Source organism: Pipra filicauda, unplaced genomic scaffold (genome assembly GCF_003945595.2).
Source record: "Pipra filicauda isolate LSUMZ 115617 unplaced genomic scaffold, ASM394559v2 scaffold256_size1097316_pilon, whole genome shotgun sequence".
NCBI lineage: Eukaryota > Metazoa > Chordata > Aves > Passeriformes > Pipridae > Pipra > Pipra filicauda.
This window is the reverse complement of record NW_024104372.1, coordinates 1-108,458: the sequence shown is the minus strand read 5'-3', so window position 1 is coordinate 108,458 and position 108,458 is coordinate 1. Positions and strand designations below refer to the sequence as shown.

Sequence of the window (108,458 nt, the reverse complement as noted above, 5' to 3'; positions counted from 1 at the left end):
GTGACAACATGGTGTTTTACTCACCAAATTTCAAAACACCAACATTTAAAATAAACGGTGAAGAATGAGACCAGTAATTAATTCTGGTGATTAAAAAATAGCTACAGCATCACACCCTGTAGTTATAATGGCATCACTCAATCTAGGCAGCTGCTTTTAAAGATGATATATGCAGTCAAAATACTAACTATGGGGGCACATCATGCCATTAATAATTCTCCAGAATAACTTCACGAAGCAAAACTCAGTTTATTTATACCTTATGTTAAAAACTGCAAACTTAGATAGAACATTTAATTGATCTGGAGTAGTGAAAATCATCTTTAAATATGAATTAAGGTACATATTTGAAAGACTTGGATGCTAACAGGAATTTTAAGAAGAAAGAGAAATGGTATATTTCAGGAATATTCCAGAAAAAAACCTACCAAAACTTGGTCCCTCATGAGCTCTCCACACTCAGTAAATCACAAGGAAATTAGGAAAGGCACAGTTGGAGAATGTCACATCACAACCCACCACTTGCATATGGAGGCTCTCCCTGAGCAGTGTGGTCTCCACACTGATGGGGTAGCTCCGGTATACTGTTAACAGTCATGTTAACAGTCATGCCATTTAAAATGGCAGTTTAGAGCTAAATAGGTCAAACAAACACTTTACATCTATCCCAACATAGTGCACCCTGCACCCGCTGCAGTTTGGAAAGCTTAGTCGTACCAGACAAGACTTTACCAGTGAAAAATGTATTGTTTAATAGACTCATAAATTTAAAAATAATTCTCCCAGCATTTGTGTAGCAAACCAACTTTGGCACACCTACCAAACTCTCAGATCTACAGACAGTTACAGAGACAATGATCTGGGTAGTGGGGGGAATAAAATACTATTGGGCATCTTCTGGAAACAGCTGAGAAAGGAGCATGAGACGACACAATGCTCAGGTGACCGCATGGCCATTTTAACTTCCCACTTCCCCCTCCTCAAAAAGTAATAGTAATATATTTATCCTATGGGGAGAGGAAGGTAACTAAGCCTGTGAAAGTGATCAATGTTTAGATGAACAATGGCATTGCTGAGCTCCTGGAAGAACAGCCTGGGCTGAGCTGAGCTGGGCTCACATTTTTGGGGGGCTGGAGGAGGCTGACAGCAGAGCTGGGCGACAGGGAGGGCTTTTCCAGGGGCTGTCTGGGAACCTGCCCCTCGCAGTGCCTCACACTGGGAACAACTGGGCTGGGGCAGGCAGGACCCTCACCCTGCTTATGACCTTCATCCCCCTCAGCTCCTGACACCCCCTCATCTCTGCATTCCCCCTCATCCCTTCAGTCTCCTTATCCCTTGTAGCTCCCTCATTCCCACAGACCTCTCATAATCCCTCATATCCAGCTTATCCCCCTCATCCCCGCTGCCTTCTTGTACCTCCCCAGCCCCTGACCCCCCTCATCCTCTGCAGCCCCTCAAAGTCCCTGAGATGCTCATCCCCTTGATTCCCCACATCCCCCTCAGGTCCTTCATCCCCCTCATTCCTACATCCCCTTCGGTCCCCTCATTCCCCTCGTGATCTTCACACCCTGCCACCCCTCCTCATGCCTCTCAGCCTCACAACCCCCTCATCCCTTTAGTCTCCTAATCCCTCGTAGCTCCCTCAGTCCCACAGCCCCCTCATCCCCCGCCACCCTCTCAGGTTTCTCATCCCCCTCAACCCCAGATCCCCCTCATTCCCACATCCCACTTATACCCTTCAGTCCCCTCATCCCCCGCCGCCCCCTCAGGTCCTGCAGCCCCTCATCCCCCCCGCCCCTTCATCCTCCTCATCCCCCTCTACCCCTCTTTCCCCCTTATCCCAGTCAAACCCACCAGCCCCTCCATCGCCCGGAGCCCCCCATCGCTCCCGCTCCCTCGTTCCCCCCACACCCCCCCGTTCCCGATTTCCCGTCCCCCACATCCCTGCTCTGCGCACGCGCGGCCTCCTCCCTCCCCCTTCCCCCTGCCCGCGGGGACGCGCATGCGCGCGGGACGGAACGGGGCCAGCGGGAGGAGGAGGAGGAAAAGAGAAGGAAAAGGGGAAAGAGGAGGAGGAGCGCACGGTATGCGGGGGCGGTGAAGCGCGGGTCGTCCCTCCCGCTCCAGCCACCTCCCTCTGCCTCTCCCGCTCTGCCCCACCCCGTCCGCGGGGCCGCGAGGGTCGTCCCGGGAGCGGGAAGGCCGAGGAGAAGGAGGAAGAGCCTGTCCGGTGCTGGCCTGGCCTCCAGCGGCTGGCGAGGCCCGTGTCCGAGTGGGACGGACGCACTCGGGTCTACCCGTGGCTCTTTCACAGAATCCCAGGATTTTTGATGTTAGAAGGAACCTCTGGAGATCATCCAGTCCAACCCCAGCCCAGGCAGGGTCATCTGGAGCAGATGACACAGGGACGTGTCCAGGTGGGTCTGAGATGTCTTCAGACAAGGGAGACTCCACACCCACCCTGGGCAGCTGTTCCAGGTGCTGCCACCTCCATGGAAAGAAGTTCTGCCTCATGCTAAGGGGGAACTTGTGTTTGAGTTTATGGCCTTTGCTGCTGTCCCTGGGCATCACTGAACAGAGTCTGGGATCATCTTGAGACATCCCTTGGGGATATTGGTGTGGTTTGATGGGATCCCCTCTAAGTCTTCTCCTCTCCAGACTAACCAGGCCCAGCTCCTGCAATCTGTGTTCATCAGGGTTCATCAGGTTCCAGACCCCTCATCATCTCTGTGGCCTCTGCTGGACCCTCTCCAGTATCTCCTGGTCTTTCCTGAACTGTTCTTTTGAGATGGTCTGAGAAAGGGTGGTGTGCTGTGCTGTACAAGTCTGTTACACAGGTATGCTGGTGTATAGGAGGGAGAGTGGGATCCTGGGGTGCATCAGGAGGAGTGTGGCCAGCAAATCAGAGAGGGGATCCTACCCTAGTGGGGCCACATCTGGAACAATGTGTCTAGTTCCTCAGGACAAGAAAGACCAGGAGCTGCTGGAGAGGGTCCAGCAGAGGCCACAGAGATGATGAGAGGTCTGAAGCATCTGTGGATGCTCTGTTCCTGGAAGTATCCAAGGCCAGGTTGGACAGGGCTTGGAGCAGTCTGGGATAGTGGAAGGTGTCCCTGCCCATGGCAGTGGGTGGGAGTGGATGAGCTTTAAAATCCCTCGCAATCCAAACCATTCTGTCATTCCATGATTTGTATGTGATGACACATCCTTATTGAAATGGGGAAGGAGGAAAGTAAAAATGACCACGTTTTCTGAGAAAGTGTTTATCTTTAAGATGTTGTGAGGGATCCATTTGAAGGGTAGGGAAGGGTTTGAAGCCACGCTTTTGGACTGGTGGGAGCTATACTGTTGGTATGACCTGGAACGGCTTCAGCTGGACTCTGATGGCCATCATATACTAGAGTTGTTAAATTGTTGTTTCTCCAAGGAGAAGGTGTTAGGCCTATGGAAGTAGCCCAGAGGTAGATTCAGGTTCCTGGTTGCCTCCTGAACTGCACTGCTAAGGAAATACATGTTAAAACTGCAGCTCTAGGCTCCCCGGTAGAGGAAAGACACCACCATACTGGACCCTGAAGCTGATTAAGAGTGTGTGACATACAAGGCAAGGTTGGGAGAGGTGAGACTCTTCAGCTGGGAGGAGAGAATGATCAGCGAGATCTTATAAATGTCTGTGAATACATGGTGGGAGGGAAGAAAGATGATGGAGCCAGACTTTTTTTCAGTACCACGGAGCAGCAGCACAAGATGCAATGAGCACAAACTGATAAATGTTTTTGGTCAAACAGAAGAAAAAATATTTACTGCTATGATAATGGAGCACTGGAACAGGTTTCCTAGAGAGGCTGTGACATCTCTATCCTTGGAGATAATCAAAAGCCAAACAGAAATGATCCTGAGGAAACTGCTGTAGTTGACACTGCTGTAAGGAGGGGAAATGGACTAGGCAACCTTCAAAGGTCTCTTCCCCCCTCAGCTGTTCTGCATAGCCATGATTCCTTAATGTGCTTGAAGAAATGTGTCTTTGTTTTACTTAAAGCAATACATTTTCTTTGCCCGTGCCTTGTTGTTTTATTGTTCAGTTGCAATAAATTGAAATTTTTTAGGGTTTTTTTGTCTGCCGGTGCTAACATTCAGTTTGCTCTGCAGATACCCTCTAGCATGGCAGGTGAAGAAGATTTCTTTTTGGAAGAAAAAAGATTCAAGCAGCACTGTGAAGAATTTGTTAAGCATTCACAGCAGATAGGAGATGGCTGGGAGTGGAGAACTAACAAGGTAAAACAATCATGGTGTTAACTTTTAGGTACCCTTGATGGCCTTTTTGAGCTGTTGACAACCACCACAAGCTGGAGCATCCTTTAGTAACATGTGAAATAACTGTCATTTTTTTGCACAGCAGGTCCAAGACTAAAATAGTGCATGGATGGTTGACATGAGGGTTTAGGCTAGTGCATGTATTGAATAGGGTTGTAGGTCTCTGAGTCCTGTCCAGGATATAAAAGTCCATTTTCAACTTTGGACAGAACTAGACAATGAATGTGGTATCACTGTGAAATTCAAACCTTCCTACTCTGGGCAACTGCCCGTGGTTTTATATCCAAGGTTCACTTCAGTCCTTTAAGCTGAATTAGCACATAGTCTTTGTTCTAGATCTGTGGCTTAGTATTTTTGTAAAAATACCTGTCAGTTGCATACAGCAACCAGAAGAATCTGTCAGTGTCAATGTTCAATTCTCATTATTTGCTGCTTCCCCATAATTTTCAAACCTCTCCAATAATAATTACATATTGTTTCTAGGTCATTAATCAAAATTTTAAATAGCAGAGGGCTAATAGTAGTCCCACAGGATCCCATTAGAATCACTTCTTTTATGATGATTTCCCCATTTTTAAAGTTACATTTGAGGTCTTTGAATTAATAATTTTTTTATCCTTTAGTATGTCTCAGATCAGTGTGGGATTATTTTATTTTTTTTAATTTCCACTCATAGAATCAACAGATATCTTTGGGAATTCTGAGCATGTAGTTTTCCAACTTCTATGTTTATGAATCAAACATGTATTTTTAAATTACCCTGACAAAATCTGTTTTCTTTAAAAAATTACATTTACTGTATGTATCTCTTTATTTACTGAATTCCGTATGACTTCTGTTATTTTTGCTTGGGATGAGGTCAAACTAATGTGAATAGTTACAGAAATAGGTGAATAATTACATGAATTAGCCACTATATAATATGTATTATAGTGTATAAAGGTGTACTGATAGAGTATATAAGGATGTATTGATACATGCTGGGTTTCTCCAGCATCTAGGTTTGTCTGTGTATTCTGTTGCAGAAAAATTACTGCTCTGCCTTGTTTAATTTATTTTGAAGTTTAATGGCTTTAGTGGTTTCCCATGCTTTCATGAATTTTGGGGAGAAAAATCATGCTTTTTCCAATGTGTGCCATCATTTCTACGTAAGTAACTGTACATTAACAGTTGTAACCCTTGCATCACAGATGATCACAGTTTCAGTAGGAAGCAAGATTTTGGACTTAGGATTGTTCTGTTTTGGAGTTTTTAAAAAAGTGCAAATATTAACCAAGTGTTACAATGCACCTTTTCTTACAGAAAACCATTTGAAACTTTAGATTTTAGTCCAGGGCTATATTTGTGAGGATTTATTCAACAAAGAAAGATGCTCTGAGACTCTTGGGAGTTTAGTACATGGGTCAGAGTCTGAACTTTCTGTGAAATAAGAAGCTTTGCTGGAAGTAGCAGAATGAGATAGATTTTTGTTCTCATATAAAAAAATACTAAGAGGATTTGTTTTTTTGTTGGTTTTTTTTTAATGGGCCAGGTTGATGACTCTGTGATTTCAGTGTGTGATAAAAACCTGGCTGTGGAGACCATCCATCTACAGTATGTAGCCTGGGAAGAAAGCTTTTCCTGAACAAGATGTCTCATTGTCTTTTTGCCCCCCTCCCTTTTTTTTTTTACTGATGTATGTATTGTGGGTAGTTTGGGACACTCTTAATTTTGCTGATGTAATGCACTTGGATTCCATTCCTCATTCCATGCTCCATGAATAGACCCATTGATAGCAGTAAGACCACACAAGTAAACTAGGCTCATAGAACTGTGTTCCTGTGTTCCCGTGTTTTATGTGGAGATTAAATTTAGGTGATGAAATACTCATTGTTTGTGTGGAGCTGGCTCTTGTGGCATAAGCTCACATGGCCGAAGCAGAACCCTGTATTTATAGCTGTAAGTGAAATGTTCTAAATGATGTTATTTTTATAATCTGGAGTGTTTTGGTTTGGTTTGGTTTGTTTTTTTTCCACACGAAGAAAACTGTAAAAAAGCCAAGAGCACCTCTACTGCAGGAGCTGATGGAGTTAAAATTGGGTGCTGTTGTTAGGCGTGGATGGTTAAATCTTGGCTGTGAAGGCTGAGATTTAACTAAAGCAAACAAGGCCCTATTTGCTTTCTGTTTTGTGTTTGTTTCGTATTTAGCCACGTTAATCTAGGTAATCATACCAAAAGCTGTATTAATTCCCTTCTGCCTGTGGTACTCACAGATGGAGTAGAAATGGACTCTCTTTCCACGTTAGTGGGATCAAGGTCCTTCCTAAAGCATTGATTTATTTATGGGGGCAGAAATGTATAAAGTACAGGAGGGATGCTTCTCTCCTGCCTCCTCCTCTTTGTTCTGTGACATACAGCTATAAGACACAGAGACTGCCAGCTCCATGTCTCCAGCTATCCATACAGTTTTTTTCATGGATGTGGAGTTTGACTCCATTCTGTTGATGGGAAGAACTGGTTTAGGGAGGTGAAGACTCCATCCAACCTTTCTCTGGCAAAGCTCATTGTGCCTTGGGGCATTTCACCTCTGTGGGAGGCTGAAGCACTTTTTTCTGCTCTTGGTGGGATAAATACCTGTGCAGGTATCTTTACTCATAGGGAGCTCCACAAGCAGACACTTGAGAGGGTGTTGAGAGTGAGAGAAGGGGATTTTGTGTTACCAAGGTAGTTTTTCTATCACTGCTCTCTGTGTACTGGATTCATCATTGCACAGGCTGCAGTTGGCTCTGCAGCCAGAACATCCAGAAAGTTTAGTGTATTCATGTTCTTGATGAGATTTATTGAGAAAATAAGGCATGCAGTAGGAGAAGTTGTGAGAAATGTAATATGTCTGTATATGTATATATAAATATATATATATATATATATAAACTGCCTATAATGTTATTCATGCTTAAAAATTTATGGAAAAATACATGTAGAGAGCATTATCTTTTTTAATGTGTGAAACTTGATCAAAGCAAAGTGAACAAGTAGCCCACAGCAGTTTTTGGAGGTACATAAAGCGTCCTTGAAAAGAGAGAACCAGTGTGTCAGTATAAAACCTATGTTGGTTTAAAGGTCAGAATACATGGAATAAACTGTGTCAGCAGCAACAGATTGACCGAAGAGTTAAATTATATTTAATTTGCAGTCTTGTCTAGTAATGTAGTGCTACATTAATGAATTTTGTAGTGAGACTGTTTGGAATAGAATCCTTTTTCATCAGATATTGTGCATATGCTGTCTGTGTTTGTCTAAAATAAAATGTAATGAAACAGCTAATAAACCCCCAATTTATTTGTTTCCTTTGAGAAGTAAGTTCTTAATGTGCAACTACTGTTCTTTGTGTTCTGTATATGCTTTTTGAAGGGCTCTGTTACTAAACATTTTCTCTCCTTTTGCTTCTAATTAACAAAAATAATGTGCTTATATTTGTGTGTGGGTAGTCAGACCAACAAGTGCGGGAAAAACTCCCAAACCCTTCTCCTACCACTCTGCTGTTGCACAAGGGCCCCTTAGAACTCTAGACCATGGTGCCTGGGAAGCAGAATGATAAAAAGGGAACTAGGAGAAGGCAAAGCTCGGTCTGCTTTTTCTTACATTTGACCTTCAGAGGTGTTCAAGAGAAAGGAACAAATTGTGACTCTGCACACATAAGTTCTGAGGTGGTTTTGTTTTGATTTGTATTTTCAGGACTCTGTAAAGTTAGAGGATGAAACAGAACAAACCCAAACCAATCTAGCAAGAGTTGGGCAGTTAATACTGGCATGAATGCATTGGTTGAAATAGGTCAAAATGATTAATAGCTGCTCATCTCTTAATGACCCCAGTGCATCATCTTCCAGTTCTTTGGCACTCATCCTGATCCCCAGGGAACAGTTGTCTTTTTCCATTAATAGCTATATTAAACTTTATTTTTGCTGTCCAGGTCTTTGACTTCCTCTAACACCAAGGACTGGTATAAACTACCTGTCCTAGTTAGAACAGCTGGGACCAGCTCATCACTGTGTGGGTGTAACCCAAAACTGTATATTCTATACCCTGCCATGCCATTTCCCAGAAACTGTTAACAATAAACCATTTACAGCAGCTGCCCAGAGCACGCCTGACCCCTCAGGCTATAAGCTGGGTGTTAGAGGCCTGTGAGATAGGAGGATGCTCCTGTCCTCACACCCATTGTGGAACTCCTCGACCTGAGGGAGGTACTGAGCATTCCTGCCTGAACCTGAGGATACGTAATCTTGGAGTCTGGGACTTCTGTACCGCTTGTGGGATCCAGGGAAGGACTGGAACTTGGACTAGACTGTGACCACCTCTCTCAACCAGACTGAGACCACTACTCTTGACCAGACTGCGACCACCTCTCTAAACCAGACTGCAGTCACCACTCTCGACCAGACTGCAACAGCACTCCCAACCGGACTGCGATCACCAGCCTCGACTGGACTGCAACCAGCACTCTCACCAACAGGTTTTCCCTCTCCTTTTACTTTTTGGACTCAGGGGGACCACGTGGGGCTCAGCACGGGGAGGGGAGGCCCAACGAACACCACTCTGTTCATGCCCCAGGGTGGGGTGCTGGGTTATACATCTGGGTTTTGTGGGTTAAAACCAATTGTTTGTCTGTGTAATTGTATTTATTGTATTATTTTTATTAAATTGTTATTCTGACTTATAATCTCTTTTGAGTTAGGTTCATTTCCCCTGCTGGTTTACCTTTAAACCAGCACATTTTTGGTGCCCAACGTGGGGCAGAGAGAGAAGTCAGAATCACAATTTCATTTTAAGCATTTGTCTATTTGGATACAGAAACTCCCTGATCATGATGTTGTTTGATGTATTCACGTGGATGTTGTATCTGAGCCTGTTCATATTCCCACATAAGGAACTATTTGCCTATTCTGATGCTCTCTGTAAGACCAGGGAGAGCGATCAAAATTGCTTTATTGATATACTGTGTTTATGTTGTCATAACATCAGAAGCAATGAGTTTAATTGTAAATGTGTATTCAGTCTTGTTTGCCTGTCCTGGTTTGGGTTGCTACTTCTGGGACCTCATTAAAAATCGCACCTAGCTTTTTAGGGGAACAGGAGGGAATGGTTGTTTCCAGCCTCTCACCTCCTTCTTCCCCTTCAGATCTGCTACAACAGTCTTTGAAATATTGAGTTTCCTTTTGATGTTAAAGATAGCGTAACGTTGTTGTTAGTGTTGCTTTGTCTGCTCTGTACTGTGTACACCATGTTTAGGGTCAGAACAGGGCCTTCTAGGGAGATTGTTTGGACACCTGCCCTGGGAATGGATAATGTTGAGTGGCACAGGAAGTTGGAGGACATCAGCCAGTATTTGGAGAAGTTTTCTCCTCCAATGATCTGGAAATTCACCCCTGAACAACTGCAGGATCCCATTAGCATGATAAGACTGGTGAAGAAAAAATGCTCTGGCAGCTCCAGAGATGGCCAGCTCACAGCAACCTGCTGGGCCCTGGCCAGTGCCTACTGGACACTACTTGACATGGTACAGCACTGTCAGGGGGAGGAGAGAAGGAGCAAATCCACAGGCACAACGTCCACCCAAACCACAGCTGAGTCAGAGGGAAAAAGAAATAAATCAACCAGCACTGTGTCAACACAAACTGTCGAGGCGCCAGAAGGACAACCGAAACCAGTAGCAGTCACCCCTGTCCAGAAAAGGAAATCAAAGACTAAATCAGTCCGTATAGCAAATGATGACGAAGAAGCAGGACCTTCACATCCACCGGAGGAGACAGCGCCAGAAATAATCACTCGGTCCCTATCCCTGGGTGAGCTACGTGAGCTCCGGAGAAAGTTCATGCAACAGGCAAATGAGTCCATTTTGACCTGGCTGCTCCGAATCTGGGATGCCGCAGCTAACGATACAATCCTAGATGGGAGTGAAGCCAGACAGCTGGGGTCCCTGTCTCGAGATGTAGTCATTGATCAGGGGATTGGAAGAAGGCAGGAAACTCTCAGCCTCTGGCAGCGACTGTTGTCCAGTATGAGAGGGATACCTTTGTAAGGAGGACCTCCATGTACAGCAAGGACAATGGAACATGATGGAACAAGGTATCCGGTGCTTAAGGGAATTAGCTGTACGGGAGATAATATTTTCAGAGGACGAAAGATTCCCTAAAAGTCCAGATGGTGTACAGTGCACCTCTCAGATGTGGTTAAAGTTTGCACGACTCGGGCCAGAAATGTATTCCTGCTACTTAGCAACATTACAATGGAGAGAGGGGGAGGACAAGGTGGGTGCGCTGGTTAGTAAACTCAGGATTGTAATGGTTTGGGAGCCCTAAAATCCAATTCTTGAGTCCAAGTCCCCCTCCCTCATCTCAACCCAGTATGAGATGGGTTTTCCAGACACCACACGAGACTCAAAATGGGGGGAAAAGGATTATATTATAATGACTGTACAACAGATAAATATTACAATACATCATATACAATCATATTTATCTTTTCTACGATAAAGCAATATTTACAATGGATCAAATCTCTTCTCCCACCAAATAAAAGTCCAGGAGGGAAGAAGGAGCACTCTCAGAGCAGCAGTGTCTCTAGGGCAGCAGTCTCTCTCCGATGCAGCAGCTGTGGCTGGATTTTTTATCATTACACAGGAGGGAGGCCTCCAAGCCCCTCTCAGCCCTTCGACTCCAGGTGAGGGTCTTTCTCTTCCATGGGCTGCATTCACCAGGACAAAGGTCGCTTCACCATGTCATATCAACGAAGTGCAGAAGCCTTTGTGACGGTCCTTATCCTCAGGGGATTCAAACTCCCTTGCAGAGCTCCCGTGCTCTGATCTCAGGCTGCTAGCTTAGCAGCAACAGGGGGGGCAAAGCCCTCCTCTACATTCCGTTCTGGCCATTCCGGTCCAGCTCCAGGATGGAGCTTCTCAGCTCCTCTCTCTGCAGTGCATGCTGCATTTTAGGACTTCCATCCAGTAGGAGTCCACCCCCTCCTCTTTAGGAGGGATCTCAAAAAGAGTTTGGGGGTTTTGGTTTTCAGTTCTTACCCCAACTCTCTCTGTAGAGTTTAGTTCTCTCTCTGCTGCTGGCTCTCTCTCTCTCTCTCCTTGAAGAAGTTTTCTCTGCGTTGCTGCATGCTGGTTCCTTATCTCTTGGCTTTCTGCCACAGTCTCTCCGGTCAGTGCTGTTTCTGCCGCTGCTCTGTCTGCCCACTCACAGTGGAGAAAACTCCTTCAGCTTTGTAGCTACAGATACTTAGCCTAGTCTAACACTGTTCCAAGTCCCTGTAGCCCCCCAGCCAGGGGCTGGGAGGGCCCAACCCTCAGTGGGGCTCCGTCCCATTACGAGCCCATGTCTCATCTGTGGAAACCAAACTGGCTGAACATATCCGAAGCCTGGAAGAGAAGATTGAAGAGGGACACCAGAAGCTAAGAGAAGAAATTAAGGAAGGGATCTTCCATATCTCACCAGGACAAACAAGAGTCTCTGCTATTAGGAGCCAGCATCCCCCAGCTAAGGCGAGAGGGTACACTCCACGTGGCGATCTATGGTTTTACCTCCATGAGCACGGAGAAGATATGAGGAAGTGGAATGGGAAACCCACCCCTTCCTTAGCAGCCCGGGTACGTGAACTAAAAAGAGGAACAAGTACCACAAGGAACTCTTCAAGGGTAAACGCTGCTCCAGTCTCTCGTGGGCAAGACTCCAGATGGTACAGGAATGATTATACATCTGATTATCTTGAAGGGACCTCCAGGTCGTACTCACAAGAAGAGCACAATGAGTACCATGACCAGGAGTAGGGGTGCCCTGCCTCTAGCCAGGTAGAGGAGAGGGACAATCGAGTCTATTGGACAGTGTGGATTCGGTGGCCTGGCACATCAGAGCCACAAAGGTATAAGACCTTAGTGGACACCGGCGCACAATGTACTTTAATGCCATCAAGATACGTAGGGGCAGAATCCATCTTCACTTCTGGGGTGACAGGGGGATCCCAACAGCTGACTGTACTGGAAGCTGAAGTGAGCCTGACTGGGAAGGAATGGCAGAGACACCCCATCGTGACTGGCCCAGAGGCCCCGTGCATCCTTGGCATAGATTACCTGAGGAGTGGGTATTTCAGAGACCCAGAAGGACTTTGTTGGGCTTTTGGCATAGCTACTGTGGAGACGGAGGAAATTAGACAGTTGAACACCTTGCCTGGTCTCTCAGAGGACCCCTCTGCTGTGGGACTGCTGAAGGTTGAAGAACAATTGGTACCGATAGCCACAGCAACAGTGCACCGTCGGCAATACCGCACCGACCGAGACTCTGTGACCCCTATACATAAGATGATCCGTGAACTGGAGACCCAGGGGGTGGTCAGCAAGACTCGCTCACCCTTTAATAGCCCTATATGGCCAGTGCGTAAGTCCAGCGGAGAGTGGAGGCTGACGGTGGATTACCGTGGACTCAATGAAGTCACACCACCCCTGAGTGCTGCTGTGCCGGACATGCTGGAGCTCCAGTATGAGCTGGAGTCCAAGGAAGCCAAGTGGTATGCCACCACTGACATTGCCAATGCCTTTTTCTCCATTCCTTTGGCAGCAGAGTGCAGGCCACAATTTGCTTTCACTTGGAGAGCTGTGCAGTACACCTGGAATCGACTGCCTCAGGGGTGGAAACACAGTCCCAGCATTTGCCATGGACTGATCCAGACTGCACTGGAAAAGGGCAAGGCTCCAGAGCACCTACAGTACATCAATGACATCACTGTATGGGGGAACACAGCGGGGGAAGTCTTCGAGAAAGGAGAGAAGATAATCCAGATTCTCCTAAGAGCCGGTTTTGCCATTAAACGAAGTAAGGTCAAGGGATCTGCTCAGGAAATTCAGTTCCTAGGACTGAAGTGGCAAGATGGACGCCACCAGATTCCAATGGAGGTGATCAACAAAATAGCAGCCATGTCCCCACCAACCAGTAAGAAAGAAACACAGGCTTTCCTAGGCACTGTGGGCTTTTGGAGGATGCATATCCCCGAGTATAGTCAGATTGTAAGCCCTCTCTAACTTGTGGCACAGAAGAAAAATGATTTCCAGTGGGGCCCTGAACAACAACAAGCCTTTGAACAAATTAAACAGGAAATTGCCCATGTGGTAGCCCTTGGGCCAGTAAGGACAGGACAGGATGTGAAGAATGTGCTCTACACTGCAGCCAGGAAGAATGGCCCTTCCTGGAGCCTCTGGCAGAAAGTGCCTGGGGAGACCAGAGGACAACCGCTGGGATTCTGGAGTCGGGGATACAAAGGATCTGAAGCCAGCTATACAGCAACTGAGAAAGAGATCCTGGCTGCCTATGAAGGAGTTCAAGCTGCCTCAGAAGTGATCGGCACCGAAGTGCAGCTCCTCCTGGCACCCTGACTACCAGTGCTGGGCTGGATGTTCAAGGGAAGAGCTCCTTCTTCACATCATGCCACCGATGCCACATGGAGTAAGTGTATCACTCTGGTCACACAGTGAACCCGGATAGGGAATCCTAATCACCCTGGGATTCTGGAAATTATCACCAATTGGCCTGAAGGTGAGAGTTTCGGACTATCCTCTGAAGAAGAAGAGGAGCAGGTGACACGGGCTGAGGAGGCCCCACCATATAACCAGCTACCAGAAGATGAAAAGTGGTATGCTCTCTTCACAGATGGCTCCTGTCGCATTGTAGGACGAACCGAAAATGGAAGGCAGCCGTGTGGAGTTCCACACGGCGAGTTGCAGGAGCAACCGAAGGACAAGGTGGGTCAAGTCAGTTTGCAGAGCTTAAAGCTGTTCACCTGGCTTTGGATATCACTGAACGAGAGAAGTGGCCAAGCCTCTGTCTTTACACTGACTCATGGATGGTGGCCAATGCTCTGTGGGGATGGCTGGAGCGATGGAGAAAGGCCAACTGGCAGCGCCAAGGGAAACCCATCTGGGCGGCAGAGATGTGGCGGGACATCGCTGGCCGGGTAGAGAAGCTGAGTGTGAAGGTCCATCACGTAGATGCTCATGTAGGCAAGAAATGGGCTAATGAGGAGCATCGTAACAGTGATCAGGCGGACTGAGCTGCCAGGATTAGTCTCTCAGGTAGATCTGGATTGGCAGCCCAAAGGAGAATTATTTCTGGCTCGATGGGCCCATGATGCCTCCGGTCACCAGGGAAGAGATGCAACATACAGATGGGCTCGTGACCGAGGGGCGGATCTAACCGTGGACAGTGTCTCACTGGTCTGTGAGACATGACTGTGAGACATGCGCTGCCATCAAGCAGGCCAAGCGGGTGAAGCCTCTATGGTATGGTGGATGGTGGTTGAAATACAGGTATGAGGAATCCTGTACGTCACGCTCCCCCAAACCCGCCAAGGCAAGCATTACATACTGACCATGGTAGAAGGAAGTACTGGATGGCTGGAGACATACCCTGTGCCTCATGCCGCTGCCCGGAATACCATCCTGGGCCTTGAAAAACAAATTCTGTGGCGACACGGCACCCCGGGGAGAATTGAGTCTGATAATGGGACCCATTTCAAGAATGACCTTGTAGACACCTGGGCCAGAGAGCACGGCATTGAGTGGGTGTATCATATCCCCTACCACGCACCAGCTGCTGGAAAAGTTGAGCAGTGCAGTGGACTACTGAAAACCACCTTGAAGGCACTGGGTGGGGGGACTTTCAAACACTGGGAGCTGCATTTAGCGAAGGCCACCTGGTTGGTCAACACCCGAGGCTCCATCAATCGAGCTGGCCCTGCCCAATCAGAACCCTTGCATACTGTAGATGGAGATAAAGTCCCTGTGGTGCATATGAGAGGTATGTTAGGAAAGACTGTTTGGATTAGTCCCACCTCAAGCAAAGGCAAACCCATCCGAGGGATTGTTTTTGCTCGAGAGTCTGGTTTCACCTGGTGGGTAATGCAAAAAGATGGGAAGACACGTTATGTACCACAAGGGGACCTAATTTTGAATGAGAATGGTCTGTAATGTTTCATTGTATATATATGTATGTAGTTTTTAAAGGGGGTTAATTTGGGCATGACATGGATGGCATAGAATAAGGGATGGATAATGTCCTAGCTAGAACAGCTGGGACCAGCTCATCACTGTGTGGGTGTAACCCAAAACTGTATATTCTATACCCTGCCATGCCATTTCCCAGAAACTGTTAACAATAAACCATTTACAGCAGCTGCCCAGAGCACGCCTGACCCCTCAGGCTATAAGCTGGGTGTTAGAGGCCTGTGAGATAGGAGGATGCTCCTGTCCTCACACCCATTGTGGAACTCCTCGACCTGAGGGAGGTACTGAGCATTCCTGCCTGAACCTGAGGGTATATAATCTTGGGGTCTTGGGACTTCTGGTACCTCTCGTGGGATCCAGAGAAGGACCAGAACTTGGACTGGACTGTGACCACCTCTCTCAACCAGACTGCAGTCACCACTCTCGACCAGACTGCAACAGCACTCCCAACCGGACTGCGATCACCAGCCTCGACTGGACTGCAACCAGCACTCTCACCAACAGGTTTTCCCTCTCCTTTTACTTTTTGGACTCAGGGGGACCACGTGGGGCTCAGCACGGGGAGGGGAGGCCCAACGAACACCACTCTGTTCATGCCCCAGGGTGGGGTGCTGGGTTATACATCTGGGTTTTGTGGGTTAAAACCAATTGTTTGTCTGTGTAATTGTATTTATTGTATTATTTTTATTAAATTGTTATTCTGACTTATAATCTCTTTTGAGTTAGGTTCATTTCCCCTGCTGGTTTACCTTTAAACCAGCACACTACCTGTTAGAAGATGCTGAGGAGCAGTGCATTGATGGCATTTAGCATTTTGATTACAGAATTTTTTTTTTCTTTTTTTTTTCTGAACACAGGACCTTGGTGATGGTTATCTTAGTAAAACACATTTCCAGGTAAGAAATAGACACATCGCACAAGATCTCAGGGAGAAAACCAGTGATAACATTGAAGAAACGTTACTTGCACATGTTGAAGTAAGTACAGATTTTAGACTTCTATGTTTATAAAATAAATAATGAAATTTAAAAAGTACTATGCTAGTAAGTCCTTCCAAAAAGACTTCAAATCTCAAGTTACAGTGTTTTTTAATTAGTTTTCTTACAGTTGTAGGATACTAATTAATATAACTTATTCAGATGTTTTTGTGTGTGTAGAAAAAGCTTAAGCATCAAGATTTAGTTATCTTAGAAGTAAAAATTAAAAGGATAATGAAAATAAAATTCATTTGAAGTGCTATTTACCGCATATATATGTTGTGTATAAAACTTTTATATTCAGTGTATAGTTGTCTACTGTGGAACTAACTTAAAATATTGAGCAATTGTTTGAAACTGGTGGCAGGAAATAAAACAGATTTGGTGTTCTTGAAGGAGAATAAACTTCTTTCTTCCAGAAAATTAAAACTGTTCATTAAACTCTAGTTGGACTGATCTGAATAATTATTTGCTTGTTTGATTCTGCATTAAACCTCCAGGTTATTGACTAATCAGGATATATATATGATAGAAACTCCCTCCCTTGTTATGGTTTGTTACCATTAATATGAAAATAAATCTTGGATTATAATTGACTGAAAACAATGTATTCTATATATTATAAACTGTTGAATAGATGGATGTGGTGTACTTTCCAGTTACCTTTTTCTGCAGTTCCTTTTCTCTTTTCATCAGCACTCTGATTTCTTTTTTTTTTTTCCCTACAGAGACTGGTACATTTCAGGCATTTCTGGTCTGAAATGAGTATTCTTTTGGCCTGGTTTCTGAAGGAAACGGCACTTAAAACAATCATGTTGTCTGTTAGTCTTGATGTAGTTGTTTCTGCTGATTTTTGAGCTCAGTCACAGGTTTCAGTTTGTACTGTAAAGAGGGGTACATGTGTAAGTCATCTAACGGACAGCTGAAGCATTTTTAAGTTTTCCTTTAATTTAAATTCTAGTATTTCTTAAAAAGAAGGCTGATGTCAATGCTTCAGGGGTTGTTACTTAATTGTCACTAACAACAGTGTTTGTATACTTCAGTCCTGACTTGTAAGAACAGATTACTCTTTGTATTCAAAATTGCTTTTGATGATTGTGACTTTTTTTTTTTTTTAATAATGAATCAGGTCTTCATTACAGAGTGCATTTTAAAAGAACATGCTGTAAAAAGCTGTTGAGTCCTTCTTCTGGAAAAGAAGGTGTCAGCTATAGAAAATGTCATAACACAAAAAAGACTTCAGAGCCTGTTAAATACTGAAATGGAGTCTTAAATATACTGAAATATAATACTAAATGATACACTGAAATAAGATTCCAGACCCAACTCTGTGATTTGTCAAGGTCTTGATATTAATAATTACCTCTTGAAATATTTTGAAAGATTTCTTTGTTTTGAACCATGGTAATCAGTGGGGTGGAAGGGCCCTCTTTGAGAACGAGCCTTTGTACTTGTCATGTAGCAGCTCTAAAGATGAAGAGTGAAGCAGGAGAAAGGTCTTAGAAAATTGTGAAGGTTGTAAGACCATAAGAAAAAAAAAATTAGTTTCTTCTCCAAAACATTCACTGCCCTATATAGATGATGTAATTTGCATATTCTTCACTGAGCTGAGGGGTAAGTGGACTGTTAAAGTTATTTAATCTATCAAATGGGAAAATCACACCAGTAAGTTGGAAAATGAAATTTGCTATGTATACATAAAGTAAAACTGTGTGTTTAAGAAGAAAGATGGAAATGGTGACTGTAGGGGGGATAAATAATTTTCTCAAGCACAGGACTTCCTATGTAAGATGCGTGTTCTTTTTCACAGCTCTTGAATGCTTGAGTCCTGTTCCACTATAACATTCTGTTATTTAAATAGGCTTTTTTTCTTTTTAATGCACGTTGCATCCATAAATAACATGGTATTATGGAATTACTGCAATTTATTTGATTGAGTTATTGAAATGATGTTCTGATGACTAGCCAAAGTTGTGGTCATGATAGAAATTGGAAAAGTTTCCTCTGGTTATGTGCATTCAATATTTAGCTTTTTCTTTTTTTCCTCAGAAGATTCATACATCTTATTGTTACATATTTGAAGCTTAAAGAGGATCTAGATAAGAATTTTAATTTATTTTGGAAAAAACATGGCCATTTTCTGATGTTTGCGTGTTTCACAATTTTCAGTTCTAGAATTACTGTTATGATCTTGATTTTTCTACATTGTAGCTCTGTTGTTTGTGTCTTACTGGAATACTTCCATCTGTCTAATCTGATCTCCTCCAAGGTGTGGTGGCGGATATGATGCATAGTTTTAGGTAACATAATTAGCTAGAAACAGTAAGAAAGGAAAAACAAGGAAATGAAGATCTGAGTAATCAATATCCATTGTTAGAAACAACCAGTGTTGACAAAAATCCAAGGAAAAAAAATGTACTGTGGTATATGACATAGAGACCACAAGACTTTCCTCTCCTGATCCTGGGAATCCAGTTCAGAGGTTACCAATAGAATGTTAGTTTTGGCAGATAAGGGGAAAATCAGAGGACAGATTTTTGAAGTTGGGTGGAATTTTGGGAAAGTTATCCACAGTGAGGATTTAACTACTGTGTAAATAATTGAATCCAAGACACCTCAGGGGGGAGGTGGTGTAGAATAAATCATCGAGTGTATCCTGTCATAGTAAGGAGTACAGTTAAGATGTTGAAACTGCAGAGAGGCAAAATTATTATTGTTCTGTTCATTTTTCATCTGTGAAGAGATACTGAAACCTAATGATACAATACATAAAATACACAGAACAGCTGAAGTAGCTTTATTCGAATAGAAATCCCATTATAAGTTATCACAGGATCAAAAATGTGCTAATCTTTTGGGATCTACAGGAACCCTGATCAAATTATTTGAAAAGTTTATTTCAACTCATTGATCAGTGTGGACAGTTAGCATTTCCCAGTTTCCTGTCATTCTCTGGTATCTAAAGGTCTGGAGACTTCCTGGTGAAGGAGTGATGAATAAATGTGTTTTCCACAGAGCAGTCTGTATTGTGTGCTTGGTTCCATTGACACAAGTTATGTTTTCATTTGAAAACCAAGAATAAAATTCTATGTGGGTTCCTTTCTGCTTATTTTAGATATCTGCGATATAGAGCTTGTCACTTAAAACTTTGTTTCAGCCTGTGGAGATAAAAAAGCATTTTTGGATATAAATCAGTCGACCTATTTTGGGTGTCTTCTCTTGGAGAAGATGAGTGTCTGTTTTCCTTTGGGGATGATCAAGGGGAGCTGGGTGGTTAACCACAGTGTAAATGCCTGCATTTTGTCATGTGAGCCTCATACAACAAAATGTGGATCTCAGCTGAGTAAAAGCAGTGGTAATTTTTGCTGGTGATTTCACGGAGGCTGAGATTTCGCTTTGATGGTGAAGGTTATACTTAGTTGAGGATTGTATTTTGTAAAGTAGCAGCTCAAAAACAGTTTAAGGAAGTTTGTCTTTTTATACTTGGCAGTCACTGAGCTGTCAAGCTGGTTATCTAACCAGGTGCCTGGGGATCCCGTTTTAGGCAGACCCTTCCTTTCCATTTCCTTTTCATCTTCCTAGAAAAGAACAGAGACTGTTCCTCTGGAACACCATTCTCTGCTTTTTTGTGGGTTTAGTTAAATCAATATATTTATTTTAACGTCCTGATCTGTAAACAGAAACTACTAATGATATGTGACTGATGATAAACGAACTTTAGACCAAGTTGGTGGATGTTCTTCTGACCACTAAGATCAGTCCCGTGAATACGAGCTGAAGAGTCATAAACCTTTTAGAGTCTCTTCCAATAGAATAAAAATAGCCTGAGATGCAAAGCGAGGGACAGACACAAAGACACAGTGCCATTTGAAGATTTTTAAGTTGCCATTTTGTCCTGGTTAAATTTTTATTGAATCAGTTGTTGTCTTTCTGAGCTGTCCTGACTTTGTGCCAGAGGAGTGTCATCTGTACTTTTCCACAGGCAGCATAAATTTGGTGTAACCACCATACACAACCATCTTCAGTATGTATTCTTGTCTTGATCCAAATCAAATCTGTCCTTCCAGGGGATCTGTCAGGGTCTGTATCAGTGAACAGGGGATTGTGTCATCTTCTATAGCAAGGACAGAGCAGTTACATATACTATTGTGTGAGTTGCTGATAAGGTGACAAATAATGTGCAGAATTCAAAATGAGAATAGTCCTCCTGCCTCAGAGAGCTTAAAGAGTAAATTGGGAAAGTCTGGATTCACTTTGTGCATTCTTTTTGTTTGTTGTTCAAATAGCCCAAGGGAAGCAATAACTTGGAGTAATAATTCTCAGTGTGTGGTTTGTCTTAGCTCTTCTGGGTATTGCAGAAGAAGTGAGTCAGCATGGAACCATTCCTGGAGCTGGAGCCATTGCCACTTTATGAAGGAGTGGGCAGGCTGGGAATGTTGAAGGTCTGTTGATACCTCGTGTTGCCTTTGGAACATGAGCACTGAACCCCAACGAACACGTTGGTGAAGATCTGCTCTATGGGGAATGTGGGAACAAGTCTGACATCTTCCTTAAGCTTCATAGTACCGTGGTTTGCTGTTCAGCTGTGCTTTTCAGTTTGTAACAACTAGAAAATTAAAATTCTTAGCAATTATTAATAATTTTTTTCTCTAAACAAGTTCAGTATTTTTAGAATTAAGAACTACTCCCTTTTTTTTTTTGTGCAAAAGTAAATAAGATGAACTCAGTGTAAACATTTGCAAAACCACGGTATTTATTGGATGGTTAAAACATGTAAAGTGAAGACCCAGCAAACAGTGCTTAAGGAGAAAAATGTTTAATAGAATCCAGCACTCGCTGCAGGAAATAATGAAAGGACCTTAGTAAAGAGGGGGAAAATCAAGTATTACATACTTACCTAAAACATCAGTTTGTAGTGAATGACCCACACTTAAGAGCAGTGGAGTTGCTCGTGTACCAGAAACCTTTTCAAATGCCACGTCAGACAGTAAACCCATATTTTTGATGTAAAAGATAAACAAACCACTTATTCTAAGGAGATCTAATTTGTGTTGCAAAATGCAGCGAAGGTCCTTGTGATTTTGCTTGAAAATGTATTAATCTTAAAATGGAATTAGGCTAATTCCATTTTCAGATTAATACATTTAAACCACAAGAAAATATTCTGTTGTGGGCTTTATTAACTGTTTTCTACATGAAAAGGCTTGGCCAAATAGTGGCATTGTTTGGAAAATCAAAGCTGGAGGAAACTTTGGCATAGACATTACACCCCTTCCTGAAGCTGGAGAAACCTAGGAAAGAAAGAGTGCTGTGGTGACAGAAAATGTGTGAATCTCAGACCTGTCCTGCTTTTGGGCTCCTGTGTGATGGGATGCCTCAGTCTTCATGGAAAAGGCCAAGTATTTCTCTCCCATAAAGTTCGGAGACATGGGGAGTTTTTGTCTCCCATACACAGATCTTTGTGGATCATTTTCTGCATTTCACTCTGGAATCCTGGCAAACCTTGTTAGCAGTAGTTACATTTAGTTTCCAACAGCTTTGATGACGTACTATTGGCTTGGCTGTCATTGTGGGTGGTGGGACCCTAATCGGAATTCTCTATCTTGCACATTCTTTGATTGCTGTTCTGTTTTACCCCCTAATAAGTTTTTGCAAACCTTAGGAATGATATCAAAGCAAGTATATAAATTAATTATGAAGCTTTTGGGAGAGCTGAAGGAGCACATTGTAGGGCCTCCAAAAGTGATTTCTTTTTCATTTAGATGTTAGTGATTTCAACTGTTTATCTACTATCTTGGTATTCAGAGCTGTCGCTTGATATTAGCAAAAAAATGCTACATCAGACACAGGAAAAGATGCTCGAATTCAGGTTTGGTAACTGAACGTGACAGTTTAGTTGGAGTTGCAGTGGTTGAAGGCATGACGTAATCCCAGCAGAATGTCTTTCTTCTGCAGTAAATAAACCTTTATTTCCTGTGGAGCACACACTGAGGCTGTGGGAAGACGGTTTTCCCAGAATCTGAACTTTGGGATGCCGGTAATACCAGTGACAAAATTATTTATAAGCTCATCCATTTGACTTGGTGATTCTGTGTTTTAGATAATAAAAAGAAGTATTGTTGGTGTTTTTTTCCGTTTAGTGCATTTTTTTCAGTTGTTTTGGGAAATCTGTGTGGGTAGGTTTAGTGCATCTAAAATGAGATGCACTAAATGAGACCAAAATCAGACTGAAGTATTTAAACTTCTCTAATTCTTCAAGTTAAAATTTAATTAAATAATTCAAGTGTGATTTAATTTCATAAATGTACATTCTTTCTTTTTTGTATGTGTGCCTTTTTAATACATTGTCATTATTATGAGATTGTAAAAAATAACTTTAAAAAATTGTGCCAGAGTAGACTTCAACAGCAGCTGTCTTTACCCAGTAAATTATGTTGATTTACCTCAAAACTGTGTGTGATAGCATGTAAAGCAGCAGTATCAGAGATATATAGGCCACACAATCACCTGCCCAGGCTGTGTGCTTCCCTTCTCAATTTTCTGAGGTAATGTGCTTTTTTACAGGTCTTGTTACTCTTTTATCAAATGTTTTGATGCTTGGCATGCCTTAATACCTGGGCAAAACATCCAGAGATCCCAGCTTCCACAGTTTTATCAGTGGAAGGGCTTGCAAGAAATTAAATCTGCTTTTCTGTTTTCAATTTAAAAATATTACTGCTGTGGTCCTAATAAGAAAGACAGTTGTAAAAAAAAGACATTTTTTTGTTTGTTGTATTTTTCACTCCCTCTTTCCCCCTTTTTTTTTTCTCCTCCAAAAAATGTTCAAATGAGCTGCCATGAGTAGAAGAGATACTGAAGTGATGGCCAAACCAACAGGGCTTATGTTGGCATGTGTGCCCACACCATATAATAAATATTGTATTATTTATATCTTGAAACTAATGGGTGTTGTAACAGTACCAGTGTGGCATTTCCTAAGTGGTGCTGTGTGCCTGAGGATAATGGGAATGAAGGGTCTGGGAGGATCTAAATTCCCTAAATTGCATGCATTTTAATATTTAAATGAACACTTCAGAATTGAGTAGAACATGATACCTGTTGGTGGTAGTTGTTCAGAGCTGTTTAATCACTGAGGTATATAAAATGCAGTTTCCTTTGTGTTAAAGAATTATTGACAAACACTACAGTGTCATGTTTCTTGTTTGTGAGCTAGTGTCAGAAGCATTTGAAAAATACAGTTTTGGCAAAAAAAATCACAATCTAATCAATTATTATATTTTTAATATACTTTTAATATACTTTTAATGATGAACTTCAAAATACTTCACGTTTCCAGTCTTGCGCACATACCTACCTTTGCGTCTTTTAATTTAAATTGTACTGGATCAGTATGATGCTTTAATTTTCTGGAGACAATGCCCATCTGTATTGGAGCAATACTTTTATTTTGGCCAAATGCCTGTGTTTGTAGCAGTGTCATATGGTTATCTCCTAGTATGTTTGAATTGTTCTCCTGCAGCACACAGGTCATGTTGACTTGGGGTAGATACTGCAGATTTAGGGCCTCCAAGTGGCTTTCTGAGAAACAGGCAAAATGTCCAGACTTCCATATGTTGCTGCTTTGTGGAAAACTCATGATTATTGTACTTTTAGCTGTGAGGTCTGTGAATTTTGTTTCCTTCCCAAGACCATCATTGTCTCTGACCTCTCAAGATACACAAAAAAAGCCTTTTCTCCCCTTTGTCACAAACAATGGTTATGATTTTCTGCTGTGGAAAAAGATGCAGTTTCATACTTTCCTCCCCTTCCTCCCTGCATGCTAAGGTTTTCTATACCACAAAACTTATGTGTTAGACTTATTAATAAAAAGCAGCCACTGATGGATTTTTCATTACTATGATTTATTTATAAAATAGAATAAAATGATATTAATATTTTTATTAATATTGTAAATACAGTGATTTAGCTTCTTCTTGAGGTCAGAATGGGGCATTCCTCAAGAACAGTGTAATCAGTGTATGATTTTGAGGTCAAGTCCTTTCTAGATATAACTAAGTAACATTGAAGTTCATTGAGATTTAGGAACTTGTGGTGCAGGAAAATACTTGTAGAGTTACAAAATATTTTGTTGTGAAAATAACTTGCCTTTCCCCACATAGACCAATGCACAATGAGGAGACACTGCTTTCTTCCCTTGTAGGAGTCAAGACTTTACTAAAACTACTTTAAAAATGTAGCTGTATATAAAATATGTATATAAAATAAGTCTTTTTCATCAGCACCATGTTGCTGATGCAGAGTGTTAAAATTTGGTACTAATGTGATTATGAACACTCCAATTTCAAAATTATCAGTTTACAGCAGAAATGAATTTGGTTCTTTGAATTTATATGAAATACAGATGTTTTCCTGAATGAGCAACACCATAGATCTTTAATAAGTGGCAGGGTTTTTTCACTTTTAATTCAGCTTGTTAATGTTGTGCAATCTCTTTGCCCTGGTTTGCCAGGGTCTAGTTCAGACAGCACTTAGACATGCTCACTGACATTTTAAATGAGACATACACCTGTGCTATGTACAAGATACTGGAAGCACATCCTAAGCAAAGGGGACAGTTGTTTAAATGTTTGAGAATGGGAAACACACACCTCTTGGCATAAATGGCTATCTATGACTGGGAGTATTTCGCTTATTGGGTGGCTTTCTCATGATGGTCTGCGGTGGTAGCAATGAAAATGAGTAGTTTGAATTGACTCAAGCATCTTTTCCCACTGCTTTGCTCTGAACTGTGGAGGATGACGTAAAGTCATAGATGAAATAAGATTTAAGTTTGCTTTCTGAAGAGGAAAACAATAAAGTGTAAGAACTCCTTGGGACCATGAAGCAGACGTTTTTCTGGGATAAGTGATCAGCTAAGATATGCAGAAAGGCAGACCTGTCTAGTAGGGAAGAGAGAAAGGCTTGTAAGAGACAAAAGACTTGAGCTGTAGGTCATAATTTATAACGTAAGCTTTGTGTCCATCTAGTGATTTTTGTAATACAATCATTAGTGTTCCATCTGTATTTTGTGTTTTTCCCTGTTTGGTAGCTTGCCAGTGAAATTTCTTTCCCAGACAGCTGAACCTAGCTTGCAGACTGACAGGGCACAAGAAAAACACCTTCAAAGGAAAGCACATTATAAAGCTTTCAGAAATCACCAGAAAGCGTTAACGGCTCTGTTGGCTGTTACACAATGGGATGCAGGAATTGCAATAATGTTCTTCTTCCATCTGGTGCCTGCAAACTTGCTGTTTTCGGAGTCATTCATTGCTGTGGCAAACTGTTCACTTATTCATTCTTGTGTAGTTGCCCATTATTCTTTGGAAAAGACTTGGGTTGAAAACAGCTCTGTTCTTTGTTACAGAAGTGCTCAGTGTCAAACATATTACAAGAAGATGTCAGTCCAAATGCAAATATCATCAAATTTCAAAACCTCTCTGCATGTTGTGTATATTTGGAATGTACTGTGAAGGTGTAGTCCCAGGAGCGAGGATCTTGACTGACAATAGTTAAAGGAAAATCGTGCGACATCTGTGCCAAAATGTCTATCTTAGGCTGAAGTTTCAATTTCCGTTTTAAATTCCCTGGCTTGTGTTAGCTAACATCTCAGCTTTAGTTTTCCTACTTTTCTTAGAATCTCTGTAGTTATTTTCTTTGTTGCATCTGGACTGGTTAATTTTCAGGACTGTGAGAAAGCCACTGACTTGAAGGTGTCACTCTGAGAAGGAGGAATGGTTTAATGAACTAAAGCAAGTGAAGACACAGGCAGGACACTTATTTCTTATTGACAGAACATGAGATAAAGGAGTTGATATATAACTTCTGGGTGCAAACCAATTAAAAATGTCCAACTCTTGGTCCTCCTTGAACATCTGAAATAATATTGTTCATGCAGCAAGAGTCTTTGGTGATGTGTTTGTAGCAAGACAAGTTAGCCAAGTTAGCCATCACGTAAGATATATTCTGTTGTCCCAGAATTTATATTAATCTTTTCAGTCCAGCAGTAGTGAGCAGGAAAATTAACTTAGTAATAGTTTTCCTGAAAGTATTACAGGAATTCCCAGCATTCTGCCCATTTCAGTTGAATGTCATATAACCGTATGAATTTATGTAAATCTTGTGTTGCTTTCAGAAAGTGTGAGGAACAGGGAGGTGAGTTGAGATGGCCTTGGAAATGTTAATTTTGGCGATATGGAAACTTTAGGTTCTATAGTATGTGACTTTGTCTTTTCCATTTTTTTTCCTGAAGGATTTGGTGCTCCCTGTAGCGATGTGGCTGTGGTAGTTGTTCGTGGGATCTGTCACTGTGTGTTCTATGCCTGTGTGCTGCAGGTGCAGTGACTGAAATACCAACCACCAGGTCTCCTATTAAGAGGTTTCAGTATCAAGGGCTTTTAGCATGAAAGCTTAGCTCACATAGGCAGATATATGGGAAAGCCAGTGCTTGTGTCTGTTTTTTGCCTCATTTCCTTTAGAAATGCTCTAGAGATCACTTAAGAGACTGTCTGTCACCACAGTTTGCTCTTGAAGTTGTTTGCCATATTTTTTGTGCTTTTGAGTAAATAAAGATCTTAGTCTGTTTGAGTGTAGGCAGCAGTTATGGTCCAGATATGTTCTGGATAGATGGTCATGAAGAACTGCAAAACCAGTTATTTCTTCACCAGACAAGCTAAAACTTCAGCCCTGAATCTGAACTAATGAATCTGAATTAAGTGTGTGGCTTAAGCAAACCAAGTGCTGTCTTCCAGCTTCATTAGTGCTTCAGCTTGTGAAATCTTTGCTTTCCCTCCTATATGCTCAGCCAAATCCACACTTTTGGGATGTTGGCATGTTATACTGATCATTTTAGAAGTGAGGCGTGTCAGAAGAATTAAACATTGGTATGTGGGCCATACAATTTTTAGTATTTCCTGGAGTTGTGACAGGGTCTAAACTCACCTGATACTTGGCAGTGGTGGATCTTTGGGCTCTTTAGCAGAAGCTTCTGAGTACAAGATGCTTTGGAAAATCAGGCCACATGGGCACTGAAATAGGAAGATGCTAATGTGAATGAGAGTCTCTGATTTTGAAGGTTTTGTCCAAGATTTAGAAGCTCAGGAAAAGTTAATTGTCTTGAGAAGTTACATGGGTTTGCAAGAACGAAGACAAGAACAGAAAAAAGCTTCCCATGTGTAATCCTTAACCTCAGATAGGATGCATGGAATATATTTAAATATCTCCTTTTGTGTTTCAGCTGTGTCACAGCATGTGCTCTAATGTGTGCTTAATGTATGTTTAAGTAGTCCAGTGATTAAGATATAGAAATGCAGATAACGAAAAATTGAAGAGATCATTGAATCAAAATTTTGATGCCATGGTCTGGTGTTAACTGGAAATATTTAGCTTAAAAAAATAATTACAATTACATCCAATTAAATACAATCCAGTTAAATGGCAGACACTCTCATGAGTTTCTAACTTTTTAAATATTTCTGCTTGCTGTCTGTTAATGTTAGATCTTATTTTCCTGTTCCTCATTTTTTCCCCCCACATTTTAGAAGGATAGAAACTCATTTGCCATTTAACATCAAAGACGTAGGTTTTGTGTAAACCATAACTGCACAAATTTGAATTCTAAGAAAAATGTTAAACATGGGAAAGATGAGTCTGGAAAAGGTCTGCTATACCAGGAGTTAGCAAGGTATAATACTCTCCTTTAGGTTGTGTTAGAAAACCTGTTTTGATCTGTTTTCCTGTGATGTGTGTTTGTCTCTGCCCTTGCCCCTGCTCAGAAATTCTTCCGTCAGTGCAGTGATCATAATCACATTGGAGCAAGGCAGAGGTTTTTAGAAATAATTAAGCTCCTAAGTGGAATTAAATGGCTGAGTGGAGGAGAGGCCATGAAAGTTCTCTGCCTGAGGTAACTTTGTGTATGCCAGAGAATGCACATGAGAAAGGTGTCTCAGCTGAACGAAAAGCCCTTCCTTGGACCTCACACTCAGTTGGCTACAAGATACAAATCTGAAGGTAAGAAAAATCATCCAGACAAAACATTTCAAAGTAATTCCAGGTAATTCTGGGTGTACAATATTTAACAAGCAACTTGATGAGCAATCTCAAAATGTTTTGTCATGTGAATTGGATGCAATACGAAAAAATAAATATGAATTGATTAAAGAACTATGCCTGCATAAATAAAAATTTTTTGCTATTGGTGGTTTTTTCCTCTCTGTCCTCAAGTACCTGTGCTTTAGGAAGACAGAGAGTGCATTTGATTAAATGTGAGTAAAGGCACTCTTGTATTCCTGGCAGAATATACAAAGTATATGGATATTAAGATTTTGCATTCTTTGGTGAAGCCCATTATACCTTTAGCTTATACAGAATCTGTCCCTGTGAGTAGCAGATTTGAATGTCTGTGAACAGTAAGAATACCTAGTCAAGGTGTTTTTTCACCACTGTTAACCACATCTGTGGTATTATGCTTTATTTACTGCTCCAGGTTTTTCACCTGTTCTGCCAACATTACTGATTTTCTTTGTCTCTGCATGAAAAGACCATTCTGCTGCCACAGGGGAGTTTCATTATAGAATTGTTTTTCAAACTCATCTCTAGAAATACCTCCAAGAATAACTAGGCTTTAATGTCCTTTTTTTTTTATGTCTTCTTTCTGAAAACTGCTGAGATAATACTATGACAGAAATATTGGAAAAACAGAATAATAACATGCAAGGGGTGATTACTGATGTCTTTCAGTTAATGTACTTCATTATCTTCAAATGAAATCTCTGTTGTAATCTAGTATGCCTGATTATCTGGAAGGTGTCCTCAAACTATTTTATTTACCTGGTATTATCAAATTTTGTACATTGATATTTTAAGCTATTTCTGAGAATTCACTTTTACCTGCTGTTTTTCAAAGGCAGGCCTTGATCACAGATCTCCTCACTGTGTGTAAACACCTGTTGTAGGTGTTCCAGCGCCTCTTTTTTCAGTCAGATCTGGGAATCTTGCTGTGATGAGTTGTTCCCTTGTATGTGTGAAGTCCTTCATAAAGGACAGCACACTTCAAAGATGTAAATAATATGTAATTAAAAAGCATAATCAGTTTTCTTTAGTGATTGAAGAACATTTAATAGCTGTGCATGAGTAATACAACAAAGTGCTTAAGCAAATCAAATCAAAATCAAGTGCCTCGAAATTTTTTAAATAGTAATTATTAAAAACTGAACACTTGACACTTGGAGCTGAACTTATTAATAATATGTCGTCATACATAGATAAATAGAAAGAAGTGTGAAGAGTAGGAGGGAAGTGACTGATGCAACACTTTTGCAAGGAAAAGGATGAACCCATTCTAGTAATTTAGAGCCTTTTTTTAGCGTAGTTTCAGAATGACAGCAGTGAGATGACAAATAGTTTCATTTTCAGCATCAAAACCCCATAAATGGTGGGTTTTCCTTTCCTTTTTTTTTCCCCTGTCCAATTTTTTCTCTCAAATCTTCCCCTACCAATATTGAAGAACAGGTATTAAAAAATTTCTTATCTCTGACTGTAGAGTAGGTACAATTATATTCAGCTGGTGCTGGAATAAAATATTTATTCTTAAATAATAAGAATACAGAAAACCTCTTCAACACATCTCTCAAAAAATAGGTTAGGAAAAATATTTGTAGTGGAACTAGAAATCAGTTCTGGAGGATTCATGACTTTCTAGGTTAAAAGAACAGTTGAAACAAGAAGTTTTGAGTGTGTCACTAATAGGATTTGAAGCAGACCTGTAGAATTATTTTCCCCCACTACTCTGTTGCAAGTGGCTTGTTGATAACTATGGCATTACTAAATTTAATTACTATTCTGGTATTATTTCTAAAATGGTAAGAGTCTTTTGTATGTAACAGTTGATGGCTTTGTCTCAGCAATCCTGTTTCTTAATGAGCGAAACCTGAAACTCCTTCAAATTTGGTTTTAGCACGTAGTAAGAATTACAGAACAGTTGGTCTTAGAAAAGAGGCTTGAGTGGATGAATCATTAATTGATTCTATGTAAAACAAATAGATGAACAACTTAAGTGTTTATTTTTCTTGATTTCCAAAGGACAAATATTACTTTCTGAAAGATATTTAATAGTTTTGACTGAAGCATACCTTGACTTCTTTCAATAGAATGTGCTGGATAGTCTGAAAAGCAGCCATTGTAGCAAATCATTAGGAAAATAAAGTAACACCTAGGAATGGGGGAAAAGTATAGCTTAGGCTTTTCAAATACAAAGATTTCCAAAAAGACAACCTGCTTTATATCTTGAAAATAGGTCTGAAAAGATACTGAGACAAATGTCAAAAGGTTCTTTAACCCTGCATATAAAAATATTAAAGGAAGAGAAGCAAGCCCAGGGAAAAGATTGCAGACAAAACTGTATTTTATTCTCTTTATAAGGTAAATGGAAATTATTTATTTATTTATTTATTTAATTAATTAATTTAATTAATTAAATTCTTATTTTCAATAAGGGTGATTTCAGAGAAGGAGGATGGCTAATGAGAATGGGGGTGTAGGCAGTAATTCTCTATTGAGAATTACGTAGGCAGTAATTGCTTTGATCAAGGGGGAAACAAAATTTGAGAGGAGATCATGGAATAGAAAGTAGGAGAGAACTTCTACCCTAGAATTTATGTCAGGTATCAGAAAAATGTTGGTTTTTTTCTTTTTTTCTTTTTTATTTCAAAAGGCAAAAAGCTATAGGTTTTTTAGCCTGGCATTAGTGTTATTCAAGCTTTTGAAGAAATTCTTAAAGAATAGATAAGTAAAAGGTTGAAAATGGAAATAGGATGGAATGTGAGATGATGTTACAGGAGGTAGGGGAAGTATTGAACCATTACCTATCATTTGGCAAAATAACTGATTTACTGGAGGAAGAAAATTCAGTGCTTCTGGTCCATATAGAATTTAATAAAACTTATTTAACAATAGCACACAGGAAAACAAAGCTATGTGATAATACCACAAAAATTCAGCCTCAGACAAATCTTACGTATTTTAAGTAATAGTTGTAGTACAGGGAGTAGGAGAAGGTTAATTAAATTTGCTGATGGCAAAATATCTGGAGGCATTGTCAATACAGCAGAAGGCAAGAAATTCCTGTGGAGAGAACCAGAGGACCTTGAGGATTGGCATAACAGAAACAGGATGAAATCTAGTGGTGCAAAGTATAACATCATGTACTTGGAGAGTAAGGCTAAGGTAATTCTGTTTCTGAAGCTCATGGCTCATGAGTTGGAAGTGACTGAGGAGGAGAAATAAATGGATGTTTTAGTTAATGGTAGCATTACTGTGAAGGTTTAGGTTCTATCTGGGTGTTGCTCTCAGCTGAAATTGATATTATATAATAAGGATGTTGAGGACTCACCTGTTGTGTTGCATGTTTAATTTCAATTACTCCCACTCAAAAAAAAAGAATTAAAAAAAAAATAGTAGATTTTTTATGGTGATTGGGAAAAGCCTGTCTTAGGGGAGAGGACCATAAGAATTCATCTTGTTTAGCCTAGGACAAAAAAGAAATCCTGAAAGGAAATATGATTTATCTCTGTTAATACATTTTGGGGGAAGAAGGTTTGAAATGCCAGGGAATGGAAAAGAAAGCTACTTAAACTGAAGTAAAATGTTGGCACTAGAATTTACAGTTATAAACTGACATTGGATAAACCTACACTAGAAGCACTAGAAGTGAGATACTGAAATAGCTTTCCAAAAGGAGTAACAGTATCCTGAAGTCAGTGAATTTGCAAATAAAACCATATAAATTTATTAAAAGGCATCATATGATGTTTGATACCTGTGGTAATGAGATACTGCACTTAGTAACCCAGAAGGTCCCTTTGCTTCCTATTTCGTAGGTCACTGTTCATTTTGTGTTATCCATGACTCTAGTGAAAGAAGTGTGTTTAGGGTTAATGCCTTTGTTTATAAGTAAAATAATATTTTGCAAGCTGCTTGGAGGGCAAGGAAATTGGAGTGGAGTTTGCTCAAGAATGAATATTTTCCTTTGTGAAACAGGATGCTCATCTTTATCTGTCTCTGTGAGAGGGATTTTCATTTCTGGTCCAGATAAGGGGTCCTGAAAGTCTGGGATCTGATTTTGAGAATGTGTGATCCCCAAAATATCTCAGGTTTTATTCTTTTAAAACCTGTCTCCCAGGTTCTGTTTTCATTTGAATTTTGCTGGAATTTTTTCCTTCATGTCCTGATGGCTTAAAGGGAGGATGCTACGAGGTTAGTTACTTATTTCACCTTTGTAGCCAAGGGTTACTTGAAGCAGAGAAACACTCTGGTGGTTAAAAATGCCATTTTTAATGACACACAATTCTAGATTATTCATAGCTTTAGATTTTTACCTTTTTCCTGGTAATCTTATTTCCAACTTTGTTACCAAGAGCACAATATTTTCCTTTCCTGGGCAGTGTGTTTTCATTTGTAAGTCAGTCTGGTGTTACAAATGAGCAGAACTGACAGACAGACTTCTCCAAGGAAGATATGTTTTAGGGAAGCAGCAGGGACATAGAACCTGAGAGAAGGGTGGGATTTCTTGGAGCTCTGCAGGAGTCCTGCCTACTGGAGGGGTCCCTGTGCACCTGGTGTCAGCTGCTGACTGATAGGAAAACACTCTTGCAGCATTTCTACAGTCACTGCCTTAGTTCAAGTTTATACTGGGGGGAAAAGAAAAGCTAATCCTAATGATAGAATTATAGTTTTATATGAGAAAATCTAATATTAAAGTGCTCTTTTTTAGGTTAATTTTATCTGAGTAACTCAGTTCCCAATTGTGATTGGCCATCAGTAGCAATAATAGGAACACTGTCATGTTTCTTCATGGAAGTGACAAGGCTCAGAGCAGACAGTATAATTGTTTGCTTTTGTGCACAGGTAAATAAGTGATTGCACTGGTTTTTTTCTAAAGAACAAGTTCATGGGCGCTGAAGAAATTACTGTGTGAAGCATCAGAGACAAGGATCTGTATAAGAGTAGGGAAGTGTGAATATAAAACAGAATGGGCATTGAAAAAGTCACACTAAAGATTTACAACTCAGCAGAGTCAAACTTTCTGCCTTAAAACCGAAATAAAATCTCCAGTGACTTTTTTTACCTTCCCAAATGCCTTTTCATGTTTTCATGAAGCTTATCTCCACAACAAGGAATTAAATATCACTATTTTCTTTCTATTTTTGGTTAGCAAAGTTACATATTTCTTTCTAACATCTGATTTTTTTCTTTGCACATTCCAAATTTAGCCTAGTTCTATGTATGCTACTCAATCTCTGCAATATCAACGATTCCTTCAATGCCTGTGTGATTAAGAGATAAACCAGGAAAAGTTAGTTATTTTCAGAGCACCTGATGTCAAAGTGATGAAAGCCACAGAAATTCTATAGAATCAGGGTAGAATCTAACAAAGCAAGTACACTGTAGCTGGTCAGTCTGGTTTGGAAAGCTGATTCCAGCCCCATTTTACACACACATACATAATTTTAAGGAAATATATGTATTTTTAGTTTTTCTAACTACAAAATTCACTTTTCTTTTTTCTTTCCCATGTTCATCTTTCCTCCAAAGACTATATAAAGGATTGGTATTTTGTACTGCAGAGGAACATGTGGGAAAAGAATATGTTCAGATATGTTTTAAGTATGCTTTCAGCACCTACTTCTGTGATTAATGCTTATTTGAATAGAAGACAAATTTGTGCAAGTGTTAACCCTACCAGATAAATTTTATTTTATTTATTTATTTTATTTATTATTTAAATTTTATTTTCAAGTTAAAGATATAAACAAATCTTGCATCTGCTGTTGCTTCTCTGGCATCAAGTTCTGTTATCTAGATTTATGCTGGAAGTTACTTAGTGGCATGATAAGATTACTTTTACAGACGGAGTCTTATTGTTTTCTGTGGTTATATCCAATAAAATTCTTGCACCATCTGAAGAAATTCCCAGATTTTGACGTAGCCAGTTTCAAGTATTATTGCATTTTGTTCCTCAAGGTTGCTGAAAATGAAATTTAATTCTTGCTGACGTAGAGGCATCCAGCTTTTGAAAGAATATTGTCTAATAGCTCACAGAACTATTTGGCAGTGATTTTGTTTTTAAACGTAGGTATTTAGAACAGAGAGTTATTATTCTTTGAAAAGTTATTTGTTAGATTGTTTCAAAGCGTAGTTTTTGCTGTTGATAAAGCTATGGAGATCCCAGGGTGTATTATAAGGTTTTCTGAAACGTGGTTATGTTAATGTTGTCCTGTGATTAAAGATTTTCCTGACCTGTGATGAGCATCTGAGCATGGTTTTTACCGTTTTCAATTTTAAAAATAAACATTTACTGAAAGGACTTACCTTGGTATTTTACCGTGGAACAGTTGCAGCCTGATAATATTTGATCTTCATTTTGGAATGTTTGAGTTTGAAAACAAAGATATCTAAAATATAAGTTGTGTACTTTACTACCACCCCTTGTTTTGAACAGAACTGGTTTTGAAGTTATGTGGCTGAAAGAGTGTGCTGTAAGGCTGCTAATTGTTGTTTTGAATGCTTGGAAATACTCAGCATTTTGGCAGTAGGAATCAGAATAACTAAATTTTACTCTGTTGTGAATTGTCTTTGTAAGTTCGATCACGGCTCTTCACTTTTCTGTCTCAGTTTTCACAGAGTAGCTCATGTTTGTAGGGGGTAGGAGTAAACAAAACAAAATGTAAAAGTAATGTTGATGCAGAATATGCAGCTAACTCTGTAATGTCACTTTGTATTGCAAAACCTTGTGAAAATACTCAATAAAACCACTAAGGCAAGAACTTTACATTGAATTAATTACATTTACATTGCATTGTCATGTTTACTTTCCTTTCAATTAGTCCCATGTTGAAGTAGAAAAACAAATAGATCTATTTAGGATCTTGCCTTTCCCTGTTGTATCTTGGTCATCTTGGGCTTGTTGCTGAAAATTTTGCCTAATTCTTTTTAAGGGTGGAACTGTAGAATAAGCAAACATGGTGGAGCTTAAAAAAAAATTGTAAAAGCAAAGACTGTTTGTGAGGGTTAAAAACCTCAGGACAGAGCTGTTCGATATTTATGTTACAAATGATCAACCTGTACTTGAAAATTAGAACAGGCTTTATTTCACAACAGAACAGTATATAAGCATTAGTCCAGTGGTCTACATTCCTTTTCCATCTTAAAATTGGGCAACAATAAACCAAGAAAAATGGGTAACTTAATTTTACATGTTTTATTCTATCAATATGAAATTGATTTTCTTTGACTATTAACTGGCTTAATTTTTTTTTTTCAGAGTTATAATTGCAGTCATTTTAAAAACTTTTATTTTGCTTAATGCTGTATGGATATTGTGGTAGCAGTGAAGGTGTTAAGAAAATTTCTTCTGCAAACTCAGATTTTCTTCAGGAATTTAGTTTTCTGATTAGACAAATTAAGTAGTTAATCTAGGATCAGTTTAATCCTACCGAAAATGTGGCAACATCTAAAACTTTTCTGGATTTTTTTTATTTTTTTTTTTTTAGTGACAGGTCAACAATGGGCTGCATTGCCCAGCAGAGCTGTGTTTTTTAGATCTTTGTCCACTACTGCCCTGTGCCCTAATGCTCACTGCCAGGATTATCTGAATGTCCTGCTGATTCTGAGTGAATCTACATGGCACAGTTTAATTTGGAAATTCTGACATTTTCTGTTTTCATATTTACCATCTCAAACCAGAGGGTTTCTGTTGTGTGAAAAGTGCTCATATTGAACTTCTGTGTTGATGACAGAAAAAGGGCAAATGTTAAAATACTGGATTTTCGCGTGGAATGGAAATGGCAGTATTTGGTCAAATCTCAGCATTTCAAGCTCTCTTTCCTGTGTGTAAATTGTGGCTGAGGCAATGAGGTCTGTGAAGTGTGGGGGGATCCCTGATGGCAGCAGGGGAATGAGGGGCATTTATCTTGTGTTTTGCTGGGACTGTTGATACCTGTGTGACAGGCAGGGAGAGCAGAGCTGAGATCAGCTGTGGGCAATCCTGGTGTGTTATAAACCCCATTTTCTGTCACGGTTTCCATCTCCCGCTCTATTGACTGTGCTTCCCAGCTTTGTGCCATCAGCAGAATTGGTCAACAATCACTTGCTTTTGTGTTGAGGTTGTTAAGGAATATTGTAACTAAGATTACTGTACAGTCCAGTTTTGGAGGCCCTTCACCAGTCGACTGTCTCCTGGTCAATTATTCTCCTTTCAGCACATCCCATTATTCTCTCCCCTTTACCACTTCCTTACGCATTACATTTTGAACACAACCCCCCTCTTCTCCAGTTTAAAGAACCACTTCCCATTTGGCCCACTATCAAACATTTTGCTGCATTCAGCCAGACTGAATCTCCTGCATTTCCTTTTCCACTAATTTAATTATCTTATCAGGACAGGATATCAGATTTGTTTGTCTTTTTCATTCTTTGACAAACCAATGTTAAGTATTAATCCAGTTTCTGCATAGCTCTGTATATTTCATTATTCTTTCCTTAAAAAATGGTTCTCGTTTCTCTTGCCATTTTTAAGTGTAAATCCAGCTTGAATTCTGGCAGTTCTTACTTTCTCCTTCAAACGTAGCTTTTTTTGCTTGCCATACCTCTTTTCTATTCTCTGTAGGGTTTTTTTTGCATGCTCTTGGTATCCTTTGTGATGTGATGATTCACTCAGAACTTTAGCTTTATCCTACTTTTTTTTTTCCCAGTGGTTCAGAATGTAAATTGTAAGCAGTGTTAGTATCTCTGATTTAAATAAATTAAGGCCTTTTCCAAATTCCAGTCCTTAACCATTTCATTTTTTCTACCTTAACTCATTATCTCCCTTAATTTCTCAAATATTTTAATCTTTAAGCATATGTTTAGAAAGGCTTATCATGGACAGTTTCTCTTGACAGATACTCAGAAAAGGAGTGACCCATGAAATACTGTTCTATGATCACCTGGATGTTGCAGGACAGGACACATTTCCCTGTCCATCATACAAAGACCTGTTGTAAAATACAAAACTCCACTTCTCTAACTTGTAAAATTCCTGGCTGATCCTAGAAAGCAGAGCACACTCTGATTTTCTGTCCCAGGCATTAAAATGTCAGTGATCTCCGCCAGTCTGAGATTCTCACCTGATTTGGTGGCTTGCAGTTTGTTCTTTTTGAGAGCTCGAGCAAGACCCAGCAGTCAAATAAGCTTAATATCATGTATGCACCTATCTGTGTGTATTTGTACTTGTATGTAACTGAAATCTTTGAGTCTGATTTATTTTACACAAGCAGCTATCCTGTAATTATCTTAAAACTTCATTAATCTACATAAAAATATTTTTGTTAATTCAGAGTTTTTTTGGTAGAAGAAATAATTCAAGTGTTGCATCTAAGAAAAAATGAGTCTTGCCAATATTAGAAACATTGTTTCCTGCGGTAATTTTTTTTTTAATTTTATTTATATTATACTATTTCTTCACCTGTGCTTTTTTCTCTGTTTGGGGAACAAGCAAATCTCTCCCAACACTTTTCTCCTGATTTCTTGTTTTAAACCACTAACTGTACTAGAGATGACTGTAAACACGTAAAAAAAAGACACTATGGTGTCTTTTTGTTGAGAGAGGCCAGTTTTGTTTGAATGCCTATCAACAATGAAACATCCTGGGTAATGGCTGGGCTTGATGGTCATAAAGGTCTTTTCCAACCTAAAGGATTCTATGATTTCACAAAATCCAAAGTGGAGTCCTCTGGGAAAGAAGTCTGCTGTAAAAAAAAAAATTAGGTATGCAAATGTTTGTGGAAATATGCACATTGAAATAAAATTAAAAAAAATTTGCCTTTTTTTCTGTAAACTGGACAGAGTCCTCTAGAATTCAGCATATGAAAGACCCTGATACTTGGGAATTGCTTCCTGCAGCCATAAGTTCATGATCTGCTCATGTGTTACTTCCAGACTCGACAAAGTCACAAGCTCAGAGTTCTTCCTTTACCTGAAACACTGTGGAACAGGGAACTTAACAGTACTGTTTGAAATATCATACAGACACCAGGCCCTCACTCTGAAATTATTCCTTCAGGGATTGCAGTTGAGTTGCAGAAACCTATAAAGCAGAGTTAAGAAAAAAATCAATTAAATTGTGTCTTTGATTTTGGTTCACACTACCATTCATAGCCTCTGCCTTATGAATAAAGTTGTCGTAATAAGATGGTAAAAATATATTAATGTATTTTTAGTTGCTTTTTCTCTCCCAGTTTCCTTTGTTTTGCACGTGGCTGAAGTTCAATATTTAGGAAACGATGGTCTTGGTCGCCTCTAGATTGATTCCTTTAGATAACCAGAGACAATTTTAAGTAGTAACTGTCTTACTGTGGGACCCTGTTTGGGGTACAGGCAGCAGCACGCAGTACAATAAAAGGTTCTTTCAGCAAATGTTTAGGAAAATACTTTCCAAGAGATCTGCACATGATTAGAATTATTGAGTGCTCTGCTCTTCAGCTTCCTGTTTTGGAATTAAATGCCTTCGGGACACTTGGAATATCTGGGTTTTGAAAAGCAAGAGCAATTTAACCAATTACATACTTCACCATCTTAGCTATGATTTCAGTTAACTGTGAATGGGGACAAGGGGATGAAATAGCCGCTGAGATACCTCAGTAAAACTGAAAATTAACTCCAGTAACTGTGGAGCAGCTTTTGAGGGAAATGAGAGCAGATAAAACATCATGAGTCAGTGAATTTCTGGCTCTTCCTCTGCACATGTGTACAATTATGAGCTCTTCCCTTGCCTCTTGTTTCCCGTCCTTTGGGATGTCAAGTTTGAACATCTTTTTGGAACTATTTGCTAATTGCTTGAAGTGTTTTACAAACGTTATTTAAAAAGTTTGAAGGAAAAATTACATATGGTTGTTGAACAGTTTTATGCAGAACAGTCTCTTCAGGTCCTCCACCTTGTACTGAGCAATTCAACTGAAAGAATAATTCCCTGAGATAAGCTAAATTGATTTATTTAATTGCTCAGCCATTATGTGGATTTTGCATAGGTGTAAAATTTCTGTAGTAACTCTGTACATGAGCTTGGCCAAGTGTAGTTATATACAGTTGTACCATTTCTTGGTGTTTTTAAACCTGCCACAGTGATGTTGTCAGCTCATTGTATTTGTGTGATGGTGTTGACCATTACTCGTGTTTTTCACCACATACAACAGTGGAAATTTTGAGGTATTGCTAATTCTGTACTGGGCTTTCTAGTCAAGTAAAACAGTTTAAATGAAGATGGGGACTGTTAGAAGATTCATTCCAGACAAAAATGTGCAGATTTTGTACATGACTTTAAAGAATTGTAAAGCAAATTTCAAATGGTTAAATTTGCGTTGAGATCTATTATATACTGCATCCCTGGAAATTAACAATATCATGCAATACACTGGCAATTTTCATTTGAGATCACACTAGTAAAGGAAGTAATTCAGTACTTTCCAACCACTATGAATCTCTCCAATGTACATTCGGTCTGTTTGTGATCAGTGACATATGATAACATAATAGTTGTTAATATTTAGAATATTCTTACAGTGTTTTGTTTAAAAAATTACCTGACAGGCTTTTTGACCTGCCCTGGTGTGAGTTCAGAGCTTTGCATTTCCTTTGTAACAGTGATTAGAGAGTACAACATGAGTGCATCTGTAATGCATCATATATGAATACAATTAACAGTTTTTCAGAGTGGGCAAAAGCTGAACTTACTTGACTCGGTAGGGTCTGCCCCTGTTCCGTTTAAAGTATATATTTATTATACTTACACATTTCCAAAAAGAAATCGTTGGATCCTAATGTGCTACTGGTTTTGTTTGTGTAGATTACATTGAGGTTGGTTTTTTTTTATGATTTTAGGAGTAATTTCACAATTATTTTGAGTAAATCAGTAATTATTTTGAGTGATAGCTAAAATTTTTGAATTGAGATTATTTTTAAGTTGAAATAGATAATTATGATTTAGTGCCATCTTTCTGCTTTCTTAGTAAGGGAGTTAGCATATGTACTTTAGCCTTAACATATAGATAATATAATTGGGTCTCCCGTATCCAAATAAGCCAGTTGTAATTCAGCCACATTGTTTATGATTGTTGCTTCTTATTGTTGTGCTTATATGATGTAGTCTACGGATAAGCTTAGATTGGCATCTCAAGTAACTTTCAAGTTGTATAATTTTGACAGATATTAACTTAATTGGATGCTATTTCTTTTTTGAAGTGGGTAGCATCCAAGTATTATGTTTCCTACAGTAAGTCACTGTCCCAGTGTCACAGCTGTTCCCTTACAGTGTCCTGGGTGGGCTCTAGTGCAGCCACTTCTAATTGTAACCCTTAATTTCAAATTTCTTGTTTTTACAACGCCAGATTTTGTGACGATTTGAGCATTTCTGTCTGTAAGTTTTTCATTTGAATTACTGTTAAACGCTGTCTGTCAGTCTTGGCATCATTTTCATACGGCTTCCCACCTGAGAAATTAATGAAGATTTGAGTTCGTCTTCTAAAAAGTAAAGGTTTGTAGGCATTTGCTGTCAGTCTCCCCGTTGAATTAAGCGTGGTGAAAACTGGGTTGCTGCTGAGATTCTCAAAGAAGAAATAATAATCCTTGTTCTTCTGAAATAATAAAGCTGACCTAAAATGCAGCTGAACTGCTAGTGTTGTCTTATGGCATAGCAGGGTTTTTTTTTTGGTTTTTTTTTTTGTGTATTGTGAAGCACAGATCCCCATCCTGGAAGCACTTCAGTTCAAAAGAAAGAATAATCTTGTGGAATAGTACTTAACCTCAAGTAGTAACTTACTTCAATTTATACAAATGCAAGATAATGAAAAAATGATGCGAAAATCCTTCAAAAGGAGGCTCAGGGGGGACTTTCTTGCTCTCTGCAACTCCCTACCAGGAGGGGGAAGCTGGGGAGGGGAGTGTAGGGCTCTGCTCCCAGGGAACAAAGGGCAGGACAAGAGGAAACAGCCTCAAGCTGTGCCAGGGAAAGGTCAGGTTGGACATCAGGAGGAGTTTCTCCCTGGAAAGGGTGGCCAGGCATTGGAAGGGGCTGCCCAGGGAGGTGGTGGAGTCCCCATCTCTGGAGGTGTCCAAGAAATGACTGGGCATGGCACTCAGTGCTCTGGGCTGGGTGACAAGGTGGAGATTGGGCACAGGTTGGACTTCGTGGGCTGGGAGGGCTATTCCAGCCTCAAGTTCTGTGATTCTGACTGAAAGGCTAGTGGCAAAAAAGAGAGGGTACAGGTACCACCATCTCCCAATTGCTTCTTATCTCCCCACACTTCCATGGGAAGAAGGACCGCTATAAATTCCTAATTCCAAGGAGTAACAGTGGCAGAGAATATTGGTAGGAGGTTGTGGAAGTAATTGAATCCCTACGGGTTGCAGGTGAGGCTGCTGTGATCCTCTGCAAGATGTGTGTCCATAGCTTCAGGTGGACTTTCTTTTTGGGAATTTCAGGTGGTCCAGGTTAGTCCATCCTCCCTCAACAGCTGGGCTGTGTTCCTCTGGCTCCTTTGATTTCCTTGCCTCTCCTCCCAGCTTTGCTCTTGTTCCCACCAGAAGAGGTTTCCTAGTGTGCCTTGGTGCTTCAGCTCTGTTCAGAAGACTCTTGTATTCTCTACATTAAAAGAAGAGAAAATGTTTTTTCTGGGGGAAGGAGAAAAGCCATGAAATTCTGCATTTTATATGTGACAACCTGGGAAGAATGAAGAGTGATTTTGTAGCAATTCACTACCTTTATGTGAAGACAAAATTCACAACCGTTCTGTTTTCATGGTCCATTGCTTCTTTTCCTTGAAAAGACTTTGCTTTCAGTTGTGATAGTGGTTTTGAAGCAATCAAAAGACAAATCTAATTTCCAGCTGTTAGAAATGATTGTTAATGCATGAGGAACTACTGCAGTTTTATGTGCCATGTCTTTTTGGTGTGGAAGTCTTGGTTTTGGTATGCCTTGAATGACAAAAGATTGTGTGTGGAGAAATTTTTTTCTGAGAAATAGTCATCCTAATAATGGCTGGATGCTTTCACAGTGTCAAAGTGCTGAATTCAGTCAGAAGACTTCCCTTTGGAAAATGACATATTTCAGGGATCAATTAGCTGTTTGCCTTAACTCACCTCTGAATTTTTCCATTGGTAACATAGTGGCTTTTCAAGGTAACTGTGTCTTTCAAAAGAAGGCTCTTTTAACATGGTATTTCAGGCATCACCAAATTATTTTAGGGCCACTTTCTTTCTCTGTTATTGAGTGTTTAACCAGGTTCTTCACTTGTTTGACTGAAATGCAATAAGTCCAGGACAGTGGGGAGGATTTTGTAGCTGCACAAAGAAAATAAATCCATAAGATAACTTTGTTATGCTTCAGACCACTTCTGTTATCCTCATGTTGCCTCATCTGTCACTGATGATGGCAGCACTCGAAGTTGTTGGATTCCCTACGTATATTTCACATAAAGGAGCAATTTATCAACATGTATAAAAATGATGCAACTAGTGGTGAAGTCTTTTGTACACCAGTCATATTACACTTAAATTATTACAGGCCATGGTACACTGCACTAATTTTGATTAGAGCCTGTAAATTTGAGCATAGTGAATGGAAAAGTGGAGGGAAAGGCAGAATCAGATCTGGAGGTTTGAGGTCTGTGTGAGGGGGATGACTTGAGATTCTGCACAGGGGGGACCAAAACCTGCAGCAAAATGACCTGCAGAGACTAGACCCATGGGGGCTGCAGGCAAGAAAGTGGGGCACGGTCTGAAAGCATGTGGGGAACACCCAGGAGGAATAAAGAGTGTAGATACAATCTCACCATACAACCACACCCTCCACACTAAGCTCTGATTTAATTCTCTCTGAGCACTGTCCTACCATTCAGTTTTTGTGTTCAGATCTCCCTGTTTGCCAAGGGGGGAGTGTGGAATGGAGAGAGGACCTGCTCCCTGAAAGCTCCTGTATTTCAATGGCAGCTCTTTGTCTCTGAGGAAAGGAGCAGCCATACATTTGTTTTCAGCTTTAGAGGCTGACTTGAAATTAAGTGTAAATGCATTCCAAGCAATGGAGTCAAATTTGCTTACTAATCTGGGCTGCATCTCGTTTTTCTCCTCCTCACACCGAAACCAGCAGTACCAGTAGCTGTGCCTGCGTCACCTCTTCCCAATCCTGCAGGAGAATCTCCCTGGAGCCTGGCTTGCAGCAGGAGTAAACAGGGGTCAAGGCAGCAGGAAAGGAGATGAGGGACATGGAAATGGGATAGATGTCAACAGTGACTTGAGATCCAGGAGAAATGTGTTGTTCTTTAAAACCAATTCTCTTAGCTTTTTCCCAGAAAAGGATCTGCTTCTTCATTTCAAAGAGGATTTGGGCTGAGCAAGGAAGTCTGGCTCAGCAGGTGAGGTGGAGATAGGGAAATGTTTGGTGTTAGTAGAGAAAAATCCCCATTTTATTAGGTAATTTTGTCACTTTCCCAGTTTACCCTGCCTGCCTTGCCGTTCCTTCACGATCTCCTTAACCCACACCTTCCCGCTGCTTCTCAGCCTGCAGAGCACAGGTGCCACCAAGGAGGATCCAAACACACAACTGTCCTGCTGTCAAATTAACCTGTCACCAGGGGTTTTAAACTTGCCTTCTTCATCAAGAGCAGAAACAAAACAAAAAGAGAAATAAATTTCTTCATAGCATTTTTAATTATTGCAATTTGGTTAAAACACCTTTTTTGTTAAGGTTTGAAATTACTTTTTTTTTTAAGGCAGATACGTTTGTTTTGTCTTTACAACTTCTAAGCAAAATTATGAATTTTTTTTAAGGTGTGTGTACGTATATGAGTGTTTTGCAGCAGTTATGAAATCTTCCAAATTTAAAATTGATTTTTATATTGTCTAATGTGGTAACTAAAATAATTCAGCATTAGCTCAAAAAAAGAGTTAGGACAATAATATATAAAATGAAAGGAAACTAGAAGAATTATACAAGTAAAAAATATAATACGCTATCATGGCATGTAAAAATTAAGCTGTGTGCGTTTTGTTTTTTTTTTTAATAAGTTACACCTGTGTTTTATATTTATGGTTTTATCAGTAGTTGGTTAAATACTGAAAGCCAAATCTTTTGGGCTGATATAAAACTCTCTGGGGCTCCCTAGCTCTGTTCAGCCATGCATAGATTTTTAGATGTTCCAAAGATCACCTAAAATGACTGTACTCCTTTTATTCATCTCATCAGCAAAGTTCATCTCATCAGCCAGAGAGATACCATCTAAACTTTTAGGCTACAAATTGTACTTTCCCAGCAAAAATACTGTGTGTTTTACTTACAGAGGCTGTAAAGTACAGGATTGCACATCAGCGATGTGTCTTTTTATGTCAGAAAATGGGAAATTGCTGTTTACTGAGAGGGAAGAGGATTAGAGTAGCCCTAAGAAGGATTCAGCTGTCTGCCTTTGTATGCAGATCTAAAATAGTCACAAATTAGCCATTTTACCCGTAAAGCAATGCGTACATGCAGCTTTTTTTTTTTTTTCTAGAACAATAGTATTGAATACATGAACAGGTAGTTTTGCCATTTCCAGAAGTACCTTTAAGGGCAGGGCAAGCTGGTGACTAAGCAATAGGCAAGGCCATGATGTCTGATGAAACATTAATGCCTGAGAAGCAGCATGATGTTGATTCCAGGAGGTTGGTCTGAGTGGGTTTTGTGAATTTTAATGTAGTATCAGTCCTGGGTACAGACTCTTTCTCTTCCCCACCCCTAAACACGTGAAAGCCAATCTGTAGCTGCATTATTTTAATTTTGTTTTCTTTTTTTTCCACAGGCTGCTTTTTTTTTTTTTTTGCAGCTTTTTGGGCTGCTTTTGGGTCTTTCTTTTGCTGTTCTCACTGAAGCCCTGATCAACTTTAAAGGCAATTCAGCATACTGTAAAGAAGCAATTTATATCTTCCTCAAGATATATATTTTTTAAGGTGTATTTTGTATCTAACAGCGGGTATGATTGATGTGAGGAGGAAAAGACTTCCTTAGTCAGTTACAGATGTACATGGGAGCTGGGCATATCATACCTGACCTTACCTGGCCGGTGAAGTCAGGTACAGAAATCACCACTGTCCCTTCTGGCACGTTGTCTTCAGTATCTCTTCACATGCAGCTTTGAAAACTAGGTTAACACAGAGAGCACTTTTTTTAATGTTCCCTTTCAGTGCTTTAGATGCCTGTTCCCTGATAAGCTAAAATCAACCATTCCTGCAGCCATGTAGAATTACCCAGGAAACTTCTGTTCTGTGACCATCTGTGAGCTTCTCATTTAGTGTCCAAAAATGTACCTTCAGTTCCTTGGTCTGCAGCTTCCCAAGCTCTGGGCTTTCCATTTGTGAACTTCTATCCATTTGCCTCAGCAGCATCTGGTTGTCAAATACTCTAAAACTGTGGAAAATCACACCAGAAAAAAACCCTGAAAATATTTTGGGTGTTACAGTTTATCAGTTTTTATATTTCCTTATAGATCGATCCATCGCTGAGTTGCGTGAGGATGCGAGATAAAAATGCAAAATAGCTTTAAATTTCTTGTGTGTTAAGCCAGCATAGTGTTCAGAGGATGCTGTTTCTTGTTTTCTGTTCAATCTTTTTTTTTAATTTTGCTTGGACAGAGACCATAAGCCAATATTCAGAGTTGCTTGGCAGTAGCCAAGTTGTGAAATGCACACCCAACCTGTGGGGCATTATGGTTGCTTAGTTCATGCATGTAAATCTGGGAGTTTGAGCACCGAACAAGTCCACACCCATAGGGTCTTCTTGGAAAGTTTGTTCTAACATTTACTCTTAATGGCATTATTAATTTAATGGTTCCGTTTTCAGAGTCATTGAGTAATGACAGTTTTTAGAAAAGTCCAAACAACTTAGTGCTTAGCACTGTTTGAATATTAATTTGAAATGTTATGAAGTCTGTGCTGCAATTGGGGTATATGTCAATGCAGTTAGTTCCATCTCTTATGATTTAGTTCAAGTCTACTATAACTTTACTACTTTACACTATAAATATACATTAACAGGTAAAAAAAAATAATCTCAGTTTTAGAAGCATTATTAACAAAAACTACCCCTGGCAAAAAGCCTTTAAAGAAAGTAGATCAGAGAATTTTTGGTGGATGCATTTGATTTGTCTTTTTGGCAAACAAAATCAGATTATTTAAGGATACAGTTTTAAAATGGTCTATACTAAATGTAACAAAGAGAGATGCAGCTGTAGTAACTTTACTGTGCCAGTTACTGTGTGTCATGTGAAAAGGAGGGGGGTCTACCCCAACCCTTGGTGTGTGGGAGATTTTCTTGATCCTCAGTGCTTTATTTGTCTGTTGGAGCCCCAGGAAAGCTGAGACTCCTGTGCCCAATCAGTCTGTCAGTGTCCCGTGAGGGGACCCTTCACTGAACAGATTCACAGGGTTGGAGGGTGATTTGACTGCCCTTTTCAGGAGGGGCTCAGGCAACCGTGTGGAGACCCCTCAGTGGATCTTCCCAGCCTGTTAACCACCACTGGCAACTGCCAGCAGCTGTGAAGGACTCACTCTAACAGTTTATGGAATACCACTCTTTATTAATACAAATTGGGACAGGTTAATAAGGTTCAAAGTCATCAGTGGTAGTGTCTGACTGCAAAAATGAGTTTAAAGCGATCTAATATCCTCTAAAGCAAGCACAAGCTCTAATCCTAGAAACAGCATTCAGTGCACATAGAGCATGTTTCTTACCCAGTAGGCCCCTATAGGGGGGAAGACAACATATGCCAGCAATTTCAGTGGAATCTTCCTCAATTTTCCTCCTATCCTCAACTTACTTCTATACTATTTCTTTAGGTTAGGTGGAGCTTGAGTGATTTCAGTCATTAATACCTGAAAGGAGGTTGTAGCCAGGTGGGGGTTGGTCTCTTTTCCCAGACAACTATCAGCAAGACAAGAGGGCACGGTCTTAAGCTGTGCCAGGGGAGGTTTAGGGTAGATATTAGAAAGAATTTCTTTACAAAGAGGATGGTCAGACATTGGAATGGGCTGCCCAGGGAAGTAGTGGATTCTCCGTCCCTGGAGGTTTTTAAGACAGCACTGGATGTGGCACTTAGCCATGGTCTCGTAGTGGATCAAGGGTTGGACTTGATGATCGCAGAGGTCCCTTCCAACCCAGCTGATTCTATGATTCTATGAATACTTTATCTCTGATTGATGTAAACTCACTTCACATACTTAATGGGTGTGGTCACATCTTGGCTTCCAGGGATTCAGTATAATTGTTGGCTCAGCTGCAGAGCATCTTCATGTCTGTCTCTTGGTTGACAGGTACTATGTGGTGTTTGAACTAAAAAGTGCCCCCATGTTCCCATCCCTGCAGGGATTTTTATGGAGTGAGGCCATAAAAAATGAGGCCTCACCCTCTCTTCCATCCCCTTTAGCAGATGCTTATCATTGTATAGGGAACCTTTGTGTCTCCATCCAGGGAGATGCATCTGCATTTTACCCTATAATTCTTAGTCTCCTCTAATTTTTAACCCCAGCCATCTTCCCACACTGTGTCATAAAGATTTTCAGAGATTTCAGGTCTTCTTTTAGAAAGATCTCAGTTCTGGAAATGCTTACACGTAGTTCACAGTTTGTGGAAGTTAGTATGTAAGAAGTCTTTGAAGGTTTTGGACTTCAGTGGTTTTCTTGCTAGTGTTGAAAAATTCCTTTGGGAATTTACATGAGTACTGCTGTGAAAGGGGTGGTTGCCATTATTTCTGCTCTGTGCATTTATTGAATTTGTGATAATTTCCCTTGATGCAAATGCAAAAGTTGATGTATTGTCCTGTTCATTTTTGTTGTTTTAGGAGTCTTTGGATGATTCTCAAGTAGCTGGAGTTTGTACAACAGAAGAAGTGATTCGCTATGAGTATCATGTCTTGTACTCCAGCAGCTACCAAGTACCTGTGCTTTATTTCAGGGCATGCTTTTTAGGTAAGACCGACCAATTGTGTATTAAATATGTGGGATGCAGTAGATGTTAAAGACATGAATTCTTGTGTTAAAGTGAGGAACAGATGTGTAAAATAAGAAAGTAAGAGATGACGCTGCTCTCCAGTAAATTTTGTAACACAGAGCTTCAGGACCATGGAATAGATGATATCACCTCAGCCTGAGGGAGGCTGAACTTTGGCTCTTGGCATCTTGCCTGTGGTTGACTAAAACTGCTGGTCATTTTTCTTGTTCCTTTTCTTGAAATGACTGCAGAAACTTAATGCAGCACGTTTGAATTGGGCCACGCAGTAAGTGGGCATAATCACAGAGCTTGTGTGTTTCTTTGGAGCCTGAATTTGAGTCAAAAGGTTGGGGTCTAAATGTGTCTTTAAAATTGTATGCTGTTTTCTGTTTAAATTTGCTGCTTAAGGGAAAATAAAATAATACCGATATGGTATTGAGTTTTTGTGTTTAAACTGGCTCTGGAGGCACTAACTGATCATCTTTCCTTCCTGAAATATGCATCTTGTTACCTAAGGCTGCTGTTTGTGTCACTTATTTAATCAGCAAACAGAGTGATCACACTGTGGCATTGGCTGTGCTCTGTTCCTCACTGCCCAAAGTCTGTGTCCAGCACTGGTACAGGCTGCCCGGGGCAGTGGTGAAGTCACCAGCCCTGGAAGTGTTCAAAAAACGTGTGGATGTGGCACTTGGGGACAGGATTTAGTGCTGAACATGGCCATGCTGGGTTAAGGCTTGGACTCAATTTTAGAAGTCTTTTCAGACCTAAATGATTCAGTGATCAACATCTTTTGTGTTTTGAATAATATCTTACCTTTATCTAGATAAAGATGTCTGAATGTTGCCAGTGATATCTTTTCTTTTTTAATTAAAAAGTAGCTTAAGCTGCTTTGAATGTGTTTAGTAGATTTAATCACTCTCTGCCTTATATTGTTTAATGGTTTCTAATTTTGCAGTGTTGGCATTTTGAAAGGCACTTCACATTCAAAATTGGAGAACAAATTCTCATAGACTCCCTGGTGGAAAGATTTTAGTCTGAGGTGCAGTTTCAGGAATGGATAATTTGGGGTAAATTTTCAGACTGGGACATGGGGAATTGGGGACATTGCTCTGCCTTTACCACCAACAGAACTCATTTGCACACATCCTGCTGCAAATTTATTTCTAGTTTTATTACAGGCTTTTACAAATGTGCACTGTTTTGCCTTTAAACTTGTTGTGCAGACAGGAAGACAAAGGAAGTTTTGCTATGAGAGACAGGTTAACCTATTTGTGGTCCTGAAAAATGTAATTTTCTTCATTTTTGCTGAATTAATAGTTCACTGTCTCTACAAGAAGAGGATGGAGACACTGCAGGTAGAGGAAGTAGGACACTATCTCTACTGTACTGTACTTTCATATAATTAGTATTCACCATAAGCAGTTAATCACCAGAGAAGAGCTCACGGAGACAAAACCAGTTGTTTAGCTTGTCAGCATCAGGGAATCGGAGGTGTTGAAACATGACTCCTTATAGCTGGAAGTGGGTATTACAGGAGCCAGTGGATGATCTAATGCACAATCATGGTATTATGTGCAAACAGCTCCCCTTGCAGTACAGAATCGTAATTGTTTCTGCAAGTACAATTACCTTTTAAAACACTTCTTGGGAACCTTTCACAATGGAGAGCAAGGGCTTTTTTTGGATACTTCCTGAAGTCACCTGGGTTCTCTTTTAGCGTTTAAGTATACCTGACTCTTGAAGAGAGAAGGATACACAATGGTGGCAATAAGTGCGTTTCCTACAATGTTTTCAGCAAGTACTCTCTGATTTAATTACGGATAGCTTACCTTTGAAATTCTGTCTTCCCCGCATGTTGTTTGCCTGCTTGTGCTGTGCTGTCTGAAGGTCCCAACATGGAGTTTTTGGGACTGTGTAGGTGACAGTTGCTCACAATCTCTTGAGATACCTGAGCAGTGTATGTTTTATCTTGTCCCAAACCTGGTATGAGGAAAATTCAAGGTAATGCCCTGAGATTTTTTTCCTTTGAGGTAATAGTCTTCATGTGATAGGCTCCTCACCTTGTTTCTCAGACAACGAGCAATACTCACTGCGTTCCTCTGAAATAATCAAGGAAGAATTTTCCAGACATCTTCGTCAATTTCCCAGTCTAAATTCCTACCATTATTTGTAAATTAGGTAACAGAATCAATTCCTCACCAATGTCTTGTGAGCTGTTCATGATTTCCCTTGAATCCTGTCCGTACTGATCCTGATGTTAATTAGAGCTGTTGCAGGGGGTGGAGCTGAGCTATAATCCTTCCAGGATTTCCACAGCCCTGTCCAGTCTTGCCTTCCCCAGGAGTGGGACACTCCTGAATGCAAAACTCTGCTTCCTCCCTGGCAGTGTGTTCAATGGCCATTACACCTAGATGATAATAATAATAATAATAATAATAATAATAATAATAATTCTGTTCAACCTGATGGAGTAGTTTTGTCGTATTCACTTCCTCACTTTGTGTGTTCTAACAGCAGCTGATGCTACCTGTGCAAATCTGCCAGACTCTTGACAAACTCTTCTCAAATGATGAAATCCTACCTTTTTCCCACTGTATGTGAGTCCAGTTCCCATTGACTTGGTCTCTCACAGTCCCTCCTAGGAAAAAGGCTCCCTGTAGAGTTACTGGGGGGATTTTCCTGTCATTTTCAGCTTGGTTGGCATCTTTAGGAGCTTGTGTCAGTGAAGACATCCAGTGTTCACTCCTCTCTTCTACCAGTTATGTTCAACCGCTACAGATCACTTCTTCCTGCAGAAGGGAAAAAGTTGCATTGTGTCCTTACCCTTGCTGCTGTCTAAGTTGGATGAAATAGCTTATTTTCTGGAATTCATGTATAGACCTCTTTTTTTTTTTGAGATGAAGTTTGATACGTAAGGTGGTGTAAGGTAAGGTTTGAAATTTTAATTGCAGCAGAACTTAAACATTCTGAGACACATCTAAACTTCTTGGTAGTCTCTGGGTGTAGATTTACAGAGAAGATCTTGTTCTGTGCAAGGACAAATATTTCAGTTGAAAATAATGATTAAAGTGTGATGAGCGTGTCTGGAAAGATGCTTGGGAACATTATAGGATGCCAAGAAGATATTTTTAGGCTACGTGTATACACATAAGAAACATTTTTCACTACCTCATGATGCTTCCCCACGTGGCATATATTCCTAAATTCAGACTTCCTGAAGTCACAGTCTGTGTCAGGAGCTCAAGGCAGTGGTTCCAATACCTCAGAGGCTCCTTTCCCCAAAATCAGCCTTATGCCTGCCATACCTTCCAGAAATAGGAGCCTCTCTTCCTTTCTCTGCCTTTGGGACTATCGGGTAGGTAGTTGAAGAAATGCATGAACCCCTGCTGACATCACCCCTGCTGATATGTGATGTCAGCAATTAGCCCTCTTAGAGACAGATGGTGTAGGCAATTATCCTTCCTCTTCAATGCTGGCATCGGCCGGATGGGCTGGGCTAGGTCCAGTAAGCTTTCTTTAATCAGCAGAGTATTCACCTCTTTTCTTAGTCTTTAAGAGGCCAAGGAACTTTGGTCTTTTCCTGAACCATCCTTCATCTGAAGCCATACATTCAAAAACCTCTTGTCATAGATTAAAAAACCAGAGTGAGGTAGCAACCACACAATCACAGGTGAGCACAGGCACCATTCAGGAATTACCTTGCCTGCTAAGAAAATAATGGCTTATCTCGCACTTCTTGTTTTTCCTGAAAAGTTACAGGAATCATCATGAATGCTGTCTAAATACTGAAAAGAAAGAGCAGAACTAGTGGGAGTCAGCAAGGGCTTCAGCCTTACTCCTCTAGGAAAGAGAGAAGGAATTGGGTTTTGAAGCTGATCTGTTCAAAATCTATCTAGCTCTGTGACATATAGCTAAATCCCTGCCAACAAAAACCATGCTAATCAGTGGTTAGGGAGAGTGAGCTTCTGAAGTGGTATAACTTCCTCTAACCCTGAAGGCATGACTTTCTGTATTCATAATCATACTGGGCCTGGCTGAAGCACTTTCCAGAATGCAGATTTACTCCCTGAACTCAGAAGCGTGTAACCACCATGTCCTTTCTCAGAAATACAGCTGCTCTTAAGACCATGTCCCTTAAGAACTGGTTTTATTGTGGCTTTGGACATAAATGAGATTGAATAATTTGTATGATTTGATATTCCCTTTAGCTGTAATGGTTTTTTTCTCTTTTGGCAACAGTTTAAGATTGTTTTTTTATAAAATATGTCAGAATGATGCCTCAAAACAATTTTGTGCACCATTTCACTCAAAACTGTAAAAAATCCCTTTAATTGAGAATGTCAGAAATGATTAAAAACTTTAAATTGGGAATCTCAGAAATTGCTAAATTACTAAAAGTTTTAAAATTATTAAAATTATTAAAAACTTTAAATTGGGAATCTCAGAAATTGTTCAAAGCCCTCCGTAAACATCAAGAAAACAGAATACAGCAACTTGGGAAGCCTCAAAATTTTCTCTGAGAATATATGTGGAATTTGCCTGCCTAAAGAATTTCCAGTCTTTGCAAGAATTAAGATACCAGCTGAGAGCTGCAACTCGTCTGTGGTGACATGATTAACCCCAAGTGGGCCATCGAGAAGCTTTTCTCAGAAAAGTTTGTTGTGGTCTAAACAGTTTAATAATAAAACTATCCCAGCTAGGGTTGGGATGAGCCTTGGGACATGGAGCAAGCTGTGTCCTCGTGGGTAAGTGATGAGTAAATGTAATAATGGTGAATCGGGAGCCTCTGCCTTCCTCTCCTGCCACTTCTCTTGGCTTGGTGCTGCTGTTTCTTCCTCTTTCTGGCTGAACTTCCTGAGTTCAGCTCCATCACGGGGAAGAATGAGGCACAAAGCCAAGAGGCTGTTGGCTCAGAAGGTGCCACAGTGGCCCCCTTGTTGCCAGCAGCAACAATTACTGACTGCTCTGCCAGCCCACATGGATATTAGAAGTCTCAGTGGGTAGCAAGAATGTGCAACAGGGCTGCTAAACACGTGAGAGTGCTGGCAGCCCTGGAAAAATGGGTCTAAAAGTGCCCAGAGAATACAGGTCTGTGTTTTGGGCAAGTCTGGGAGCTTGAGAAAGAACTGGATTCGCTGCACGGTAAACACAAAACTCAGTTTTACCTATAATATGTTTAATACTTTAATAATATTTGATTACTTCTATAAATGAGATTAACAGAGTCAGAGTAATCCACCTGTACAATCTGAATTTGCTCAGGTGTTACTATAAAAGTTCACAAGAGAAGGTGTACAGAACAAAATGTGGAGTGCCAAATCAAATGTTGCATTAGGACGTGTTATTCTAGATTTTACACTTGGACTTACTCTGCAGGTTGAAAACGGAATTGCAGGTATGCATGGCATCTTCTGTTACCTACACACAGGTGATCTGAGCATAAATATATCCTTCTAAAGTTAATTACATTAGAATTTAGAAAAATTAGTATTTGCTAATACAAATTTCTTAGTATTAGCAAACCATCTCCAGTGCAGCTGTGGTATCTTCATCATAAGACAGTGGACATGATGGTCTAACAAGTCTCATGTCCATGAGGATGCCATGGAATAGCTGGTTAATATGCTGTTACCCTCTCAGATAACTTTAATTGCCACATGATTTTGCTATAAGTTCAGAACTTGGTGCTTTTTTATAAATATATATGCAGAAAATAAAAGAGAGGCAGTAGGCAGCTGGTTGGAACTTATGTCTAAACATGGCATTCAAATGTTAATTGTGTGAATAACTCCTTTTCATTTTACAGACATGCAAATGTCAGTAGAATAAAACTATTTGTCAGAGGATGATGATTTCTGACACCTGATAAATGCCAAGATGAAGCTACTTATTGAAAGTATATCAAAATACTCTGTTTGCCATAAACAAATGCTCATTAAAAATTGACATGCTTATTTTCTAAGTAGTCGACACTAATATCTTGGCATAATTCTAGTGTCACAGGTAAAAATCTGATGCAACAATACCATATAAATGGAGCTCAAGAAAAAAATTAAGGGCCTGTAGGTTACGAAAATGCAGCAAACTTTTATCTGCAGAATTTTGCTCCTCAGATTTTCCCACTCTCTCACTATTAATTGGATGTACTTATGCACTAGATAACTCTTCATGGTGTTATTTTGTGGTTTTAAATTAATCTCATCCAAACTTTTATTTTACAAAATTAGCTTTAGTTTTGCTGCTTTGCTATTGAATATTAAAGATATGCTTAAGAGCTTTGGCTGGGCGCGGTTGTTTCTCCCCATTGCAGATGGAAGACCTTTAACTCTGGAGGAAATATGGGGAAGTGTTCATGCATGTTACCAGGATCGTCTGCAGGAGGGGCCCTGGGACACCATCACACAGCAGGTGAGGATCCATTGGTCTTTTACAAAACTTGGGAATGCAGTATATGCCTGAGAATCCCCAGTGGCCTTATTCCTTCCCTGGACACAAGTAATAAATATAAATATAAAAATAAATACATAAATATATATGCATACACGCGCGCACACAGACACAAGTCTAACTCTGTGCTTAGCCAGTTACCAGCAATAGTTTCAGTTCTGGTTTTGAAAGGATATATATTTAAGGCTTAGTTTGACAGTGTCTCACATTTAGAATACTCTTCCAACACCCATCCGTAAAAATTCAGGCGATTTCTGAGTAATCGTGGATTTGGGTTAATACAAAAGTAGACTTATTTATGTAAGTAAAATATATTATTGTAACACTTCACGCGTTGTCTTGTAATGAAATTACCAAAAAATAATGTGTGTCATTTTCAGTTTTAAATAGACTTGCAATCCTCGGGACTGAATGAGAGAAAGTTGGTCTCTCATCAAACAATAAGTTATTGCAGTCTAATAGTGAAACATGGTTCAGAGCTGACTTGGTTGCTCTGATCTCTTCCCTGTTACTCCAGCTCCCCAGTGCAAGTTTGGACAAAGACTAGAGACTCTCCAGGTGTGAATTTTTTTTCCCATCAGACCAAAATACCAATGTGTCCTTTACCCCTCTCCTTTCCTTCCTTAATTTTTTGGTTTTAGCTTTTTCCAGGTCTCTTGCCACAGCAGCTGACACAACGGGGATGTGACTTCCACTGAGTTCTACAGGTGTTCCCCTAATTAAAATAATACGGTTTAATTACAGGATACCTACTTGTAGATGGTACTCAGCCATCTACAGTGGGAACATGAGCAGCATTTTTGTTTTTTGCAGCCATGGACTATTATTTGTATTATGACAAACATTGTTTTTCTGGTATTTGCTGTGCATGTCTGAATTCCAGTTGAGAGTTGGCAGATTCTTGTAATACACACTTTTACATAAAGCATTAGTTACCTGGCTTGTCTGTGAATGAAGATGAGAAAATTAGATTTTAATAAAATGATGTAATAATGTGACACTAGTGAGAAAAAGACATAAACAGTATGTTCAGAATGTGTAAAATCAGAGTGGTGGAAGCCAAAAGGAAAAACAGGTCACTCTCACAGGGGGGTTATTTTTGCCTCTTAAGGGACAGTAAAGTAAAAACTGTCCTGCGTCTAATAATTGGAGTTTTGTGTAAGAAATATACACAAAAATTTTTGCAGAAACGGGGTTTTTGGGTGGCAAAATGTGTGAAGAGATGAACCTGTCTCTGTGACACCTCTCCAGAGGCAGTTCAGCCACTGTGAATCCAGTGACAAACATGAGCTAAGAGGAAAAAAAGAACATTTTGGAGAAATTTAGCAAAGTTATAGCAGCAAAATGTGACTTTCTGTTGAAATAAGGAGATTATGGAAGATAATAAAAACACACTGTAAGCACTAGCCTGCAAGCCTCAGATCAAAGCAAGAGTTAAGTCTACAAGAAAAAGAGAACTTTCCCCTCCTCAGATGAATCAGGGCTCTGAATTGCAATACGGAGCTTTCCCTCTCTGCTTCTCTGCTGACCCATTTTGTTATGTGGGTTAGGCTTTGCCTGCAGGGACACAGATTCTACAATACAAGTCACTGGGCAGGCTCATCAAATCAGACTTGAACACTCAGTACACATGAACAGCACAGAGAAAAGGTTTAAGGTTTTAATCCAAAACAGATACAGATTTTAAATGGTATAAGCACTCCACCACTGGGAGGAAAAACGGAGCTTACCATTGCCCACACATATTACTTAGCTTTTAACTAGGGCTGATTTGTCCTTTGATTGCAGATTAGGAAAAGAAAGACTTACTGTCTGGGTTTTTTTGTCCTTCCAGATCCAGAATCTTACACTAATCATTTGGGACCTTTATTCCACTGTGTTTTATGAAATGCAGGTGCCATGCCTGTGCACATTTCTGATACAACTGTATTTTGGCTTATACTCTCTGTGGTAAAATGTATCTGAGATCAGGAGCTGAGACATTGCCTGAACCCCAAAGAATGTAGGTATTTGGCATTTACTGAATTTTAGGTAAAATTTGGACTTCTGTAGTTTTGATTATTGTAGAAAGTCATGCTCATTTTCAGAGAAAGCATCTTTGAATATTTTTACTGACTAGATTATTGGAAAAATCAGAAGTCAGTTACTTTCTCATAAATAAATTAACATGATAAGGTTGCATAGTATTTTATAATGATAATTGACAAATGGTGATGATTTAATTGCACTTCCTCTAGTAATAACCTTAAAATGCTCAAGTGAAGTTCCTGTGATTGGCTTTCTTCTGAGGTAAATCTCCCTGGTGCCTTCAGTCATCCCTTCTCTACATCCGGTGATAGCTTGCTTTAGCTGTTTTAAAAAATACAAATCAATTAGAACACACGGCTGTTTAACAAAACTTCTAAATGTTGCTACAGGTCTCTGTGGGTGTTTCCTGATGGCTTATAATGACATCAGTTTAGCACACCTGGTAAGGTCTGTGTGAGCTGGAAGTAGCTTAATTCTGCAATGACAGGAAAATTAAGGAGTATTTATGGATTAATGTTGCCTTCTAGAAATATTGCCAACTGTAGATTTTAACTTCTTTTTACAGAGATTCAGAAGTGGAATTGCAGATATTGCATGCCTTTCTCCTGAACAGCTTACTTACAACTTGATGGCTGGTTTTAGTGTTAGGTATTTATTTTACTTAGTTATATTAGTTATTTAAATATAATATAAAAATATAATATAAAATATTATATCAATCTTATTTATACTATATAAGGGTATACATATATATATTGCATATATATTACAAGTATTTACATATATGTATTACATTACATTTATACATATATATTACATATATTTGTATAAGTTATGCACAAATACATAGTGGCATTGTCTCAACAGCTCAAACATACTGTATGTGTGTAATATCCTTTTTTATGTAATATCCACATAAATATCGAGGTATAATAACCCAGTTAAAAAGGCAGCAGCCAGAAAGGACCATGAACAAATGCTAAACGATGAGGCAATTTGAAAGAAAAAAACGTCCACAAGAATAGGAAAAATGTTGAAAAACAAAGAACAGAGAATAGAGAACAGAAATGAGACAAATGGGAAAAATCTTCACAATTATAAAGGTGAAACATATTTTATCACATGTGCTTGGTGTAACAACCATGAATTTAAAAGACAAGGTTAAATAATGTTTAGATAATCTATAAAGGCTACATTTGACCTTTTTGTCATTTTGGAAATCTCTGAGGATGAGTGGTAGATGTGAAACAGCAGAAAGTGACTCTGTGGTTGTAGCTAGAGTTTCTGTCTTCAGACTGTGTGGTGTTGTTTGGGTCTTTGCTGTGGAAGTTGGAAATACATTAATTTTTCATCCTTTCTTTGCCCTGATGAATATTTATAGAAGTGCATACAAAGTAGAAGGACCTCAACAGGGGGAGGGACAACACTCAGAGAAAAATGCGTTTCTAAGACTATGATGAAGCTGAGTTTATTTATTTTATTAATTTTAATTCTTGTTACTCGTGCTAATCTGTGTCTTCATTGATTTTTTTTCTGAGTGGAAGCAAACTGGCAGGAGAATTTTAAAAGCTGATAAATGAACCTGATCGCAGTCAGTACTAAGTATCACCAACAGTTTTGTTTGTAACAGAGTGATGTTGTCATAAAGTCTGACCTTTCCCTGAGAAAACAAAGTCATAAAGACAATCGGGTGTGTGTGCTAAGGCTTAATCAATGCTTGGTGATGATGGAATGTAAAATCAAACATCCAAGGGTAGAAATCGAACTTTGTTATTACAGGAGGCTCAAAGGTTGAAAAACTAACCAATAAAACAGAACAAAAGTTTGGTGGCTTGAAGATCCTACAGAAAGAGTCTAAAAAACTGTCTAAATAGTCTAAAATCCTGTGAGTCAGGATTCCAGAGGAAATGGAAGTTCCAGAGCACATGTCCATCCATCCCTCCCCTCCTCTTTAACTAGCACTGCTCAGACATGGTTACTTCTGTTATCAACAGCCATGGGACGGAGCACTTCATGTGTCATACCTTGGCTCTGGGCTTGCCAGCAATAAACCTGCATTTTATTGGTTTAGCACAGAAAAAGTCATTCAGACCATTCTGACACTGACTGTATCTTAAGTCTCGGAATAGCAAGTGATCGGGAAGTTTGCATCTGTTTTTTTTCTCAAGCATTTATTTCTCAGTTTAATCTGAATGAGGTGTTTTTTCATCTGTCATTTGATACTTAGCAGGTAGCTGTAATGTAATCTGTTATATGTCTGCTCTGTCATATAAAAAGTCATCAACCAACCTAAACTACCCAAGTCACAGCACAGAACTGCACTATCTCTGTATTAATCCAGAGTCTGCTCTTTTTCAGTCAGGAGTTAAGAATCTGGAAGACATGTTCTTTATAGTACTTCAATAATCCTGTCCATTACATCACTTAATTTATAGCAGTGTTAACAGAAAAATCAATAAACATTATTTCTAAAATGGCAGGGATGTTAATAGTGTGATTTTAAAAAAGGAGAAAGAATCAAAACTCTGAACAGAACACACTGACATAGTGTTGTAGAGGCACATCTTGCTGGAAATGTGATAGGGAGGATTTAAATAATTTTGAAAAATGTGTGTAGGTCACTATTCTTAGACATAAAAATCTTTCTTGCCATATTGTGGGATTTTGCTAAGTGGGGAAGGCTGTATACAGTATATCTTAACAGAAGGTTGCTAAGACCGCTCTTAAATCATTTTGAGTCATATCAACAGTTGCTATGGATCCCCTGCTAATATTTTTGGAAAATTATTAGTACAACTTCCTGAGAAAAGGGAGTCTTTCAGTGCAGACTGGAAAGCTGTTTGACAGGGAGAAGACCTAGGGGTGGGAAAGCTGGGTGGATATTTAATTCCCACTAAAATTTTCTATGATATGTTGAACTTCTGAGGTTTAAACCAAACTGTAGTACTGTACAAGCTAGCAAGCAGGTTTTATTTTAAAACTAGGCATTAACTAATAATGTTTAGCTGCCCTACAGTGTAATCTTGCTTTTCCCAGTAAGACTTCATGGACATAAAACCTAGTCCAACTAACTTCAAGGCCTGGTACTATTGTTACTTGAGTTGATCGGTTTTTCTGAAATGAAGGTTCAGTAATATTTTCCACACAGGTACATAATCAATTAAATGAATGACAGTAGTAGTAGTATTGGTTCTCTTGATTATTTCCCATTCTGTAGAAAATGCCTAGCATTTACAGGTAACTTATGTAGCAGTGGTTCTGCATCCACAGATGTTTCCAAACAGAGATTTTGTGGTAAAAGTTGTAACAGCAACTTACTGTATGCCTGGTCCAGCATCTCTCCTTGTGCGCTAAGGTGGATTGCCCTTGTGTCTTCCCACTGCCATGACCTCTGATAGTTCACTGCTGGAAAATGAAGCTGGTTACTGAACATTCCCCCTTACTGAATGTTTTTGTTAAAAATTCTGAAATACACAATATAGATTGCACAACATGAAAGAAGTGGATATCATATATGGCACGTTCAGCTCCATTTGGGAGGCAACTGAAATGACCAAAAGGCAGTGCAAACTATTTTTTAATTTTATTTACAAAAACATTTTAAGTGCCACTTAAATGAATTAGGTACCTGTGCTAACAGAAAGCCATTTATATCTGAGCACCTGGGCTCTCAAGTGGTGAAGCAGATTGTATGAGCAGTTCAAAAGCAGTTAGACAAATTCATGAGACTACTTGTCCATAAATGGATGCAAAATGACCTGTCAGGAATGTCCTCCACCATTCTTGGTGCAGATATGCTGGAGCAGTATGAGGGGAGTGAAACACAGAGAGAGCCCAGACTTATGTTCTCTCAGAACAGCCTTTCCAACTGCTGCTGTTGGAGATGGGATGTGCTGCTGGAGGGACCGTTGGGATTCCTGGGATTCTAAAATGAACCCTTTCAGGGCACATTTGTCAAATGCCACTATGGATTTTTTGTTTTCCTTAAATTATCATTTTTTAATCAGGGTAGGAAATCTGTCTCCAGTGTCTTTTCCGTACTTCCACAGCTTGTTGGATCATTCCATTTTGCACCTTGGATGAATCTCATAACTTAAGAACAGATTTTAAATAGTAATTAATTAAGACTATATGCTACATAACTAAAATGGTGACAACTGAATTAATCTTATTTTGGCAAGCACGGAGGAAGAATCATCTGCTTATTTTCATAGGAAAATGGCTGAGATGCCATTTCTTGACAATGTAACTACGGACCTGCCAATTTTTAACTGTACAGTTTTCTTGAAGAATCCTAAATGCACAAGTTACGTGCTTGTGAGAAGCTTTAAAGCTTTAAAAAAGCCTGTTAAGCTTTAAAAGCATAGTTTTGCCTGAGTATCACATAGTGCTTTGATTCTTCTTGTTCTTAATGATTCAAACCTTATTATGTATGTATAAAATATATAATTATAGATCAGCTGTGTTGGCTATTCTTGATTACTGTTTTGCTTGTCCTGCATTACCTCTCCTGCCTTTCCTTTGTTAGCTATTCAATACCTTTAAAAATAATAAAGCTATAAAATGTAAAAAATGTATTACCACCTCTTCAAAACTGTAAATATTCTAGAATCAGGCAAATTTGGGGGACAAAATTTGAATTATAGAGTCACAGAATGGTTTGTGTTGGAAGGGACCTTTGTTGCAATCCATGATAGATTTGAAGAAGCAGGTACAAATTGGTAGGTGTGGTTCATCTCAAAAGAAATTCTGGCTATGTTAAGTGTCCTTACGGTTCTGTGTTGTAGGACCTGCAAAAGCACCTTTATTTTCCTCAGAAAAATGTAGCCATTTAATTGCCTTTTCAGCATGGGCTTCGTATTTGATGAAAGAAGGGTAGGATCCAGCTTAATTGACCATGTGGGGTTGGTGATAGTAAAGGTATGAATAAAAATATGTCACTAAAGTTGGTCGGTCTGTCTGTGGGAACTCATGTGGAACAGAGACATTAAATCATCAGGGCAATTGCAACTGCTTGTCTGCAAAGGGTGTAAATCAAATCACTCTGCAGCCTCTTCTGCCAAAGAGAGGTTTAGTAATGACAGCAATTTGCTTTTTTTTGATCTGGTTTGCACTTTTTTGTCTGATCAGGATCCCTTCAAGTTTAGCCTTGCTCGGAGCTGTTGCAGATTTATTTTGATTGTCTAAGAAAATACAGAACAGTGGTAGTTGCACTTTCACAGTCATTCTTCAGCAGCTGTTGCAGGCAGAAGGAGGTTGTTCCATCTTCAGCTACTGGATTTTATGGGTTCTCTGGATTTTATGGCAAAGTTAGAGAAACACTCCTCAGTAATTCCAGTAGGATGGCTTGGCTTCTGCTTGTAAATTGAAATCAAGGTGACTGTAAGTAAGTTACCTGTCCCAGATCAGAGAATCTCAGAGTGGTTTGGGTTGGAAGGGACTTCAAAGTCCATCTGGTTCTACCCCCTGGCATAGGCAGGGACACCTTCCACTATCCCCGGTTGCTCCAAGCCCCACCCAGCCTAGCCTTGGACACTTCCAGGGATGAGGCAGGCACAGCTTCTCTGGAAAATCCAGAAAAGTCCCTCTCTACCTTCCCAGGGAAGGCTTTCCCCCCAATAACCCTAAGTCAGTAGGATGGAGAAGCCCTATACAATTAGTATGCTATCAACAGCTTTATTACTATTATTTACATCTTCTAGGAGGATTATAATTACAGTTCCTTAATGTTGCATCTGCAACGTACTGATTCCATGCTAACAGTTTCCATTGAAGTAATTCTGTTATAGAGGAAAATCCCTCAAGTTCAACATATTTTAAGTTCCCAGCATGCAGTTACTCTTCTGGTTGTGGGACACAGGGTCAGTCGGAAGAGAAAAATCTTGCTACCTTATTTCTGATTGTGTAGAGTTGGATTTTATTGACAAGTAAGTTATTATTGATGTATTTAAAAATAAGGAATGAAAAAGAAGATGACAGACCGTGAATTCAAGAACATAAATTAGTTAGGGTATAATCTTGAGAGAAGAATTTTTACTCAAGACATTTACTTCAGTAAATGTGGTCAAAAATTGGGAAAAAGGGAAAAGCTTGCATCCTCTTTATTCATTACATCACTGTTTCCTTTTGCTACATGGAAGAGATTACAGGGACAGATTTTATTAATTATGCCTTCTTTTTCTGATCTGATGACTAGGACTGTGAGAACTGCTGGGAAAATATCTGACATCAACTGACACAGGCTGTGGTGTTTGCTAGTAGTATCCTGCATGAAATTTTTGACTCCCCTCCACAGATTTATTTTTGCAAAGCAGCATCATGCAAACCAGATCAGGACAGAGGCAGTTTCGGGCGCAGATCCCTTGCACTATCATCAACGGAGAGACCATAAATGTTGTGATGGATGCTTGAAGGCAGTTTAATGTAGCACTGGAGAAAATGGCACAGAAGCCATTACCTCTGGAAGAGCTGCAGTTATGACAGAGAAAATAAATGGTGCTGTTACAGGAGATGTACTGACAACAAAACTCCTGCTGGCTGGGGGAGGAGAGCAGGATACTACACACAATGACCTGTTACCTGAAGTGATGTTTATTTTTGGTTTAAATCTGATGTGGAGACTGCTTGATAAAATGATGTAATCCAGTCTGACAGAAGTTTTAGTCTTAATTAGACTTGTACTTGGGAGCTGCCCAGTCTTTGCTACTGTTGAGATTCATGTCTTGACATTTCCCTACTCACCACCTGTGCATGGAGGGTTGTACCTGCACAGCTGGGGAACAGGGAATGCTGTGCTGTCAGAGGGCAGGGTTAGATGGGATATTGGGAAGAAATTCTTCCCTAGATGGGTGGTGAGGGACCGGAATGGGTTTTCCAGAGAAGCTGTAGCTGCCCCATCCCTGGAAGCATCCAAGGCCAGGTTGGACAGGGCTTGGAGCAACCTGGAATAGTGGAAGGTGTCCCTGCCTGTGGAAGAGCATGGGACTGGATGGACTTTGAGGTCTCTTCCAAACCATTCTGCGATTCTGTAATTCATTTTCAAACTGCCCAATGAAACATTTCATGTCTCTCATCCATCTCTCTCTTGCAAGTTTTTTTTTTTTTTTTTTTATCGGAGGAGTTGAGGTAACAGCTACAGGAACTGGTACAGAATGTCTTTACACATCTAGAAGTCACCTAGTAAAGAAGTCTTTCTACAGAAAATAAATGAAACAACATTTTGGGCTTTCAAACTCAACAGAATTAGTTCCTGCCTTTAAAAATATTCATTTCCTATCAAAGCTGGGTCAGACTCAGAGGGATATGCAGATATGTGATGGACTCCAGCATGCAGTGCTGAACAAGCAGAGTTATGAATCATCCTCACAGGTAGATAGATCCAAAATCATAGACAGATCCAGGAGAATAATGCTGCTGATTTCAGATAAACTGTCTGTCAGTGTATTACTGCCCAGAAGAGTTGTGGGCAACCTGCAAATGAGTTCTTGCAGTACAGTGCAGAGAATACTTGTGGGAATGGAGTTGTAGCACCCTACACTGCTACATCACCGATTGGAAAAAGATTAATTGTAAACTAAAAATGGGAGGATTCTTTTATACTGTTTGTACTGGGGTTTTTTTTTGCATAAAGTCCCAGTAGGACTTTATAGTTTTCATGTGTCTGGCCCACAGATCAGCGTAGATGAAGGGTATTATTGCTGCCCTAGTATTTTGCCCAGGATACATTTCACTGCATGTGGAGTGTCATAGTTCCACCAGCTGACTGCAGTAGGTACTAAATATGCTCATGAAGCTGATGCAGCACAAACTTTTGTTCATTTTCACATTTTTTATGGTGTTTGGGAAGGACTTGGGGTTCATCCCTCTGCAGACACCCAACCCTCTCTCAGGGCAGTAATTAATGGCACTTTGAGTGGCAGTTGCCTGTCCAGGTGTTGTATAATAACGAGCCCTGGCTGGTCAAGCCCGGACCAAACCTGAGCAGGCTCTGCAGCCTGTTACCAATTCTGAAATCATCCAGGGCTTTGATAACTCCTGCATTTTTATTGGCACCTGCCCAGTGTTTCCTCCTCAGCGCTGCTGTGTCAGTGATTTAACCTTGAGCGTACATTAAAGCCTCGCGGGGTTGCCATTATGTACAGGATTTGGAATTCAGGATTTGACTGAATCAGAGCTGATGCTCTCAGAGTGTTTCCCTGGTGCTCAACAAGCTCTTCTTCCCTGCCTCAGCCTTTTCCCTTTTTAGAGGCTCCTCCTTAATGGGTCTTGGCTCAGTATTTCTTTTAAACTCCTGTGCTTTTGTGGTTTTCCTGTCAGTGTGTGACATTTTCCTGTCTTTGGAATAGCATAGAACTCTTGAGTTTGGGAGTTTTTTCAGTGTCACTGTTGTCAAGTTGTGAGAGGAGGAAGAACTGAAAGAAGAAAGATGTAGAATGTAAATTTAATAAGCTGTTTTGAAAAGTCAAGTCAACCTCCATGTGTCACTCACTAGTGATTTGCTGAAGCAAGAAGTGCAAGATGGAATCAAATACGAGGGGGCAGGTTGGGCTAACTTCAGGATTAATATTCAGCTTTGGGAATTATCTTTATGCCTTGTTCAGAGTGCTAAATCACTTAAAGCTCAGGTTACATTCTTTGTTCTTTTTGGGCGTGTGTGCTGCCTTTTTACACTCTTTCTTTGTGTAAGGGAATTTGCTGACATTTTTGCACAATTTTTTTTTCCCTTTGCTTAACAGTTTTGTAAATATTGTCAACTATATATATTTTTTTTATCTTTAAGAAATACCATTGGCACAATCTATATATTCTCTGGAATTATTTGGAGACCTAAGCTGGTTTGAGCTAGGAGATAATGAAAAGGATTTTTTAATTCAAACTAGCAGTTTTTCTCAATGGAAAACTGCATCAACAATTCACTTTTACCAACAGTAGATGGTAGTATTCTTGTGCAGATTATTTGTTTGAGGTGTAAAACAAAGCTTTTTGAATATTATTTTTTTGTATATCCTGAAACTTCTTGAAGTTTTTTTCTCTTAGACATAAAATGATTGATCCTCACGAGTATATTTTCAGCATAAGAACCAAATGTCCTTCATCTGTAATAGTTTAATTGTTAATAGTATCAATAGTTCAGTAGTTAATAGTATTAAAGGTGCCCTACCTGCTGAAGATGACAGGTTAGGATTTGGGTTTTGTTTCTAGGCAAGGGGTTGGAGAAGGATTCTCTCCTGTGTGGCACAAAGACTTTGCATCTTCTGTGCCAGAAATTTACTATGTGCTAAGGTAAAATGCCACCACAGAACTCAGGGAGTTTGGCTGCAGCTGGACAAGGGAAATCTGTGCCAGAGGATAAATGTAATATAGATAAAAAATTAAAAATAAAAATATATATGTAATAAAAAAATTACATATATAAAAATAAAAAATACTTCCCAGCACCAGTCTGAGAAGACACAAGGGCTCAAGGTTGTTGAAGTGCTTTTCTACTGAGAGGATTGGTTTTATGTATTACACTTGATCAGACCCTCGTTTACACAGTAGCTTTGCCTCCTTGCATTCAGGCAATGCTGCTTCAGTAACTTGAGTCACTTTTGCAAACCACTGCATGTTAACTAAAATAGTGGCACATTCTGGTTGGTGATCTTATTTCCCTTTTAAGAGTGAAGAATATATATTAATTAGTGTACAATATATATAGTATATCTTAATTTGTCATGATGATCAGTGGAAGAGCAATGTGGGTTAGATTCTGAAGTGAGAAAAGGTGCATCAGGGATTAATTGGACCCTGCTCTGTCTTTTCCAAATGCATGTGGTGTGTATTTTCTGGTTTTTTCCTTCTATAATAAAGCAGCTGATCTTCCTTCCTAGGAGCACCCCATCCTTGGGCAGCCCTTTTTTGTTCTGCACCCCTGCAGAACTAATGAATTCATCTCCACTGTGCTGACTGGCCCATGGAAACACAACAGGTGAGAAGCACAACAGGTGAGAGGCACTGCTGGGCCTTGCAAGGCTTTGTGCAGTGCAGGTAAAGTAAATCAGCTGAGGAGTGAAAACGGCCAAAACAATCTCCTTGGTCTAAAAGTTTCTGTGTTGTCACAAAAAGTTAAAATATATTTGCTATTGATAAAGTGAAGGAAGTAATCTGAAGTTATGACTGTTGAGTCTGTCTGCAATTCAGAAAAAGTTGGAATAATATATTTATGATGCTTCTTTGTGTTTTTGTTTTTTTTTTCCCTAGGCACAAAAATTACATTATTCTGTGGCTCAGTACTGTAGGCCCAGTTGTGGGTCTCAGTGTGCCTCTGAGTTATGCAAAAGTAGCACCTGAGCAGAATTCAAGCACTGATTCAGCTGAAAGGTAAGAGAAAATGAAACCACCTTTTCCTCTCCCATCCTCCTGTTAGAAAGATCTGATGGATAACTGCCAGAACCATTACCTTCTCCTTTGGAGCTCTTGGGCCAGTTCACTTCCAGGACTCACCTTCCACTATTTTGCTTACCTTCCTTATTTTGCAATGAGAATTTGTGCTGAGAGAGAAGTGCTTGGACATTGCTGACACCCTCTGTGAATGCCAGGAGGCCCCTGATGTCCTGTGGTCTTCCTCAGGTGTGTGAAAGTGCTGTTGGTGGTGTGATCTGGCATAACTGCTGCAAGGATTTCAATTTAATCTCTTTTTTTTTGTGATTGATGTTTCCTCTCCAGAGCTCTGAACTGAAGGACAGGTGATGGTGAGCTGCTGCAGGCTCCCCTCGGGGTGAAGTCAAAGGGATCCTTCCTGGCTGGTAGACAATGCCAGTGTGGAAACAATTGTTCATGGCTCTTTCTTTGGCAAGAAGTGGCCACTGATTACAGTGGAAGACTTAATTGTTGGCTGCAGTTGTGGCAACACCTCTGCAGCACCACCAAGACCTGAACTCCTTTGAGACTGCATTGGCCCTTGAAGTCATTTTTCTACCACCTCCTGTGCTTGTGGCCTTGGAGAGGCTGCACAGAGAGGCACAAGCCTGTGGTTCCTTGATACAGGGTGGAGTTGCTGGGTTTGGATCTACTAAAAACTATCTCTAGAAAACCTGTGAGGTGGCAAATGCAAAACATACACAGCAAAGTGCCTGTGGGACGTGGTGTGAGCTTGTGGCACCCAGTGCATGGGCTGAGACTGCTTCACCTGGGAACCACCTTCTGCACCACAGCCTGAGGGATGGACCCCCTCATGTCCCACACCACACAAAATCCTCATCCTGGGACTGAGAAACACTTCTCTGAGAATATTGCAGGGAACAAACAGGATCGGGATTGTAACAAACAGGGAACTTGGAGCCTCCCTGTGAGTGAGCACCTTCAGTTCTGGAGTTCAGGTGGCTGATGCAGCTGTGTGGGAACATCTGGCTCTTCCATGGCCTGCAGAGGAAGCTCTGCCATTCCCTGTGGGAGTGACTGTTCCACTCAATTAGTGTTTCTCATTGTACTCCTGGCTGTTCACAGGTTTATTCCCTACCCTGCTGTTTGGGGAGTTGCATGGTGGTGCTGTCACTGAAAACCACATTGCAAGTAACTTCCACACAACCCATCCTGGCATCTCTTCCCATCCCATTTTATTTGTAGTGTAAAACAGAGCCCTGGGATGGAACCACAGGTTTTACTTTACATGTTCAGCAATGTGTCACTTGCAGCCAGAGCCCGATGTGTGCCACATGAGGGCTGGGAACCTGGTATGCATCAGGTTCCAGATTCTAAGCTTTAAACTTACATCATGTGTCTTTATTGGACAAGAAATACAGAGTGCAGTCTGTAAAATTCCATTGGTGTGGAATTCTTTTGCCAGCCATTTGGAACTAATAATGAAAGCACATCATTTATCTTGTTCTGGATCATTACAACCTGAAAAAGCCATTTTTCCATGTGAGATTTATAAAATGCAGCCAACAGCTAAGTTGCTTTTTTAACACTTCTGATAACACATGCTTGGTAATTGCATCAGTGGCCCACTTTTAAATTTCAGCGAGACTTAGACAGGAGGAAAAACCAACAAAACCCAGATAACAGCAGTTTTAAGAGCTGTTAAATGTTCTTCCGTGCTCTGTGATCTTCATTTGTGATACCCTGGAACAGAGGAGTGGGAGCACCAGCCTTCAAAAAGTGGAATTTGTATATGGAGGGAAGTAAATATTTTTTCTTTTACATGGAAAAAGTCTCAATGACCATTCTCAATGATTCTAAACCTCTTAACAGCATAAACAACAAGGTAACAGAGCAATGTCATCAGCAGCAGCAATGCTTCTCTGAAATTTCCCTAGAAAACCAAAATTCAGCTCAGTTACAGATACACTGAGCTTAGACAGAGGAAGAAATACAGGATAACATAAATATTTGTGATTGAGAAGAGATCCTGTTTGGATGTCTCCTTTTTAATGGCTGAAGTAGGTAATTGGTAGGTAGGGACCCAATTTACCCTTTTACATTTATGCTTTGATGACTTAGGATATTTTCAACAGAATTTTTGTGTACCAAAATTCTGATTTTTTAAATTTTTTTAAATCAAGTGAATTGTGGCACTGTTTTGTGATTTTACGTAGCAAATCTGCTGAATATTCTTACATCTGAACTTGGGTTTTGTCTACATGCATTATCTGCTTATGAAGAGAAAATTTCCAGTTCCAGAGAGTTTTGTACATTTGCTCAGTTGCTCATCTTTGCTAATCTGGGAAGATACATTGAGAACCTTTGCTTCTGGGGACTTCTTTTAAGAGAACAGACTCTTGTAACCCTTGGTTACAGGAATCAGCAAGAATTATTATTTTTATGTATTCACTTAAGCCAAAAAATGTGCTTTCCTGTGTAATGCAGCTGCTCACTTACCTATATAATCCTTAATTTGTGTCAGCATGACCAGGTAAGAATTCAACCTCCTGCCAGGAGGTTTGAGGTTGGTTGGTTTTGGTTACTAACAGGAACATTCCTTTCCATGCAGTAAATGTTAAACTAGTTAGTTACAGCTAAGTACAGTGATGTAATCAATTCTTGTTGCAACTCCATGAATTTCACCAAAACTGTCTTAGTAACTTTTTTTCCTCCCTGTTTGCTGTGGTGATGGTTTCATGAGTTTGTTTGGACATCTGTGTTTATATTACACACATGTAAATTCAATTCCAGCACAAAGAAAGGATGTTTGCTCTTCCCTCTGAATGGTGAACTTAAAATTGTTTCCTCAAAAATTCTCTCTTCTAGAGAACAGTGTGTGTATGAGTATCTGTGCCTGTTTTTAGTAACATGGGCTTTAAAAGTGTTTCACTGAGTTTAGAGTATTTCTTAGCAGTAAATTCTTACCACCTAGAATTAAAAAAAAACCTACCTGAAGCTCACAGCTGCAAAACTAACCCTATATTAAGTGCTCAGGAAGGTGTCATACCTGTTATCTCTGTGTTCTGGATTATATTAAAATCTTAAAAAATCCTGAACCATGAGAAATCTTTCTCTCCACTACTTCAGAGCTTGTTGTAGGTGTCACCTACTGAAGATGAATTCAGCTTAAGGCAAGATAGGATTTTACTGCTGTGTTTGAGCAGAGGATGGATTTAGAGGACACCTTCTTTTTCTTCAAGCCCGTTGGAAAACTGCATCTTTTTCCTGCAGTAATGTTATCTTTCAGTCAGGTGTTGCTAGTGTCAAATGATTATCCAACTGCTTTATTATTAGAAAATATTAATTAGCTTTGCTGATGAAGAAGGAATGGGGACAGCGGTGTCTATTGCATGAGTTGCTTGTCTTCTCTGATCTTTATGGATGGATTCCTCTCCGTTTTAGAGGATATGGGTTATGTAACACATATTTATTAGGCCTAAAACCCCTCTAATAGTGACGTGATGATGAAGTTTTGCTCAGCTCGTTTTCCTCTGACTTCTTTCTGCGGTGTCCAGACAACACAACTTATTCCTGAGCACTGAAACAATCACAGAATCCCAGGCTAGTTTGGGTTGGAAGAGACCTTAAAACTCATCCAGTCCCACCCCCTTCCATGGGCAGGGACACCTCCCACTATCCTAGGTTTCTCCAAGCCCTGTCCAACCTGGCCTTGGACACTTCCAGGGATGGGGCAGCCACAGCTTCTCTGGGCAACCTGTGCCAGGGCCTCCCCACCCTCACAGGGAAGAATTCCTTCCAATATCCCATCTAATCCTGCCCTCTGACAGTTGGAAGCCATTCCCCTTTGTCCTGTCACTCCAGGCCCTTGTAAACAGTCTCCATGTTCCTTAGCCACTTTAGGCACTGTAAGGTCACCCCAAAGCTTCTGTTCTCCAGGCTGAACACTCCCAACTCTCCCAGCCTTTCCTCACGACAGAGCTGCTCCATCCCTCTCATCATCTTGGTGCCTCCTCTGGACTCACTCCAGCAGCTCCATGTCCTTGCTGTGCTGGGCCCCCAGGGCTGGAGGCAGCTCTGCAGGTGGGGTTTCACCTGAGGGGGCAGGGGGGCAGAATCCCTCCCTGCCCTGCTGCCCCCGCTGTGGGATCAGCCCAGGGCATGGGGGGGTTCTGTGCTGGGCTGTGTCCAGCCTTTCCCCCACCAGCACCAAGGAAACCTTCCAGCTGGAAAACTCGTCTTTGTGGCTGTGGCTCCACAGGGCATGAGAGCTGGATTTGGTTGAATTTTGTTAAAAAAAAAAAAAAAAAGACCAAAATTCAACCAAACCTGTGCTCTTCTCTTCCCTGTTCCTGCCCCAGGATTCCAGGTGAGTTCACCCCAAAACCTCTCTTTCCTCTGTGGAGCTGCAGTTTGGGTGTGCACATGGTGAATTTCCCGATTTTGAAGATTTCCTTTGTTCCAAGTCCACAACTTTTTTAGCTCAAACCTTTTTCGGTTTTGGCTTTTCCCCTCCTTGTACCAGTCGCGACATCTAGTGGCGACATGACATCATGACAGCGCCCGACTTTGGGAAGCTGCTCTAGCTCCCTTTGAATCTTCCTCTTTGGAAGAAGGGTTGACAGTGACCATCCTGTTCCCCCCGCCAAGGAATTTTACTGGCAGCCCTTTTGCTACACAAATGTCAGCAAAGACCCTGAACCTGTTCTTAGATTGTTACTCCATTTTCATGGAAGTTATTGAATTTTCATATAAATTTCTATATAAATGAACACTAATTGAAGCAATTGAACCTTTTGGTTAATACACAGATGAACTGTGATGGCAACAACGGAATTGTTCACTGACTTCAGTCACATATTTTGAGGCTTTACTGCACTGAAAAAAAACCCCAAAAATGGTTTTTATGTATTTTGTCTAAGTAAGAAGGCAGAAAGCCCAGCTCACGACACCCAACTGACTGCACAGCAGTAGCATGTTGAGAGTGCACTGAATGGGTGCCTTCAAATCGGGCAGCCTTGCCTAAAAACCCCCGTTAATTTGTGCTCAACACTGGGCGCAATTGTGTGGGCCAAGGCTGGATGTGTGATTCAATAATCCCTTCAGGACTCAAACCTAGCAAGTTCTGTCTCTGTTCACACCAGGGACCAGAACTGCTGCCACCTAGCACTCCCAGTGACCACTGTCGATGTGGGGAAGGCTCACATTTTTCACAATTATGCATTAAAATTCATGGAGTTTCTCCTCCCCATCAGCTTGCTCCAAGGGATGTTTTGATTCCTGATGAATTCAGTAGTCCCAGAGAAACATCAGGGTTTGGGGTGGGTTTTTTTGGCCAGATGTAGAAATAAATGTAAATTTGGTTTCTATGGGTAGAGTTTTATGACTGCCTCCAGCCCCCCTCAGTAAGAAGCACAGAAGTCATTCAGAACAAAGGATTTTTTATTGACCATCTTGTCAAGACATGGGTTTATGATCTTGGTCTCTCCTTCTTGCCCTTGTACAACGCCAGCAGGGACACATTGGCCACCTTGACCACCTTGAAGCGGACCCCTGGGATGTCCCCAACGGCATGGCCCTTGCGCCCGAACCCAGCCACCAGCACCTCATCGTTCTCCTGCAAAAACCAAAACCGGGGCATGGGGAGCACAAATATCAGATCCATGCACAAATCTGGGATTAACCACCCTCAATTTGGGCTATGCTCCACACTGCCCTTGCCTAACCACCCCAGATCAAACTTGCACACATGAAATGAGAATTAGCAGAGTCTTTTTATTTTCCACTGCAAAATACAACTTCTAAATTAATTACCTCAATGAAGTTCAGGCAGCCATCATTGGGGACAAAGGCTGTGATTTTTTTGCCGTTCTTAATCAGCTGGACCCTGACACATTTCCTGATGGCAGAGTTGGGCTGCTTGGCTTCTACTCCACTGCAATGGAAATAAGTCAGAAAAACCCCATGTTTGATGGACCAGAAGGTTTGTTACACACCCACAAGTTACTGTTTTCCTTTGTGTTCAGTGTAAGCTGATTCTGTAACTTCAGAAACTCTGAGCTGGTTAGAGCCACTCAATATATGAATATAGAATATTTAATGACTATATAAAAATTCCATGTATCATTATATAATGTATTATCTATAATAAATATATTTAACATATATCAATATATAGACCACCACTTCCTATGCAGAGTAAAATTTTAATCACCTACAGACTAATACTAATTCAGTAAAATCCTGAAAAAGCATAAAAGAGGGGAAAACCTCCCAAAAACTAGAAAACACTGGTCAAAAAAGAGAGCACTTGCAGCATCCCCATGAGGCTTCAAATTATTAAAGGCAAAAAAATCTCCCAAAAGTAGGTAGGATCTTTGACACAAGACATGCAGTTTTTCTTAATGTTGTGCCAAACCCCTGATTTTTCTCAATTTATGAAAAAAGGTGCTTTTTCTTTAAGCTTTGACTAAGTTACCCATTTCCCCCCACTTCTGGGAAAATTCTAATTTTTTTCTCCAATTCTTTCCAATAAAAACATATTTTCCCCTTAATTTTTGCTTAATATCCCTATTTTTTACCAATTTTTGAAAGAAATTCCCGTTTTTTCCTCTAAACTTAAAATTAAACATAAATTAATTCTGGTTTTTCCCATCTCAGGACAGGAGCTGCATCCAGGGGGTTCTAGAGCCCCATCCCAGGGGTCTCAGCGCCCAATTCCAGGATGCTGGACCCTTATCCCAGAGACTCTGTACCCCCATCCTAGGGGCTGTGGACCCCGAGCCCGTTTGTGCACCCACACTTTCTCGAGGACGATGCCCTTAGCGTGGGAGGCGCCGCCGAAGGGGTTGGCCTTCAATGCCGTGCCCAGGTGCGCCTTCTTGTACTGCTTGTCGTGCCACTTCTGGTCGCGGCGATGGCTGCGCAGCTTCCGAGCCGTGCGGAGGCCTCGGCACTTCCCTGCAGGAGGTGAGGAGAAGGGAGGATGGTGAGGAGAAGGAGGGTGAGGCGGGCCAGGCCGTGTGACGCAGTGGCGGACATGCGGCGGGTAATGGCGGCCGCGGCCCCACCGCCCTCAGCGCTGTCCGCACAGCACCCACTCGGCTGCGGGCGGGCGGGGAGCGCAGAGCCCCGCAGACCCTCCCTGGGATCCCGCAGCCCCAAACCCAGCCCCAAGCCCGCCCGCAGCCTCGGCCTCGCTCCCCGCGCTCACCCATCCTCTCTCTGCAGCTGCCGAGCGAGAAAAGAGGGAGGAGGGTCCGCGACCGCCGCCTATAGCCGCGCCCGCTAGGACCTGCCGCGGGCTGCCCGCGCCGCGCCTGACGGAAACACGCCGACCGGCACCGTGGCGGGCGGCCTGGCCGGAGGTGGAGGCCGCGGGTTCTAGACCCAATCGGGCGGACGGGCACGATTTGCCCCTCCCTCCCCGCGGCGTTCGAGTCCCGTTTTGACTTAGAACCGGGAGAGAAAATTTTGAGACCAGTCTGAGCTTAAAAAAAAAAATCATTACTTTATCCTCGGGGGCACCTCCCTGCTTGTCATCCACACCGAGATGCACTTCTGCAGCTTATGTATAATTTGTTCCATGAATATGTGTTTACAGTCTCAGGAGTTCGCGCCTGTTCCAAAAGGCCTTATCCATATGCTGATTAATTAATTGCATGGGGCTTATCGCACATGTTCGGGATGGGGTCTCTAGTGGTCGTTTGGGATGGTACCACAGCTTGTTTTGTCCTTACTTGCTCACAAGGACGAGTCGAGGTTGGGCCTGGTTTTATCTTGTTAGCTGTACCAGGGGAACCAGTGTCCGACCCACAGAGAGGGACTGCTGATAATTGATCTCTGCCTGAAAAGACCACCATGATGTGGGAGTCAGAGTCTCCTTGCAGGTAAAAAGCAACAGGACAAGGGGAAATGTCCTCAAGTTGCACCAGGGGAGGTTTAGGTGGGATATTGGGTTGTCTATCCCTAGCACAGCTGCCCAGAGCAGGGGGAGAGTCCCTATCCCTGGAGGGACTTAAAAGCCTTGTGGACGTGGCACTTGGGGACGTGGGTTAGTGGTCGCCTTGGCAGTGCTGGGGAATGGTAGGAGTCAATGGTCTGAGAGCGCTTTTCCAGCCTAAATGACTCTATGATTATGATTTCCAGCTTTTCATAGATTCCCAGAATGGTCTGGGTTGGAAGGACCTCAGACCTATCAGTCCCACCCTCTGCCATGGGCAGGGACACTTTTCACTATCCCAGGTTGCTCCAAGCCCCATCCAACCTGGCCTTGGACACTTCCAGGGATGGGGCATCCCAGCTTAAAATGCTGCATTGCCTGTGAGTCCTCCGGTGGATCTGCACCAAAGTGAAGTCCTATAACATAAACCAGCTCATATTTACTGATTTTGAAAGTTGCTGGTAGTCCATGCTGCCAAACTGCACTAATCTGAGTCCTGAACATTCCTTCCCCTTTTTGGAATTACTGTGAAGGGACAGCAATTAGACCTTAATACATCTTTATTAAGACATCCTGTGCTCACAGCTTAAATAGAAAATACATATTTTGTGTGTTCAGGTAGGACTGGTTTTACATGCAATCTGTATAGAATAACTAATTTAAAAAAATGAAAACCACCCCCCAACACACACTCCCCTCAAAGAAAAAAAGAAACCAACCAACCCCAAACAAAAACTGTAAAGCCCACCAACAATTTTAGGAGAAAACATTACTATTATAAAGAGCAGCTCTTGAAGATGCAGTTCCAATGTCGGAATGCTGTTGCTGTTTGGTGATTTTAAAAACAAGGAAGTTTATATTGTAAAAATGCTGCAGCTTTGCTTTTCAGTGTTAGGAATATTAGGAATACTTAAAAGCTGACTGGAAGGAAGGAAAATGATGTATTTTAAACTTTATGAGGACTTTGGGGCACTTTTAAGACACCTTTTCTTCATTCCACCATGTTCTGGTTTAACCCCAGATGGTAATTAAACACCACACAGCCTCTTGCTCACTGCCCTGCCCATCCTGGTGGGATGGGGAATGAATTTGGACAAAAAAGACCTGTGGGTTGAGATAAGAGCAGTTTAATAATGGAAATAAAGTTGTTGTGGTTCTTAATAACAACAACAACAACAACAGTAATAACTATTAATAATACTAACACTAATATAATAATAACAATAACAATAATAGTTAAACACAATGGCTGAGATGTGCTGGCACAGGTGGCCACAAGACATGTCCCTGGAAGGTGTCCCTGCCCATGGCAGGGGGTTGAAACGAGGTTATCTGTGGGCAGCTGTATGGAAAAGGGCTGTTTGCTCTGGAGAACACCAGCACTGCTGGATAAGCACTTCTAAAATTAAATGTTTCAGTTGGCCAAGCAGATAAATCCACCAAAAATCCCACCACTTATCTTAAAACTCTCAGTATAATCTGATCTTCCCTGTGGGATCTGATACCTGGTGTCCTGTGGTACTGCATGACGAAAGACAGCTGAGTCCTGAACAGACTGAGCTTTTAGTTTGTGGTTTTTTGTTTGTTTGTTTGTTTTTGTTTTTGTTTTTGGTTTTTTTTGTGCAGTTTTCCCCCTGTGCCTTCCTTGAAGGTGAAGTTAAGCCTGGAGTCTGTATGGAGGTTTCTCAGACTAGGATGGAATCCTTTGGGGATATTGTGAAGGGCACAGGGAATAGAAGAGAATTAGAATCTCAGAATGATTTGGGTTGGAAGGGACCTTAAAGCCATGGGCAGGGACACCTTCCATTATCACGGGTTGCTCCAAGCCCCATCCAACCTGGGCTTGGACACTTCCAGGGATGGGGCATCCCAGCTTCTCTGAGCAACCTTTGCCAGGGCCTCCCCACCCTCACAGGGAAGCAGGAAAGAATTTTAACAGGATTAATTTCTGCATCCCACCCAAGAAGAAAGCTGAAAGGCTTTTTGGCCCAATCAGTTGCCCAGAGAGAGGATTTTGTTCGAGCTGAGAAAAGCTTTATGTTTTAAGGTGAATTTTCTGACCACGGTTCTGTTGCACTGTCAATGCTCTGTGAATACGTCTGAATCAGAGGAACAACAATGACTCAGACTGAAAAGGTGAGTGATACATTCAGTGCTGACACTTGTAAGGTGTCTGATAACTCACATGTTGCTTGAGACATGTTAATATAGAAAGCTGCTCAGCTCATGGTGGCCTGACATGTGAGCTGAAAGTGACTACAAACCACTGGAAAAGAGTTTGTGTGCCCGAAGAGCCAATGCTCACAGCCTTCACCAAGCTGTGAGCCTCCATGCTGAATATAATCACTTTGAAGTGAGTATAATTATCTTTTCTGAGAGGTAGATCCCAAAAAAAGGAGCAGTGTTTAAAGTACAGTAAGATCTTTACAGTGTTTAAAGTACAGTGGCTCCTTCTTGCTGGAGGAAATGTCTGAGCTGCCTCAGTGCTAAATGAACAACAAAGAAATGATACCTTGCTGCCTAATCATCAAAGGAGGAGTTTTGCATGAGGAGTAATCAGAAGCAAAATATCCTTGCAAAGTGAGGGGGAAAAAAAGGTGACAAACAGCAGTTTAATCCTCTTATGTGGAATACTGGCCCCTTTTAGCCTGCCATAGCCTGCCATTGTAGGCTGTAAACTTAACTGTGGTGACAGGACAAGAGGAAACGGCCTCAAGCTGTGCCAAGGGAAGGTCAGGAGGAATTTTGTCCTGGAAAGATGGTCAGGCATTGGAAGGGGCTGCTCAGGGAGTTGGGGGAGTCGCCATCCCTGAAGGTGTCCAAGGATGTGGCACTCAGTGTTCTGGGCTGGGTGACAAGGTGGTGAGCATCTTTAAGAACTGTATCAAATGTTTAATATTATTGTTGCTATTATTATTATTGGCAAGTGTCAAGAGGCAAGAAAAGACTTTTCTTTCCTTCTACCATTATTTCAGAAGATTGCTGGTGAATGATTTAGTATCAGCACCCATTGTATTAATGTATTCAACCTGCATCTCAGGAAGTCTTCTCCATGTCACCATTGGCGAATCAGAGATCAAATCAGTCCAGCAGTTTAATTACCTAGGCAGCCTCATCTCCTCGGATGGTAAGATTGATGGAGAGATAGACAACAGGTTAGAAAAGGCATAGAGAGCTTTTGGAAAGTTCCGTATAAGAGTTTGGCGAAATAAACACCTGAAGAAAAGTACAAAGATCAGTGTTTACAGAGCCATAGTGCTGTCTACTCTCTTATATGGGTCTGAATCATGGGTCATCTACCACCACCACCTGCGACTCCTACAACGCTTCCATCAACGCTGTCTCCGTACAATCCTAAACATCCACTGGTCAGATTTTGTGACCAATACATCTGTTCTAGAACAAGCAGCAGTTACGAGTATTGAGGCCATGTTGCTGAGAACACAGCTGTGCTGGGCAGGGCACGTCTCCAGGATGAAGGACCACCGCCTCCCTAAGATCCTGCTTTATGGTGAACTTGTCACCGGCTGCCGCAAGAGAAGAACCCCAAAGAAAAGATACAAGGACTCCCTGAAACAACATCTCAGCCTTGGCAACATTGATCTTCATTGCTGGTCTCTTCTGGCCTCCAATCCGGAGGTCTGGAGGCACACTATCCATAATGCTGCTGATGCCTTTGAGAACGCACGCAAGATCATTCTCAAGGAGAAAAGACAACACAGAAAGAATCGTGTCTTGCCGATACCACCTAAGGAGTCTTTCTGCTGTACCTTTTGCAACCGAACTTGTCTATCTCGTATTGGCCTTTTTAGCCACCAGCGTGCTTGTAGCAAATGTGGGTAGAGTCCTTCCCAAATCTTTGTTCGCGAAGCCTAGCCATGATAATGATGATTAATGTTTACTGAGGAAATCAGTATATTTTCCACTGATTTATTCTGGTTTAACCTGTGTTAGCAGTTTGGTGTTACTTGTTTTCTTGATTGTCTGCAAATCCCTCCTTTGGTTCTGAGCAAACTGACATTATTTTTCATTTTGTTGATGGCGAGTGCCTTTTCCCCCCACTTATTTAGGAGTGGGGAGTACTGAGGCATTGAACAGGACTGTGACATCAATGACTTCACAGTTTTTAGGAGTGTGTGACACTTCTGCCTCTTGAAATTTTCCTCTGAGCCCTGTCTCCTTACTGGAGTAACTGTTCAAAGTTTAGCATCATACATTCATGGTACTTCACAGAAAATCTGGAGGTTATTTTCAGGTGGTTCTTGCTTAATCCCGCATTCCCTCATCCCATTTTTCAATCTAGGATTCTCACATAAGTATCTTTATTCCTTCTTAAATTGGATAGAAGCAGTACTGCTGAGGACAAGCTGCTGGGAGGTTTTTAAGATTAGCGGATATACCCTCTGTATCCCAGAGGGAGAAATGAATTAAGATGGCAAATCCTTCCTAATAGCTATGATGCTAAAGCCCCAATCTTTTTCTGATATCTAGAATGCAACAGACAGGAACTCCTAGTTAGCAAAGTGAGGCTTCAGTGGTGATCACATCAGCAAGTAGCAAGGAAGAAGTAGATGTCTGGGTATATAAATACCTATAGATTGGTATATGACTGTGTCCTGCCTGATATTTAAGGGTTTTGGAATGAGGTGATCTTTAAGGTTCCTCACAACCCAAACCATTTTGTGGTTCTGAGTATAAAAACAATTGAGCCAGAAAGCTAAACACACACACAAACTGAAATAGTGCTGAAGAAAAGAAAATTGCTTCCAAATGTTTGACTTCAAAGCTTGCAATATATGCCTTCACATCTGTATGGTTACTAATATAAGGTATTGTAAGTCTTGAAAATACATGTAGTTCTTCCTCTGATTATCATATAGAAGAAGTTTCAGAGCTGTTTGTAGGCAGCACCTTACCCTTTCTCTGAGGCGTGGGTTAAGTACAGATGAGGAATGCTCTGCAGTGTGATTTCAGAGCCCATCTGATTGTATTCTTTTTTTTAACAAGCAGCTCAGTCCCGGCGCACTTTCCCCGGGTTGTGTGCTCATTCATTCACAGGGCAGCTGGAACGTGCCAGGTGTTTGCCTTGGGGAGAAATCCCAGCACACGGAGGATTTCTCCGGTGGTGGATCCTCCCCCATCACGCGGCAGAGCTGGACCAAAGCCGCAGATGTGCTGCGTGTGGAGCCACTACCTCCCTTCCCAATGGAACGAAACGCTGCCCTGAGGTTCTTGCTGCTGTTCCTGTGTGTGGGATCCGGGGTGTCCGTGGAGCAAACGACTGTGACGTCAGGAAACAGGTCAGTGACTGGGTGTGTGGTGACAAACTTGAGCGAGCCCAGATTTTAAATGCTGTCATTTGTGCTCTATGGGAGTAGATTCAGTCGCAGTTTGGAGTGTCAGGACGTGGTTGTAATTTCCTTTCAGGTTTAAAGGCACCTAGGGGTAATACAGAAATTAATTATTTTGAAACACACGGTGAATTAAATATGTAACTTTAAAGCAATTTTATAAACGTGGCTTTAAAATGAGTGGTTTCTGTGCATCTGTCTTACATTTCATTACATTTTAATGACTCTCATACTGACTTTCCCTGGTCTGTGTGAAAATGAAGTTATAAATAGAATAACAGCAAGGGTGTGAAAACTAAGGTGCTAAAATATTCTAGTGGTGTAGAATGGATATTTGAAGCGTGAATTCAATATTGCAAAGGAACTTACAGAATTACTGGAGATTTGCGTTTATTGTCAATAGTGATGTTTCACTCTCTAATGAAATACAAATAATAAGCCCAAATCATAGCAGGGGAAAGAGGGGACTTCATAGAGCCAAGTATTATGAAAGTGAAAACAACCTGAGCTGTATGAGTTGAATCATGCCCGGAGTCACCAGTAACACACAGAACAAATATGCTGATGGAGGTTGCAGCTGGCAGTAAAATCTGTTCATTTAAGGCAAGAAGGACATGTGGTAATTTGCTTAAGCTTGTATTAAGAGATCTGGTAGTCAGTTACCGATAAATACTACAATATGTTTTCATCTAAATAGCTCACTTGCCGTTCTCCTCTGCCAGTTTTCAGCTCCCTCACTGTTCCTCTTAGCATAATTCTGCATTCTTTTTTTTGCAACCAGACCAGAATCTGAGAGAGAGCATTTTTTTACAATGAACTTTTTTACAATAAGTATTAGCAGAAGAAGTTGTGACCTGGATCCCAGTGAATTAAATGGGGATTTTGCCTCACTGGAGGTGGGATTGTGCATGCACAGTGTTAATTTGCTAGGTTCTATGACCTCAGAGGTTTGGGGTTTTTTGTATTAAAAAAGAAAGCTTAAGTATCTTGTTCTGATCCGGTCCTAGCTGGGCATCCATTAAACTGCAGATCAAACCCAGTAATCAGTGCATTGTAAAATAGTTATGTAAATCTGTCTCCCTGTGTCAAAACTCACATTAGAAGACTATAAGAGTTGTGTGGTTTTGTCGATATTTCTGGTTGATAGGACTTACCCAGAGGCATTTAAAACTCAGTAACATTTTTTTGCCAGGATTTTTCTTAGAGGAGACTAGCTCTTTCCCTGAACATGGTGTCCCAGGTTTACACATTTATAATGTCCATAACTTCCTTGAAATTCCCTATGGCAAGTGTCCCTTGCACAACCAGTGCATTGCCACCAGGTGCTTGTCACCTTTTGTCATGACTTTGTTTTTAGCGCATTTGAATGTTCATGTGTTATTTTCCAATTAAATGCCTCATAAATTAGCTGAAACTAGTTCAGCAGCCAGTAAGGAATTCTGCAGCTGGGCAATATTAGTATTAGAAAGATGACTCTGAAGTAATAGAAATACTGTTTCTTTAGAGGTGGAGTACATTTTCCCATCTGCTGCAGTTTATCAGAGCAGTAATATGAAGAGTAAAAGAGTGAATATGACGTGAAAACTTCCTGTGGCGTCCACACTCAACCAGTGTTGAGTGCCAGGATTACTCCTGTGGCTCATCTGAGCAGAGAAAACACTGTTTACATGGAAGTCCTCAAGAGCTGGAGTCTTTATAAACTTTTTTGGACAAACAAGCCAGACTTGGTTGTCTTATGTAGATGGATAATGTCATCTGATAAGAGGGAATTTACACTTCTTTATGCTTATAATCTTATTTAATTGGGTTTTACATAGTGATTAGTCATTCCAGTGCTTTGTATTAGGGCTAATCCAATTTCATGTGGGTTCCTAACATACTTGGTATGGTAAATTCAACATACAACCTACATGCCTAGGTGTTATCTGGGCCAGTTATTTACGAATTGCTAAGGAAAAATATTGGAATGTATACCCTGTGAGCAATTGAATTTGAAGTGTCACGGTAAGAGTGTCTGATTAAAAAAATGATAAATTTGAAAAGCTATTCTGTAATTCAGTGTGCTAAAAATGATTTGCTGTCAGTTTTGCAATGGAGAGTAAATGCTAGCTAGTTTCCTATCTCTTGTACATGTAATGAACATTTTATAATTAAAAGGGAATACGTATTTTTAAAAAATTTTTGCATTTTTTGCTTTCAATACTTCTGTTCTGTGAAACGTGCTCTAGCTGAGGATGAAAGGGCTTTGAGTGCCAGGGATCGCTTGTGAATTCCCCAGCTTGCCTTTTCCTTGGGAAAGCTGCTGATGTGACATCATGATGGACATGGGCAGCCACCCATCCCTGTCATGGATCACAAACCCATGACACCTCAGGGCTGTGGGTGTCAGAAGCAGCTGACAGATCCCATAACATCGACAGCAGCCTGGGCTTGCCCAGACACCAGGACGTGATCCTTGGCTCTGCCAGCCACAGACCGGCTGTGCCCCAGTGATGTGGAATGATGGATTTCCTTCCTCTAACAGAGCTCCATGCATTGTGCAGGAGGAAAGGACTGCAAATTAACAGAGTAATTAACAGGAGGACCAAGCCAGAGGTGCTTCCCTTGCAGCCTTATGGTGTCTGTCATGCTGTGGCACTTTGTGGTGGTTCCCGGGTCACTCTCTGTGCTGCATTTCCTCATGAAAACATGAATATTTCATCAGCTGTGCACATTCATCTGTGTCAGTATCTTTATGCTAAAAACAGAGACTTGATGTCTCTTCCTGTACTCAGCACTGGTGAGGCCACACCTCAAGTACTGTGTCCAGTTCTGGGCCCCTCATTTCAGGAAGGATATTGAGATGCTGGAGCAGGTCCAGAGGAGGGCAACTAGGCTGGTGAAGGGACTGGAGCACAAGTCCTATGAGGAGAGGCTGAGGGAGCTGGGGCTGTTCAGCCTGGAGAAGAGGAGGCTCAGGGGAGACCTCATCACTCTCTATGACTCCCTGAAAGGAGGTTGTAGCCAGGTGGGGGTTGGTCTCTTCTCCCAGGCTACTATCAGCAAGACAAGAGGGCATGGTCTCAAGTTGTGCCAGGGGAGGTTTAGGTTGGATATTAGAAAGAATTTCTTTCCAGAGAGGATGGTCAGACATTGGAATGGGCTGCCCAGGGAAGTGGTGGATTCTCCGCCCCTGGAAATTTTTAAAAAGAGACTGGATGTGGCACTTAGTGCCATGGTCTAGTAACCGCAGCGGTAGTGGATCAAGGGTTGGACTTGATGATCGCAGAGGTCCCTTCCAACCCAGCTGATTCTAAGATTCTATGATTCTATGATTCCAGAGTGGCTGTGGGATGTGGAGCAGCCAGGAGTTATTCAGATTTTTTTAATCACAACCCCCAAATTAACCCTTCCTCTTCCCAGAGCAGCATGAAAACCTTTTAAGTCCAGTTCAGGAATGAAATGAATTGCACAATTTTACACCAATCTTCTCCCACTCCAGTATTTTAGTTTGTGATTTCCAAACTGGAGGAATGAGCTATGGGAGTTCAACTATGCATATAGGGAGGAGTTAAAAGTATAACTAAGCATAACTAGATATACATAGGTACAATACAAGTAAATATAACTAAAGTTAGTATAACTAAATAATTTTCATTAGTTTCCCTTTGGCGTGCCTCGTTTTTGTAGCTCTTACCGTGCAAAAAATTCTCCCACATTTGCCTGTTCCAGCCCAAAGGCACGATCTGTCATGAAAAAAGACTAGAAAAGACAAAAAGGGATGCATCGAATTACAAAAATGTTCCTAATCATAAAACAACCCAAGAGAGAGTTTTATCTGAGCAAGAAAGCAAGGTTTGGTCCATTGTGGCCACATCTTTTGTTACCTGTGTGTCAAAATCTGGTATCTCCACCCATCTCTGAGAGCTGTTGTCATGAGCAGCTTCCAGCATCTTGAAGAACTGATTCCAGCACGAACCCTGGCACCGAAAGAGCACTGGGAGAAAGTGGGACCCACTCTGAAAGTTGAATGAATAAACCTGTAAATAAACCTGCCAGATTAATTTTAAACAGTGTCACCCACAGAGATGTTTTTTTAACATAAGATCTTTATAAGGTTCTTCCAGCTTGACAGAAAGCAGGGTGGGCTCTGTGCCATCCCATGTTGTTTGGACTCGTATTTATCTGCCATTAAGGAAGGTGTGCTGGAAATTAGGTTGGGATCACTCCTGCTAGTGGGTAACACAGATCCCCCTACCCAGAATCTGGCGGGGAGTGAATTCACCCAGCTGTCCAGAGACTCCCCAGGAATGCCAAGTCTTGACTTTGCAATTCCAATACTTTACAGTACAATTTGCTCACAAATACCGAAAACTGGTCTTATTCCTAGTCTTTTTATGCTGGTCTTGAGGTATATATTTTCAAGAATTTTGCTCCTGTGGTGGGTTGGAAAAGCAGCAGGAAACAACGCAAGGGAAGAAGATGGAAATGTATTTCCATGTTTAGTGGCTGTGGGGCAGGTCTGACCCCAGCAGCTGGAGATTTACACTAAGAAGAACATCAAATGTTGAAAATTTCATGAGCCTGGTAGTTGACATTTTAGATGTGCTTTGCCCACACCCTACCTTGCAGTTGACTCTGTGACATTTGGTATTGCTTGGAACCGTTCAGGAGCTGTCTTCAAATGGCTGTAATTCTGGGCTTGAGACATGTTAGCCCATTGCATATGATCTATCCTGAGGGAATTAAACGTGTTGCTTCTGACTCTCACTGTGGAACAAGGGTGGTGCAGGGTGCTTGTGTTCCTCTGCCTGTGGGCTGGAACTGATTCTGTCTCTAACCCGGAACTGGTGTCCCATGGAACAGGACAAGAGAAAACAGGACAAGAGAGAAGCCTTTTGTCAATGTGATAAGGGTATGGGAAAGCTTGTCAGGGCTAATCCACCCAAGGGATCTCTGAAAATTAGGCATTTTTAGCCTGGGCTCAGCAGCTTTGGATTAATTTGCCTTGTTCCTGTTATATTACCAAGCCAAGGACCTGCGTTACATTTTGAATGTTTTATGGAACATAGTAGTAATAGGTGTTGTCCCCAGTAAACTTGCTGCAGACTTTAAATCCAGATGCTGTAAAATAAGTATTTTTCTCCTCTCTTCTAGTTCACATGAATTCTCAGATCAAGATTCTCTGCAGAGAAATGGTAAGCCTTTCAGTGGGCTGAACTCCTAGATACTAGTTCTGTTAGTGTGGCTGTAAAAGATTTTTTTCCCAGATGTTGCTTCTGCTGGCCTTAGTGACTCTTCTGTCACGTGTGTTGTTAAAGCATATCCCCCGTTAAAAAAACACCCTTTAAAGGATTTGCCTGTTTTAAAATACTAATTTGCTGTCCAACTCAGATGCAGAGAGAATGGGGAAGACAGAAGCATTCACTCTTTTTAACCAAATGAAAACAGGATTAAATTTTTGAAGGATAGAGCTTTGAGAATGTTCATGAAATGACCTGTCCTTGTGAAACTTCACTCTCCTGGCAAGCAGTTGGGCCATCAGATTGTTTGTCACATCTTCCGATCTCTAGTGGTGCAGGGAAAGAACTTCCCACTCACAATTAAGACACTTTTGTTGTTCAATTCAGCACACACTCTTTGATGACAGAGTTTGCTGTATGAAGAAAACAAGCAGCTTTTGCTATGTTTGGGATGAATAAATGCAGATGTAGACTGAATCTTGTAATTTTGGGGCACTGGAGTTCCTTCCAGATGTTCAATGAAAAGAAGAGGAACCTTGTTGAATGAGTAAGGTAAACTAGAAAATACATGTAATGAAGGTAATATTTGGAACAAGTCAAGTATTTTCCAAGACAGAATCAGCTATTCTCACATACACATTTTGTGCAGGGATAATTATTGTTTGCATAAGAACGTGCAAAAATTATGCCTTTATAAATGACTGGGTGTTTATAGTATACTAATAATGCTGATAACACTCTTTCTTCTGCAGATCAACATTACGAAGGTGGCGTGAAGCCAAAATTGAATGTCAGTCAAGTGGCAATTGCGCAGGTAATGGATCTGTAGAGTCTTTTCATAGCACATTTAGATCTTTTAATTTACATTGCTGAATTTAACTCTTTTTACATTGTTTACAAGAAGCAGCCACCAAAACTGTCTAAATCATTGTGATATGGTACTGATTCACTGCCTGCTGTACAAGGTGTCCTCTGCTTTTCTGAGGAGTGAGATGAGACTTCAGATGCTGTTGCTGATGCTGACTGGTCATGGATTTGGGCACATGGTCTTTCTGAAAGAACCAAATCCTTATATCCATATCCCGTACAGTGACATTTGACTGCTGTGGCCAGTCTTGTGCTTATATCACTTGGTACTAAATGAACAGCTGTAGCAAAACTTCATATTTTTGGTGGGAGTTTTTCATGAGACCAGGCAATAGGTCTTGTCAAAAATTGACCATAAAAGGCTTCCTTACCAAAAGAAGCTCACCAAAAGTGATGCACTCTGCCGTAAGTAACATGTTGATTAAATCTCCCTCACCTGTACTTCTGAGAAGACAGCCTTATCATTTATATGAACACATAGTCACTTATCACATCTTCTGACCGTGATCTTACCTGGCTTTCAGCTTGTTGCTGTCAGTACTTACTAATTTTAATCCTAAAGCACCCTTGTGCCATGTGTAAGGTCCAATATCAAAAGGGATCTTTCAGGATCTGAGCTGAGAGACATGATTTTCTAATCTGAACAGCACCAAAAAAAAAAAAAAAACGAATCTCTCTTTAAGCCAAGACAAAGCTTTGGGGCTTAACTGTGTCTCTTCTGGAGCCTGGTAAGATGCTGTTTATGACTGGGACTCAGAAAACCTCTCTTGTTTTTGTACATGATTTGAACTTGCTAAATCATATGACATGGAAAAACCAGCCATGCAGACACTGTGTGTGTTACCTTATTCAGATAGGATGTGCATTACTGGGGCAAAGCTGGTGTCTGGAAATTTGAGTTTGAAATCTGGAAATGGCAGTTAAATTTTCAAGTTCTTTCAGAGCTCTAAGTCACTGTCTCAAATTATGTTGCCTGACAGCCAAATTGTCTTTTTGCAATGAAATTTTGGCTTAGAAGGGGTAGCATTTTTCTAGTGTTTCCAGATGACATGGAAGCTGCAGTCCCCGGGTTTTAACCCTCTAACTGATTTTGTAAAGGCAGGGATCCACACTTGAGCCATCCTGTTCTGCAGCAGGTATTTTCCTGATTTTAAAGCAATTGGGAGCCAAACTACCTGCACGCAGATGTAAACTTGGGCATTTCTTTCACCTGGACAGCTGCCTAATGTGCTTTCAGCATGGTAGGCTGTGTCCTTGGCCCAAACTGAGTCCTTTTCAGTGTGTTGAAGTACTTCTTACTGGTGTCCCAGGTAAACAACCTCATTTATTCTGGTAGGATGGAGAGCAAATCCTGAAATGCACACCTTCTGATAGCCATCTTTTGTGTGGTTCCTCAGGTTGTCAGCCACAACTTCAACAGGGAAGGGCAGTGGGAAGGAGCATTCTGGAGGCGGTTCTCCCACAGCCACCACAGCCCCCTCAATGTCACGATCAATGGCATCCCCTGCATCCTTTTCTGGGCCAAGAGGATCATGATCAGGCTTGAAAACCACACTCAGCTGGACTTGACAGAGAAGGCATTTGGTGTCCATGCCACAGTGGATGTTGGAGACTCAAACTGCAGTGAAGACAGTGCAATGTAAGGTGGAATTCTGCTACACCAGTGAAACTGGTGCCAGATTACAAGTCTAGGAAGGAAACTGAAGGAAAACTGACCTTGTAGAGCCCCGGGGCTCTTTCCTAAATGTCCTGCCATTGCAGCAGCAAGGGTTATATCCTTTAAAGCCAGCCTTTCGTGGGACACATGGGTGTACTCAGCTGTTGCAGTGGTATGGTCACTCCTTGGGGCCAGCCAGCTTTGCTCTTAGGGCCTGTGAGGCTCCAGCTGTTGATCTGCTTAGTTTCCAGCTGTTTTAGACAATTGCTTGGGAGGCTGAAGAGTGGGTTCTATGCTGAATATGGGGCCTTTGGGCTGTGCATGACTACTCACCCCTTTACAGGAGGTGTACCAACAGTACTGCACAGGATGCGGGTCTGTATTTAGTCCTATATGGCAATTCACCTGTACAGCTAAATATGTTTCCCTAGAAAGTATTAACTCTTTCTGATCACACAACTGCAAAGGATAACCCAAGGTGCACAGAAATTTTACTGAGAAATGCCTGAAAACTAAAAGTAAAATTGAAAAAGAAACAAGGACTTTTGTGTGTAGTATCATAATATTCAACGAAGGCAGTCTGAATATTATGTCATCAGCATGTGAACCAATGCAGCAGTTCCATCAACATGTGAACTATTCCATTAGTTCTCCCTACCCTCTGCCTGTCAAAACAGGCAGAGGTAGAGAATGGAATAAAGTTATTTTAGAAATAAAAAGTAATAACAAACATTCCATCCTCTCTTCTGGTCTACAATTTGGAAATAATCTTGCTCTGATTAGTAATTATTGCAATGTAATAGAATGCAAAATGAAGGGTTTCAAAACTCAAAGAATAGTTTTATAGTTTTTCTTAAGACCTGGAAAATCAGAAGGACAATGTTTTTTTGTGGTCTGCGAACTCCTTCTGGAGCTGAGATTTGGAGACTGTTAGACAAGCAGGTTACTCTGTCTCCCTGTCTGTCACGGGTACCTCTGTAGTCTTACTACTGTAGTGGCTTCATTTTGTAAATACAGATTTCTAAGAAATTAGGGCTTGCCCTGACTCTGTCTGGGAGGGAGATAATGTATGATTATGATTCTCTTGTGATTTAGGTCTGTGGTTGAAACAGTGTAGGTGACAGAGAAGAAAGGGAAAAGCTTGCTTGAATGTTGCTCTGTAATCTCAGTTTTAAGAATCAACCTAAATTAAGCCAGTTGGTGGCTCAGTCCTCACATGGTAGATTGCCCAGTTTTTCTCACATCAGAAAAAATCCCTCAGAATTCTCTCTTCTCTAGCTTTCATTGTTAAGACAACTCTCTGTATTGTCTTTCAAGCTGATTTATGCTGTGTAATCAGTGTAAAGTAGCTGGAGCCAGGAAAAAATATTAGACACCAAACACATATGTGTTTGCTATAGGAATATAATGATCCAACCTGCGTTTTTTTCTTAGTTGAATGCCATATTTGCCGGTGGCTAATCCTCAGCTATTATGATTTCCCTTTGCAATAAAGAAAGGGATAGTCTGGATTCAGTGTCCTGGCTTATTGGACCAGTGTTAGTCAAGGTGCAAGAAGTCTTGAAGTCTAGATCACCTATGAAATCATAGAGCTAGCTGTTTGTTTGGGGATTTTTTTTGTGTGTTTGTTTGGGGTTTTTATTTAGTTTTATTTTGTGTGAAGTTTTTTGTTTTGTTTGGTTTGGTTTTTTTAAAATATATTCTTCAGCTTTAATTTTGGAAGTCTTTCAGATGCTGCATGTTTCTGCTGTGTTTTGTTTTTGTCTTATGTGAACAATGAGAATCTCTGTACAGGTTTTAAGAGGCAAAATATTAGTGTTGAGTGATGAAACAATATATTCCACTTAGTTATGTATTGCTACAGTGCATTAATTAAGCTGATAGATTAATTTAGTAAATTTCAGGTGCCCATGCTCACTGCAGGTCACCTTTATAGAGCTACCTCACAGTCAGGGTATTTATGGGGCTCTAATGATGTGCATATGTGGACTTTGGACTCCAGTGACATCTGTGTTTTTTATGCTCTGGTATTTAAAAAGATGAGAATAATGTGTGTGTTTACACTTTCTGATGACATACAGAGGTGATAGCTGACTGAGACGACATGGCTTGAGAAGGAGAACAGAGATCGACTGAACTAATTACCAACTGATGTGGAAAGCAGTGGGATTTAATTGTGCTGGAAGTTAAACACGCATTTATACTCTTTCTGGACAGTTTGGACCTCGTTCCAAACTGCAGGTGAACTAGTAGATTTCAATGGAGGAAAATTTAATCCTTCCAGGTTTTTTTCCCCGCTGACTTTAAGGATATACTGAGCAAAAGGCTCCAGGTATAATTGAGTTTAATCTTTTGTGCTGCTTTTCTCTCTGAAGACTTCTGAATTTTTTTCCTAGCCTGATGTAACTTGCTTTTTGACCTAGGCTTTCTCTGAAGTTTGGGGACATTGGCAATCTAAAGGGACTAGTTATCAGGTAAGTTTATATGGCAAAAACCCCAACCAGATAATAAAAAGCAGGCTAATATACATTGTTATGCAGTTGCTTGTGGAATTAAAGTTAATTTGTTTAAGCAAAAATAATGCGATAGAAATTGTTGATTGTATAATTGTCACACCTGCACTCAGTGTGTCTGTCATTTGCCTGCCTTGTTCTAAGTCATTTTTTCTCCTTTGTTGGCTTTTCTATTAATGAGAAAAGTTTGCGTCATCTCTTTTGTATAGAATCTTCCTGTGTCTGAGATTTTAGCTAAACTTTGGTGATTTACTACATTTTTCTTGGGAATTTTATGTCAAGAACTGATAGTGTGGGCTGTTCAGACATCAGATTGTGACCTGGTTTATGTTTACTTCTTGGTGACAGAAAAAACAGCATTTCTTGTTAATTAACTTCCCATATCTTGGATGGAAGTACAATACCAGTGTGGTAGTTTATTTTGGCTGAATGCCAGATGTCCACCGAGGCTGCGCAGGTCTCCCTCCATCCAGAGGGAAAAGGGGAGATGAAAAAAACCGTAAAAACCCGGGATTTACCAAGAAAGGTAGTTTTATATTTACACAGAAAAAAGGAAAAAAACCCTAATAACACTACAAAAACATAGACAAAGGAAATTAACAGTAAAATTCTACTTCCTGCCATAAGCAAAGTGCTCTTTCTCTCTCCTCCAAGGAGCAGCCATCCTGCCGGATAGCTATCACGGAAGAGAGTGAGCTACTTCCTTCCTCCCCTTTTTATATCTGAGCTGATGTAACATGGTATGGAATATCTTCCAAGTCAATATGAATCAGGTGACTTATCCTATGTTTCCTCCCAGAAAAAGGAAACAAACCTACTACAACCAGTGTTGGATATATTTTGCTCAGCCATTTATTAAAAATCCCTCAAAATCCTCTTACTGTGTGGGAGAACAAGTAACAAGGAGCAAACTCCTTCAGTTGCAATAATGAACAACCTCAAACCACAGAATTTTTAGCATTGGAAGGGACCTCTGGAGATGACCCGGTCCAACTCCCTGCCCTGGCAGGGTCACCTGGAGCAGGTGACACGGTAACATGGCCAGGTGGGTCTGGGATGTCTCCAGAGAGAGAGACTCCACACCCTCCCTGGGCAGCTGTTACAGGGCTCTGCCACCTCCATGGAAAGCTCTTCCTCGCTTTCCAGACTCAGTGGAGGGATCCAGAGCTCACACAGATATAAACTGGTGATGCCAGTTGAGTCTCCTAAGGTTGTTCAGTGTGCAAATTCAACAGGTGGAACCCTTTGACTTGTTTTCCTATTCACCTCTCTTCCCACACAATGTTTCCAGGTTCTTGCTGACCACCAGCTACTACCAGCTATCTGTTCAGAACTGGTTCAGCCTGCACAGGCTGCAGCTGCTCTACAACCACTCGGTGCAGGCGACGTTCAATGCGACCCGAATCCATGCGCCGGCGACTTACTCCTACCACTGCGACCATGTGAGCAGCCTGCAGAGATACGATGCTCTCCTCATTCCCAGCTCTGCAAATGACCTCTCACAGCTCTGGGAAGTCACTTTTATTGATTTCCAGGTAACGTCATGGAATTAGGCCCAAGGGATCCTGTAGGTAGATTGATGGGGAAGTTTTGGCCATTTGCTGACACGGAAATATAATGACCTTCTATGTACAGTCTATGGGATTTCCATGGAACACAAAATTGAAATGAGGACTTAAATTATTCTCTTTATCTCCCTAGCAAAGGAAATTAAGGGCTGTATAGATTTTCTGTAGTCTTCTGCTTGTGTTCCCTTTAGTGTGGGGGGTGAATTTAACTTCCAGTGTTCCATCTTTCGGAGCAGAGCTGTTAAACGTGGCATCAGTAACAGCATCAGACACCAGGTACAGAATTCATCTCACTTAACTTTTGATGCCTACGAATTTTAACCCTGTGGCCTGATTATAGTCACCCCAGCCTGCCTCTAAAGCTAGTGGATAATTCCTCTGACTCGTCTTAAGTCCTTATTTTAGGATGAGATTAATAATCTTCTAAAAGTGCCGAGTTTTCTGTGTTTGGCAATGAGGGAGCCTCAGATGGCTGGACTAGAACATCTTGCTTTTACATACCTAAGTCATAGGGCATGAAGAGCTGAAAAAGGGAATTGAGGAGGAAAGCTGGTCCCCTTTTCTCACCATGTGATAAATGCCCATGGGCTGATTTAGTGGACCAGGCACAATTCCCTGAATGCCAGTGTCGTAAACTTCATATTAGAGCTGAAGCCACAAGTAAAAATTGTTGGTGTTTTCCATAGTTGGATGCAGCTTCCTGTAGTGTAGTTGGTTTGCTACCAAATACCGCACACATGGATCTGGTGAGGAAAACCTAATTCTAGGGTAGGCATTTCAAAATATTTCCTGGTTTGTTGCATTGAAGTTTATGCCGTTTGAAACAGAGACTCTGAGGACCCTCAACAAGTGATGCTGGAGGTGCACCATTAAGGTGAAAGGCATCAATTAAATATTGTGGGCCATCAAGAGAAGATTTTGTTTCAAACACAACTACAGATCCTTTGGGCAGCAGAGCAGAGGGGATTAGAATAGCTAGTGGTTTCTAGAAGACTGACCTGGAAAAACTCTGAGCATTAACTCCAGCCAGCACGGGGAGGTACAAATTTGCAATGTGCAGGTATTAAATTAGAAATTCTTACTGCCATCAGGAACACAAGCACCTCATTTAACACGAGCTCTCTTGTTCTCCTCATAGATCCAAGGTTTTAACATCCAGGAAGGACATTTTGCCTATGCAAAGGACTGTGCATCCTTCTTCTCTCCAGCAATACTGATGGGACTGGTGATGTCCCTGATCCTGCTGCTGGTCCTTGCCTATGCCCTTCACATGCTGATCCACCTCAAATCCCTTGACAGGCATCATGAGTGCAAAGCTTCTCCTGCCTATTTTGCACAGATGAAAGACAACGACATGGGAGATGAGAAGGAGCCACTGAGAAACAGTGGGAATGAGTCCTATGAACTTAGAAACAAGCAGTTTGGTAAAATCTATATTTAGCAATGTGCATCTAAGTGAAACAAGAGGTATTTTCTTCTGCTGGCACTGTTGTGTGTAGTTGGCGCAGGTCTTTCACCAGCTGATGAAAGGAAAAGTAGGTAACAGACTGTTTAACTGGTTATTTATTGATCATCATCTTAAAGACGCCTTGGGAAACAAGCTGAGATAAAAAAAATTCCATTGTGAATAAGAGATTCATGTTATGGGACTTTATTCCTGTAGCAAAAAGCCAAAATGCATAGCTTTTCATCCTGCTTACAAGGTCTCGAAGAGAGAATCAGTAATGAAGACTGAAATCAAATAAAGATACTAAATATATATGTATCTATATATAGATAGATAGATATAGATGTAAATCTCTTAGCTTGTTCTTTCAGAAGGCGAGATATTTCCTTATTTTGTATTTCCTCTGTGTCTTGACAAAATATCATAAATTTCTTTCTCAGGATGTGCTTTCCTTTTATTTTCCAAATGACATCCCTTCCTCTTAGTCGTCATAAACTCCTTTTCCTTCAGAGCCACTTAAGCTGTGTTTTTATCCGCAGTGATGGCTCCAGAACAGCAGCATCCTGATACTTCCCTGTGTCTGAGCTGGAGGCTTACTCTGAGGATCCAGTGGGAGAGCACCAGACATCTGGTCAAAGGCTTACCCTTAACTTCCTGGCTCAACTGCACGCCAGAAGAGGGATTATGAGCATTATACCCTGTAATTCAAGGTTAATTTCTTTCCTATGAAATCCCATCAGTCTCCCTTGTGAATTTTACCTGAATGGGGGTAACCAGTGCTATAATTCAAAATCTATATAAGCAAAGCGGAGGAAGCTCCTTAGCAGTGAAAAGGTACTGTGATATGATTTTCAGTGCTCTGTCTGAGCATTTAGGACACGGTGGTCCTCAAACTTGTCCTTTCTTCCATTAGAGGCAAAGTTTGGGAACTCCAAATTAGCCATGATTTGGCCCTGATTTCTAGTAAGGAAGAGCACAGTAACATACCAACTATAGTGCTTTTAAGTTATAAGTAATACTATGTAATAGTAAGTAATAATATGTTAGAAAATCTTCTACAAATGCAGATTTAGCAGGCATGTTTTATGCCTGTTTAATTTTAGATAATAGAACTAATTAGTTGTTTGTAGTCTTTGTAAACTATACTGCAGTGGTTTTTAAACACCTTGAGAGGTGTCCAAAGATCTCCTAATTATTAGGTAGGCATTCCTGAATATTTCCTGGTTTGTTGAAGTTTATGCAGTTTGAAATAGAGATTCTGGAGATTCTCAATAAGTGATGCTGGAGATGCATCATTAAGGTGAAAGGTACCAATTAAATATTGCTGAGCCATCAGCAGTGACACACAGGTGGAACCCAAATCAGTTGGTTGATTTAGAGAAGTACTTCAGAGGGAAAACACATAACCAGAAGTAAGGACTTACCACAGCTGCCTGTGGGCAGCTGCTGCCAAACTGTCATTTGTTTCATAAAGGAAACAAGCGAAACAATGAATGCCTGGGAACCTGAGTGAGGTTAACAAGAGAAGGTGCAAATCAAAACCAGGGTATTCCCTGCTGCGTGGCAAAACACTCTCCAGCTTGGTGCCCTCTGCTTGCACCCAGTGGGGACAGATGTTGGCAGTTGTTAGAGAGAGTTCAGGATGCCAGTGCTAAATAGGTGATGCTCCCTGTGGTCTGGAGAGCAGTGCTGTCATGCCCTGGGGGTTGGGAAATTAAAACCTGACACCAGTCAGTGGCAGCCTGTCAAAATGACTGTCAGTCACTGGTGTGAAACGCTCACCCTGCTGAGCCAAGCACGGCAGCGCTTCCTGAACCTTGTGTTCTCTAGGACACAAAGGCACTTCTTCCTCCCACAAAGGTCATTTATCCTTCTAGTTACTGTCTGATGGTGCTGTCAGGGTAATTCTTACCTGTCATTTTCTTGCATGTTTTAAATGGGCAAAATTAGCCCTGTTGCTGTGAGAGATTCTTACAACTCTGAGACTGGGAATAAGAGAGATACCCTCCAGTCATATCCCTCAATCATCATGTCCTTTTCCAACCCAACTGTGTTCTCTGGACTTTGAGGGTGAATATCTGCTGGCTTTGTGCTTGAGAGACTCATCACTGCAAACCTGCAGTGTGTAACAGTTCAGGTTTTTTTGGCGCAGACTTTAATGATGTGTGTGGCCCTTTTAGCAGGAAGACACTTGACCAAAAGATAGGAATTTGTACCTGCTGATTTACAAGGCAAACTTTAGAATAAAACAGAGTGAAAAAAATGAAAAGGAGAGGTAAAAGTAAAAAAAATTGCCAAGAAAAATAAAATTTGTTTCCTTTTATCAGCTCCTCCTAAACTATGACACAACTGGTATTATCCCCAGGATCCACTGGGACAAGGTGCATAGGTAGTAGTTATCTCTGCTGTGACTTTTAGTGTTGCAGTCTTTCATGGTAGTGGAAGGTGACTCTACTCCTCCATGTATCCCCTGTATCATCACAAATCTACTCAAGTGCCAGCAAGAGTCAGAAAGGATAAACACACTAATTGAATTAGACAGGAAATACAGTGCTCATCATAGGACTGGAATGATGAACCTTATGTTTGTAAAGAGTTAATGGTGCATTAGTGGAAAGAGCACCAGAAGAAAAAAATTGATCATAATTGCAGTTTCTGTCTCCTTGTGCCATGTATAAAGGCAAGCACCCATGGTTGAAAAAGATGAAAATGTGTGGCTTTGCATTCCCACTAAGCTGTATTTTCTGTGAACCAAGCAATCCTTATCAAATGCACATTTTGGAGCAACAGGGACAGTCCATTGCCCTGAAAGAAGGAGTCCTGAAAGAAGAAAATTCAAGTTAAAATTATTTGTGTGCTACAGAAATAAGCTACATTGGTACTAACAGACTCATTAATAAAAGATAAGCTTTTTTTACATGGTCCACATGCTGCATTATTTCATTTTTGCATGACACCAAGCAACCTTTTCAACATATATGTGTTCATTCAAACAAAATCCTTATATCATCTCTTCAAAACTGATTCAGCGTTTCAAATTCAGGGCCCCATCCACTCCCACTTAAACTCAAAGGGAAGAGTCTCAGTTTAAATGAAACAGGAAAAATTTTGCAGACTATTATGTAGCTCTCGCTGTGATAACAAAGAATTGAACAAATGAATACATTTATTTCTCATACATTTCAGCTGATGTTAAAATTTTATATAATTGCCCTTCACACCAATATTAGGCAACTTTACATTGGCAGCAAATTGGATTTTCAGGCAATACATTAAAGACTGCTGTTTGAACTGAAATGGTGGACTTTTGGCATAGTATTGATTAAAACTGCACAAGGAATGATCAGAGCCAAGGCCACTGTGGATACAGGGACAAAAACCATGAGTCCACTTGCTGGTAAGTAACACTGAATTCCAGGTAGCCAGAAGAAATAGGTTTATTTCTTTCCTTCAAGTTTATAAATGGTGGTGTTTCCCTGCCCTTCTTGAAATACTGATTCTTGCTGTAGCAAGTGTTAGTTCTGTCATTGATTTTTTTTTTAATTGCTGATTTCCAAAAGGCTGGATGCAACACTGCATTTCAGAAACTGTCCCCAGGAGCTCAGAAAGCATTTACCAGGGTGGGTCTGTTCTTCACCATTATTGAATATCCCTTGAATTGTTCTCCACTTCTTGTAACCCTTGTGACATTGCATTTAACTGGTGTATGGTAGATCTTAAATCTGATTTATTGGTTCCTAGATCACCCCTTAGTTTGTTTGATGTAAAAATACAGGCTTTATTTGATGTTACAGGACACAGTCTGAAAGAAATCAGAAGAAACTGCTAAACCTTGTATCTACATTTTTGCACTTTTATTTCTTCAAGCTGACATCATATGTCAGAAAATGTAATTTGTTTTTTCTGAGTCAGTGGTGTGTAAATTTACTCATGACTCACACTGTGTTTGAAGCCTGACAAAGAGTTTCAGTCCCTGCAAATTTTGGAACAGCCCTTCTGAACATTTTGCATCTGCCTAGTTCTGAGTGCTTTTTCTGGGTCAGTTTTATGATTTTGGTACATCAGCCTGCCCTGTGCTGGCTGCCTAAAGATTTTAATTGGTTATTGGAAGTAATCACTTTGCCTGTTTGCAGATAAGTGCTGCTGCTTGGGAATGTAAAGGAATATCGATTTTTGGAAACTCAAAAAGGAAGTTTTGCAAATAAATGATGGGTTTTTTTCTTCAACGCATCCTACTGAGCTTTTGCATATTAACACAAGCTACTTGTTCATTGCAGACCTTTACTTTCCTCTCTCCTGGCTTTGGCTTGAAGCTGAAGTGGATGGACCAGGGCTACAGAAAGAGCAGCAACACTTTTTATTTGGCCTCATGATGCCTCTTAGGCTATTGAGTTGCCTCTCAGGTGTCCAGGAGCCAGTCTACAGCTTTTCTGCCATTTCTATGTGTCTGCAATGGAAGGAATTTATTATCAGGCTTCCCTCACCAAAAAAACCCCCAAAAATAATACCCCCACCCCAAAAATGCACACCTCCCCAAACAAAAACAAACAAACAAACAAAAAAATTATTTTCAGCCCTGGACATGATTTGTTATTGTTTTCTTCCAGCTAAAGCTGGTCTTTGCAGTGAAAAGGGCACAGAACTTGAATTTTCAGTGTTTTATCAACAAAGAGCAGGTTTTTCACTCCCAGCTGTAGTTTTCTGTCACAAAATATTAATCAAGGCTCTTCAGGAGACTGAAAAGCTCTGTCCCAATTACACCCCTGACTTCAGAAATGTGAAGCCAAAAGGAAAGGGACAGTTTTGTCTTTACTCCTTGAAAAATCCCACATTCAACCAGTCTGAAATCATGGGCTGTGAAATGGAGTGTGGAGTCATGACAAGTCCTGCCCCTCATCAGTGAAAAGAATTTGGTTTGAAGCTGGCTCCCTGCCAAGTCTCCAAACCCTACCACAAGAAGTGTGTGTGTGTCCCCCCCCCCAAACCTCAAGGAGAAGAGGGAAAAAAACCCCAAGAGAACCAAAATGAGAGAGAGACAGCTAAAGCAATATATATAAATATATTTATATTTATATTACAGTTATATACAATTGAAATATATATACAATTTCACAAGGAAAAGGGAAAGGGAAGGGGGAAGGGAAAAAAAGGAACAAAACCAGAATAAAATATATATATCCTGATCAATAGCCCAAGATCTAGCAACTAAAAGAATTAGCAAAGAATATCTTACTACTCTCCTTGGGACAATGGAGAGTCACACTGGAGCAACTGCCGGCAACCTCCGGCTCCCAAGGTCGGCAAGGCCTTACCAGGCCTCACTCCCCAACCTGACAGACTCAACAGCAGGGAAACCCGCACCTCCAAAGCCACCGGAAGGAAAAAGAGAGGGCGAAGGCCTCTCCTCCTTTCTTCTTATACCCTGGCTTACGTAAAAATCGTAGGGAATACTGGGTAAATCCGGGCACTTCCTTGGTTACAAACTGGTCACCAAGGAAGGCCTAGACCAAACTACCACCGGTGGAAATCCTTAAACCTATTCCTAAATAAGCACACCCTCAGGATTGTTGTTCTTCCATTTCCAATCTGTTTGAAATGGAAGAGTCTTAACACAAGGAAGGGTCTTAAATCCTGCAGTTCATCTTCTGGATCCCTTTGGTATTGGGGCTGGTGCCTGCAGTGCCAGCTGGGAATTTTTAAGGATTTGAAATGGTTTATATACACACTCTCACAGAAAAACTGATGCTCTGCCAAAGTCCCTTGAGACTGTAGTCCCCAGGATGTACCATGAAGGCTCCTAAATTCTGCAAAACTCTACAGTGAAAATTAAGAAGATGCAGAATTACACATTTTATATTATTGGAAAGATTAATGGGTCACCACTGAGTGGAAATTCTTCATGTAGGCAGATTCTTCATGTAATTGAAGTGATCAGGAAATCTTCAGTTCTCCTGAAAATCTGCTTAGTGAGTTACATAAATCCCTGGTAGGAACTGGTGTGGAAGTAGCTGTGGCATTGTACTCCAGTAGTGCCTGAATGCATATTTGAGTTTGTTTCTTTGGCTAACAGCTAAGAAGATATTTCAATGGGAACTCTCATTTTGCGTGCAAGATGTGCAGGGTCTAGTCTTGAATCTGGGATCTCATTAATTTTTCTTTTATCCTTTCACACACAGAAGTGAGTAAATGTTTGTAATTTTGTGGTTGTTTTGTGTTTTTTCTTTTTTGTTTTGTTTTGTCTTGTTTTGTTGTTTTTTTTGGGTTTTGTGTGTGTGTGTGTGTGTGTGGTCCATTAGGAGGCCTAATGTCTGAATTGTTCTGAATTAATAAATTTTAATTTCTGTGGGAGGCGTGTCTAAAGGCACAAAGGATGTGCCCAGGTACAGAGCCAAGAGAGCATGCCCCAGAGTTAGTAAACTGGTTGGTTAAGAAAGTCACATGATATGTAAGGATAAAAGGGAGCGCAAGTTTGAAATAAAGCGTCTTTGATTACACCACCACGAGGAGCAGATCATTCCTTGTTACACAGGGGCCCTGCCGTTACAAATTTCTTCTAGAACACACTGGGAATTTCAAAGGAAATGCAGGTAGTAACTCTAAGAAGAGTTATGGAGAACAAAAACCTCATGTGCTGCTGCTGGCTCTTAGTTCCAACCTAATACTGCCAGTTTCATGGTAGAATTTCTGGTAGAAATTAAAGTTATCATTATTTTAAGCTTACAGAGAGTAATCAATCTAATAGAGACACTAACAATGTGCAAACCCACGACATTTTAACATATCTTGTGAAAACCTACTCAGCTGTTCTTTCACCCCAGGACAACAGGGCTGGTCAATTCTGAGAGTGTGAAGTCTTGATCATAAATAAGCAGTAGGCTTTTTAGTATGAGCTGCTCTTCAGAGGATCTTAGAACCAAATAAGCTGTTAATAATTTCTTTAAAACTACTTGCTGATATACAGAATAGATTTTCCATGGTGTTCTTCAAGGTTTCCAGAAAATATTCATTCCTTGAGTGGAGGGTGCATCTGGTAAAATATCATATTCTCTGATCACAATTGTGTTCTCACTGTAACACTGCTCTAAAGTTTACTTACAAGCTAATGAAATTGCTGCTGAAATTAGCATTGGAAATTCAGTCACACCACCACTTTCTCATTTATAAATAAATGATTTATTTATAATTTTTATTCATAAGAAATTTATTTTATTTAAAATTTTCAGGACATTTTCATGTTACTTTTTTTCCTTAACTCTGAACATAAACACTTTCAAAGAGACAAACAGGGGCTCTTTGCCACAGAAGCAAAACATTTTCTCTCTTCTGATGGTTCAAATGAGAGACAGAGAAGGAACTGACAAAACAAAATGCTTGAAAACATCCTCTGTCAGCCTCTCCCGATTGTCTGAAGCAACACCTCTGGAAAAAAATAGGCAGCTTTCAAGTATTTCATTGGGAGATGAACTTATTACTAGTCTTATCTTTTCAGTCCAACACACTGGAACAGAAATCCATGAAGGAATCTGAGCAGTTAGGTGTTTTCAGCCTATCTTGTAGGCGCAGTGTTCATGCATATTCACAGTGGCTTCTTGTGGTTAACAGGATTTTATTTTAAAATGTTTGTTTTCACATATCAGCCTTGTCTCTTGGTGAGGCTAAAGACCCCTTCATTCCCTGCCCAGGCAAAACCTGCTGCCAACCCATTGCTGCCTTTTTCCATCAATCCCAGACTTTTCCTCTGTCACAGCAACTGTGTGACTGCCTTTGTTGCATCTGTTTTTAGGAAAAAACCAAAACAACAAAATATATACTGCCTTATAAAGAGACTTTGCTTGGCTGTGCTTAACACTCTGGTCTGTTGAGACAGACTCTCAGTTGGCATGTAAATAATTTTAACTGCTGCATGTGCTGCTTTGCCTTATTAATTCTTACCAATTCTGGCCAGGTACTCATTTAAAATAGAGGAATCTGACTGAAACACTGGAAAAGCCAGTGGGGATCTCTCCAGAGGGCTTTGGAGTTGGCATGGGTGGTCAGAGAAGTGGTCTGTGTCCCAGTGGTGGATAAAGGGGGTCTGGGATTAGGTAACACCTGTGGTACCTCTGAGGGGTCCTGTGCTCTCTGCCAGGGAGAGGAGACTCTCCTTGTTTGCTGGGAAGCTGCATTTTTTTCTCTCTGCCCATCTCACTCCATCTCTTCCCTTGTTCAGCTTGGTTTCTTGCCATATGTTCTTCGCCTTCTGGCTGTCACTCAGGAAGATTGGCATCTGCCTTGTGCAGAGAGCTCCCTTAATTAGCTCCAGGAGCATCTTGCTCCTGTTTCTCTCCTGCCACACAGGCAGCTGGTGAGACCCTTCCTTCTGTTGATTTGTACTTGTGCCCTTGTCATACAATTCCTGCCTGACCCTTTTCATGGCTGCTCACCAGTGACAATTGAGTACCCCAAAGCCCACTCTTTGATGAACCACCTCACAGGACAGCGTGGAATTCTTCCCCTTCTGTCCCCCCCCCCATCTTCTCCTCCCCCTCCTTCTTCTCCTCCCAACCTTTTCTGAACTCTGAGAGGTTTTATACTTGACAAGCCTGAGCACTGCTACTGCCTACCCTCCCATAGATTTATTCCTTGGGGGTCTGCCCTTCCCCTCTTGGTTCCTTGCGGCTGTCAGATGTGATTTCCCATGGTCCTGCACAGAGATAATGTGAATCACAAGCCTCAGGCAGTTCTTCCTCTTCCAGGAGAGGGGCAGGGCAGGGCTGGCTGTGATGAGCATTGCCAGCCTGGTGAAGGCAATCTATTTAGCAAGTGGATGCAGATGCTTGGAGGGAAGGCAGCTCCTCTGCAATCCTGACTTGATCCCAATTAAAGATGTGGGAAATCTTTTTCCTCCTCATATTCTGAAAGCCTTGTGACAGATGACTGTGTCTCACTGGAAGAGAGATTAAAGGAGGCTGTTGTTTGGCAGAAGGGGTCAGGAGTATGGCAATGGAAACTATCCAGTGCTTGGGGAAGAGGAAACACATGAGGAGAACTTTAAAAAAACCAAAACTATTTAGCATGGAAATCCAAACAGGAGGAGGAAATATGATGGCACGACAAATTTTATTCAGAGATGAAGACACCAAACAAATAATGTTTTCTCAAATAAACCCCTTGATCTATGGACATGCAGTCCCTTGGCAGAGTATCAGGACAACATCTCTCAAGGCAAGTCAGCTGAATTTATTTGTGTAATAAATTCATATGTGTGGTTCACAAAGGCACAAGGTAATGCAGGGGTGTAAAAGGATGTGACTGCAGAAAGTGAGATTCACGTTCCTGGCTCTAGTGTTGCATCACAAAATTCACCTACAGTAAGTTAAGGAGAAAGGAGTTTCTGCTTGTGAGTTTTTGTTCTACACCTGCAAAAATCTGAATTGGGTCCTCTGTCAGATCCCAAGAGGCTTTCCAGTGCCTGGAAAACAAGGATTTCTGTGGTGAAAGCTTTCTTTGGCAGGTGGCAGCTACCCAAATCACAGAATCACATGATCATTGAGGTTGGAAAAAGACCTTTGGGATCCTTGAGTCCAACCTGTGCCCGATCCCAAACTTGTCACCCAGCCCAGAGCACTGAGTGCCACAACCAGTTGTTCCTTGGACACCTCTAGGATGGACTCCACCACCTCCCTGGGCAGGCCCTTTCAATGCCTGACTACCCTTTCCAGGAAGGAATTCCCCCTGATGTCCAACCTGAACATCCCCTGGCACAGCTTGAGGCCTTTTCCTCTCATCCTGTCCCTTGTTCTCTGGGAGCAGAGACCCATCCTGCCCTCCCCCCCGGCTCCACTATCCTGTCAGGGAGTTGCAGAGAGCGAGAAGGTCCACCCCTGAGCCTCCTTTTCTCCAGGCTGAGCCCCCCGCAGCTCCCTCAGCTGCTCCTCACAGGACTTACCCTCTACACCCTTCCCCACTTTGTTCTCTTCCCTGGACTCAAAAATGATGATCCATACAGGCAGATGTCTGGGAAATAACTGGCCATAAAGAGTTTGAAGCTTGGGATGAAAGTGTCCAAAAGGCCAGCTGAAGCACTGGGCTGTGAAAGCCAAGCCTAGCAGAGACCACGTCTGACTGCAGAGGTGAGTGTCAGCCAGAGAGAGAAACAGCAGAGAAAATATTTGCAGGTGAGAATACAAAGGGAGTGCAGACCTGGTAACCCTACAGGGCTGATTCCTGCTTTCCAGCCAGGTTTGACTGGGAAAAAACAGCTTGAGCAGTTGTCTTAGAGACTGATCCTTTATCTTTGTAAACCTGTACTCCTGCACCTTCTCCCTGCTGTTAAGTCCTGTGCATCCACCTGGAAACACATGCCACCTAAGTGCCTACGCTGTTTGAGGAGCCACATCTGCAGCTTTGGGAATAGCCCAGAAGCCTTCAGACCTACAGAATCACGTTCCTTTAGGGGCAAACATGAGAAAATCATTATTTGTTAGGAGAGTTTGATTCCCAACTACTCTGAAAACAATGCCTTTGGGGATTCAATTATCAGCAGTTTTATGACATATCGAAGGCAGCATATGTAATGCTGGAAAATGACTTACAGCTCCTGACACTCTTCTTTGAGTTTCAGAGCTGTTGAACAGTTCAGAAGTCCTCAGTTCTGGAATATAGAGCTGGGATGGATTATTCTGTGCCTCTTACACAGTGTTCAGTGGTGGAAGGCAGGACAGCCAGCTGTCTTACACAGATGTGGGAAGCAGGAGAGGCCATAGGAGAACAGATCCTGAGAGCAGCAAATCCAAATAATACTTCCACAGAGTGATTACAAAGATCCCAGGAGATGTTGTTGGAGTGATTCTTCTTCTTTGGGTCTGTACCTAACACTGAGCCTGTTTAGCAGTATACTGTGTTTTCTGGATATTCCCACAAATTGCAGATCTGATTTGTGCTGGTTTAGAAGTAAACCCGCAGGAAAAATGAACCCAACTCAAGAGAGATTACAAGCCAGAGTCACAATTTACTAAAAAAAGATTACAATAAATGCAGTGATACAGAGAAAAACTGGTTTTCACCCCCAACAAACAGACATATAACCCAGCACCCTGGGACAAGAACAGAATGGTGTTTGTCAACCCCCGTGCTGAGCAGCATGTGGCCCCCTGGATGCAAAGTTAAAGGAAAGGAAAACCTGTTGGTTCAGATGGTCTCAGTTCTGTTGAAATGATGATCACAGTCTTGTCAAGAGTGGCAGTCCTGTAGAAGTTCTAGTCCTCCTCTGGCTCTGATGAGTGGTACCGGCAGTCCCCAGACCTCAAGATTATATATGGTCAAGTTCAGGTGGGAATGCCCAGTACCTCACCCAGGGCAGGGAGTTTCACAATGGGTGATTTAACTTTGTGAGTCATGGGATATTATTGGAGTCTTTGATGGTCTAGGTCCTGACAGCTGCCTATTACGGCAGTCCAGTATGGCCCATTAGCAGAGATGACTCCTCAGGCTGGGTGTGAAGGTGCTAATGTCTCACAGTTATCACAGGAGTTGTCACACGGAGTTATAACAGCTGTTATCACAGTTATTAGTGTGAAGACAAAGAAACCCCCCTCGCAGGGTTTCTTTAGCACCCAGCTTGTAGCCTGAGGTGTCAGGTGTGCCCTGGGCAGCTGTTGCAAATGATCCATTATTAACAGTCCGTCAGAAATTACACAGAGGGTGTAGAATACACAATTTTGGTTATACCCACACACCTATAAACTGGCCCCTGTAACTAGGACATGATTTCACTCCTACTGATGTCAATGGTAGACAGGTGGTGTGTTTAGCAGGAGATGGATTATCCCTTGTCTCAGTAGTATAATTTTACTTTACAGCTCTTGCTCTCAAGCTTGCTCTTGCTGTCACAGGGAGCTGGAAATTAAGATGTACTGCATCAGAGTGATCTGCCATACCTTGCATGAATTTCCCTCTCCAGTGTCTTTATTATATTCCCCTGTAACTTTTCTAGGACTCCTTGGAAGATTGAGGAGAGAAGGGTTAGTTAGGTTTCCCTGACCTTGCTGCCCCACCACCCAGCTTTGCAGAGTGAAGAGAGCCCCTGAATTAAACAGGAGCATTAATTGCCACATCCCTTGTGAAAATATAATTTTTATTTTTTTTATTATTATGAAATAATGTGGAGTGCAGCAATTCCACACAGGATTATGGAAAATTAGGTGCACAGAAGTTCTTTCAAGGAGGTAGGTGCACAGACCTTTCTTGTGCACTCAGGTAAAACCATCTGGACTTAATCTGAACAAGTCCTGAATAAATGAAGGATTTTAAAATAATATAATGTGGTCAATAGGGGTCAAGGTAAAAAAGGACTAAAGCAAGAAAAATAGAGGATATCAAGCTCAGACCATTATCATAATCTAATTATGATTCATTTGATAAACACCTATTTAAAATTCCCTAATTTCTGCCCCTTATTGTCTCTGGGTATGTAAGCCATCAGATTTTAAGTACAATAACATTTGTAGACTAGACTAGACTAGACTAGACTAGACTAGACTAGACTAGAATATCCTGAGTGGGAAGGGGCCCACCAGGATCATCCAGTCTAACCCCTGGCCTTTCCCAGGACACCCCAACAATCCCACCCTGTCCCTGAGAGTGTTGTCGAAACGCTCCTTGAGCTCTGGCAGCCTTGGGACTGTCACCACTGCCCTGGGGAGCCTATTCAGTGCCCAACCACTCTCTGGGGTAAGAGCCTTTTTCTGATATCCAACCTAAACCTCTCCTGACCCAGCATCAGTCGTTCCCTGGATCCTATCACTGGTCACATAGAGTAGAGATCAGTACTGTGAGAAAAATCTCTGCTTTCAATTTATGAAACGGCAAAAAAATACTTGCAGAACAAGGAAAATTGCAGCAAGAAATCCTTTATTGCAGTGCTGGGTGCAATCCCAAGCCACACGCCTGGAAAAGCACACGTGGTTTGAAAAAAAGCTCTCTTTTTTACTCTTGGCCGCCTAAGATGTTGATTATTCAACAGGTAACAGGTATTTTACCTTAAAAGATAATTTTTTGAATTTGGGAGGGGGTGTCACCCTCCCTCCTGATTGATTGATGACGTCCCTCTGCACACAAAGGCCAGCCACGTGGCCAGGGTATATTTTCCATTTTTATATATTTTATCCTACCCCGACCATGACATTCCCTTGGTGTCAAGGCCTGACAGGGCCTTTCACCTTACAATCTCCACAAGGCACCTAAAATTCCTGAAATTAAATGAAAGAGGAGAAATAAATCCCAACACCCCCTGCTTTCCACTTAATTCGCTTATAATAAAACTGGATTATTTATTTCTCATAGTACCTGTCCCTCCACTGTCCCTCAGGAGGAAGTTGTAGAATACTATGAGCTTTATACACTTTTGTTACTGTGCCAGTGATGCTATTTTTGCTTGATAGCCATCCTTCCTCCACAGGGTTTACCCACTGGTGTATTTTTAGAGATCAATCCTGCTCCCTCTGGTGCTTTGATATGCTAAGCAAGCCTTTCCCATATCTTCTGTGAGGGCACTGTGTCCTCCCCAGTTGTCCCAGCAATCCAGTCAGTTTCCCGTCCCAGTTTCAGCTCCTCTTTGAACACAGATGGCTCATCTGCAAAGGCTGTTCCAGATAAGGGTTCATCCCTGTTTAATAAAAGAGCATTAATGGCTTACCTGCCTCCTGGATCCCTCGCCTGATGTGCCAGAGGACTGCTTTTCCCTTCTCCACATGACTTTGATGGCAAGGAAGGTCTGATGTACTAATCAATGCAACAGATGCCTGAGCAAGTGACTCCCATCTGATGTTTTCTTTGCTCCAGCCAGGTACCACCACTCAGATTGCACAGTTTTATTAAAATCCTTACTGTGGAATGTGCAATTCTGTTGTAGCAGTTCTTCTGGTGTTCTAGGATGGAGCTATTTGGTGTCTCCTAAGCATAACAGATTGTGCATGTGGGCTTTTGTCCCTGCTGGTGGAAGCCATGCCATCCACCTAACTGGTGATCTGGGGTGATAAATAAGGACTGAAGAGACTTTCGGGGTTAAAGTGCTGTGATGGAGGAGGAATATCTGCATCTAACCAGGACAAGCAGAGCACCTGGGCAGTTGGCAGCTGCAGGGGCCAGTGTATACAGATGAGGTTCCCCAAATAATTGTTTGAGGATGTCGTTCACGTCCCATGGAAGTGGAGAAACTTTTCACATGTCTGGAAATGGCTGTGACCTTCATTCTGACAAAAATCAGGTGTCCAAGGAGGGTTCACGGTTTCAAGCAGTGGCAGCTGTTAAGGCCCTCAAAGGTGAGTGGATGAGGTGGAGAACTTGAACAGAGGCAATTCCGGAGCTTTAAAGCAAAGCTGCTGCCCAGCGTAGAGCTCCCAGTCCCTGGCAAAGGGTTGAGATCTACTTGGATGGATCATCCCTTCGGAGGGAAGTGCAGGGAAAGCGAAGGTTAAAGAGGAATTGAAAAGAGTCAGCAATAATTTTAAGTCAAAATGAAGAGATGATGTCTTGACTAAAGAAAGGTGGTGTTAGATTTGGCAGAAATAAGGCCTCTGTCCTTTAACTATAGAAACCAAAAAAGAGAAGAAAATGCATGGGACAAGTCTAAGGGTAGGACTTTACTTGATGAGTTTAAGGATTAACTAGATGTGGCCACAGGT

The 108,458-nt window shown here is 41.1% G+C and overlaps 3 protein-coding genes and 1 long non-coding RNA gene across 7 annotated transcripts; 2 read left to right on the top strand and 2 right to left on the bottom strand.

The window, feature by feature from the left end:
• The first annotated feature begins 2,090 nt into the window (after positions 1–2,090).
• On the top strand, positions 2,091–70,749 carry ATG10 (autophagy related 10). 4 transcript variants are annotated; one of them, XR_005563819.1, is made up of 9 exons: positions 2,091–2,417; positions 4,147–4,272; positions 16,201–16,320; positions 48,246–48,372; positions 54,705–54,802; positions 66,739–66,836; positions 67,109–67,228; positions 67,391–67,477; positions 67,574–70,749. XR_005563819.1 is itself a non-coding variant. In XM_039382116.1 (8 exons), exons 1-8 carry the CDS (start codon positions 2,331–2,333, stop codon positions 67,584–67,586), a joined length of 789 nt encoding a protein of 262 aa, XP_039238050.1. In that variant the 5' UTR covers positions 2,091–2,330; the 3' UTR covers positions 67,587–70,749. The 4 variants fall into 4 exon arrangements, 2 of the variants coding, with proteins under 2 accessions (XP_039238050.1, XP_039238048.1); XR_005563818.1 differs by having other exon boundaries at positions 67,322–67,477; XM_039382116.1 differs by lacking the exon at positions 67,391–67,477.
• Positions 70,750–72,652: 1,903 nt separating this feature from the next.
• Positions 72,653–74,537, bottom strand: RPS23 (ribosomal protein S23). The gene is made up of 4 exons (XM_027742695.1): positions 74,442–74,537; positions 74,029–74,188; positions 73,043–73,163; positions 72,653–72,845 (listed from the first exon to the last, which is right to left on the bottom strand). The coding sequence occupies exons 1-4, from the start codon at positions 74,443–74,445 to the stop codon at positions 72,699–72,701; spliced, it is 432 nt and encodes a 143-aa protein (XP_027598496.1). The 5' UTR covers positions 74,446–74,537; the 3' UTR covers positions 72,653–72,698.
• A 4,446-nt stretch (positions 74,538–78,983) lies between these two features.
• ATP6AP1L (ATPase H+ transporting accessory protein 1 like) lies at positions 78,984–96,712 on the top strand. The gene is made up of 7 exons (XM_039382119.1): positions 78,984–80,470; positions 85,658–85,698; positions 86,496–86,557; positions 88,008–88,249; positions 90,691–90,741; positions 92,072–92,315; positions 93,487–96,712. Exons 1-7 carry the CDS (start codon positions 80,376–80,378, stop codon positions 93,787–93,789), a joined length of 1,038 nt encoding a protein of 345 aa, XP_039238053.1. The 5' UTR covers positions 78,984–80,375; the 3' UTR covers positions 93,790–96,712.
• On the bottom strand, positions 79,917–81,115 carry LOC120323418. Its single transcript, XR_005563820.1, has 2 exons — positions 81,025–81,115; positions 79,917–80,609 (listed from the first exon to the last, which is right to left on the bottom strand). It is a non-coding gene; the product is annotated as an uncharacterized LOC120323418 (long non-coding RNA).
• Positions 96,713–108,458: the final 11,746 nt, after the last annotated feature.

Excerpts from the sequence above, each read along its gene's own strand:
- RPS23 (XM_027742695.1), bottom strand. Across the intron at positions 73,164-74,028 it reads GGCATCGTCCTCGAGAAAGT|TGGAGTAGAAGCCAAGCAGC; the intron begins GTGGGTGCACAA and ends TTTCCATTGCAG. Across the intron at positions 72,846-73,042 it reads GCTGCCTGAACTTCATTGAG|GAGAACGATGAGGTGCTGGT; the intron begins GTAATTAATTTA and ends TGGTTTTTGCAG.
- ATP6AP1L (XM_039382119.1), top strand. The coding sequence starts at position 80,376 with ATGGAACGAAACGCTGCCCTGAGGTTCTTGCTGCTGTTCCTGTGTGTG. Across the intron at positions 85,699-86,495 it reads AGATTCTCTGCAGAGAAATG|ATCAACATTACGAAGGTGGC; the intron begins GTAAGCCTTTCA and ends TTTCTTCTGCAG. Across the intron at positions 92,316-93,486 it reads TCACTTTTATTGATTTCCAG|ATCCAAGGTTTTAACATCCA; the intron begins GTAACGTCATGG and ends TTCTCCTCATAG.
- ATG10 (XM_039382114.1), top strand. The coding sequence starts at position 2,331 with ATGTTAGAAGGAACCTCTGGAGATCATCCAGTCCAACCCCAGCCCAGG. Across the intron at positions 16,321-48,245 it reads CGTTACTTGCACATGTTGAA|GAGTCTTTGGATGATTCTCA; the intron begins GTAAGTACAGAT and ends TTGTTGTTTTAG. Across the intron at positions 54,803-66,738 it reads GGGACACCATCACACAGCAG|GAGCACCCCATCCTTGGGCA; the intron begins GTGAGGATCCAT and ends CTTCCTTCCTAG.